Consider the following 143,352-nt stretch of genomic DNA (forward strand, 5'->3'; position numbering starts at 1 on the left):
TCACGTCAGAGGCAGAGTTAATAAAGACTGCTATTGACACACCAAAATAACATATTGCGCACAAAAGCCACTGTCCAGTATTATTCTACTGTATGTTGGCTAACTTGCTGATGTTTTGAAAATATCAAACCATAATGAGCGAATCACCCCATAACCCCACTTTTTTTTTGTCATGCTGATGAACAATCAACCTAAAAAAAATTGTAGCTAAACCTTGAAATGGTAACTCATTTTAAAAAAGGGGGTTTTCATTCCAACCCTAAACTGAAACAGATTCTCTTTCAAAGACTGCTTTTCTCAAGTGTGAACTTTCATGGACAGACTTCACTTACTGAGGTCTTTGCCCTGGCCTGGGGTATCACAGGGGCAAAGGTTTAAGGCTAATCTGCTCCATTCAATATCATTCATCTATATAAGGTCAGGACCCTTGGGTCTCTTGACCAGTGCACTAGAAAAAAGGTTGAGAGTTCAGGAACTAAGTATTTTTTTCATGGTGGTTTGCTCTGTGTGAATAGGCAATCCCAAGACGTGTACTTATCAACCATTTTGACTATGAGTACTCTAACACTTGATTGATATGTAAGTGATATTGAAATCTTGAGTGGTGGTTTGTGTTTCTTAATTTAGCTACTGCCCTCTGCTGGATGTTTGTGGACAGGTGTGTCACATGTCCCTCAGCACTGGTCAAGTCTCTTTCCACTGAGAAACAACGTTCTGAAATAAGTTTTTGACGGTTGAGAAAAAATAAGAAATACTGGAAAAAACAATGAAAAGACTCTAAGACTCTAATAAGAGTTTTCCTTTCTCTGGAAGGTTTATTTCATTTCCATATGTATTTTGCATTATAATATTACAACACTTCAAAATGCAGACTGAATTCTAAATGTTCTTCACTCCTTTGCTAAGAACAAAGAACAAACTAATGTAGACTTATTGTAGGAAAACTTTTTTCACAATATCATTCACACTATTTATACAATTAGAACCTTAAGTAAAGATATAGAGAAGAGAAAGAGAAACATATTTAAACCGTTTCAGTACTATCCAAGATTTGTTTATTTCTCAATACTCAATAGGTAGTATACTTTCAAATAGCTATGATAAATAAACCTTCATGGAAGGTAATATGAAAACTTTAAAAAGTAGATTTGATTAAATTAGAGTATGATTACAAGCAGGCATTTAACAGGCATTTAACAAAACAATAGTTGCAATGCAAACGATGAGCCAATCCATAAACATTTATTATATATTATAACAAATATGTGTTATGTACCCATTGGTTAATTAATTTGAGCTAATGCAAACGAGCATGCACATTTCATAGAAAAGGGAAGAAAAAAAACAGGAAAAAAAACAAAAAACTCTCATGCTAAATCTAACACACATGTTTCCAATTAACACAAAAGTGACGGATAAGACTTGAATAATTTTTCTATAAAGTAAAAATGTGTTTTTTCTTTCATTCACACACAAATAACGTAGAGTGAAACAATGGAGGACACGGCTATGGAAGAACATTTCTAACATTATATTTTTCCTTCACTGCTAGGATAAGTTTGACGAATTAATCTTGTTTAAATAGATAACAATATAAAGTGCACATTCTACAGCTTATGAAAACTGACCACATAAATTCCATTCAATCCTTTACATACAGTAGACACAAACATTAGAGATGACACACACAGATGACTTTAGAGATCATTCCATTTACTGTATTTCCTCACTTAAATGTTCTTTTTATGTTGTTGTTTTTTTTCTGTGAAATCTAACTCTTAGATGCAGACCCTTTAGTCTGGAGAATCAACATGTTTTTGGTTATCAAATAGGCATTTGGTAACTTCACTCTCCATACAGTATCCAATCATTTTCAACAAATATTGATGCACAAAGACTCTTTCATCAGAAAAAGCACAGCTTTTCCACAGGACAGCATGGCTGAGTTTTGATGAACAGGCTTTAAAAAAAAACAGATCAAATTATTAAAAAACCACTAAACACCGGAAACGTGTAGAATAGTCTAGGTCTGCATTCAAAGGGTTAAGCAAATATCTCATTATACTGGATCTATTGACACTACATGTCAAAAGAACAAAAAAACATACATTAATCGCCTTCGGCAGAGGAAAGATGGGGTACAGTACTCAAAATGGAACTACAGTAACCTCGGTAGAAGATGAAACGGAGAGCAGCATACCATCACAGCATACAGTATACCTTGTTGTGCATTGTGGATATCTATGATGGAACTGGATGGATTTACTAGGGAATATTGCTAGAAAATGACATGACAAAAAAGATATAACTTGAACTATAATTTCTCAGGAACCTAGGTTGTCTCACAAAATCAAATCCCAAACCTATTCACAATATCATAAGGAGAGTAAGCTCTTGGATTGTCTATCTATCATTTTCAAGCAGGACAACAGTATTTCAGAATACCCTACAGTCTTACAGATAGGATGACATAACCCATTAGAACCTATTCTTGACCTGGAAATATGTACTCGTATACAAATGAAACAGAGCAAGGATATTTTTAACAAGACAACAGTCGCTCAGGTAAATGTCCGTTCATCTCACAGGTGCACAGGTAAGCTCTGGTGATCCTACAGGTGTACAGCAGGATTGGTCCAAGTGGCCACAGCTAGTGTCATCTTGCTGCTTGAAAAAGAGCATGATGGAAAAAGTTCAATTTGCGTACTGTCAACATTTTATCTCACATCTAACCCTCTGATGACCGTCCAGCACGAACATTGAGACCTGCCTCCCCCTAGAGGACGGAGAGAGAGAGAGAGTGGCCCTATCTAAGAAGACTCTCATGAATTCTTAATTTATAGTCCCCTAATTATCTAGTAATTACATAGAAACTAAGTAGCAACAGCTTTATCACATAATTACTACCTAAGAATAACAGCAATTATTTGTTGGGAGTAATTGTCATAAATACCAGAAAATAACAATTGTTACCCAGAAGTTTTACCCAAATTTGTTAAATAATTACTAAAAGTTACTAAATAAAAGATATTACTAGAAATTACAATTGTTACCAAGTAGTTTTATAGAGCTGTAAATAAATGTGTACAATACTTTCCTCTATGTTGACAATAAGGGCTGAGTCTGGACTTACACACGTCATTATCGTTTGGAATAATATACCCTTTGACTATTAATATACCCTTTGACTATTAATATACCCTTTGACTATTAATATACCCTTTGACTACAGATATGCACAAATGCCAGTATTTGGTCCTGGAAACGTGTGATGAGTTTTAATGAATAAGGCACAGATGAATGGTTAAGAGACATACCTCAACTATCTGTGGTGGGTACGCATGAAGATCGACGTGAGCGGCACATGTTCTTCTGTAACAGATAGAGAAGAAGTCAATACTAAAAAGCAATAAGTGAAAAAGCAAAAAAGGTCTTCGTCACTCTTAAAATGTCATCAAACACCTCTAATAACCCTTGAGAACCGATTGGTACCTTAAATACTAAACAATCCCACGCTATACTATACTAAGGGGCCTATACTCTGTTCTTCTACATTGTACTACATGGTACACAAGAAGACAGTGGTTGCACTGTACCCTTTCGTGTAGGCGGTGATGGAGGACTGGGTCAGCGAGCCATGGATGTTTCAAGGCCTGAGAAGCACCTATCCTCCAACTGTTGAATAACACACACACCCACACCCCCCATACACACACATACACAGAGTGAGTTAGAAGTACAACTGTATTCAGAACATAACATCTCTGCCTCTTGCCAATGAAATAAAGACAGATAGACAGACTAGTGTACCTTTTATTTATAACGAGGAGTTTGGAAATGAAGTCCTTGGCCTCGTCTGTAACGTCGGTAAACTCATCCTCCTCAAAGTTCCAGTTGCAGGCAAGGATATTATTCAGAGTCATATTGTCATCATCACCGAGGAAGGGACACAAACCACTGAGACTGTGAAGGAGAGGAAACCATTAGTGTGTGTGTGTGTGTGTGTGTGTGTGTGTGTGTGTGTGTGTGTGTGTGTGTGTGTGTGTGTGTGTGTGTGTTTGTGTGTGTGCATGCATACACGTGTTTGTGTGTGTGCGTGCGGGCGTGTATGTGTGTGTGTACTTACAGCATATAGGCAATGACTCCAAGGCTCCACATGTCTGTGTTATATGAGACAAAGTCATAGTTGACCACTTCTGGTGCCAGGAACTCTGGTGTTCCGAAATTCACTCGTAACTTCTCTTTGGGCTTGTATCTGTGAAGGAAGCGTTATATTTTCGTTAAAGATATCTAACGCCTTTACATCATCATTCTTTATAGGAATTTACGGTGACTTGAATTTGATACTTGAAACCTACATTCTGGCAAGTCCAAAGTCAATGATCTTGATTTTATTTGTGACCCTGCTCACACATAGAATGTTCTCTGGCTGAAAAACAACACAAACAAATGGTTAAAATATGAATAAAGCCCCTACATTATTTTATGATACAGCAGCAGAACACCTTTAGTGGAGGCCATATTTTACTGAGCTCCACTGAGAGATTCAGGAGGTCTTTTATCTCAGCAGTTATAAGATGTTTTAATGATTTACTGTCGTCTGTTGCTGGAGGAAGGTATTGCACCTTTGTGCTAGATTGATCCCTGTTTCCTAGATATGAATATAGTGTTGTGATATGCCACCTTAAATATCTGCAGTTGGCACTTAGTGGCTTATGGGCATGTATTGTCTTGACTTGATTGTTTGTCATACCTGCTGCTGTAAATGAATTTCCCCTTAGGGATGTATAAAGTAATACTCTATTCTCTTCTCTATTCCCTACTCTACTCTACTCTACTCTATAATACATAGTTATGGTTACTGTTACCATCTGACTATTGGCATGATATCAATGGAGGTAAAGTACCTTCAGGTCGAGATGGAGGATGGACATCTTGTGCATGTGCTGAAGGCCCTCGCAGATCTGCCTGATAAAGACCACCGTGTCCAACTCCTTGAGAGTATAGTTCTCATCGATGATCCTGTCAAAGAGCTCCCCTCCATCCACACTGCAATCACACACACACAGACACACACACACACACACACACATACACACACAATTAGCAGACAGGGTTCCTACACATTTTCCATTTCAAAATTCCAGACTTTTCCAAACCAAAATGTTCAGACTGCTCGGTTGATGCGTGGGTTTGTGTTTCGGCACATCTGTCAAAAGTGTGTGTGTGTAGCTTTCAAACATAAAAATAGGCTCAAGCTACATAACACAGCAATGTAGATCTGTGTAAATTATCTGGCTTTAAAAAATGAATATGGCATAGGTCTGACAGATATATATTTTTTCTGACAGATATATATATATATATATATATATATATATATATATAACAGAGCTTCATTGTTACCAAAAGGTCAAACGGCCGAAAGCCCACAACTGACTTAGATGGGGGTTGAGAAAACATTGTGGGAAAGGTGAGAGAACGTACTATTCGAGCACAAGGATGATGTCGTTCCTGGACTCATAGGCGGCGTAGAGCTGGATCAAGCTGGCATGGTCCAGCTGATTCATGACCTGGATCTCATTCTTCACCACCTCCTGCCAAACACACACAATGAGAGGCGTCAGCTGTTCGCAGCTCTGAGACAACGGCTCCTTTTTTCAAATGTCAAATGTTCCTCAACTCTGAGGATAACATTCTATCCCCTTCCATAAAGTGAAAAGGTCCCTCAAGCATTCTGTTAAAATGTCTACCTCCCCTCTCTACCACCACGGCCATTTTACAGTAATTGTAATACCCCAACTAGTGTAAATTAAAGCATTTTTTTGTACAATACCTTCTCTTTCTGGTTCCTGGCTTTGATGATCTTGGCTGCCAGGGTGAGTCCTGAAGAGTTTTCTATGCATTTGTGAACCTGGCCAAAACGACCCCTAAGAGAGAGGAAAGCTACTGTAAGTGAGGTGTCTTCCACTTCAAGTTTCGGAGGTAGACCCATCTGAACAGTATCATTCTCTGACTTATAATGTACTGTAACCTTTCGGCGTAAACCATACTCCTCTACAGTGGTCAGGCTCAAGAGCTGCCAAAACTATCACCTGTAAGTCACAAATACTAGAATGTTACACTTCAAGATAATAACTGCCCTAAACTGAGAACCTCAACGGTCAACACTTGTGAAATCTTCGGCCAGTATGTCCATGAACACAAAATCAGTTTTCCTCAAATAGAAGAAAGTGAAGACATTTTGCAAAGGTATTGTTTTTTCTCAATTATTTAATTATATGTGAGTAGACTCTTTGAAGATTTGGATTAACACTTAGTGATTAGCTACCAGCTGGCAGAGAGGGTATGGTTTCACATACCCCGAAGGCCTTGAGTAAAAATAACTGCCCTGACTCTGGAGCTATGAACCAGCTGAGAGGAGAAAAGAGGAGAGGAGGGGGAGGGCAATGCAGTGACTTTTATGCATGTGGGGGTTGAGGACCTCTCTCTGTCTTTGATCTGAATCTGATACACTTCACAGTAGTTCAAAAAGTTCAAATGTTCCATGGAGTGAATCGCGAGAATAAAGAGAATAAAGAGTTCAGTAACTCTCAACATCGTTGAGACCAGGCCTAGTTTTCCTAGTCAGAGAAGCCAGAGGAAATCCTTTGCAGAAAGTAGCTACAAAGGGTTGGAAACTCATTTGAAATGATTGATGCCTGGCAACAAATAATTAAGTTGTTCCTTCAGGTTTTCTTCCATTTTCTACAATGTTGCAAGCTAGCATAGGCAACAACTCTTTGTAAAATAGTCGTACCTGGTCAGAACAACAAACAACCATTCTATGGGCATGTGGGGGGAGGGTTCTTGGAATGTAACATCCAATGAAATTGCGAGCACATTCTCCCATCGCTCTGTCCAGTTCAATCAAAGCCAGATCGGCTAATCTTAAATCCTCCAGACTTCCAAAGGAGGCGTGAAGATGTTTTGGAGGTACAGTATGGCTACACGAGACTAAGTAACTCTTAACTTACCCTCCCAGAATCTCCTGCCTGTTGATGGTGTAGAAGTTGTTGATCTGGTTGGGTTTTGCCATCACAATCCGGTGGTTAAAGGGAGCAGGCGGAGGAGGGGTGGAGTCTGAAGGAGGATCGGGGACACAAGAGAAATATAATAACAGAAAGGTGTGAAAATATAAGCTTTATCGTTAATCAGTTTAGCGTGTGGCATGAGTAACGGTACCTCATGATTGTCATAATCAAGTTAACACCACATGCGTACTAACACGCTGTGGTAAATATGAGACAAGAGTCATTCGGAAGGTACAACTTTCTAACTTGCAGCGAGAATGCTTGTGACCCCAGTTAAGGTGACCGCTAGGATAAAGACTCCATGAAACAAAAAGACTTATTGAGTTAATGCAATGATACATATCAACATTCTATTGGACTTAGAGAGGAATCTTAAACCCACAGCATTGTTTGCATGACCGATAGAGAAACTCGTCCTTACCAATGAAGAACCTTTCCGCATTAACATCCCTCCTGTCTGAATTCTCATCCTCTCTCCTCTCTTTCTCCACCCTCTCATTCAGCTTCACCCGGATTTCAACTCCCTCTGCCTTGAAGACACCCCAACCTTCAGATTCTTTGTCTTGCTCTTCCTGTTCTTTCTCCTCCTTACTCTCCTCCTTCTCCTCCTCCTCCTCCTCCTCCTCCTCTCCCTCCTCCACACGACTCTTCTTGTGGTCCTCCCCACTAAGGTCTTCCTCAGTCACGTGACGCTTAGTACTGGTGTTGACCTCTGCCATCTGGTCCTGCTCTGCTTCTGAAGATGGGGAGGTGCTTTTGTGGTCTTCACAGCTGGAACAGACATGTTATTTAAAATGAAAGAATGTGGAATGCTGTGGGCAGACCTGAGCAAAACACAATATGTATTTTAAATGATTTCAAATCATTGAAAAACTTGTGTGTGCTTGATTAAGGTGGGTTGTGGGCATGTGTGCTGAAGGGAGGGATTAGTAGTACACATTGTGCTAGTGAAGGACAGAGAGAGAAAAGATACAGAGAAGGTAAGTGAAGTTAAATAGAAAGGGTTTAAAAAGACCAGAGGAGACACTGTACCTTTCAGGAATGGAGTCAGGGGAGGCACGTAGGGGAGGGGTTTCCTTAGCATCCTCTTTCTCCGAGCCCTGTTGTTCCTCTGCTCCTCTATCCTCCTTAGACTGCTCTTTCATTTTCAACATCTTCTCCTTATCCCTCTGTGCATCCATCTCGTTGAGCTTGGATTCACGGAGGTCCTTTTCTTTTACGGCCTTTATCTCCCTGTCTTCAACCTTCAGATCATACTCTGCCTCCTTGTCCTCTTCAGACAACTCCTCCTCTTCGGCCACAGGAGCCTTGTGGCCCTCTAGGATAAAGTCTAGCAGGTTTGGGCTCGGGGAACCTTGCTGGGGATCCTCTGAAGCCCCTCCAGCCTCCAAGTCCAGGAGGCCAGGGGTGAGTTGATGGTCTGATCGCTCAGCATTCTCCCAATTAAGCTTCTGCACTTCCTCCAGCAGCAACGCCTGCTTCCTCAGGGAGATGGTGTCTGCAAACGTCCACACAGAACAGCAAGACAGTTACATTCAACCACCTGCACGTAGCAACTTTGATAGACAAAATCAATCAAAACATATGTCGCGCCCTTGCAAGAGGCAAAGGGTCTGATCTTTCAACCTGACCTTGTCTGTGTCATGGTGTACTATAGATGTTTATGTCTACAGGAAGACTGTTGTGACTAGCCTGGTCTCTCGTGTAGTGTCAGAGACATATGTTTACATTTACATGTTACATGTTGTGAGTGCTGCTAAGTGTATTTCTAGGTTGTTTTGACTGGTCAGGTTACTCTGCGTGGTGTAAGGCTATTGTTGACACATTTGTGTTGCCCCGAATGCACTTTGATGTGAGCACCTGCTGTGTCTGGGGGCTTCTTCTTCTTCTGTGCTTTCAGACCCTTCAGGCTCAAACAGGGCTTGTCTTTCCCATCTTTACCCTTGTGATCTTTCAGCTTAGAAATACAAGAGAGGGAAAGGTAAGTGAAGGAGAGCATAGGATAGGTGGAAAAAGCAATTGACGGAAACGACTTAAATGCCGCTGTATAACATTGTACCACAATATAATGAGTACCACATCTAATGGCTGTCTTGAGATAAATGTACAGTAGGCACTACGGGCAATGGACATACAAAGTTTCCGCATTTGCGGGAGGCGAGGAAATGCTTTGGTCCATGGAGCTTTGTCTTGTGAGTGGGCCCCAGGAGGGTGCTGGGTTCACATGCAGGGGTTATCTCTTGAGTCCCTTTAGTGGCTTTAGTAGAGGTAGGATTCTGTTAAAGAGACAAAATGGCAATGCTTGATAGAGCGGCATGCACATGGGATGACACAGTTAGGGAGGGGGTAAGGGGGTAAGGGTGAGGGTAGGGGTGATCGTTGGATGAATTGGTTACAAACAAATGAACGTTAACAGTATTAACAATATAATGACCTATTATATGGGATGAAAACAATGAATGTGATACTGAATGAATGAATCAATAATGTTAAAGTTCAAACAAATAGCTTGTTTTATTAAAAAGCTAGCACCTTGATATTAATAATACAAAGACAAAATTGGACCAGTCAAGGCATGCTGTTTGTTGATTGTCCAAAGCAGATGAATGGATAGGGTGGTGCAAGGCTGTGAATTCATAGCTTATCACTTGTCATAGTCAGTGATGAAATACAATACCGACACCAAGTGGAAAAAGTGTTCGCAACCAACTCTCGACCGGAGGGACCCACTCCTTTTATGAGCAGATCCTCATCTTAGGCAACATCTTGGGCCTGAGGGCCACTCACATTTGCACTGACTGTTGTCATGAAGTAAACACTCCTCTGCAGTGAGGCAGGATAGATATTTTGAGTATGGGGTTTCCATAGTGACGGCAATGTTTCTGAAGGACAAGTCCAAGGATGGGAGCTTGTAACGATGTGGGGGGCTAAAGTAAGAGACATCTCACACCTCTGGAGGCGGAGGGAGCTGGAGGCACCACCTGACGACGGTACTGACGACAACAAGGATTACTGGAGGCCTGAGTCATACAGAAGCCATCACAGATAAATGTTGTCTACGGTTTGGACATATATGACCACAGAGTTGCAGTTTGAGTTTCCAGTTTCCATAAATTAAATGTCAGTGATCCCTGAGTTTGACTACAGTATTGCACTAATCAAAACGTCTAATAACTTAAGACATCTTCCAATAGTATCTTACAATACTCTATGCCCAGAGTCCCTATGAAATGTGAAAACTCTTACACTTGCTGTACTTTAGTAACTCCTTAAATGCCACGGTCTCTGCTTACAGGTTATAGACCCTCGCCAGGAAAAAAGATACCACTCTGGCATCCACAGTCATGCAAGTGATGGAGTGTGTTGATAACTGGCTCTGGTGTGTCTATAAGTCCGGCTTATGGTTCCAATGCTAAACAGCACACACTGACCTTCAGGGTGTTTGTGTCTAGACCACTGGCTGCAAATCCATATATCTCTGTCTCTCAACAGTCCAGCACTGTACATTACCTTACTTCAGCATTGCACTACTAGCCAGTTTAATAAACCTCCTTAGTGAGTCTATTACCAGTGATAAACCCTAGGCATGCATGTCGACTCCTTGGTCAAATATCCCATCCTATCCCTCCAGCTCTCCATCTCATAGCAAGACCAACCGCCTGATCACGGTGTATAGGGTAGAAAGGACCATTCCACCATTAAACACTCCCTGACTTTTAGACCACTCACATCTGAGGCAGTGACAACCACACTGAAATGTGAGCGTACAGTGTAAAGTACAGATATTTACTAGACCCCCTAAATCGATGGCTGTTTGACCCTGTTTACCATGGCAGGGCTACTAATAAAAAGTTATGAATAGCTTTTTCTGAATTACAGGAGGTAAATAATGTACATAGGGATGCTAAAAATAGCCACCTTTAGCCACCTCCTAAAATGTCTCTCAGCAAAATAAGAGATGGTCGGAGAGAGAGAGAGTAGAGGGAGACAGATAGGAAGCATGAGACAGAGAAAGAAAGAGTGAGAGAGAGACAGAGAGAGAGGAGACTGACTCATCACAAACTGTTGACACCTGACTCCTTACTACCCAGGGAGTTCAGGCCCTTTTAGCACCACAAATGCACCGGAGCCTAACTCCAAAAGCAGCATTGCCAAACGTGGCCCCTAACGTTCCACCCCTGGCCTCACCTCCAGGGGGTTCCTATGCAGGCCACATGCCTATGTGGCCATGTTACATCTAAGGGGGTTGCAGATGTACAGTAGAAGCATGAGTTCAATTGGGGGTTTATAGGTGGAGGAACTGTCCCAGAATTTGGTATTTTTCCTTGATCATTGTGAACCAAAAACTCAAATTCTATGTCTTCCTTTCTTCAATCCTTTTTTTTTTTTTCATTTACAATACACATCACACATAACAGCCCCTTGACCCCCTCCCCCCCACACACTCTGTCACTCTGACACACAAACACCACAACACACACCCACACACACTTACACCGGATTACACACTCCCATGCATCAACACACACAACTCGCAGATACTCGCACTAACTCTCAGATTTCTTCAATCATTAGGGGGATAAATCACCACACGCACACACACACGCACACACACACACCCTGGCAGTGGATATCACTGTGTCTCAGAGTCATACTGGTTAACCACATCTTTCCCCCTTCTGACGAGAAGAGGCATGAGCCAAGCCACAATCCCAGGAAAGAGAACTCCACTTGGCTAGTCAGCTTTGCTGCTCTGATCACTTTCATCTGCAGTGCCAAGACCATCAAATGGCCAAATAAGGCCTCAGTATTTATCCTCAATATTGAAAGCATTATGTGCCTTCTCCGTCTCTGGTGTTAACCATTGGTAGTGGAACTCTACACTTTAATAGAAGATCATATGAGGACAATACAAAGTCACTGAATCGTTCTACTTGTTCCTAATAACGTCATTTATTATCAGTGGCTGATAAGGGTCACTTTGCGTCACCTATGCTCCACATTTGATAGTAATATAACCTGCAGCATCTGAAACCCATTTTTAACGTCGGACATTCTTTCTGTGACATACAATATGTTACTTGTTACAGTCACGCTGCACGATTAGAAAAGACAATGTATACCCCAGACATCTCTTCTAACCTACTTGGCCGTTACACCACCATTCACTTAGAGTAATTGCAGGTCATTTCAAATGAAAGCACAAAGACATATGTTTTGTGTCCCATAGAGGTGTTACTCCATGAAGCTCTCGAAATGAATGTGCTCTGTTGAGTTGAGACTACAGTGTCTAAGTAAAGCAGCCTGTTTGTATTTTACAATGGTGATATCGATATATAGAGACACACACACACACACACACACACACACACACACACACAGATTACTGGGATAACATTTATGTTTGAGCTCCCAGTCTCACCTTGTCGGTTTTCTTGGTAATCATGCCCTCACTTCTGTCTGCAGACGTTTGCCTCTTGATGGTAATTTTTCCCTTACTGTCTTTGTTCCTGGAGGCCTTACGCGCTGCAGGACCTTTGAACATCAGCTCCATAACCCGGGAGGTCTTCACCGTCTCCCCAATGAAGCCGATCACCTGCTGGATGCTTAGAACCAGCTTCTCCATCCCTTCCAGCTTTTGAGCCTGCTGCTCTGAGCGCTGGTTCACAGCTGACATGATGGAGCTCATCTCCTGACACATCTCCTTCATTTCGCCTTCCACGCCCTGGGTCTGGGTCTGTGGTAGGGTAACTGCTTTGGGTGGCAGATGGATCTCTTCCTTGTCTACCTTCAGTGTCTCCACATCCCTCTCGATGCCGTCGATGTCCTGCGACATTCCGTCCAGCCGGTTGAGGACTTTCTCTTGGATGTTGATGAGCCTGTCCATCTTGCTGCTCAGAGACTCAATGCGAATCTGGATAATATCAAAGCCATTGCCTTCATGCAGGTCCCCCATTGTGCCTGGATGTCCAGAGGCTGGAGAAGACTTCACTATCTTGGAACTCATCATCAGGTGTGATAGGATCACGTTAGGATACCTAATCGAGACAGGAAAAGGATCAACAATGTCCGTAAGGCAGATGGAAAATCTTTTTCGAAAAACGCAGCCAGCTCTATCCCTCGGTGCTCCTCTTCAAGAGTGCAGACAAGCTGATTGAAGCACAGAAATATGAACAAGAGAAATTAAGTTTCTCGCTTAAAAAGGCCATCAATGTCTCGAGGTGAGAAAAAATATCCAACATCCAATCCAATAGCCAGTAGAAAATATAGACAGAAACTTTCACACCAAGAACACTAATCCCTGGAAGCAGCCTAGAGTTCTGACTTAACAGTCATCCGGTCGTGAGGTTGTCCTTGTTTCTCTCACCCACTCTCTGACCCCCTGCACCTCTCTCTACTGGGGGTGGTATTAAGAATGGAGTAAGCCGGTGTCCCTAAATGTAAACGGGACGACCTACGTCAGCAGGGGACCAGCAGCGGGGGTGGGGGTTTGGCACTGGAGGGGCTGTGAGACATTTGAGAGCCTTTAAATGTTAAGCCCACCACCGTCGCCCGCCTGCCAGGTGTCAATATGGCCAATGTACACAGTGCCTCTTCAAGGTAGTGTGGAAAGTTATCGGCAAGCAACTGTGTGATACTTTGGCTGTGTTTCTTCTTCCAATTCACATGTGAATGAGGAGACTTTTACTCACCATTGCAGTCTGACATGCTTGCTGTATTGACATAGAGTGGACCAAACAGGTGTCCTCAAAAGGGGAGGGGAGAGGAAAGGGGGTCAAAAGTGTTTTATTTAAAGGCTGTCAGAGACATTTTGAGGTCAACTCAAAATATCAAACAATCATGTCAAAAGTACCACTCCTGGAACAGCTGAACAGTGTTTGAAAAAGAGGAAAATACATTATCGATGACTATCGCACCACGTTCACAGCGTTTCAAAATGATTGGGATGATATCAGAAGAATACTGTATTTGAGTCGTGCTCAGTATTTAAGACAGCCATGTTGCAATGGAAATCCCCTCCCCGCCTGTGAAATACTTGTAACTAGCACCCAGTGGCACAGGAGAGGTGAGGTAGGTTGTAGTCTCTGGCTGAGAAGGACTTAAGATCTTTAGCCCCTCATGCTGAAAGAGGAGAGGGGTGACAGGAATGATTTATACGGTGTATCTTCCCTGACAAACACATCCACTCAGACCCTTCACACACGCTTACTCATACACAGTTAAGACAGTTACGGATCAATTTTAACTTAGGGCCTGTAATTTGACCCTCATCGTGTACCCTATAAACCTATCAAAATATGTTTAACACGATGGAGCAGTCATCTGGGACATGTGTGCTTCACATTAACACAAAGGACAAAAACAGATATCACACATACAAACACAGTGTACTGCCAGTGGACAAGGGATTGAGAACATTCAGAGTTCTAAGGAAGCCGTTTCACAGAGCCGCCATATTTGCGACCGCTCTCTGGCGCTTATTTACATTACAAATAGACCCTTTTTTTTTTTTTTTAGACAGGTCCCCTATGGGAGAGCAAGACAATTGCAGTCATTTGCTCGTAAAAAGCTGTTGTGTTGGTTTAAAATACACTTTCTTTGGCTCTGTCCTAGTCACCCTAGCCTCCCACTCTAGTCTTACACACGCGTTGCCCTGGGAAATGGCGCAAGAAAGACGTGATTGGTCCTAGTAATGATTCTGTCAGTCATGCATATCTACTACTGCGTGCTAATTGGTCAGAAATATAATCCCCGTGTGGGACTGGTGCCATATGCCCCCCTCTCTCTCGCAAAATGTATTGTAAATCAAGGGAGTGGAATATCTCCTCAATATAGAACATCTCTGGTATAAGCAGGTGGAAAATAGATAGGCCTATATTTAGGTTGTATGAGTTCTTCATCATAGATCGATTCTGCTTTTTAACAATAACACTTAGACTGAACAGAGAGGACACTTTCATAAAGCTTTCATGTTTGTGCCAGCTCATGTCCTCTTCCTAGAACCAGCGATGATGTGGCTAAGCAGGCATGCAGCTCAGACCAGGCCACCGTGAAACATGCCGCTGACAAGAGGGGCACAGGCTGCAAACTGAGCCACTCAGGCCCGACCCAAAATAGCTCAGAACTCGCCACACTTTGTCGGTCTGAGGCCCGAGGCTGGGATCACTGTGGGGCAGGGGGGGGGGCATTGTTAAACTCAAGTTTCACCACACGCCTGGGTGGGTTTTACTCTCCTCTCTTACTCCAGGGTAGCAGTGCTCACCTGGGAGTTCGATGTGCCAGTGAGCTCCAGCCCCATTCATATGCTGATGAGGGAAAAAAACCACTTGACCCACTTAGTTTTTTTTAATCTTCCTCCATGTTGGTTTGCACAAGGCTCAACAGGTGACAGGTGACCATGGCGAGGCTCTAACAGATGGGAGCGGGAAAGGCATCACTGTGCGGGGCAGGGAGAGGGTGAACTCACACCTGTCCTTGGGCGCCAACAGATGACAGAATGGCAATTTCAACATCGTAAGTCATTCGCGCTCTGCTTGTGTCACTTTGAGAGGCGCGGAGGGTTACCTTACGCATGCGACCCTCTTCATGGAAGAAATAGAATCAAATCTTTCCGTTGAGTCGGCGAGGGGAAAAGTTAAGGTTGCACGCAGAAATATTGAACATGCGTCACTCAAAAAAACAACTGAACTGATCAACAAAACGTTTTGGACTATCAAATACTGTACTAATGCTTATGCCCCAGATACATATCTCAGATTATAGGACTTGTTCTAACGTTACAATAAGATAAGCCACACCCCTATGTCGCTGTAACTGGCTGTTTTCAGTCAGACCACAAAACTCTAACCACAACTATGTAAATGCAAGCCCTGATACAGCAGGGGGTAAAGCATCCAATAACCCCTGTGGCTATAAAGGCAATAGCACCGCATCATGTAATATTACAGTCGTAGTAACATAAACCTGGAGGCAGTTTAAATCACCAGCGCTTTACAGTGAAACTCGAGCAATGGCAACCATAGAGTCCAAACTGAAGTCCCTGCCCACCTTCTCCATGTGCAGGGTTATTCTGCCAAGTGGAGCTCTGTGTCGAGCACCCCCAATCTGATGACGCATGATCCAAATGTTATTTTGTTAATGTGACAGCAATTTTACCGGGATGTCGAGGACCATTGCGTCACCCGTTCCCTACATGCATGTCTGCTGAACCAAAGCCTCTATGAGACAGGAAGAGTATTAAGATGAGAAAGCTTTGAGGAGTGTCTGTGTGTGTGTGTGTGTGTGTGTGTGTGTGTGTGTGTGTGTGTGTGTGTGTCCTTGTTGACCCCCTGGATTTGGAACACGTATTCACTTGCTCCACAAACAGTTCTCTTGGTCAGTGGAAATGGTCTTGATGGATATCCACACAGGGCTTATCACCTATATAATAAAAGCTGCATGTGCAAAGAAATTATCCCTTATTTATTTCAAAACTAACAGACATTCTATTCTATTCTGTTGACTGTGAAAAGGACGCCACTTTTGCCTGTTGTTGTTAAATGGTATTAAACTCAATTAGCAAGTATGAGCACAAACTAACCCCCACCCCCACCTCCTTCATATAATACTTGTTAATTTTAACCACCTCTTATTCTGAGCAAAGTAAACAGTCTATGCTTGGGGAGTACACTGTGGAGTAGTGTGACCTGTGTGGTATTAGGGCATTTGTCTGGCAGGGGGACAGCACTCGTTATAAATGGAGCGCTGCCTTCCTTCGCCAGGACACACTGTCCTGGTACGGTCCAGGGTCGTGTGCTGAGGGCGGTCTGTGTTCTGACACCCCCCCTTCCTCCGCCCCCCCCCCCCCCCCCCCTCACACATCGCCCAGCCTGCCAACTCATTCCTGTGTCTGGGACACGGGGAGGCAGAAATGTGCGTAGCAGCCAGGAAACACGACCCCCCTCCCGTTCCCGACTCCCCGGGTGTGTTTCACTCATTCTCCGCTGCTTGGAACTTGTAAATACAGTGGGGTGGAGCACTACTAGCTAGTGTATCCATATTTAAGCTAATTAAAAGAATCATAATTCCCCAAAATCCTTATAGATTCCTACAGTAGCGCTTCATCCGCTTTCAACTTGAAGTGTTTTAGGACACATTAGACATATGCTGTAAGAAGTAACGACACCAAATCATTGGGACTGCTTTTCTTGATAGGAACATAATGCACATGGTGATGACAGGAAGTTGGTGGTAAAAATTGTTGATGCGTATTTAAATCAAGACGAAAGAGCAGTCAGGGAAATAAGTACACTTATGTATTGGTTTTATTGCTATATAACTAATTTGTGATATCCTGGTAGGGCCCCTTCCATAAAGTAGCTCACTGTGCTCGATCCCAGACAGCATTTCTTCTTTTTCAACAGCAGATGGCGATCTAGCACAGGGAAAAGGGAGGCTCCTGCCTTATCATCAAAATTCCATATTAAATACAGTACAGTTCTGGTGGTGCTACAATGATAGACTGAAGTTAGTGTCATGTCCAGTTTTGATATTAGTATATAAATAATAAATACGTTTTTTTTTTGCCATTGCCGCCATTTTATGCCAAGCATATGGTCAATTGATGAATATCAAAAAAAGAAAACTGGTATGATCCCAAGACAAAGTCATACAATAACAATGAGTGAATAACCCCTGATACATAACACACATATCTGCAATTTACAGCAATAAAGATATGGGAGGGCATTTTAACTAGAGGACAGCATAGGCTACAGTACATAACTGTAATGCAATAACGTGCAGTAACTGGAGTTACGTAGGAGAAAGCTTAGTCACATTTATTAATAGTGCTGATCTCCCAGATGCAATGAGAGGAATGGAAACAGGAGGGGGTGATAGGTCTCCATCTTGTCTTTGAGCTTAACTAACTGTACTGTATCATTGATTGATTTGCGATCCAATCTGTATTCAGGGGTTAAAAAGCAAGAACAATTCCATGTTTTCAATTCCATTTTTTTTTTTTTTTCTTTTTTACTTACATAAGGCTGACACTGCAATCCCATAACACCATGGAAGTCCCCTGTCCGTCAGGCTGGGGTTTGCAATGAGCCGTTATTACAGCGTGACCAGCACAGTCTATCGCTAGAGCTCACTGTAACTGCAGTGGACTCACATCGCTTTGTTTTACGACAGCCCTACCAACTCTATACAGCTATGGATAAATCAGCTGATTATTTGATAACCTATGAATACATTGCGCATACATTAGCATGAAATTAGACAGTAACCTGTTCAAGGACATGTTCATTCATTGGGCATCTTGAGTCCCATTGCTGCTGACCATACAGCAAACCAGTCCCCCATGTGTTGAGCCTCCCTAACTTAATTAAATTTGACATTCAGCTGAAGAACCAAATGTTCCAGGAGATAATACACCCTGTAGAACTGGTGGCGGTGCTTACCAGCCACGGTACGCATCCCTGTTAATGGACTCGCCATCACCAGAGGGTTGTTGGTTCAAATCGCCAAAGGATGACGAAAATGGTTTAAACCGGAATGTGATGCCAGTCTAATGCAAATGATGCAAGTATATATCAGGATAAAAAGGATATAACAACAAGAATGTTCAGGGCAATGAAAGCTTTAAGTGAAGAAAGACAGGGACGTCTAACAACTAGGCGACATACAATGGCATTCCCTCCAGAGAGATTCTTGGTGCCTGGTCACTGGCAGAGGTTACTGTGATTATGACAGTGTGATTAAAGAGGAAACCCATTCCCAGCGACAGGCCGCACGGGATGGGAAGAAGGGTGTGTGCGTGTGTGGGGGTGTGTGTGTGTGTGTGTGTGTGGGGGGGGGGGTTTGAGGGGGCATACTCCACTTTGTCTGCACTATATCACAACACCTGGTGCTATAATAAAACACATACTCTAACTCTAGCTCTCCAAGCACAACGTTCTTTCAACTCTCCGCTGACGCAAATTGGGAGATGTCCAAAGGCCTCAAACCCACGCAACCCCTCGCTTGACAGCGCCCATTATTTGGAATGAAACACATTATGAGCTAAATGACCTTGTGCGACCTTGCGTTTATCATTGTGACAACTGTGAGGAGATGTAAATAAGGACACCACTAACCCGGTTCCAGAACCAAAATGGAGGTGTCTCATTCCATCAACAAGGTGTCTCATTACATTGATTTGACATAAATGAAAACAGACAAAAGACAAAAACAAAAACGTGCCTGCCTCAGCTCACCAAACAGTATTTTCCACCCAACTGTAAATCTCAGAGAGATCAAACGTGACATGTAAGGTGCTAACAGCCGCTGTTAAACTGTAACTCACTGATCTGTGTATTACTCTAGCTGCCTTTCAGAGAGTTGACAGAAAGAAAGATGAATCCCGAATCACTCACAGAGGCCTTATGATCCGAAAGTCACCCCCCCTCCCCCGACTTTGCCAAGTTATCCATGTCATTCTTTAAAACATTTTTCTTTTAAAGAGCCACCTACTGTCACAGCTCTACAACTTTTTTTCTTTTCTTTTCTTTTACTTCTTCTGCATCTAGATTGTATTTATTTTTTGTTTGGTTGTTAATCCACACTGACAATTGAAAACAACTGCACATACTTTTTTTTAACTATGTACAAACTGTCTTTTGAGACAGGCAGAGTGAGAGAGAGAGAGAGAGAGAGAGAGAGAGAATGGGAGAAAAGGCTGTTGTTTCTATGTCCCTCCATATCACTCTTTTACCTGTTCTGAATGTACAGAGTGTACCTAACTGTCAAGAGGTTCCACTTGATCTCTCCATGGATGGCACAACACTGACCATGTTGTCCATTACATCACAGAAGAACGCAACCTATCATGGGTCCATATCAAGAACTTCAAGCTCTAACCGTTGGCTTATTGCTAAGGAAAAGGAGTGGACAAAGTCTATTTTATGGTCAGTGTATGCACTATAAAAACACATCACTGACTTCTATTGTTCCCCAAATAATCTAAGTACACACTCTGGTGTTGAAAGTGAAAAATGCTTGGACATCTAAACCTGTCACATATAGAATTGCTGACATGTACTGTACTTGTGCGAAAATATAAAGTGTTGAAACAGCACTTGGACATATTTAGTGTTAGGGTGTAGTGTCTGAGGTTTCGGTAAAGTGCTGACACGTGAGTTTTACCTTGGACATGTCTCCAATGGAGCTGCTGTGCTACAACTGTGGGGTTGTTACACTCAGATTTTAATACTGTACTTCTCTGCACTCCTGCAACTACAAATCCATATGAATAGGACCATGGTACAATCTCAGATGTGCATTTAGTTGTATGGACTTCCATTACACACTTTTAAATATAGTCTTAAAGAGCAACCTTTCCAACCTAGGCCCTGAATCATCTGAGCTACATACATTCACTGCAATATGGATGTATGCATCATGAGCTTTCACTGTCACTTTCACTGTCAATCTAGGCTTGTCTCACCTGAAACTAAAATATGCAATTAAGATACACAAAGACATTAGTGTGATGGCAATCACCTCAATGGGTGTCTAAATCACTGTATACTGTATATAGACAGCAAAAATGAGCCCTAATACATTTATTTAAAAGGCTGGTGTTGACTTAGGTCATAGGACACAGGTACAGTTCAGTGCTTAGTCAGGTTGCAAGCTTTAGAATCACTTACATCCCACCTTAAATCAAATGTATATACAATCAAAATTCAATCAATCAATGAATCAAAAAGCCTTCTCTCTCTACCTGTTCAATTGAGGGGATGGATGATCTGTGCTTCTTCTTGTAGCAGAGTAAATCCCACAACCTCTGCCAGAGGTAGGAGGCCATCAAACACATGTTGCTCACTAGCCAAATGTCTCTACCCTTGAAGAAAACCTCCATGGTAGCTCTCTACGTCCACCTGCTTTTCCCTTATTAATTTCTTGTTTATCTTCTCTTCCCTCTGTCTTAACGGTCTTTAATTTGGTCTCCAGCAGGGCCTCTCAAAGCAGAGAGTGAGGAAGAGGACTCAGAGAGAGGAAGGCTGAGAGGGATGGCAGTATGCGGATTAGGAGAGAGTGAGCCCGCAGAGAGGGGCACCCAAACATTACTACACCAGCTATCTCCACAACTTAGCTGTCAACTGTTAACCCCCCACCCCTCATCAGCCTGAGGACCCAAAGGACAGGCGGATTTGTCCCTGTGACAACAGAGTGACAGGTGACAGCAAAGGGTGTCTGGGAGACCTGCTGATTAGTGGAGCTAGCACTCTCTCTCTCTCTCTCTCTCTCTCTCTCTCTCTCTCTCTCTCTCCCTCTTTATCTGCCCACCACCCTACTCTCTCCCTCTTTATCTATCTCGCTCTCTCTCTCTCTGGCCACCACCACTCGCTCTCTCTCTCTTTCTCACCTAAGACCGTTTAGGTAAGGAATGCACATTTTTGGTTTGTCTGAATATATCTGCATGTTGATGGACATGAGATTAATGAGCACAGGGGAACAATAAGATTTAAGAGAGGGAATTTGTGATGATAGAGGCCTAGGCTGGCTGTAAGTGTAGAGACTGGGGTGTAAATAGCATGTGCTATTGGATTACAGTTGCAAATGTCACACAGACAACTCACGTGGTGTCTTACTCCCAACTGTTTTGATTGGACCGTGGCCTTTACACTTCAATGGAGGTTTCTCTTGGGACTCTCTTCTCGGCCAAGGGGTATTAGTCTTTTTGCACAACATTAAACACTCTTCTATCATTCATCAGTATATGGGAGATTGAAATGTGATCTAAATTAAAGCAGGTGATGTCGTTACACCATTTAGTTACGCTTATCCTAATTAAAGCATTACTTCCTCCATTCCACCCAGCTTTGCACAATGAAAACATAAGGGTGGGATTTTAAAACCTCCCCCAGGTCCTTCTTTATTGAGTTATTATTTTAAGCCCGTCCAAATCCTTCGGCAGAGCTTTTTGAACAATGACACATTTTCGCTGTGGAAGGACATACAGTCCCTGGCACCCCGGCAACGTCTGGCTAACAGGGGCAATCGAAGACACCAAAAAAATCATGGAGATGCGTGGCATGTCTGGAAACGACCCCAGATTCCTCTGGCCTCACCAAAGGCTCTGCCAAGCATAATGATGAGTTCACCGACTGGTGGACAGTGGCCTAGCTAGCTACCCCCACTGCACTCATGTATGTCTTGGCTGTCTCTGTTAAGACTGCAGATCTGCTCTGAGACTACTTATAGACACATGACGTCTTCTCTTTTGAATTGTACACCACCCGTCGTGCAGGCTAGTGTAGTAGGACTAAAACTGGGAAATGGGGAAACTGGAATGGTCATAGTGAAGAATGTGTCCTCAGAAAGGAGCATAATCTGTTTTTGGGTACCAGTTGGTTTCTTATTATTTTCTCTAAACAGAACATGAGCTTAATGAGGCAACAGCCAAATACTCCTATTGACACACTGTAGTAACAAAGAGGATACGTTGGTTGCATGCATAGGATCATCGCTTTGTATCATCCACTTTGATGGTAACTACTTCAGATAATATGCCACTCGGTGGCTGCAACAACCAACTGCATCTTGGTTCAAGAGGCCTGGTTTGAAACAAGGGTATCAGCCCCCTCTGGTGGAACTCTGTATGATTGTGAAATACTGCTTTGTAGGGACTTCGACACGAGATGTCACCAGTCTACCATGAACTTCACAACTATTGTTTAAAAGGAAGTCAGGACAAACTATTTGACCCATCATCAATGGGAAACTGCAAGCTGCCAGGAGTGTATACAAATTATAGCCTACTATGTTGCACAAAAATGATTGCCGTTTTCAAAGTGTACAACAAGTTGATTACATATACAGTATCACACAGACATGGAGGACTTTGCTCTTTGGTCATATATGATAACAGTAAGAGGACGTTAATCAGCTTATTGTAGCCTCGTTCTGGTTAAAGTGACAACACATGAAGGAGGCAAAGAACACTTCTTATAAGGGTAAAGTATATGTCAGTGCGTCCTACCTCCTCAAAATCTCCCTCCAGCTCAATGTGCTTCAGTTCCCAGAAGCAGCGCATGGTCTCCACCCTCTCCAGGTAGTGGAAGAAGGCCAGCTTGCCCAAACTCTCACTGTCTGAGTGCTGGCGAACAGACCTCAGCTTGGCCACTTTGGCTGGTGGAGACACCCAGCCACCTGCCCCTTTCTCATGGGCCCTCTCTGTCTTCCTCTGCGGGGTGACTTCTGATGCCTGTCTCTCATAGCTGGGCGTCTTGTCTGACCTGGATAGAGAAGGGAGAAGACACACATCCAGCAAACTATTTTGTTGATATGAATTGGGGGATATGATATGAGTAACTTGATTTAATGCATCTGTCAGCTGCCATACATTCATGCTTTACTGACCATTTGTTTACTTTTAAAATATTTAAAATATATTTCTCTATTGTTTTTAGGTACTGTTACTTGAACTATTATCTATATACATAAACTACAATACCCATAATGCACCAATTCGTGCCCAAACTTATCCTAACGATGTGGCTTGAGTCAGCTTGGTAGTAATTTAACAAAATATTGGTGAAGTGGGAAAAAAAAAACATAAGTATTACTTTCGTAAGAAATAGAGGAGCATAGGATTAAATAGTAAAACTTTCTGTGTTGTTGTTATGGTCACGTGGCGAGGTCATATGTTTCGCGGGAAAGCAAACATGGCGAGCGAAGTGACAGGTACAGATGTGGACGTGGTGCAATGTCCCATTTGTTCAAGCGATTTTGAGCCATCCAAAATTAACGCACACCTGGACAGGTGTTTGTTAAACAGCGACAGTTGCCCGACATCAACAATTAAAGAAGAGAACGGACCACCTCACAAGAAATCTCGCATTTCGAGCGAGGCTGTTCCCAGTAGTCCCACTGTCCACAAGACGGACTCGGTGGTGATCTCTCCGAGTAGAGATGAAAAGAAAGGTGCCTCCGCGTCCTCGGTGTTCTCCATGTTTCAGTCCAACAGAAATAAGCTTTCTGCTCAAGGTGAACGGAATGCATCTTCCTCAAATAAACAAGGAGTCAACACTGCTGGTAGTAAAGGAATTAAACGGAATTCGCCGGACGAGATGGAGGCAGGTATTGGAATTCTGGACAATGACCCACCCGCTCCTCTTGCGCCCAACCGACTCCTGAAGACAAGTGATTCAGCACCTTCAACCGCACTGTTAAATGACAACAAGCCCTTGGCTGAGAAAATGCGTCCAAGCACCCTAGAGGAATATTTCGGTCAAAATAAAGTTGTGGGAGAAAACACACTGATGCGATCACTGTTGGATTCCCACGAGATCCCGTCTTTGATCCTTTGGGGACCACCTGGATGCGGAAAGGTATGATTGGCTCGTCAAGTTGCGCATCAGAAGTTGCACTTTTGGGGGGGAGAGACCAGTGCAGTATGTTGAAATGGCATTGACCGACCGAAGACACATGTATCTTATCTAAAAGAAATTATATTAATAATATATATTAATATTAATTTGTGGTCAAACTGTCCGTCCTCATAATAATCCTAATCTTCAAACGCGCAAGGCACATAGATGGCGCAGGCCTTGTTTCTGGCCTTGCCAATTAGGTTCATACACACTGTTTTGCTCAGTTGCATTTTAGTAGATTAATATCACCCAATATAGATTTTAACCGACCCAGGCCCTGAGGTCTTCATTGCCCGAGAACGCGACCCCCTCCCCTCCCCTCCCCCCGGGTACTTTGCGCGCATACTGGTGGCGCTGACAGAGAGGCACGGGGGACCTTGCATAACATATGTAATGTGTAACCTATAGCAATGGCCTATGCTTATACATACCAGCATGATATATCAACGACAGGTATTTTCTCCTGCTCTGTTTACGGGGTTGGCTTTAAATGTGCTCTACGCGCTTATCTGCTTTCTCTGTTTGCTTTGCATTTGGTTACACCATTCAGGGTGTGACTATTTTTAAGAAAGGTATTCACAATCAAAGGGTAATGGTTAGCTATCCACTTAATGGTGAATGGCAGACTACAATGAACTTGAAAATGTCTCCCATTAGGCAGCGTACACTGTACACAGGAGCTTCTTACTGTAGGTATTGTCCTGTTTTATGCACCGCATGCCTTGCCTTTGACTGTCTGTCAAAACGCCACGCTCACACTTTTTCCCCGCTCCCTCTCCCCCTGCCAGTCCTCTCCTCCCAGGATTCAGGTTTCATAATCGTCATTCATGTCTCAGTCTCAAGGATTTACAGTGGAAGCTATATTTATGAGGCTGTCTTCAGGGTCTAGTCAGGGACCACCTATCAGGTGGATTATGTGGACTGGAAAATACATTACAGGAACCACGCAGGCCCAGTAGATGAACATTATTAGACACCTGCATTCTTGAGGACTTAATGAGGAAATACTTTCCACACAATCAGAATGAATGCCATCCACCAGCTTTAAGGGATTTGTAGTGTGAAGGAGATGCATTCTGAATTTGAAATTGAGAGATGGTATCAATATCAACGTGTGTGTGTGTGTGTGTGTGTGTGTGTGTGTGTGTGTGTGTGTGTGTGTGTGTGTGTGTGTGTGTGTGTGTGTGTGTGTGTGTTGGTGTCCTTTCCAGACCACGCTGGCTCACATTATTGCCAGTGGCAGTAAAAAGAGAGGCACTGCTCGCTTTGTGTCTCTCTCCGCCACCAGCACGTCCACCAATGAGGTACGAGAAGTCATCAAACAGGCCCAGAACGAGCTCCGTCTGTGCAAGAGAAAGACCATCCTCTTCATCGACGAGATTCACCGATTCAACAAGTCCCAACAGGTGAACAAACCAACTACTTCAATGACCAAATATTTTGTCTACAGCTGTATGTGAGTATGAAAGGTGCTATGCTGAGGTGATTTGGGATCATGCTCTCATGATGCACATACCTCTGCAGCTCAGTTGGTAGAGCATGGCGCTAACAACGCTTAGGTTGTGGGTTTGATTCCCGCTGGGACCATATATACTGAAATGTATACACTCACTGCAATATAAGTCGCTCTGGATAAAAGCGTCAACTAAATGGTATATATTACATACAAATGTGCGATAGATCCCGTTTGAAGCACTCAATCACTTGAATCCGTTACACTATTTCACTCATCTCTTTGCTAAAATCCTTTGTTTTACGCAAGTCATTTACTCTAACTAACCACCTCCTTACTGCTCTGAGCATCAATGGCAAAATACAACTTATTTCATGGCTATAAAGCAAGATTCTGTCCAGTTTGTCTATGAGGTATGATGATGATGAGGTCCTAGATTTGAATCTTTTTATCAATGTATTTTTATGCCATTTTGAAAAGTACAGGATGCACTCTGAATGGAGTTGTAAGGCCCAATGATTTTGTTGCCCTTGCCCAACAGCAGGCCCACATTTGTCAGCGAGCTCTGTGCTATTATGAATGGCTCCCCCTCAGCCTGTCTGCACTGGTCTTAACTATAGTATTGAGGGAATGTACATCCCTAAAATAAACACTTGGCCAATTCCCTCTGGAGCAATACCCGTCCACGCAACCTCTCTATGTCTGCAGATTCCTGGTAATCTGAATTCATTTGGACACGTTTACTTTGAATCTGAATCAATGAACCCATTCCAAAGGGATAGGGAGATTCATTCCCACTGTTATGTTAGAATGGAGTAGCAGCACCCAGTTAGCTGAAGGAACTGCTTCGATTTATGTTCTTCTATCCATTCAATGGCAGACCCAAAGGAGCACTATGTCTCAAAAATTGTTCTTTCACAACTCAACACCATTGTAACATTGTACCCACACCTTTGTAATCATATTAGCAGTGCTTTGTGTTTTGAGTGCGGAACCAATCTCTCTTGGTTTCAGGTTTACATGTTGTATGTGTTTATAAAGCACCACATCTTAGACAATTGAGAATGTGTTAGATGTCTCTTTGTAGCACAGAACGACACTTTCAGGCACTTCTGTGCAGCATGATCAAATTGAGCGTCGTAAATTCCGCTAACAATTATCAGGGACTTAGAGCTCAGAACCGCCCTTCTACACCCCACCCGGGCTAAAGAGGTGCTAAGGTGAAAAGCATTACCGTAGCACATGCACAAGATGGCTTTGTCTGTTCACCCGTGTAACCTCCAGTGCTAACACACTGCCACACCATTTAACGAATGTACGAGTGACTGTAAAAGGTATTTCATGCATGTGACAGATAACATACAGCAAAAATCTAGGTCCAGTGTCTCACCCTTCACATTTAGCCACTTTCAGGATGCTCAACACCTTCTTGTCATTTCCTCCCATGTCTGGTTGTTGCATGTGTGCTTCTGTCTGCAGGACACCTTCCTCCCTCACGTGGAATGCGGTACCGTGACCCTGATCGGGGCGACCACGGAGAACCCCTCCTTCCAGGTGAACTCGGCCCTGCTGAGCAGGTGCAGAGTGTTAGTGCTGGACAAGCTGTCGGTGGAGGCGATGGAGTCAATCCTGCTTCGGGCCGTGGCCTTGCTGGGGATCAACGTGCTGAGGGAAGATGAGAACCGTCCCGGGGATCGAGAAGAAGATGAGTCAGTGTCAGCGAAGCTCCGATCGGAGTAAGTGCCCTCTCCTCCCGGGAATGCACCCCTTGTTATCACGGAGCGTGCCCAATTTCACCGGCCCGCCCGCCCCGTCACCCAGAAGCCCCGGAATCCCCCGGTCCTAATTGGTCGAGTGGGAGGTCCTTTCCTTCCCCCCACTACTCCCGTCTTTAATGCTTTAGGAAGGTGATTTATGGGCGGGCAGGGCTGGCTATAGGCAGGCTGCCCTGGCGGTGGTTTGAACCACCGCCTTCCCCTTTCCTCTTTGGCTCTCTCTGTTGACAGTCAGAGTCGTTGGCATGCTCGTGGCAGGCACAGGCTGTTAAAGTGACACAGCTGTTAACTGCTGGCAGCAGATGGGGGGGGGGCTCAGTTTTAACAGCCTGCGAGGTTCATGGCAGCCACCACGGTAAACAGTGATAGGACGGTAGCGGGGAGATGATTGAGCTGGATGTCATATTTGTGTTTAACCGGTGGTAGATATCTTTAAATGCAGGTGCAGCAAGGGTGTGAAGGGGTCTCTGCATTCAGATGGACCCTTTCAGAGTATACAAGGATCATTTACTGTTTACCCTCCTCCACATAGTGGTACAAGGATGTAGCCTACATTTGAAATGACTATCTCTTCTCCTTTTGAACAGGAACCAGTAACTTTGTTTGCTTTATTTGAGTGTTTTACCCTGTTCATAAATTATTGGTGTTTGGGGCTTTTGTCAGATTTATCACGGATGGAAAGCCCCATGGAGGCTATCAAACATTTTTCCACACAGCATCAGCAAAAACATGCAGTGTTCCTGGCTGCCTTCTCGCCTCCCTATCAAATTAAGGCCCATCACTTAAGTCACACAAGCCTGATGGAGGACGTCAAGGAAGACGATTGGAATGTTGGCCACCGGTTCTGCGGTAGGGTCCAACTGGAGCAATCAGGCGGTGTTTCCTTTGTACTTCATACGCTCTCATACCCCCCCCCCCAACCCCCGCTTTCTTATTTGGTACGCCCCGTTGGCCAAAAGGCATTAATAGAATTGGTGGTATAGGAAACTTAAGAAGGTGGTGGGGGAGTCAGGTAGCAATGGCATGCAGTGTAGATGCCAAACGAATTGCCTTCAATGTAAACAGTATATATTCCTCCCTCAGATATTTACTAGGGTTGGGCGATTGTCTACATGATCCCATCGTCCCCTCGCCTCCTCGCCATGCAGGTGACTTGTCACGCCTTTGTGGCTCTCCTAAACATTAAACACAGGTTAAATTCCACTGTCAGCCTGCTAAAAGAAATGATACTTAACACTTTTGGGGAAAGTGGGAAAGCTGCGGATGCGACTGTTTACTTCATAAACGCAGCTCTTAAATGTGCCATAGAAGGGCATTTACTCCCGTTTTAAATGGCCAAAAAATGCTAAAGGAATCTCAGTTGGCGATAGATTCGGACCATCTGTGATCCCTGATGTAATCGCCCAACCCTGATATTTACTATATACAAGAGTTGTTGCGTTTACTGTAGGTCCTAGGCTGTGTGTCAGGTTCTGTATTTCCTTTCTGAATGAAATGTCTGCTTACATTAAGTCTGGTCTATGGGCTCATGCAGAAGCCTACTCCTGTTGCAGATTGCAGTATTGGCTACTGTGTATCCATCACATCAAAACACAGGTAAGAGTCAGTCTGACTCCTCCTAGGTAGTCACGTTGCTTATCGGGGTATGGTATAATGTTGACACAATGACATTTCCTCCTGTTAACCAATGATTCTTGCTTATGATTAGTAGGCCAATGCATATGTTCTATGTATATCATACTTGATGTGACCTTAAACCACACTCAGAAGCTGACATTCTCCTCAGAAATGATGGGTTTCACAAATGGCAAGTCCCTGGCATGGTGCCTATGCTGGTGCCTATGTTTATGTGGAGGGGTATTAAAGGATCAGTAATGAGAGAAGTGAACATGTCCTGGCTCACTTGGAGTGGTTGTGCTTAGCTGGGATGGGACCACTTGAACTCTCTCCCGGTTCGTTCTCACGTTGTCACGGGACCACCGGGTTCCAGACCACCTGACATCCAGAAGAACAGCCAGTTCTCCCCTACAACATATCCTCTCCAACAACAGTATCACCCAGATCTAACTTCTGCTGATTCCATAAAGTTGTTTTGGGTAACGGGCTGACATTTTATTTGTCTCGTCTGTGGCCAAATGTTGCAAATCAATGTGGTGTTCCAGACAGGTTTATTTGAGAAGGACACAGAAGAGCCTGATGTCTGTTGCTTGAACTAGAATCCCTTAAATGGCTTTGGAGGTGAACCATGAACATACTGGGCATGTCAAACAAACAAACAGTTCTCATGAAAGGCTTTAATTTCGAGACATTCCAATTACTGGTCACGAAGCCCTTCAAGTCGTGTTTTTCACATTTGTCGTGATCAAAGCACAGGAGCGTGGCACGTTGAAGCTCTGGTATTCGGGCAGGTGCCCAGCACCAGCTCGGGCCCGTGCTGCCTTGGTGAAATCTAAGAGAGCCTGGCATGGGTCTGTTTCTCTCGCCATACCTGGAAGGAAAGCTAGACGCTGGGAGAGGCTAAATAGTGTTGCGCCCTACCGTGTGCTTTTCATCAAGGCTAACAGTTTTGAAGTGGGGATGAAGGATAGGGCGGTTGGCAAGGGTAACTCAAGGCCCCTAACAACGATATGTTAGTGCCCCCTTTTTAATCTGTGGCAACAGGTTGAGTAGGCTCTTTCATTTCAGTATGCTCTGACGCTAACACTCGAGTGTCCCAAATGCACTTTATATGGACGCTGTCTAAAAGCACTGTCGGTGATTTCAGCATGGGAGGGGCCACCAACAAAATGTAAACAATAGGACAAACGCATGTTAACATGCAAATAACGCTCGATTTCTATGACATATCTATTGTGCTCAAGGAATGGCATTCCATGAGAGCTGCGTTACGTTTTAAGTCATACAAAATGGTGAGCTGCACAATATCATGTGATCAGTCACATTACTCTGTACCAGTTGTTGTTCTTTTAGAGCCTAACGAAGGCTCGGTTCCTTTTTTTTCCTACATCGTTATAACAAAGCCCTAAAGCTCTGTTTTTTCTTTTTCCAGACCAAAGGTTTACATCGAGCAGAAAGCTCTGGATACCATCGCCCACCTGTGCGACGGCGATGCCCGGGCGGGGCTCAACGGACTCCAGTTGGCCGTCCAGGCCCGGGTCGCCGCGGCCCGACCCGGGCAGCCGTTCCAACTGGACGGCGTCCCTCAGGACATCGTGGTGCAGGAGGACCACGTAAAAGAGGGGCTTCAGAGGTCCCACATACTCTATGATAAAGCAGGTGGGCTTTTAACGGTTCTACATTCACTCATACCCTTTTCACGCTACACCGTGGTGCCGGACGGGAACCGTACTGTGCCGGGTTGGATATTTTCTATTGACGTTGTCCTTTTCTAGCACAGTTCCAGCAACTAACGTGAATGCATGACGAGACCAGCACAGTGCAGCTTGTCTCGGTTCAGCACTGCTTGGCTCAGTAGTGTAAAAAGGGGAACAATCAATGAAGATATACTTTTAAGGTCCTTGAACGCTGCCCCACCACTCCAAACGGTGATAAGAAATGATATAATTTTAAAAAATTACAGAGTGGTGATGACATTCCCCAAAATCCCCCAAGCTAGTAGTCTTGTCTGGCCAACGAAATGGACGACACAAAACCGTGTGTGTGTGTGTGTGTGTGTGTGTGTGTGTGTGTGTGTGTGTGTGTGTGTGTGTGTGTGTGTGTGTGTGTGTGTGGTGTGTGTGTGGTGTGTGTGTGGTGTGTGTGTGTGGTGTGTGTGTGGTGTGTGTGTGGTGTGTGTGCATGTGTGTGTGAGGCACTGCTGAGTGCTCCTATTTTAGAGATGTTCAGTAAAGTAGATCAAGCCCAGGAACACAGCTGGCTTAGCTAACACAAGGTCAGGCCCAAGCTCTAATTAACCCCCATACTCTGAACTCACTAATAGTGATATCGGTGATGTCACAGTCAGAAGAGGCATCTTGCCATGGTTGGATTGCCCTGGAATGATCAACCAAAATGTGTTAGTCAGTTTTATTGTGAAGTCATATGCACCAAGTAAACTGGTCCTCTGTGGCTCAGTTGGTAGAGCATGGCGCTAACAACGCTGAGGTTGTGGGTTCAATTCCTGCTGGGACCATATATACTGAAATGTATGCACTCACTGCAATGTAAGTCGCTTTGGATAAAAGCATCAGCTAAATGGCATGTAAGTAAATTAGACTTCTCCACGGAGCGTGTTACTCATAACACTTTTGCACATGACCGTGCACAAGGTATCTGAAAAGGTACGGCAGGTTCACTTGATCCAGGCTTGTTTAAAGGCCTGGATCCAGGTATATGTTAAGGTCTTGATCCAACGGAAAATGGATAGAGAGCTGGATGACCATGTCCAAAGCCCTACATTTCTCCTGTCGTTACCTGAACCCATAAATCTCTCATACGGTACAAATACGTCAATGGGTTTCGGGGAGCATCTTGTCCCAACGCTGCTTCCTGCCACCCCGACAGAGACCAAGGGCCCCTGCATGATTAATGTGTGCCAGCTGGCATGGAGCTTATCATCAGAGCTGATATTACGCCTGCATTGTTTATTCCAATGGAGGGGTGCTCATGGCAGGGGGCCTTGGGAGATAAAAAGGCCCTATCCAAAATAGCTGTGTCAACACACTAATGCGTCAGGGGTTTGGGCCAGGGATGCGGGGGGTGGGGGGGGGCGGGGGAGGGTCATCCATCATAAGGGTAAGGGAGCCCTGAGTGACAAATGAAACATTGTTCAGATTAGAGGACGGCAGTCTGTCCCAGGGCCCGCTCGAAGCAGCGAATGACCATCGTGGAGCGATGATGATCCCTGCATGCGATCTGTGGGTAGACTAGGGGACCAAGGCCTCAAGAGAATCACAATCTAATTCTCTTACGTATGCCAAAAGCGTATTAATTATAGCTTGGCTTTCCTCAGAACGCAGCCCAGAACTTATTTCTGTACAGGGAGGGATGTAAATCTAGCCTATATCCTACATGGCTTCCCTCCCATCTCCAGAGCTTATGAGAGAATATTGAACCGGATGTTTGTGTTTGATAACAAGCAGCTATAACCTTTAATATTAGGCGTAATTATGTTTTTGGTTTTTTGGTTTTTTCAAAAGCTACAGTGATCAATTTCACGAATTTAAGACACAATAACAAACAGTCAGCCCAGTCACATAAAGCTGTGGGACGGGCTTGGAGAAATGTTTTTAAATTCATAGGCACTTTTAAATTCATAGACAGCAGTACTCAGAAGTCTGTGACATATGTTTTAAACATATTTTGAAGCTATGTTTCTTTATGTTCTTGTTACTGTCAGACAGCCTTATATTTTTGGGGTAAGACAGTTGTATTAAGCTCACAAGACAACTTTAAGTTCAAGAATCAATGGGTATACTGTGTATCATAAATGTGTATATCCAAAACTGCTTCACAATTGTGGCTTTAACAAATTTGGCACTATTTATTCATATTGAATCAGGAGCTGTTGCGTAGAATATTTATAGAACCAAAACCCAAAATTGTCGATATACATACTTTCACCAGAATTTCTTTTAAGCCTGCTGCTCAGAGCCAGTACCTACACTCTACTGCTGTTCACTTTGGAAAGCTTCCAGTTGAGCGCTGTTCAATTTAGCCCAACATGTCATTCTGAATACATTCTGTGTGTGTGTGTGTGTGTGTGTGTGTGTGTGTGTGTGTGTGTGTGTGTGTGTGTGTGTGTGTGTGTGTGTGTGTGTGTGTGTGTGTGTGTGTGTGTGTGTGTGTGTGTGTGTGTGCGCGTATGCGCGTCCATGTGTAGTGCGTGTGTGTATGCATATGCGTGTGCATGTCTATGTGTAGTGCGTGTGCGCGTGTGCATGTCCATGTGTATTAGAAGGGCTAGATAAAAACCAGTAGAGACAGCTTGGCAACACACACCCTCTTCCATGGATCACACGCCATATCCATAAGACTTGAACAGTCCTCCCCCACTGTCCCATTATGTAACACACACACACACACACACACAGACACACACACACACACACACACACACACAGATTCAGCTGTTGAGATTTACTGTACCCTTGCTTTATGGAACGATGACACATCCCGTCTCAGCTTGACTAATGAAACAGGTGTGTGTGTGTGATGAGGTCCGAGATTGGAGACAGGGGGGTTAGAGCCCCTTAAACGAGGCAGTGACGAGCCATCTGGAGAACGATCTGTCTTCTTTTTCCCCCCCATCTAAACGAATCCCACCCCCTCTCTCCTGTTTGTGTTGTGTTTGTTACGGTACGTAAAGGCGAAGAGCACTACAACTGCATATCGGCTCTACACAAGTCTATGAGGGGCTCTCACGAGAACGCATCCCTCTACTGGCTGGCCCGCATGCTGGAGGGGGGAGAGGACCCTCTCTACGTGGCACGCAGGCTGGTCCGCTTCGCCAGCGAAGACGTGGGTACGGGACCCATTTTCTTCTTCTTTCTTTTTTGGGGGGGGGGGTAAAACCATTGTTGTTCTGGGCTCAGATTCCTGAAAGCTTTGTAGCTTAAGTTGTACTTTGTCTCCCGACAACCCATCCGCAAGATAGTAACCATTTGTAAAAATCAATGTCTGCAGGTCAATCTTCTGTGCGCGAAAGAAACAAAATTCATTAAAGGAAGAACTTTCCGGTCTAGGGAGAGGAATGGGCCTGGATTTTCAAAAGAGATAAAGTGCTACTTTAGCAAGAAAAACTTTCAGGAAACTGACCCCCCTAATCGGTTTTTGGGATTGTAGCCCCGATTTGACATGAATCATTGGACTGGCTAAGCAAATACACAGTCGAGGATATCCAGTTGAAATCGAGAGCCTCCCACTTTTGCTGAGTAGCCAAGTCGTTCAAGTCCTAATTATCCTGTACCGAACAATTACGTCAACAAACATGATCCACCTTCTTTTGTATCGTCCCCAGTGAGTTGGTAGACTAAGTTTGGAGCCTGGGAGGCAGCTGTGTGTGCCCAGTCCCTGTCAGACCCGTAGACGGCCTGCTACCACTACTTTATCCCAACAGGCTATTAGCTATGGTAAAAGTGTAATGTCAGCTCCGAATGTAATTTGTGTGTTGTGCAGGTATGGCTGATCCCTCCGCCCTTCCGCAGGCTGTTTCCGCTTTCCAGGCCTGCCACTTCATAGGGATGCCAGAGTGTGAGGTGAGACACCTGACAGAACCTGACAGACCATCTTAACGGTCCCTCCTAAAGACCTCTTCACCCCCACTATCCCCCTGTACAAGTTTCTCTCCTGTTAATAAAAAAATAAATGAAAATAAAATAATAATAATAATAATTCCTTCTTCTAGCATTGTGACTGCCTATGGCCCCTGGTCTGAGCATTGATTACTTTATCTTATGATGACTAATGGATAGATGATTCACTTACTTAAACAAATGTATTTGTTGTAAGTCGCTTTGGATAAAGGCGTCTGCTGAATGCCATAAATGTAAATGTAAGTGTAACCTGTTACCATATAGGTAGCCAAAGGGCATCCTTAAAAGGTAATTTTTCAGCTTTTTGGGGGGGGGTTGACGCAAAGATAATCTGTCATGCTCCTCCCTCCCTTTCCGGTCCTTCCTTTCTTACTTCCTGCCTTCCTTCCTTCCTTCCTCACTGTTTTGTCTCCCTCCCTCCCTTTGTCTGTCCTTCCTTTTTCCCCCCTTCCTTCCTTCCTTCCCTCCCTCTCCTCCTCAGGTCATCCTTGCCCAGTGCGTGGTGTACATGGCCAGGGCGCCCAAGTCAGTGGAGATCTACAAGGCTTACACTAACGTCAAGGCCAGCCTGAGGAACCACAAGGGGCCCCTGCCCTCCGTGCCCCTGCACCTCCGTAACGCCTCCACCAAGCTGATGAAGGAGCTAGGCTACGCTAAAGGCTACAAGTACAACCCAGGCTTCAGCGCCCCCGTGGAGCAAGACTACCTGCCTGAGGAGCTCCGGGGCATAGACTTCTTTACCTGGACGCCCTCTGACTTATGAGCTATGAGATATGGGGTGCGTTCGGTGAGGCTAATAGGTTGAGAAACGTTTACAACGTTGACGTTTGCAACATTGAGCTGAGATGATTCCCTTTTCCACATGACAGACACTCGTACTTATTCAGTGAGGTGAAATGTTTGCGATGTCATGTGTTGAGCTGACATGGATGTGTGGTCCTCTGTGGCTCAGTTGGTAGAGCACGGCGCTAACAACGCTTAGGTTGGGGGTTCGATTCCTGCTGGGACCATATATACAAAAAAATGTATGCACTCACTGCAATGTAAGTTTGGATAAAGCGTCAGCTAAATGACATATTAATATATATTATATTATAGATGCTCATACTATACCCGTTCTAAATGATATATTTCTGAGCGTTTAGTAACGTTATATACTCCTGAACAAGCCTCTGATGTCCATGCCACTGTGGCTGTCTAGCTGAAACTTCCATTTGGCGCTTAGGCCTGCTTGAGTTGTGACCATGCTGCTGGATCTACTCTTGACTGTAAATGACCAAACTTGAGGGATGTTTTTAGTTGTCAGAAAAATGTTGAATGGTTAATGTTCCTTATGTTTAAGATTGTTTATTTTGATGTTCTCATTAAAATGTTTTCATTCTCTTACTGTATTTTGCCAAATACATACATTTCAAAACAGGATTATTAATTAACACATTTTCCAAGAGAGGTAAGTTCTTGTTTATTGCTTATGAATATGGAATGGTTCTTCAGTTTTGTTCTATTGTCTGCAAAATAGGAAATTACATTTAATATCCAATTAGAAAACATAATTATTTCAAAGCCCTATAAGCCATCTAAACCCACTTTATTTAGAATGTCACTTGTATATAGTCTAGACTAAAGACGCTCAAACTATCAACAAACTACTAACTGATGATTTGGGCAAGGTTTCGAGTTATGTTAAGGGGCCAGTGTTTAGTTGAGCAGTTAGTTAATTGTTAGTTTCAACATCTAGAACATCTGTAGGGGACAAGTGTTACTCAAACTTCACTACTCTGTGGTCTTATTGAGGGGTCTTTGGCAGAAGCTCCATTGGGGGTCTGACTCACCTCACTGATCCGGGGGATGAAGGAGGACACGTGGGTGAACACGGTGGGCTTCTGGGGGGTGTTACAGCCGCGCCACTCCACAAAGCTGGTCACCCCCTGGACGTACCAGCGACCATCCCTGCCCTGACAGCTCAGAGGCCCTCCTAAGACAAACAAAGAGGAAATGGAAATATGGAAGTAGGCGCATTAAATAAGACTCAAACAAAGGACCACACACAGATAACAACACGTAGGAACTCAGATGAACAGCCTCTGAATCCCAAACCAACTCCTGTAACTCCTACTCTCTACTGTAGGCATTTGTGTAGATCTGAGAAGATTGGATAGGTGTGAGCAATATGGCAGTTGCTCCACCTTGCAATTACCCATTGATAGGCTTGTGGACATTTCACCATATTGCTTTTACCTATCCAGTCCTGTGAAGTCAACACAAGTGCATTGGGTGGTAAGGGCTAGGGGTTGTTTTGGGGTTCTGGATAGCATGTTGCAGCCTTTGGTCTTACAGTGCCACACTCTGGTTGTGTAGAGAGAGAGAGAGAGAGAGAGAGAGAGAGTCAGGGTTTCACATACTCTGGTGATGGCTATGCATGTATGCGAGAGTGCCCCTATGGAACTATATGGGAAAGGTATCTGGCAGGGATATTCTGTGTCTCCAACATGCACTTTCTGTAGACACGCAGGACACGTGATGCAGTCATGACCCAATTAGCAGCGATGAGTGTCCCTGCACAGGTGGGGAAAAATGACTCCAAAGAAGCCTAAGAATAAAAGGCAAATCCTAACATGTCATTCATTTTAATACATAATCTACTAACCAGATGGCCATTCTAGACTTGCTTCATAAGTATTACCGGGACCCTGAGTGTGTGTGTGTGTGTGTGTGGGTACACTGTGTATAAGATGATCCTTGCATATTAATAAACCAGGAATTAAAGCTATGCATCATGCTGTCACCACTGCTGTGCCCCTGGTCGGATAATTTACAATACGGAAAAACAGGCAAGTCTCCAATCAATCCAGGTCAAAAGTTACTTTTAGGTCAGTAGGTGAATATTTAGTATAATTAGTTCCTGACTTTGTGTTTGTGATATGGGGCAAATATGTCTTACACGTGTCCTCATTTTTTTTATCAATAAAATAAAATATGTTGTTTAAAACCAAAAATCTATTTACAGTGCATTTTGTATGGTAAACAATCTATAACTCATTTTCAACTATTCGTTTTGTCACTGTGACATATTCCGAAATGAAATGGTCCCCATCTTATTGACTTACCTGCCATGGCCACCTGTATATCTTTCGCTGTAGATTGAAAACCCATTTCTTCAGGCTACATCTTAACTGTCCCTCCTAAAGACCTCTTCACCCCCACTACCCCCCTGTACAAGTTTCTTTCCTGTTAATAAAAATAATAATAATAATAATAATTTCTTCTTCTAGCATTATGACTGCCTATGGCCCCTGGTCTGAGCATTGATTACTTTATTTCATGATGACTGATGGATAGTTGATTCACTTACTTAAACAAATGTATTTGTTGTAAGTCGCTTTGGATAAAGGCGTCTGCTAAATGCCATCAATGTAAATGTATAGATGTGCTTCTTCTCCTCCCACTACCCGGCTGGTACTGGGCTGGTAGGTGGGGTTGCTACACCCAGACATGAGGGCACACCTATGGAGGTGTATGCTCAGAAATTTGGGGTCTCTCAAAAATAGTTGGGCAATAAGTAACCTCTTAAGTTCATGGCTAAAGAGAAATTCCATAGACCCATGTATTACATATACAGTATCTTCGATATGAGCTAAAAACATGAACTTCATTTAGATATACATACACCATTCTGACATCTAAGTTTGTCGAAGAATAACAGTTGGACTATTGTCTAAACATAAACATAAGCGTCCATATCGTGCACAGCTGACTTACAATTGTTTATTGAATACTGTCTCTCTCTCTCGCACGCACTCACTCACTCACACACTCACTCACTCACTCACTCACTCACTCACTCACTCACAGACACTCACTCACACACTCACTCACAGACACTCACTCACTCACTCACTCACAGACACTCACTCACTCACTCACTCACTCACTCACTCACTCACTCACTCACTCACTCACTCACTCACTCACTCACAGACACTCACTCACTCACTCACTCACAGACACTCACTCACTCACTCACTCACTCACTCACTCACTCACTCACTCACTCACTCACTCACTCACTCACTCACAGACACTCACTCACACACTCACTCACAGACACTCACTCACTCACTCACTCACAGACACTCACTCACTCACTCACTCACTCACTCACTCACTCACTCACTCACTCACTCACTCACAGACACTCACTCACACACTCACTCACAGACACTCACTCACTCACTCACTCACAGACACTCACTCACTCACTCACTCACTCACTCACTCACTCACACACTCACTCACTCACTCACTCACTCACTCACTCACTCACGCACTCACTCACTCACTCACTGACACACACACTCACACACACTTCACTAAAGTTTTTAGTCCCCCTATTTCAGGGCACCAAAAGTATTTGGACGATTGGCTTGACTGGTGTTTCTGATTAGTCAGGTGTGTTCTGACACATCATTTGTGCAGGCGTAAAAGAGCTGTAAATGCCTAGTCTTTATTCTAGGCTTTGCATTTGCCTTTGGAGTTTGTTGTTGGTGTCTGACATGAGGACCAAAGAGGTGTCAATGAAAGTCAAGGAAGCCATTATGAGGCTGAAAAATCTGCCTGGTTAGGGCAGGATTGGTCACTCCTTTGGTCCACTCCACAGAGGTTCACTGAACATCATAGGCAAAGCTTGATCCAGACACATACGCTTATTGTGATGAATGTGACTGATCATAACTCCACACCTACATTAACTTGTATGTAAGCACATGCAATGAAATGTGAAAAATATACATATACTGTATTAGCCCTTCCTCATTCAATTCCCCACACTGAAATTCATGAAAGGTGTTATAATTAGGGTCATGAAGAGTAATCTTATCTCTCCGGGTTGAATTGAATTGGGAATTGGTACCTTTATTATCAACATGAGATAAAGCAAGATTTGATGCCTCATAATCAATAAATACAGCACGCATTCAGACATGACCCTGCTGTTATCGTAACAGGCACAAGTGGTTTAGCAGTGGAACCAACATCATTCTTGACTGAATAAAAACGAGTACATTATCTTCATAGCGTGTTAAAGGGAGGTTATCTACCTTTTGGGAATCATGAGTAGGCTACATGACGAGGCACCTTTACAGCAGAAAGGATTACTTTATCTTATTATGACTTACGGATAGATGATTCACTTACTTAAACAAATGTATTTGTTGTAAGTCGCTTTGGATAAAGGCGTCTGCTAAATGCCATAAATGTAAAATGTAAATGTCGAGGCACTTGCCATTCCACTCCATGCCTGAGGGTGGCAGTGGATGCACAATGAATTAAGCTGTTGATGCTGTAAACGAAAGTAGAGAGGAGCAGAGGAAATTTGTAGTTCAAAGATGGCGCTACCCGGTACGGTACTCGTGCGACTCAGCCTTGTGCAACCTTGGGAAATCTTTGGACACAGGGAGCAGAATTGGATTAAATTGCAGCAATGGGGTACGGTGGTATAAAACTAAAGCCCGACCGTTTCATGACCCTGGAACGTCAGCGACTGAAGACAGGAGAAGGGGTGAGTTGACGAGTTTGAGAACTGTTGGCTAGCTTGCCGGCGCATCATCCTAATGTCAAGGGCAGCCTCACGTTTTGCTAACGTCGCATGAGGTGGTCTGCCTGTGTTTCAACGTGGAATTATTAGGATATTATGCTGTCGCGATGTAGTCATTGATCATCGCATTTCATCATTCATGTCCAGATAACCTTGACATCCTGAAAGAGTTTCCTGAGCCGAAGAGCTTGCTGTATACCACCCTTTCACGTTCCCTTGGGCGATCAGACCTGTCACAGTTCATCCAGTACCACTGCACAGAAAATGGGGATGTCAAGGTCAGTGAACCAGCAGGAGTTCGATCATAATAATAATAATAATAATAATAATAATAAAACACAGCTCACTTAGTAAATGTGGCCTCTTCTCTGCGTCACTCACGCGATAGAGATGTATTTCTCTGATTCAATGCATGTGTACTTTACTTTCCAGAAAGCCACTGTCACACTCCTTTGGCCAAGCAAAATTGAGATGGAGGGCTTTGCCTCAAGGAAAATTGATGCTGAAAGATTCGCTGCAGCTGCTGCCTGTCACAAGCTGAGGGTAAGAAGAGGGAAGAACCTGCCCGCACAGTCTAATCTGTCTTGGAATGGTGCCGTTGATGTTGATGGAAATCAAACATTAGGATATGTAATCTATATATCAACCAACAATGTATTTCTCGAACATGTGTTCTCTTCCTATATCAGGAATATACTGCATTGTGTTCATTCATCCTCCGCCTCAATCCTGCCTCTCGTTTACGTCCTTTTCTTTTCCTCACCCTTTTTTCTCCTTACCCTCTCCACCTCGTCACTTCTCCAGGAGCTGGGTGTGCTTGGGCCACGGAATGAGCTCCTCATCAAGAGGGGGGGAGGCCGGGGGAGAGGTGCACCGATGTCAGCCTTGGAGGATCCAGAGGAGAGGATTTGGGCAGATGATGTCCATGTGCCTAGAAGAGACTCCCAGAATGAACCCCTTGACCTTCAAAGATACCCAAGGTATATTTTCCATTGTATGCAGTGTAATGGTTAAAGACCGACATCGTGTGTAAGGATTGCTAGCTTTGCAGGGGATTTCTGTTTCGATGTTTCTTTATCCTGCTCTGTACATGTTTGTGTTCACAGTTTGCCTGGAGAGAGTCCCGAACTTTCCGAGGCTCTGTCCATGTTTCATCACCCTAAAGCGCTCCTGGCCAGGGTCATCCAGGTTGCCACGTCGTCCAACAGAGTCAAGGTCAGTCACTTTGCCTCCAAGTCCACCACTCACCCGCTTCCTATAATTCAGCTTGTCAAACACTCGGCTCACTCAACTCCTTTAAGAGTTAAGCTGGTCATTATGATATATCCCTGAGGCTTGCATGCACAAAATAATGATATTTTGTGACCATTCTTACGAGAAGAAAAATGAGTACTCCTTTAACTGCCATTCTTCAAGCATGTTCTCTTTCTTCTCTCCTCTCCTCATCTCCACAGGAGCTGGCACGGTACCGGACCACAGGAGGAAAGGTAAAGACGTGTGAGCTGACCGTGAGTTGGCCGCAGAAAATGACGTTTGTGGGTTCGGCTGCTCGCAGACTGGACGCGGAGAAGAAAGCTTCTGCTCTTGCCTGTCTGAAGTTTAAGGTGAGAGGAATGTAGATGTTGCTCAATGTCTGTAAAAATCCAAATACTTACGTCAAAATACTGGAGCTGCACTTGTCTTAGTTTACCTGGCACAACGAAACCACAATGGGATAGCCCCAAAAAGTGGGACCTCCAGGCTGAAATGAAGCCCATGTATGTATTACACCCAGGTCTGGTGTTTTTCCTGTCTGTGTTCCCACACATGACTCTATGCTTTCTCCAGGAAATGGAGCTGATTGGCCCGGACAACAACCCTCTGACTCACGCCAAGTACAACCAGCAGCAGGTGCGTGAGGCTGGGGAGAGAGCGAGGCGCCCCTGCACCCTGGAGATACCAGACTACCTGCAGCAGAACATGAGGGAGTACCTCACACAGGTCAGTTAGCCTGAATCCCTAACTGAATCGCTGCTAAAAAAAAAAAAAAAACAGTGTGCTTTGCAAAGACATGAGCCTAGCTCTACATCTGTTATGCTTTATCCAACTTCTATGGATATCGTTTATCATTCCATATACGAACACACAAAACAAAACGTGGATGCCATCAAGCACATACAGATTTGAAGCCATTGTACAAAGAAATACGCTTGAGCTAGGGTTAGGGTAACCCTTACCCTAACCCTAACCCTACCACTGATCTACATCTACATGGTCTTATTGCAGTACCCCTCAGCAGACGAGGTGCAGAAACTATGGGAGGAGGACGAGGAGAGAGGCCAGCAAAGATTGAACCAGCAGGACCAAGAGGAAGACATTTTCACAGATGCCATTACGGGGCGGCGGTACCGGCCCCTCTCTCCTCCTGAGGCGGCGAGACTGAGCGCCACCCTAAAGAAGAACTGGGAGGAGGCGGACCCCGGACTGGGGGTGAAGCTCCCGGTCGACGACCACCGGCAGCGCGTGGTGGCGGCGGCGGAGTCCTCCAGGGTGGTGGTGATCGCTGGAGAGACGGGGTGCGGCAAGACCACGCGTATCCCGCGCTTCCTGCTGGAGGGGTGTGTCAAGGGCGGGCAGGGGGCCGAGTGTAACGTCATGGTGACCCAGCCTCGGAGGATCAGTGCTGTGTCGGTGGCCCATCGCGTTGCCCAGGAGATGGGCCCTGCCCTCAAACACTCTGTAGGGTATCAGGTGGGTCAGAGATAGCGCAAATAAACTTCAGTCAGTCAATCTTGTGTTGATATGGATCATGGGTTAGCAGAGGCTTACCTGACTCTTGTTTGCTGTGGTGCTGTGTTGCACTGTTGAACAGTGTAAAATTGTTCTAATAATCCTGGTAACAGGTAGTTCAGGTAAATAAAAGGCATATCCCGTTTTTCCATTCACTGGATCTCTTTAGCTCATTGACTCCCTCGCTCCCCCACTAGGTGAGGCTGGAGAGCCGCCCCCCTGAGCAAAGTGGCGGCGCCCTCCTCTTCCTCACTGTGGGCGTGCTCCTCCGCAAGCTGCAGGGCAACGCCTCCCTGCGGGGGGTCAGCCACGTGGTGGTGGACGAGGTCCACGAGAGAGACGTCAACACCGACCTGCTCCTGGCCCTGCTGCGCACCGCCCTCAAGGACAACCCCCACCTGCGGGTGGTGCTGATGAGCGCCACGGGGGACAACCAGAGGCTGGCGCAGTACTTCGGGGGCTGCCCCATAGTCAAGGTGCCCGGGTTCATGCACCCGGTCCAGGATAGGTACCTGGAGGATGTGCTGGGGGAGACGGGACTCTCTCCCCCGATGCCGAAGGGGAACTTTCGAGGAAGGGTGAGTAGGGTGTCGGGACGAGTTGAGCTTGGTGTTGTTGGGGGTTTTTTGGGGCATTTTTATTCTAATTTCTGAGTGTGTTGATGAATTCACATCTTTTTCTCCTCTTGTGCGCTGAAGAACTCATTCATACCCTTTTGTTTTGTGTGTGTTTAGGAGGGGAAATTGGACGACGCCGCACCAGACCTGGATCTCGTGGCGAACGTGATCGAGCACATTCACACAAGAGGAGAGCCAGGTAAACTTAACAGTCCGTCGAATAGTTTAGATCTATTGTTATTAATTTCTATTATTATCAATCATCTTACACGATTTTTCTGAACTGAACTGTACTGTGCCGGCTTTATATTATGCTGGATGTGTAAACAGGCCAGCCCAGTACAGCTTGGCTCGGCTTAGCTCAATAGTATTGTCAAAAGGGGCAGGATAAACCCAGTTTCTTCCCCTCTCTCCCCAGGTGCAGTGCTGTGTTTCCTCCCGGGCTGGCAGGACATAAAGGCAGTCCAGGAGAGGCTGGAGCAGAAGCGGTCCTTCCGCTCAGACACCCAGATGATCGTGGCATGTAAGAAAGGAAAAATATCATGTCATGGGTTATCATTGGTTCTTGTATTGTTTTTCAGTTGTTGTCCTGCTTCCGGCTTGCACGTACAGTAATACGCTATTGTGCAACTCGCGGGTAAAAATGGAAGCTCTGTCTAGAAACAACGTCTAGGCTCCTAGAGATGTGTGTAGACTTAGAAGGATTGGATAAGCTCCTTGTCTACCTCCTTCCATCTTGTCACCTAACAGGCTAAATGTCTGTTGTTGTTGGGGTTTTTTTACATCTTGCTTATGCCTTTCTAAACCTTTTAGATCTACACAAGTGTCTAGGGAGTAGGGGCTAGGGCTTGACTCTAGATAAGACCTTAGGACTTCTCCACAGGTGACCTGTCCACTTCTGTCTGGGTCGATGGTGACTGGGAACCTAATCTTAACCATAACCCTAACCTAACCCCTACCCTTCTGTCTGCTCCAGTGCATTCCAGTCTGTCAGTCGGTGACCAGCAGTCTGTGTTCCACCGCCCCCCGGAGGGCAAACGCAAGATAGTCCTGGCCACCAACATCGCTGAGACCTCCATCACCATAGATGACATTGTTCACGTAGTGGACACAGGCTTTCAGAAGGAGAACAACTATGACCCTCGCACCAAGGTAGGAGACCAGGATGTTTGCAGATGAATACTTTTGAATGTATTTTTGTCCCAGCGAATATATGATGCAGCCATGGGCTATGAATGCTGAAGCTGGATCCAAAAAGCAATGACAGTCATGGAGGACTGTTAATTCTTTAGCAAGCTGTTCTGGAAAATTCTAGCAAATTGACGTGAAGTTTCTGTGTATGGAAAACACTCTTATTTTGTGCTAATTGCTAAGCTAGTGTAGATAAATCTTTAATAGGGCTGTCATAGTCAGCGTGTTTTATTATGTAACATTATTATTTTTTTATCACCGTTAAAGCAGTTTACCCACACGTTTATCCTTAGCTACTCTTTTTGAGTTAACAGAATACCGAAAAACATATTTTTCTATTATTATTATTATTATTATTATTATTATTATTTGAGCCAGCAGTGATGTCTATGTATGTAGACACTGTGATGCATTTCTTACCAGCTAGCTATACGAGAAAATATGTACTAGGTACTGCGTCAACAGGTGGCCTCTTCATGTGTGTTAGGACAATTGAAAACAATAGTAGCGCCTGTCGCAAGCATGTGATGCTGTTTTCAATGTGCCTTGAAGGTTGAATAAATAAATAGGATGCCAGTGTGTAATGTTGTAACTGTTTGTATGTGTCCTGCTGGTCCCCAGGTGTCCTGTCTAGACACAGTCTGGATCTCTCGTTCCAACGTCACCCAGCGCAGAGGGAGGGCCGGCCGATGCCAGCCCGGACACGCCTACCACCTGTTCCCACGGAGTCACCTGGAGTCTATGAACACCTTCCCCGTCCCCGAGATCCTTCGCACCCCCCTGGAGAGCCTGGTGGTACAGGCCAAGATCCACAGCCCCCACAGCAAGGTGAGAGGAAAAGGACTGGCTTAAAGAGCTTTTTAGGGGGTTGGTCAATGAAGTGTTATTGAGATGTCTTTCTTCTTTTGTACATGTTTATACAGTGATGTGTTACCTGTGTCTCTAGGCGGCAGATTTTCTGTCTCAGGTTCTGGACAGCCCAGAGCGGAACGCTGTTTTGGATGCCGTACGCACCCTGCAGGAGATTGGTAAGAGTTAGTGGACATAGTGAAAAATGGTTCGGATCCACACCATTTTGTATACAGGCAAATGTGTTTTGGATGTGGTTAAAATGGTTATGGGGTTTAGATATTGTTCATATAGTCTGTGTGAAAGATATAGGGGTGGTTTTCTGGACCTGTACTATAAAATACTATCAATGGCGGTCCTCCATTGAACGTGGTCTTTTAATCCAGGACAAGGTTTAATCTTGGTCTACGATACTAGCTCATCAAATATCTGTGTGTTGATTATTGTATTTATTAGATGTATTATATTTGATATGTTATGTTTTTATAATTTATACTTGTATTATCCTGTATTAAATCTCCTACCCCCCCCCCCCCCCCCCCCCCCCCCGGTGCCTCTCCAGGTGTTCTGGACCGTGCGGAGGCCTTGACTCCTCTGGGGGAGCGCGTGGCCTGCCTCTCCTGTGACCCGCGGCTGGGGAAGGTCCTGGTGCTGGCCACCCTGTTCCGCTGTGCCCTGCCTCTGCTCGCTGTGGCCGCCTGCCTCACCAGAGACCCCTTCCACAACAGCATGCAGAACCGGGCCCTGGTCACTAAGGTTGTCCACACCGCCAATGCCCCAGAAACTGCCAAATAGGCATTTATTTGTATATTTTTATTTTTCAAGATACTTTGATGATTCTTTTATTTATATATATATATATGTATATGTATATGTCATCTCAATAGTCAACATTGCTGCATACTGTTTACTTCAGATTTTTTGTAAAACTTGTTATTGTCATTTGTAGGCCTAATTATTATCCATTCAGCGTGCAATGGCATTTACCCAATCTCCTGTTATTCTTTTCATACAATCAGACACATTCACTTTTATTTTAGCAGAGCATATGTCAAGTTTGGTTGATATGACCCAAATCTGGTCTTCTCTCCCTCTCTCTCTCTCCCCCTCTACCTCCATCTTTTCCCAGGCTAAGGATGCCCTTGGTGACTCCAGTCACAGTGACTATCTGGTGTTCAGTCGAGCAGTGCTGGGCTGGAGAAGTGTGATGCAGGACAGAGACAGAGAGATGAGACGGGATTACCTGGACACCTACACGCTGTCTGGAGTTGGGCTGCGCTTTATCAACGGTTAGACACACACACACACACACACACACACACACACCACACCACACACACACACATATTGTTTACAGCCAGCCTACACTTTATCAATACATACACAAGTATACATACACACATAAGTACATTTGTATGGACACACACGCACGCGTGCTGGACTGGGCTCATTCCCGACTGTTCTTGTTTAAAACTGTGTGTGATTTGTGTCCTGTCTCTCCCGGTTTTTCCAGGTCTGATTTCTCAGTTCAGCGAGAACCTCACTGAGGCCCAGTTGGTGGGCCGCTCCAGTGACTGTCAGCAGAGCTCCTCCCTCCTCAACCAGCACAGCCACCAGGACGAGCTGGTCAAGGCTGTGCTGCTAGCTGGACTCTACCCTAACCTCATCCAGGTAAACTCTACAGCTAGACGCATGATAGATATATACCACTTACTACACTGGTACCACAACATCATTCAGGTAAATAAACAGCAACTAGACACAAGCCAGTCCAGGACAAGGTGTGTTCCAGCGTCTAATGATATGACTTGATATGACCGTTTGATACGTTTGTGTTTTCTCAGGTGAAGAAGGGCACGGTGACCAAAGGTGGACGCTTTCGGCCCAACAGTCAGTCTTACCGCACGCACAGCGGTCCGGTCCTAATCCACCGCTCTTCTGTCAACAGGTGTGTGACTCTGTGTGACTCTGTGACTGTGACTGTGACTGTGTGTGTGTCTGTGTGTTTTTTAAGTTAACATGTCATGCCTGTCTGTTTCAGGACAGGGCACAAGCTCCCCAGTCGCTGGCTGACCTACTTCAGTGCGGTCATGTCCAGCGGTCAGGTGTTCATCAGGGACACCTCCACCGTCCACCCCCTCGCCCTGCTACTGTTCACAGACTGTGACATCACAGAGAAAGGTATGTCATCACCTGCATAGCCTTGGTCATACAATGATACTATTTCACTATGCGCATCCATAAACAGAATGTTTATTTTGTGAGCATTAGAGGAGGGTAAATGGCCATCAACTCCATAGAGATTTTTGTGATTTTTTTTTTTTAAGCGAGTGAGATGATCACTCAATAATGAGGAAAACTGATAAAAACATGAATTTACGGATTTTACAATCACAGCAACGAAGTGTGTGCCCTGCATGTGTGTAACCGTCCTGGCCCCATTTTTATCATTAACTTTTTGTCTTCCAAATCCCCCCCCCCCCCCCACCACCTCTCAGTGAATGGGGACCGCGTTGAGGTGTCGTTCCCGGGACGTTCTCTGGTGCGCTGCGAGCTCCCCGTGCAGACGTGGGAACTCCTGTGGGATCTCCGCACCGCCATACAGACTATGCTGCACCGCAAGCTCCGCCCCCACAACGCCAGCTACTCTAACACCACCGGGCAGGACGGCAAGCTCATCTCCCTATTGGTGGAGCTGCTCAATAACACAGACTCGCAGTCTGAGCCCAGCGAGGACCACAGCGAGGTTGACTGATGATGCCGACATCACAGAGGAATACGCTACGTCCCAATCGCCACCCTTTCCCCTGAAGTGTGCTCTAATGAACTACCCTACATCGATTTAAAAGCATAGGATAACCGTGTGTCCCAATTTTACACCATTTTCCCTGAAGTGTGCACTTATGCACTTCCCTACATGGATTTAAAAGCATAGGGCAAGACAACTATACGTAACAAATGGGAATCCGTAAAACCTCGCCCCTCGTTTTGGGGAAAGCTGCCGGGTCCTGCCATGACACTGAGCAACAATACTCCAAACTTATCCTCACCGTTCTTTTAAACCTGACACTGTAGTTTCCTCATTAGCCTGCTATGCTGTTTTGGATGTTGCTAAGAACATATTTGAATGAAGTCATTGTCAAACTTGCCGCCAAAGATGCAGAAAATATGACCCAACATGCCAACAGCCATTACGATAAGACTGGTGGCATTGCTAGCCAGCTTGTAAATGTAACTTGTAAATGTGTTGCAGCTGATTGGCAAAGATCACACATAAAATATATCAAGCACAAAATTCAGGAAAGAACCCTGTTACAATACTAAAAAGTGTTTTGTAAACATGTCACTAAGAAGCATGACTTTGAACAAGTTCCTATGAAAGCATCCCAATGTTTCCCCAAACGTATCGGTTAAACTTTTAAACTTAAAGGATAACCCTATAGGATTGGTGATAAGACTGTGCTCGCACCAATCGTACTTTTAAATCCATGTAGGGGAGTGCACAAGTGAATACTTCAGGTGAAAGGGTGGAGAATTGGGACACAGGGCCAGGAGTGTGAGAGGATGGTGGAGTACCACACCAAGCCACAAGGGGGCACTGTCTGCCTGTCTACCCATGTGTCTGCTGCAGGCTGATGCTAAATAATCTAATCAAACATAAGGCACATAAGGAAGGATGACATATCCTCTTCTACCATTTTACTTCAGAGGGGGAGAAATAATGAGGCGATGTGTGGGCATAAGGATGAATGGAAGTTTGGGGACCATGTGAAGGAACAGACTGTGGTAACAGTATAATTTACAAGAGGAGAAGAGGATTATTGGTCAATAAGTACACCATGTCTACGGTCCAGTTCACTACCCTTCTCCCCAAGTGTGCACTTGTAAACTTTCCCTCATTTATACCAATCCTATGCTTTTAAATGTAATGAGGGGGGGGGGGGGCATGAGTGCACATTTCTAGGTGAAGGGTACAGAAATCGGAACGCAACCTCTTGTGACAGGAGTGAACTCATCCAAAGCGGGTCATCGCCACTGTAGGTATGACTGTGGTACATGACGTGTTATGAGATGTTGAAAGCCATTTGTTTGAGTGGATTGTGGACTCTTGTTATTTGCTCTATGAAAAGCAGAAGTTGAATGAGATTTGACTCGGTTAATGAGTATCTACTAGTTACCGTGAGACAGTCACGACGCCTTCGTCAGTAATGGAACCTTTCTTGAATGTGCAAATAATTGTTGACAAATATTTATTGTTATAAATAATAATAGCTATTATTTAAATGCTGTCTGTCAAAATACATTAAAAGAGGTTACTGGTCACCAATTTTGATTCTCTGTGTTGGTGTGTCCATCCCCAAATCAAAGAATCCTATGGGATTGGTGATTTTTTCCAATAGAATCCTAGGATTTTGGTACACCTCTATCGAAATCTAAAGTAATCCTATTGGATCCTATATGGTTTTGTGAAGTCTTGAAGGATTTTGTTCCTCCAATCAGAATTGTGTTCGTACAGTTTTTCATAATTGAAAAGTTCTGGAACACAGGGAACTTTTCAAGGGTGCACTGCCTGCTGGGCAGCTGTTCATGTATTCCATGATGAACCACTGTGGATCCGGGATGTCACCATGGATGGTAAGTAGCTAGTTAACTAGTTGCCTCATCTTTTAACCAGCTAGGTAACTTCAGGCAATCACTTCGATAGCTATTATTATAATGTCAGTAATCTTGTAATGTAGATGTGTATTATTTTATATATATATGTATATATATATACCCATGAATATTTAATATTACATGTAATTGAAACATTTATTTATTACTCTTTTAATCTATTTTCAATACTTTTTCTTTCGCTTCGGTAGAAAATCCTGTTAGGTTCCAAAAATCTATCCTATAGGATTCTAATACATTTGATTTTTTATTGGAATCCTGTAGGATTTTTGTGATTAGGGTCAATTGAGAAGTTTTTACTTAAAAGGAAAATGGTTGTGTTATTGAAAAGTCTCTTATTTGGTGACAAATAGAAATGTGGTCATATGAAAGAATACACATAAACACACAAACAAACACAGCTGGTCCAGGGAAAAGAAAGTCCGTTTTTGTGTTTATTCAAACAATTATACATTGCTGGGCTTGGCGATAAGGTGAGTTAAGACACTTAAGGTTAGATGTGGACCACAATCTGTAGATATGATGATGTGAAACATTGCAGATAAAAATGTCATAAGACATAAGAGCTCACGTGATTCTTTATTCTACATGTCAGAGAGGCATGCTTGTTCATCATATATTTATATCTGAAGGTTCCACAACGTTGTGCCCTGCTGAATGCAGCTTTCATCTGGGGCCACCGTTCAGGAGAACTCCTTCATGAAGCGCAGGTGGAAGCTCTTCAGACGGCTCAGTACTTCTTCTATAGTCTCCACTGGAGTCACAACACAGAATCTGCAGAAGAGGAGGGTTCATGACCACTATGAGTTTGGCATACTATACAGCTGGGCCATGTTCAGTTCGCTCAATGTTGTGCTACGTTTCCCAGTAGGAATGTACAGAAGGACACATTGGTGCTTTCTTAATTGTTAGAAACTTAATTCCTGGTGTTCCTCCTCCATCCTCTACTCTCTTCCTACTCAAAATGCATTGGAGGAGAAGATCTACGTTCCTCCCCTTAGGTATTCTACAATGGTTTTTGAGAGGAAACCAACTGGAGGATGGAGGAGAGGATGTGAGGAATCAAGAGGCCTTTCTCTCTCAACGGTGCGCAACATTCTTCAACTTTCTTAGGGGCTGTTTGCTCCCTTTTGGTGGGTGTGACGATTACAGTACTGCTATTCCCAAATTGGTTGTTCAAAACCGTTTTTGTTCAATTAAACATTGCACAAGATGGTGGCATGGCGACGTGACCCTGGGTTCATGCATTGATTGTTTACTCAAGAAGACAGTCATTTAGGCTAGGATACAGGTTACTCTGTACCATGTGGATTTTAGTCTAGACTGTATGTAGGAATGTAAGACAGCTTTGGAGGCTATTTGTAATGTGTGCAGAAGCTGTTGTGAGACTGAGTGAAGAGAATGGGGATTGTACCTGATGTGGTGGGTGCCCTCCCTCTGTCCATGCTCACACCCAGGTCCCACACACAGCCCCTCCTCCTCTAGCAGTCTGGTACAGTACAGCAGGTCAGGATGCACCCCTGCCTCCTACAAGATGGAAAAGAACAACACTCAAAGATACATAAAGATATCGTATCTGCAAGTCCAGGGCACGTCGAAACACGAACCAGGTGTTGAATCTTATCCCCCACCCACCCCCAATGTCTATTTAACATGAAAAATGGCCAAATAGAAACACAATATGATCATTGTTGTGCTCCACCGCATCATAGATTGTACAGTATTACTCTATTTAATAGTCTCTCCTTTCTTACTTGCATCCTCTTTCCTCACGTTCAAGGTTCCTCCCCTTAGATATTCTCCTGCAATGCTTTCTGAGAAGGGGGCGAAGGAGAGAGGATGCAAGGAATAAAGGGAAGACTATTTAGATGCAACCATAGACTAACCTTGGCCTTGTCAATGGCTGCTTGGGGAAGATGCAGCCTCGGGAACATAAAGGCTCCCCCCTCCACTGGCTGACAGCTGATCCCTGGGAGATCGTTGACAACCTCCAGGACCCGCCTCACATTCTGGACCAGCATGGCCTGGATAGACTGGGTCTCCTAACGGAGAGGCCAGAGAGGATAGTGGACAGTGTGAGAAACAGTATTGTCATGTTGTGATTAGATCAAATATTAGTTTGAATCTTAGATGGATGTTGGTCTCACTTCAGCAAAGACAGGGTACGAGGGATCCCCAGGTCTCGGGGGATTGGCCATGAGGTCCAGGGCTAGCTGACCAGTCACAGCCGAGCAGCCATCGGTGGAGAACAGGGTGTTGGCGTACTTCATGATGGTGGGGTCAAGGTTCAACAGCTCCACATAACCCCCACGCAGACCACACCTATTTACCAGTGAGAAGCCCCAGTCCACAATGTATCTCTTTGGGGATTGACATGTACTGTAAAGTGCTTTTGTTACTATTGATGTATTGTACTTACATATATTTCTATTCATGTTGTGGTGGCAGCTAATCAAGAAGTGGATTTTACATTAAATGGAGAAGATGTAGCAACAGTCCTACACTGTGAACTCACTCTCCCATGAAGCCTTTGGATGCGGAGTGGAAGGAAGCCAGCTCTACAGTGTGAGAGAGAGGAGGGCCCATCTCAGACAGCACCTTCTTATAGGAGACAAACTCACTACCTTCCCCGAACACACTATCTTGATACACCTGAGAGAGAAGAGACCAGGAGTGTTAACAAGTAATATCAGAATCGTGGCTGGAGTTGTCCGTATCCCATTCATTAACATATTGAAGTAGTGTGGTGGAAGTCTAGGATTTACCACTCTGTACTTCAGCTCCTCGAAAGGTAAGAATCAAGAAATAAGTCCTGAGTAGCCACACTATCTGAGTCCGGTATTTATTGCTTGCAAACAAGAGACAAGAGCGTAACAGCAGCCCAGCGTAGATCCGGAGGTCTGTTCAGCGTAAGTCTGAAGAGGCGATTATCAGGGTTGTCTTTTATACAGATTGAACATAATGGTAGCCGCCACCAAGGCTATCACCGACAAGCTTGTGCTTACGTGAGAGAGGGCGAGAGAGAATGAGCAATGGGGAGACTTGATTACTGATCAATCGGCGTTCAACATTTCACACCTATCGGCAAGATACGTCTGTCCCCCCATTACCAACTCCCTCGCCACTCCCTCCGAAACCACCACTCTTCATATGGTAAATTATACAGTGCTTCTCAGAACAATGGCTATAGAACTTTAGAGGTGTGGCAAGAGAAAATGTAATCACAGTATTTACACAAATTGTATCAGTCATATGAAATTGTATAACCTGAAAACAGTTCTATCAATGTATTTTCCATAACAGTAGTCACGTAACAATCTCACATTGAAGTAGTCACATGTTTGATTTTGGCTTAGTTTATGAGCTTTCAATCACTAGTATGTGTGGTGGTCTGTGACAGGCATGAGATCATCGGGTGAGAGAGACATCAGAGTAAAGACAGGAAATCACCTCATCAGCCATCAGGAAGAGCCTTTCCTCAGCAGCGAATTGGATTACCTCTTCAATAGACTTCCTGCTTTGAACATGACCTAGCAACAACACAGGAAAAACCAAGGTCTCCATATACTGGTGTGGTAAAATAGGTGAGGGTTAGGGTTAGGTGCTCTAAAGAGACTACAGACATTGGATATGATGATTGCTCCACCTAACCCTTCTATAATCCAAGTGTAGACTTCAGCATGTTCTTTCAAATGTATACCAATTGACAGGCTGGCTGTAGGAACCAGGATGAGAAGCTAAGAACCAAAATGGAACCGGACCGAATAGTTACCTGTGGGATTTCCTGGGTTGATGACATAGAGCGCTACAGGGTTGCAGACACCCTTAGTGGACCGAAGTGCTCTTCGTAGCTCCTCCACCTCCAGGGCCCAGCCTTGATCCTCATTCTGGTAGTAGGGCACCATGGCTGCACCCTGCCCTTCCAGTGCCATTCTGAATGTGGAGCAGGTGGGCATCGGTGTCAACACACCCGTCTGTGATGAGCCCTCACCATGGACCAAGAGCTTCAGCACTTGCTAAAGCAGATTAGAAATAGAACAGGACAGATGAATGAGACAGACAGATTGATGATGATGATAATAATGATAGTGGTGGTGGTGATGGGGATTATCAAACTCAATCAATCAAATAATTTTTTTATGTAATACGCTTCACAAGAGAGAAAAACAAAAAGAAAAGAAAATTGCCACAGAAGTATTACTTCTTAACGTAAGTTGATCTGTGGGGCCTGTATTCCCAGCACCATGAATAGACACAGCACGGTTCTCAATGAAGATTATTCCTACCATTATTGACCTCTGGGAGCCGGAGAAGATGAAGATATTCTCAGGGGAAGATGGTACACCACCATCTCTTCGGGAGATGAAGTCAGACACACTGCCCTGTATAAAAGAAATGCCACTATTGGGTGTGTATGAACCTGTGAAGATTTAAAAAGCAGAAATACATATTAACAAACAGTACAACACGCAGCATATATTGATTGTTATGAACAGCCATAACTAAAGCACACAGGTCCAAAAACACAGTCCTTACCCACGCTCCCTCCATCACATTTTCCCAGCAGCCTTTGGGCCCTCTGTCTGACGTCCACTGGCAGTTTGTCACTGTGAACAAGCTGTGGATATAGGCAGGCTGCAAGAACCTGACAGGCAGACAGATAGAGAGTGGTTGGCAATGGAGATGGAAGGAAGGATCAGAGGTAGACACTCAAGGACAGATTCACTTAGCGATTTGAACAGCTCCTGTTCTTTTTGGATGGGATAAAACACCAAAAACAAAACTGAACATGAAACCGTCTTCATTTGTGTTTTATTTATTAAAGCAGAACTTCACCCTGTAATCCAGTGGATTTGTTGTTTCCATTATCCAATAGTGGACACATTCACAAAAATGTGTTTTAAAAGGATCTCTGAGTCAAGATATCTCGCATTGAATGCCTGATGTTCCAAATCGCCCATTTCAGTCAATTCCTACAACTCCCAAGATTCCCCTCTTCTCCCACGCCATTTATCAATGCTTTATTTCTGTTAAGATTCCTCCTCTTCTCCTGTATTTGACTCTTTTGCTCGACCTTCTATGTTTATTCCCTTAGGAAAAACAGATGCACTGTACTGTGCATCATTGTGCAAATGCTTTGTGAATTTGGCCCCTCAGAACCTAGACAGCCTTACCTGACGGACAAATGATAATGGTTTCACCCCTCCTCTGTGTGTGTCGCCCCAGCAGACATCTATCACCTCCTTATACGGCTTCTTCACCCCCTACCAAAAGCAGCAGACATGACACATATAAATCAATAAAAAAAACATTAGTTCTGGAGTGTATTCATATCAGTTATTTTCTGAATAGCAGGCCTTTATTTCATCATTTCATTTGAACTACCCTTCAACAATCAAACTAAAATGGTCTACAACAATTCAACATATATATTGACTTCCTATGTGCAATTCTGCTGTGTCTGGGGTGATGTAATGATATGTCATACACAGTGTGTAACTCAAGTTACAGTAGGCCAGACCTGGAATTATTTCCAATACAGTGCCCTGTGTAAGTAATGGGACAGTGAAGCATTTTTTTTTTTTTACGGCTCTACACTCCAAAAGTTTCACAACAATTAGGTTAAAGTAGAGATTCTGAGCCATAATTAGGGGGGTTTTCAGGCCCAAAAAGTGTCAAGTTGTTGACTTACCTAGTCAATCTCCAGATTTAAATCCTATTGAACATGCATTTCATTTGCTGAAGAGGAGACTTAAGGCAAAACATCCTCAAAATAAACAACTGAAGATGGCTGCAGTACAGGCCTGGCAGAGAATTACCTGAGAATATACCCAGCGTCTGCTGGGGTCAATTGGTCACAGACTTCAGGCAGTTATTGCATGCAAAGGATTGTTGATGAAAGACTAAACATGGGGGCTTCATTTGGACATTTGATCAATCTGTCCCATCACTTGGATACCCTGAAATAGGGGGGACTATGCATAAAAAGTGTTGTCATGTCTGAATGATGAAACCAATATGTTCACAAATTCCAGCAAATAAAAGTTAACTTCATAGCAGTTTGATTTCAAATCCAGAGTGTAGAACAAAAAGAAGAAATGCTTCACTGTCCGTTGTAATGGCTATAGTACGCAGGCAGAAGACTCAAAAGCACGACTGGGACAAAAACTTGAATCCAAAAGAATAGTATTTAATCCCAAAAGCAGGGGTCGGTACACAGGTAGGCAAGTCAATGGGTAGGCAGATAATCCAGGAAGGGGGTAGGCAAAGCAGAGTACGGTACACAAGTTGGCAGTTCAAAAAGGCAAGCAGATAATCGAATAAGGAGTAGGCAAAAAGCTAGATCAGGGATCATAAACCAGGAAAGCTAAACACTAAGAATAAACGCTGGAACATATTGACAAAAGTACAAAGACAAACTTGCACAGAGACAGGGGAACACACAGACTAAATACACAGGGAAGGATGATGAGGAACAGGTGAAGCCAATCAGGGCAGGGAAGACAATCACACAGGCGGGCAACACACAAGGGCAGATGGTGAAGTGTCTGAAAGGAGAGACAAGGTGAGTAACGCAAAAATAAACAGGAAGGTCTTCTGTCCTGAAGGTCTTACCTGGCGGAGCTCTGCTTTGATCTGGGTAGTTTGTTTCACCAGCCTCTCCAGCTCTGAGGGTCTGATACTCCTCACCTTCGTGCTGATCTCTCTCAGGAGAGACATCACTCACCCTCTCTCTCTTTCTCTCTCTCTCTCTCTCTCTTTAGGTCCTTCTGAGAAATATAGATAGATTAGGATCTAAAGAAATCCACTTTTATGGATCCTACCTCTTCTCTCTGGCTCAGTGGACTCAGTGAAGTTCCCTCCTGAGGTGGCCAATATTCCTTTCTTTGATAGTGTGACTGTGTCAACCAAGCAAGGACTTAGTACAAGTGTCCTCATAGCTGGCGAGGTGACAGTGTTTGCCGATCATGACACAATTCAATAGGAGTGTTGCTTCTCCAAGGGAATTGTTTGTTCTGCTCTCTTATTACCATCAGGGTTGTAGCCTGTCACAAATCACCGTCTGCACTGGTTTGAGTCACTCTGTATTCACAAGAAGTGTATATTATACTCATCAGGGACATTGCATTGAATGAATGTTAATCACAGAGTTAATCTCATCACATGGGGTATTCATTAGCCCCCCCTCTGTTAGCATGTACTTCATTCAGGGTTCGTATTCACAAAAGCGTCTCAGAGTAGCATCAGGTCCCCCTTGTCCATTTAATCTTTTTCATTATGCGCTGACAGACAGAACAGATCCTAGATCAGCACTCCTACTCTGAGACGCTTTGTGAATACGGGCCCAGGATCGTAGACAGTGATGTCAAGGGCATCCCGGAGCACTGCGAGCTCTCCATGCAGACGTGGGAACGACTGTGGGAGCTCCCCACCTCCATACAGATTATGCTGTACCACAAGCTCCACCCCCACAATATTGGTCATTAGGCACAGCACAGCAGAGCTACGGTCTGATTTCCTATGCTTCTGCCCAAAGTGTGCACCGATACACTTCCCCTCCCCGATTAGATAAAATAAGGAATGTGGTGGAAACTCTCTCTAGCCATATTTACACCAGGGCAAAACGGCACACTACATATATCGCAAAGCAGCCTCTTGTGACAGTAGTGGCTCATCGCCACTGTAGATATCACTGTGATATGAGATGATGAAATCAATTTCTTTGAGTGGGCTCAGTTAATGAGTATCTACTAGTGATGTGAGTGACCGTGAGAAAATGCCCTCGTCAGCCAAAAGATAAAGATGGCCACCTCATCACCCCCACTGTCGGACTCCAGCCCAGCAACCCATGACGCAAAAGTCTGTGCCCCACCCCAGGACGATGACCTTGCAAAAGAGGCCTCTCCCATCCCTCCACCAAACAGATTCACTGCCCCAATCTTCCAGATCCCCACCCCAGGATGACAACCTTGCAAAGGAGGTCTCTCCCTCCCTCTCTCACAAACAGCAATCAGATTCCGCCCCAACATCCCCTGACGTGATATTCAGTGATTCAAGCCCAACAGCCCATGAAGCATTTGCCGCCTCCCCCTTCTCGCTCTCAATCCCTCCCCCTCTATCTTTTGGCATTTACAGATGGGATGAACAAACTGGTCATCAATTGTAGGAATCTGATACATGCACCGCCCCCCCCCCCCCCCCTAGTTTCAATTAAAGGCAAAGGCAAACATAAAGCTTTTTGTTTGGGGGGGGGGTGCACATATCAAATTCCTACAATTGATGAACATTTATTGCATGGCCAAATAAAGAGTCTTCTTCTTCTTCTTCTTTGTGGCTGTCTAGGTCCACTGGCAGAGAAAAAATAGTTAGCGGGTGTCAGATAGTACGGAGGTGAGTTCAATAGGAGTGTTGCCCTCTCCCCTGTTCCTGGTTGGAGCGTCCTATGAAATATCCTTTATCCATTAATAAATATATGGCTTTTTTTCTACTACGTCGTTGTTGTGTGATATTGTTCTCAGGTGTCTGACACTAGATCAGACTGATCTAACCCATATTGGAAAGATTTATTACAGTACACTAACACATGCACACAGCTGGTCCAGAGATGTGCAAGTGTTTATTCAATTAATTGTAAAAAAACTGGGAGTGGATATGAGTTGAGATGTGGGCCACGTTTAGTAGGCCCAACGTTGTGCAAAGTTGCAGATACTGTAGAAATGTCATGAATAGAGCTCTTTGTGTCAGAGAGGCATGTTTGTTAGTAATATTTATATCTCTGAATGTTCCACAATGTTGTGCCCTGCTGAATGCAGCCTTCATCTGGGGCCACCGTTCAGGAGAACTCCTTCATGAAGCGCAGGTGGAAGCTCTTCAGACGGCTCAGTACTTTCTCCATAGTTTCCACTGGAGTCACAACACAGAATCTGCAGAGAGGATCAGGGGTTAATGACCACCTTGAATTTAACATACTGTACTACACAGCTGGCTACACGCATTGTTTACTCATGAAGACTAGTCATTCAGGCGGTCATGTTGGCTTCTGCATTTTCATTGTTCAAACATGTTCAAACACAATCTACATTATACTCTGTCCATTCGGAGTTCAGTCTGGACTAGAGTGTGTCAGTTTCGTAGGCTGTTACACAGACCTGGGTTGAAAAATGATGGACGGGGTTTGATCTTTTGGGACTATTCCATTGGTTCATTGTGCCAGGCAAACTCAATCAAGCTCAGAAAAGTATTTCAACTACAGAGAATGGGGATTGTACCTGATGTGGTGGGTGCCCTCCCTCTGTCCATGCTCACACCCAGGTCCCACACACAGCCCCTCCTCCTCTAGCAGTCTGGTACAGTACAGCAGGTCAGGATGCACCCCTGCCTCCTACAAGATGGAAAAGATACTCAACGATACAGTATCTTGCTGTCCAGTGCACGTTAAATGAAACACAAATCAGGAGTTGAATCTCATCATCCACCAAATCCCAATGTATTTAACATAAAAGATTGCCATATGAAGAGACAATCATCATTGTAATTGTGGGCATCTGCCATGTAATTCCACGACTAGTCTCTCTTGCCAGACACGCGGGGCTCTGCTCTGCTCAACCATTGAGTCTGGCAAAGTCAGTCAAAGTAAAGTAAAAAATTGGGGTGTGCTGTTGATCTTGGGGGTGAAGGGTGGAGTCTCCAGCACCTCTAGTAAATTCTACGTGAATTTTGGGGGCTACAATGGCTGTTTACCCACAGAACTGTGCACTGTCTGTGAGTAGAGACTACTCCATGACTAACCTTGGCCTTGTCAATGGCTGCTGAGGGAAGATGCAGCCTAGGGAATATAAAGGCTCCCCCCTCCACTGGCTGACAGCTGATCCCTGGGAGACCGTTGACAACCTCCAGGACCCTCCTCACATTCTGGACCAGCATGGCCTGGATAGACTGGGTCTCCTAACGGAGAGGCCAGAGAGGATAATGGACAGTGTGAGAAACAGTATTGTCATGTTGTGATTAGATCAAATATTAGTTTGAATCTTAGATGGATGTTGGTCTTACTTCAGCAAAGACAGGGTACGAGGGATCCCCAGGTCTCGGGGGATTGGCCATGAGGTCCAGGGCTAGCTGACCAGTCACAGCCGAGCAGGTGTCGGTGGAGAACAGGGTGTTGGCGTATTTCATGATGGTGGGGTCAAGGTTCAACAGTTCCACATAACCCCCACGCAGACCACACCTATTTACCAGTGAGAAGCCCCAGTCTAAAATGTATCTCTTTGGGGACAGACATGTACTGTAAAGTGCTTTTGTTACTATTGATGTATTGTACTTACATATATTTCTATTGATGTTGTGGTGGCAGCTAATCAAGAAGTGGATTTTACATTAAATGGAGAAGATGTAGCAACAGTCCTACACTGTGAACTCACTCTCCCATGAAGCCTTTGGATGCGGAGTGGAAGGAAGCCAGCTCTACAGTGTGAGAGAGAGGAGGGCCCATCTCAGACAGCACCTTCTTATAGGAGACAAACTCACTACCTTCCCCGAACACACTATCTTGATACACCTGAGAGAGAAGAGACCAGGAGTGTTAACAAGTAATATCAGAATCGTGGCTGGAGTTGTCCGTATCCCATTCATTAACATATTGAAGTAGACACATGTTTGGTTTGGCTTAGTTTATGAGCTTTCAATCACTAGTATGTGTGGTGGTCTGTGACAGGCATGAGATCATCGGGTGAGACAGACAGCAGAGTAAAGACAGGAAATCACCTCATCAGCCATCAGGAAGAGCCTTTCCTCAGCAGCGAATTGGATTACCTCTTCAATAGACTTCCTGCTTTGAACATGACCTAGCAACAACAGGAAAAACCAAGGTCTCCATATACTGGTGTGGTAAAATAGGTGAGGGTTAGGGTTAGGTGCTCTAAAGAGACTACAGACAATGGATATGATGATTGCTCCACTTAACCCTTCTATAATCCAAGTGGAGACTTCAGCATGTTCTTTCAAATGTATACCAATTGACAGGCTGGCTGTAGGAACCAGGATGAGAAGCTAAGAACCAAAATGGAACCGGACCCAATAGTTACCTGTGGGATTTCCTGGGTTGATGACATAGAGCACTACAGGGTTGCAGACACCCTTAGTGGACCGAAGTGCTCTTCGTAGCTCCTCCACCTCCAGGGCCCAGCCTTGATCCTCATTCTGGTAGTAGGGCACCATGGCTGCACCCTGCCCTTCCAGTGCCATTCTGAATGTGGAGCAGGTGGGCATCGGGGTCAACACGCCCGTCTGTGATGAGCCCTCACCATGGACCAAGAGCTTCAACACTTGCTAAAGCAGATTAGAAATAGATCAGGACAGATGAATGAGACAGACAGATTGATGATGATGATGATGATGATAATAATGATAGTGGTGGTGGTGATGGGGATTATCAAACTCAATCAATCAAATAATTTTTTTATGAAATACGCTTCACAAAAGAGAAAAACAAAAAGAAAAGAAAATTGCCACAGAAGTATTACTTGTTAACATAAGTGGATCTGTGGGGCTTGTATTCCCAGCACCATGAATAAAGACAGCACGTTTCTCAATGAAGATTATTTCTTCAATTATTCCTACCATTATTGACCTCTGGGAGCCGGAGGAGATGAAGATATTCTCAGGGGAAGATGGTACACCACCATCTCTTCGGGAGATGAAGTCAGACACACTGCCCTGTATAAAAGAAATGCCACCATTGGGTGTGTATGAACCTGTGAAGATTTAAAAAGCAGAAATACATATTAACAAACAGTACAACACACAGCATATATTGATTGTTATGAACAGCCATAACTAAAGCACACAGGTCCAAAAACACAGTCCTTACCCACGCTCCCTCCATCACATTTTCCCAGCAGCCTTTGGGCCCTCTGTCTGACGTCCACTGGCAGTTTGTCACTGTGAACAAGCTGTGGATATAGGCAGGCTGCAAGAACCTGACAGGCAGACAGATAGAGAGTGGTTGGCAATGTAGATGGAAGGAAGGATCAGAGATAGACACTCAAGGACAGATTCACTTAGCGATTTGAACAGCTCCTGTTCTTTTTGGAAGGGATAAAACACCAAAAACAAAACTGAACATGAAACCGTCTTCATTTGAGTTTTATTTATTAAAGCAGAACTTCACCCTGTAATCCAGTGGATTTGTTGTTTCCATTATCCAATAGTAGACACATTCACAAAAATGCGTTTTAAAAGGATCTCTGAGTCAAGATATCTCGCATTGAATGCCTGATGTTCCAAATCGCCCATTTCAGTCAATTCCTACAACTCCCAAGATTCCTCTCTTCTCCCACGCCATTTATCAATGCTTTATTTCTGTTAAGATTCCTCCTCTTCTCCTGTATTTGACCCTTTTGCTCGACCTTCTATGTTTATTCCCTTAGGAAAAACAGATGCACTGTACTGTGTATCATTGTGCAAATGCTTTGTGAATCTGGCCCCTCAGAACCTAGACAGCCTTACCTGACGGACAAATGACAATGGTTTCACCCCTCCTCTGTGTGTGTCGCCCCAGCAGACATCTATCACCTCCTTATACGGCTTCTTCACCCCCTACCAAAGCGGACATGACACATATAAATCAATGAAAAAAACATTAGTTCTGGAGTGTATTCATATCAGTTATTTTCTAAATAGCAGTAGTTTCATTTGAACTACCCTCTCCACAACAACCAAACTAAAGTGGTTTACGACAATTCAATATGAATATTGACTTTCTATGTACAGTACTGCTGTGTCTGGGGTGATGTAATGATATGTCATACACAGTATGTAACTACAATTACAGTAGGCCAGACGTGGAATGATTTAAAAAAACAGTGAAGCATTCTTTCTTCTTTCGGCTCTACACTCCAAAAGTTTGACAACAATTAGGTTAAAGTAGAGATTCTGAGCTTTTTCTGAGCATTTGATGGTATTTGTGTACATCGTGGTTTCACCATTCCGAAATACAATACTAATTTTGCATAGTCCCCCTATTTCAGTGTTATGGCTTGGGCATGTCTGGCTTCCAACTGGCTCACTTGTCTTAATTGTTGATGTAACTGCTGACAGCAGCAGCAGCAGGATGAATTCTGAAGTGCACAGAAACATCTTGTCAGCCAGACTGATAGAGGTTCCCCGCAGACATGCTCCATGTGTCCCTGAAGCGCTGGCACATTGTGGGGCTTTGCAACGACCAGAGTGGCCTGCAGAAACGCACACCTGTAACTCCTGCCACACTCCATGGGACCTAGAGGGCTGGCGGAAGGTCTGAGCGACACTGTTTGTCTGGCAGACAGCGCTTCATCATACAGAAGGACAATGACCCAAAACATACTGCCATAGCAACTAGGGAGGCCCAAAAAGTGGAGAGTTTTTGACAATCCAAGTCAATCTCCAGATTTAAATCCAATTGAACATGCATTTCATTTGCTGAAGAGGAGACTTAAGGAAAAACATCCTCAAAACAAACAACTGAAGATGGCTGCAGTACAGGCCTGGCAGAGAATCACCTAAAAAGATACCCAGCGTCTGCTGGGGTCAGTGGGTCGCAGACTTCAGGCACTTATTGCATGCAAAGGTCAACAAAATACTAAACATGAGTGCTTCATTTGGACATTTGATCAATCTGTCCCATCACTTGGGTACCCTGAAATAGGGGGGACTATGCATAAAAAGTGTTGTAATGTCTGAATGGTGAAACCAATATGTACACAAATTCCAGCAAATAAAAGCACTGAGATTCTCTACTTTAACCTCATAGAAAAGAAGAAACGCTTCACTGTCCCATTACTTACACAGGGCACTGTATTTGAAAAACATGAGGTGTGCTTGATTTAACCTTAACCCAAAACAATCGAATAGTCCCAGAAGAATAAACATTTTGCCCGGGTCTGCAATACATACTGCTTATACCAGCAGCAGAGGACCTTGTCCTGAAGGTCTTACCTGGCGGAGCTCTGCTTTGATCTGGGTAGCTTGTTTCACCAGCCTCTCCAGCTCTGAGGGTCTGATACTCCTCACCTTCGGGCTGATCTCTCTCAGGAGAGACATCACTCCCTCTCTGTCTCTCTCTCTGTATCTAAAGAAATCCACTTTTACGGATCCTACCTCTTCTTTCTGACTCAGTGGACTCAGTGAAGTTCCCTCCTGAGGTGGCCAATATTCCTTTCTTTGATAGTGTGACTGTGTCAAACAAGGAAGGACTTAGTACTTAGTAAGTGTCCTCAGATCTGGCAAGGTGACAATGTTTACAGATCATGACACAATTCAATAGGTTCTCCTGTTCCAAGGGAATTGTTTGCTCTGCTCTCTTACACCATCAGGGTTGTAGGTCACATGTCGCAGATGGTGTGTTTTGTATGTTACAAATCACCATCTCCACTGGTTTGAGTCACACTGTATTCATCAGAAGTGTATATTATACTCATCAGGGACATTGCATTGAATGAATGTTAATCACAGAGTTAATCTCATCACTTGTGTGTCATGGGGTTATCATGTACTTCATTCGGGGTTCATATTCACAAAAGCGTCTCAGAGTAGCATCGGGTCCCCCTTGTCCATTTCATCTTTTTCAATATGCGCTGACAGACGGAACAGATCCTAGATCAGCACTCCTACTCTGAGACGCTTTGTGAATCGTAGGATCGTAGACAGTGCTGTCAAGGGCTATGTCAAGCCTATGCTTCTGCCCAAAGTGTGCACCGATACACTTCCCCTCCCTGATTAGATTAAATAAGGAATTTGGTGGAAACTCTCTCTAGCCATATTTACACCAGGGCAAAACGGCACACGATGTAGGGTACATACACTCACCAGCCACTTTATTAGGTACACCTGTTCAACTGCTCGCTAACGCAAATATCTAATCAGCCAATCACATGGCAGCAACTCAATGCATTTAGGCATGTAGACATGGTCAAGATGACCTGCTGAAGTTCAAACCGAGCATCAGAATGGGGAAGAAAGGTGATTCAAGTGACTTTGAACGTGGCATGGTTGTTGGTGCCAGACGGGCTGAGTATTTCAGAAACTGCTGATCTACTGGGATTTTCACGCACAACCATCTCTAGGGTTTACAGAGAATGGTCCGAAAAAAGAGAGAAAATGTCCAGTGAGCGGCAGTTCTCTGGGCGAATATGCCTTGTTGATGCCAGAGGTCAGAGGAGAATGGCCAGACTGGTTCGAGATGATAGAAAGGCAACAGTAACTCAAATAACTACTCGTTACAACCAAGGTATGCAGAAGACCATCTCTGAATGCACAACACGTCGAACCTTGAAGCAGCAGCAGAAGACCACACCGGTGAGTGTAAATCGGAAAGCAGCCTCTTGTGACAGTAGTGGCTCATCCCCACTGTAGATATCACTGTGGTAAATGACATGATATGAGTGGACTCAGTTAATGAGTAGTGTCTATCTACTAGTGAAGTGAACGACCGTGACAAAATGCCCTCGTCAGCCAAAAGATAAAGATGGCCACCTCATCACCCCCACTGTCGGACCCCAGCCCAGCAACCCATGACACTCTGTGCCCCACCCCAGGACGACGACCTTGCAAAAGTGGCCTCTCCCTTCCCCCCCACCACAAGATTTACTGCCCCAATTTTCCAGATCCCCATCCCAGGACGACGACCTTGCAAAGGAGGTCTTTCCCTCCCTCTCTCACCAACAGCAATCAGATTCCGCCCCAACATCCCCTGACGTGCTGTACTGAAATGCTCTCCTCGTGTTTTACTCCTGATTTATATACAGACCGCCAAAATATTCTAGTAGTTTCTTTGATGAATTTCCTAAACTACTGTCCATAATCTCCATGGAATGTGACTGTCTATCAGGAGATTTTAACATTCATATTGACAACCCCAACGATAACAATGCCAAAGAACTTACTTGACACCTTTGGACTGTCTCAACATGTATCCGGGCCCACCCACAACCGGGGCCATACCTTAGATATATTTACATATGGCTTTTTTTCTACTACGTCGTTGTTGTGTGATATTGTTCTCAGGTGTCTGACACTAGATCAGACTGATCTAACCCATATTGGAAAGATTTATTACAGTACACTAACACACGCACACAGCTGGTCCAGAGATGACCAAGTGTTTATTCAATTAATTATGAATAACTGGGCTTGGATATGAGTTGAGATGTGGGCCACGTTTAGTTGTGCAAAGTTGCAGATACTGTAGAAATGTCATGAATAGAGCTCTTTATTCTACGTGTCAGAGAGGCATGTTTGTTAGTAATATTTATATCTCTCAATGTTCCACAACTTGGTGCCCTGCTGAATGCAGCCTTCATCTGGGGCCACCGTTCAGGAGAACTCCTTCATGAAGCGCAGGTGGAAGCTCTTCAGACGGCTCAGTACTTTCTCCATAGTTTCCACTGGAGTCACAACACAGAATCTGCAGAGAGGATCAGGGGTTAACGACCACCTTGAATTTAACATACTGTACTCCACAGCTGGCTACACGCATTGTTTACTTATGAAGACTCGTCAGGCTGTCATATAGGCTTCTGCATTTTCATTGTTCAAACATGTTCAAACACAATCTACATTATACTCTGTCCATTCGGAGTTCAGTCTGGACTAGAGTGTGTCAGTTTCGTAGGCTGTTACACAGACCTGGGTTGAAAAATGATGGACGGGGTTTGATCTTTTGGGACTATTCCATTGGTTCATTGTGCCAGGCAAACTCAATCAAGCTCAGAAAAGTATTTAAACTACAGATAATGGGGATTGTACCTGATGTGGTGGGTGCCCTCCCTCTGTCCATGCTCACACCCAGGTCCCACACACAGCCCCTCCTCCTCTAGCAGTCTGGTACAGTACAGCAGGTCAGGATGCACCCCTGCCTCCTACAAGATGGAAAAGATACTCAATGATACATAAAGATATCATACAGGATCTTGCTGTCCAGTGCACTTTAAATGAAACACAAATCAGGAGTTGAATCTCATCATCTACCAAATCCCAATGTATTTAAGATAAAAGATTGCCATATGAAGACACAATCATCCTTGTAATAGTGGGCATCCGCCCTGTAATTCCATGTCTAGCCTCTCTTGCCAGACTCACAGGGCTCTGCTCTGCTCAACCATTGAGTCTGGCAAAGTCAGTCAGTGGTCAGTGGCCATTGAGAAGTCAAAAATTGGGATGTGCTGTTGATCTTGAAAATGAAATTTTATTAACAGGTTGTGTGTGTGTGTGGGGGGGGGGGGGTGGAGTCTCCAGCACCTCTGGTCACATGTGAATTTTTGGGGGCTACAATGGCTGTTTACCCACAGAACTGTGCACCGTCTGTGGATAGAGACTACTCCATGACTAACCTTGGCCTTGTCAATGGCTGCTTGGGGAAGATGCAGCCGAGGGAACATAAAGGCTCCCCCCTCCACTGGCTGACAGCTGATCCCTGGGAGACCGTTGACAACCTCCAGGACCCGCCTCACATTCTGGACCAGCATGGCCTGGATAGACTGGGTCTCCTAACGGAGAGGCCAGAGAGGATAATGGACAGTGTGAGAAACGGTATGGTCATGTTGTGATTAGATCAAATATTCATTGGTTTATTTATTGACTTATTTGCTTCTTGTTTATCTATTTAAAAAGAAATGTGCAGTATTTAACCTTTTCCAATATCGACCAATTACCTTTTATCTTATTTTCTTCTCTTAAGAAGTGTAAATGCTTGCAGAACAAGTAAGCTTTAATTAGTTTACTTTTATAGAATAACATTACATGTGACAAAAAGTGTCTCTGTCACATGCTTTAAGCCTACACAAAGAATACATCACTCTATAGTTAGAATGTATTACCTCAGCAAAGACAGGGTACGAGGGGTCCCCAGGTCTCGGGGGATTGGCCATGAGGTCCAGGGCTAGCTGACCAGTCACAGCCGCGCAGGAGTCAGTGGAGAACAGGGTGTTGGCGTACTTCATGACGGTGGGGTCAAGGTTCAACAGCTCCACGTAACCTCCACGCAGACCACACCTGAGGAGACATATGGGTTAGGATGTCAGACACTGGCCTGGGTTATAGTCTTGATCACTTGTGAGGAGCCCCATTCTAAAATAGATCTCTTTGGGAATTGACATGTAGCCTACAGAGTATCTTGTATATACATGTTAAATGTATTTTGAATGTTCATGGAAAGTTAATTTTGAAAGAAGAAGCAGCAGCATCTGAGTATCTACAGTAGTTTACTTGCTCGTCTTCTGGCCAGCTAATAGTGTCCTGCAATGTGAACTCACTCTCCCATGAAGCCTTTGGATGCTGAGTGGAAGGAAGCCAGCTCTACGGTGTGAGAGAGAGGAGGGCCCATCTCAGACAGCACCTTCTTATAGGAGACAAACTTACTACCTTCCCCGAACACACTACCTTGATACACCTGTGGACAGAACAAGAGATAGAGGGAGGGATAAAGTGAAGTGACAAGGAGTCTTGATAATGAATATTAGAATGGTGTCTGGGGGTGTCCGTATCCCGTTCATTGACCAGCTCACAATCGATTCATTGAAGTTATTACTTTTTTGGTTTGGTTTAGTTACAATCACTTGTCGGGGTAATGGTCTTAGAGGAGACCATAAAGACGCAAAGAGGCGGCACATGCTATCTTTCTCATTCATTGCTTTTGTGACAGCTCGAGGTTAGCCATGTAGTCAAGTAGGGTAGGATTTCCTATGAGTCGGGAAGGCATCAGCCAATTGGATCAACACATGGTCTTCTTCTTCAGTCTGTTTATATATACATTGTAAATGGCTTTAGGTGCATGATGGTGCCAACAAATGACTGAGACTGGAGCTGAGTTGATACTACACTCACCAGCACAGCAGTTGGCAGTGAATCATCAACATTTGATTTACTCCCACTCAAATCACATAAGATTGACGACACAGAGCTCCCCATATAATCACAGGTCATTTAGGGGAGTGCGCCCTCTTGTGGTTATAACTCTATGGAGACAACAGAGTAAAGACAGGAAGTCACCTCATCGGCCATCAGGAAGAGCTTCTCCTCAGCAGCGAATCGGATTACCTCTTCAATAGACTTCCTGCTCTGAACATGGCCTAGCAGCAGCAACAAGGGAAAACAAAGGTCTCCATATTAACTCATGTGTTTATGGTCCTCTGGATCAAATAGCAAAAGCCCCATTCCATGCTGGTGTCTACCCCCTTCCCCTTGCCCCCACACCTGCACTGTTCTAATTGAATACTGTAGGTGTAAGCACCGTGCAACATAGCAATGGTTCCACCAAATTCTTGTATAAGCCAAGTGGAACCTTTAAAACCTTCAGTATGTCCTTTCAAATCTGGGCAAAGGAGCTAGGATAAGTGGCTATGATAATAGGGTAGGAACCAAAAATGGAATCGGACCCAAATAGTTACCTGTGGGATTTCCTGGGTTGATGACATAGAGCGCTACAGGGTTGCAGACACCCTTAGTGGACCGAAGTGCTCTTCGTAGCTCCTCCACCTCCAGGGCCCAGCCTTGATCCTCACTCTGGTAGTAGGGCACCATGGCTGCACCCTGCCCTTCCAGTGCCATTCTGAATGTGGAGTAGGTGGGCACCGGGATCAACACGCCCGTCTGTGACAAGCCCTCACCATGGACCAAGAGCTTCAGCACTTGCTAAAGCAGATTGGAAATAGAACAGGAGAGATGAATTAGACAGACATGATGATGATGATGATGATTATGAGATGTTGAGGATTGGATGATGATGATGATGATCATGATGACCGTGGTGGTGCATGAGATGGTGATGAAGATGAAGATGACAATGAGAAAGATTATTCCTACCATTAGTGACCTCTGGGAGCCGGAGGAGGTGAAGATATTCTCAGGGGAAGATGGTACACCACCATCTCTTCGGGAGATGAAGTCAGACACACTGTGCCGTATATAAGAAATGCCACCATTGGGTGTGTATGAACCTGTGAAGATTATAAAAGCAGAAATACATGCCAATGTGTAACACACTGCACATATTGACAGTTATGATCAGCCATAAAAAGCACAAACGCACACAGGTCCAAAAACACAGTCCTTACCTACGCTCCCTCCATCACATTCTTCCAGCAGCCTTTGGGCCCTCTGTCTGACGTCCACTGGCAGTTTGTCACTGTGAACAAGCTGTGGATATAGGCAGGCTGCAAGAACCTGACAGGCAGACAGATAGAGAGTGGTTGGCAATGTAGATGGAAGGAAGGATCAGAGGTAGACACTCAAGGACAGATTTGAACAGCTCCTGTTGTTTTTGGAAGGGATAAAACACCAAATGCAAAACTGAACATGAAACCGTCTTCAATTGTGTTTTGTTTATTAATGTGCTATTCATTTATCAATGAATGGCTCCTGCCTTCTCTCAACCTTTATTTGACCCTTTTGCTCGACCTTCTATGTTTATTCCCTTCGGAAAAACAGATGCACTGTACTGTGCACCATTGTGCAAATGCTTTGTGAATCTGGCCCCTCAGAACCTAGACAGCCTTACCTGACGGACAAATGATAATGGTTTCACCCCTCCTCTGTGTGTGTCGCCCCAGCAGACATCTATCACCTCCTTATACGGCTTCTTCACCCCCTACCAAAAGCAGCAGACATGACACATATAAATCAATGAAAAATATCAGAGTCTGGGAGAGAATGGAGTTTGCCTTCAGAGTTTACCTCCAAATCAGCAGGCCTATCTATCTCCATACTAAACTAGTCTCCAACAATTCAACAAGACATTGATATTCACTTTCCAATCTTTGTAGTCCTGCAGCACTGATGTGTATGAAATGATATGTACATTAACTGTATTTTAACGTATTTTAATGTGAAACATGACTCCATGGATTTTAAAAAAAAATTACTGAATGGAATCAGTATACATAAATCCATGAAGTCATGATTCATGGCTATAATTTCATACTAAAGTTAGTTACAGTATGTAGCAGCAGGTCACACTGCTTATATCAGCATCAAGGAGGACCTTGTCCTGAAGGCCTTACCTGGAGAAGCTCTGCTGTGATCTGGGTTGCTCGTCTAATCAGCCTCTCCAGCTCTGTGGGTCTGATACTCCTCACCTTCGGGTTGATCTCTCTCAGGAGAGACATCTCTCTCTCTCTTTCTCTCTGGTCCTTCTGAGATAGATTAATTCCATTTGTTGTCCATTTATAACCCTAACCCTACCCCTTACCCACTTTTTAATCATTAATATCCTTCGTGCCAAAAGCATGTGTCAAGCTGTGAGAAGATGGTGTTGATTATGTTCCAGTGCCACTGGATGACATTCAGTTATTCATTGTCACACAATCTCATATCACCACTTACCAACACCATCACAATCCATATTCACATCTTCACACAGACATGCGAAAATCTCATAACAGTGGTTTTAAAATACTATCTCTAAGAGTGCAGACTATCATACAACAGTCTAACTATGAAGTCAATAGATTACATATTTTATGGTTAGGGTTATGCAACTGCAAATGAGTTATGAGCAACTGCAAGTTGGGGGCAGTAGTTGTCTGTTCGAGGGCACAGTCTGGTGGGAAAAGACCAGATTTATGAGGTTTGAACTTGTGTTCATACATCACTTAGCCTACTTTGTCACTGTCCTCACTTCTTTGCTGTTCCTTTCTCACTTGTTTTCATTTCATTCTTCTATCTTGCTGTTTTACTATATGATTTAGAATGCTTTGACAAAATACTGATATTCAGTGTGTAAAAGACACATAGTGAAATATAATGATATTCAAAAATGGACATGTTTAGTGATATTAGACTCCCGTCGGCTGAAAGTCCAGGGCCGTTTCGTTGTCCCAGTCTGTTTTCACGTCTTCATCATAAACGGGCTCAGCGTTGTTGATTCGATTTGATCGATCGCGCTCTCGGGAACAGAGGTTCCACAGCAGCGTTGCTCATCGGAGGTAAATAAAGGACGTACCTAGCGACTTCCTGTTTTGATTTCCATACGTCGCTCCTCTCCAGGTATCTCCAGAGAGAGGCCAGTCAACAATAACTTGCTATGATGAAACGGGATCTCCTTACACCCAGGTAGGCTGTCGACAAAAAGAAGACACACAACGATCCGCACAATATTGGGATTTTGGGGGGGGGTGGGTGGACGGGGGGGTTGACACACCTGTGTGCTTCCCAACTGTTGTGAGCGAGATATGGCGTTGAGCTCGGGCGGTTGGGCTCAAACGCCTGTACCGGCCCCGTCCCAGGCGGTACACGGCGGGCCTCCGCTGGCTAGCTGCAACACGGTTTTAATGTCGGTACGGGTCTCGGTTTGCCATTCGGGAATTCGGCCTCTTTGCCTCCCCGGAGCTGGGAATGAGGCTCTTCGTCTGCAGCTTAGCATGGATCCCAGCCGGGCTGGAGAGTTTCGGCTAGCCCTGAGAGACGCAAGCGGAAGCGGCCGGAGTGTGGTAATATATGTTTGGGTTCTCCTCCTTGTTGTTTCTAGTTCAAAACAGTCAACTTGTTTTTTGTGTGACAATGAAGTGTTTATGAATACATCCTCCTGATGTTAGAATGAACCTGATATGACCCTGCTCTTAGGCTAGGCCTACCTAAAACAATTAGGCTAGGCCCACCTAAATCATACTTATTGTGTGTTTACAGTATGGGTTTGTTATGACTGTATGAATATATGTCTTTGCGATGTTTTGGGATTTGTATATCAGTAAAATGTCCTTGTGGTAATCTAAACAACCAGTAAACAAGAGACAGCATGTTCCTAGATAGGAGGAGTCACAGATAGTTTGTCTGTCAAGAAGGTCAAGAAGTTGATGTTGAAGTCTATGAACGTGAACTCTCTCTTTCCCTCAGTTCATTGCCGAGTTTGACCTGCGCTCCGTGCAGTACGAGGTCACGTCCCCGCGCTGTCACGAGATGCGCCTGGCCACGCCTCCTCACGACTGCATCCGCTTCAACTTCCGCTGTGATCGGGAGGCGCAGGAGTGGGCCACCGTGGTGATGTCGTCGCTCCGAGAGGCCCATAGAGGTCAGAATGCTGTCTCTCTCTCTCTCTCTCTCTCTCTCTCTCTCCCTCTCTCCCTCGTGGCCTAACGCTCCACCATTTTCCCTGAAGTGTACACTTGTGCACTCCCCTCCATGGATTTAAAAGGAGAGTCATGGTGTTACTATGGTGATGCTATGGTTTTGAATCGGTGTAGTGAAGTGCACAAGTACTCGCTTCAAAAGAAGAGGGTGGAGAACTGGGACGCAGCCTCTCCACCCCCATGTGTCCATGTGTTACTCGAGAAGCACGGTGGCTGGCATTCCTGTTTAGTAGGTGCCACAAAGCGTGACCTCGGTGTCCATGCTTTGGGTGCACCACTGTGTCCCCCCCAACCGTCGTCCACCGTGGCTTCCTCGCCTCGTCTCCTTTCCTCCGCCTGCGTTGTGGAAGGACAATAAAGTAGCTGAAAGCAAAGATTCTCCATCGGCTTATTGCCAGTCCACCCTATTGCTTTTACCTCCCCTTTTCAGGTCAGCGAATGTTTCCACTGATTGGAATGCGCCCTTAAATGGACCACGGGGCTGTTTTCTGCTCTTTCTCTCTCAGTTGCAAACTGTTCCCCACATCCTCTGGAGGAGAGACAGGAGCACACGGCAGCGGCGCTGGACCAGCGGAGGTCCGCCTCCTTACCGCTCACTGGTAAGTCTGCTCGCTTGCTCACTCACTCACTCATAACACACTCACTAGCACACTCATAACACACTCACTCACACACTCACTAGCACACTCATAACTCACTCACTCACACACACACTCACTCACTCACTCACTCACTCACTCACTCACTCACTCACTCACTCACTCACTCACTCACAACACACTCATAACACACTCACTAACACACTCATTCACTCACTAACACACTCACTCACTCACAGTAACTCACAAACACACTCACTAACACACTCACACACTCCTCCTCTCGCTCAAATCTTCCCCTGAATCCCACATCGATAGACAGTTGCTGTAGACCTGAGAGGACTGGATAGGTGTAAACAATATGGTGGAAAAAAAATAAATCCACTTGGCCTATCAAAGAGCAACGTGGATGAACGACCATGTCACTTAAACCTATCCAATCCTCTGAGGACCAGAGGACGATTGGGTCTCTCTTGTCTGCCCCACTTTCTTTTCTGTCACGCGTCAGTGCATGTTAATTGATAGTAATTGATTCATGAATGATGCTAATTGATTAATTGATGCCTCCTCTCTCTGAAGAGGAGTTGTGCCTGGAGTTGGCCCGGGCCATTGAGGCAGGGGACAGCCAGGCGGCTTCACAGCACGCCTCTTCTCTGGCTCGCCAGAAGGCGGCGCTCACCATCCAACTCTCGGAGAAGAGCTACGCTGATGGAGAGATAAGGTGAGGAGGCGGAGGAGGAGGGGGGGCTAAGGAGTAATGGGTTCATCTGGCCGAATCTGAAAAGAAACTTCCCAAAAGGACAGAGGAACCACATATCTTCTCCTCCGATGTATTTTGCCCTAGAGGCGAGGAGAGAGATGACACAAGGGATTGAGGAAAGAGTACAAGGGAAGAGTTTTGAGATTCCCCCTGTCCTAACCCTACTACACCGCTCGGCTTAGGTGGGTAATGAAGGTGTCACGTCTGTCTTGCAGTTTATCCGTGGCCGTGGAGGACGTTTCCTCATCCTGTTGCGTCACAGTGAAAGTGTTCCCCCACATGACTGTCGCGGCACTCAAGGAACAGGTGAGAGCCTCTTAATTCCCTGAATAACCTACATTTGGAACTCAAAACGGCTCTCAAATCAACCTCTATATTCCAATGTCTGTTCTTGAAGGTGTGGGGGGGGGGGGGGTGTGCAATTTGAACTTGAATTCACATGATGCAAGACGTGAATTGAAATTGAATCAGTGAGTGGTAAAGTGCCCACAAGGAGGATTTTTCAATTCAAGAATTCCATTTTCACTTCTTACATTGAGTGAATAGACAGTGGAAATGACTTCAGCCCTGCTTGCTGTGCTCTCTGTCTCCATCTGTCTGTCTCTGAGTCTGTCTGTCTCTGTTTCTGTGTCTCTGTCTCTGTTTCTCTGTCACCATCTGTCTGTCTGTCTCTTTGTCTGTCTGTCTGTCTGTCTGTCTGTCTGTCTGTGTGTGTGTGTGTGTGTGTGTGTGTGTGTGTGTGTGTGTGTGGCGGGCTGACTGGATCATTCTCTCCCCACCCCCCTCTCCCCCAGGTGTTTCTGGAGTACGGCTTCCACCCTCGGGTCCAGCGCTGGGTGATTGGCCAGTGTCTGTGCACGGAGCCCAGGTCCCTGGCGTCGTACGGGGTCCAGAGGGACGGCGACACGGCCTACCTCTACCTGGTGTCTGCCCGCCACGCTCGCGTCACCCGCCAGCTGCTGCAGCAGGACCAGGAGAGCGCCCTCCTCGCCCCGCCCCCTCCTCCTCCGGCCCCAGCCAACGGCCCCGCCGCCCCGGACTGGCGGGGCTACAGCACCCTGCCCTCCAGACTCACTCACAACAGCCAGGGTGAGGTTATATGCTGCTGGGTGTGTGTACACACACACACACACACACACAGAGACAGGTACGCACACATACACACACACACACAGGTACGCACGCACGCACACACACAGGTACGCACACACGTACACTCACACACACACACACACACACACGAGAACCCAAATATCAGCAGGCACACACTGCTGAACATCCCTTTTGCCGGTATACCATCCTGAAAGCTCTAAATTCCCTAACACCTATTTTTGGCGTTGCCGTTGTCATTGGCTGAAGGGAGCACCGGAGGCGGGGCCGAGAGAGCAGGCGCCGGCGAAATCCGAGACACCCTCAACCTGGAGACGCTGCAGCTGAACGACAAACCCAGCAAAGCCACTAAATCACAGGTACCAACAGTAGACGCAGTTACACCCAAGTTGCCTTACAGTATACATTCAAGATCTGTGAGGGGGACAAGGCTTCTAAACACCAGACATTCCTTTTCAGTTCTGGAAGGGAATTCAATTCCAATTCAGTGATTTTCAATACATTCAATACAATGGAAACAGTTGAGTATCTGGGGTGTAACTGGGGTATGTTCTAATAGTCAGCAACTCAACTGTGTGTGTGTGTGTGTGTGTGTGTGTGTGTTCTTTTACATTCTTCTGTACATTTGAAGAAGGAAAAAAAAAAAAAAAAAAAAAGCTTTGGAATCGAGTTCCAAAACCTGAATTGAAAAGGAATTTGCCCCACCCCTGCCATGGAGTCAACCTTCTCCTTTTGAGTGGTGTGTGAATCGAATGTTTGTGATTCACTGTCGTCTGGTGTGCTGGGGTGTAGTATTAACTACACCTCAGCTCCAGTGTCACAGGTCAGTCATGTAGATGATTTAAAGGGGGGGGTCATGCATCTGAAAGCCTATTAATAAACCAATTAAAGAAGAAGGCCATCTGTGGATTCAATTGGCTGGTGCCTTTCCAGCTCATACAGTAGGAAGCCCCGCCCTCGTTGACAGCATGGCCCCCCGTGCTGTCACAAATGTAATGAATGGGGAAGATAGCAGGTGCCTACTCTAGGTACTACAGATCTATGAATTGGGGTGGGGTGAACTCAATCAGTAGGCTCATAACAGTCTGATGATATGCATAGAATGTATCCTTCTGGAAGTCCCTCCCACTCAAGTCTCTCCACCCTCCCTCCCTGCAGACAGAATGGGCCTGTCCCTCTTGCACCTTCATCAACAAGCCCTCGCGGCCGGGCTGTGAGATCTGCTCCACGGCCAGACCCGACGCACGCAGGCAGAACCGCATCCAACAGGTACGGGTAGGAATGAAACCGTGTCGTCACACCAGGGAGTTAAGACCAGTGATAGGGTTAAAGGTTAGGACCCATCCTGGTCCTGGAGAGCAGCAGCGGGCCCAGGGGTTGTTTTTTTCCCCCTAGCCTAGTACTATCACACCTGATTTGAACGAATCTACTGAACCTTAATAAGTTGAATTGAGATGGTGTCAGCGGTCCAGGACCAGGATTGAGGATGGCTGCTGTAAGACAGTACATCCCGGGTGTGTTCCTCCCTTGTACAGGTCATCTAAACACCTTCTAGGTCCATAGTATTCATCTCTGGTGTTTTTAACTTTTTCTTTTTTTCGTTAAAGGAGAAAGGAAGAAGAGAGAGTCGGGGCGATGTGGGAGTGCCTAGCAGCTGACTGTCTCACAAGTCGGATGACCACACACACACACTTAACACGTAACATGCACACGTAACACACACACCTACCTAACTGGTTCTTAGGTTAAACTACTACCACTACTGATATTGTATGACGGCATACATACACATACACACACACACTCATTCAGATGGACATTACCGTGTGCACTGAGGGGCCTGTTGGCTGGCTGACATGGAACTCCACTCCTGCAGAGGCTTAGAGAAAGGACCTACAGTCAGAGAGAGGCCACGTTTGACATGAAAGTCAACAACCTCTGCCTCTGGGGCAGACTTCTTCATTATTTATTTTATGTTGGATGTTGCATACGAGGCTGACTGGTCCGGTATTTATTTCAGAGGGGGGTGGAATCTCCCTTCTTGTTTTATTATATATATATATACATATATATATATATATACGAAGAGAATAAGAGGATATGGACATTTTTTTAAAGTTTATCAACTGTGAAAGTGACAAATGGACTCCTAGCTCCTACCTGGTCTGCGCTTGTGTTTATCTTAAGAGGAGTAGATGGGTGTCAGCAACACGGCACTAGCTTCGATCTTGCTCCCTAATAGGCGAGGAGAACCAATTCGGCGACACACACTCAATCTACGCAATCGTGTAGTGGGTCGGGGCTAGGAGTCAATTTGGGATTTATAGTTTGAATTCTGAAAATGCTGTATAAATCCTGGCCCTGCTTGTCTTGTCATTGGTTGGCCAAATTGTTGAGGAGCGGCAGCGGCTACCAGCGGCCATTTCTGCAGCAGCGACAGGGGTTGTGAGAGTGCTTTTATTTTTTAACGTTTTATTTCGTGTCGTATTATTTTTTTAACGGAATGTTTAAGTTAGCGATGTTGACTCTTTCCACTTGCCATATTTCACTCTGAACTGTGATAGTGACGGAATGATTTATGTTTTGTCCCGAGCGTAATGCTGTAAAATGGTGTTAGCTTAAATAAACATACATTAATCGAACGTGGAAATGGTTAATGCCACTACTTTTAAGTTTGTTTTTATTTGTAGCATTTATAAATTAGTATGTGTACACAGGGTTGACAACATTATCGAAACAAACAAGTATAAAAACATTCAAAGCAAAGACACTTCCCTGTACAGTAGATTGGTTAGGGACGTTTTACAGAAGGCATCCCTAGCCAGGCGTTTAGTAGTCGAGTAGAGGTTTGTTCACTTCCCTTTCAAAAGTCGTACGCTTTTTGAATACATGTATCCTTCCCTCCCTTGAATAAATCACTGATCTGACATGACTTGGATCGGTGAAAGCAAGGCAATGAAAAGCTTGCATGGACTAATCCACTCATGTTAGATCGGGGATTATTGAAGTATTCGAACAAGGCCGTTCACCTACCCGCTCAAGTCAAGTCGACTTTTCTACTTTCTCGGCCGTAGAGTACGTCTCCCCTTAGCTTAACATTCCCTCAGACCCCAATAGCATAATAATAACCAAGAAACACTCAACTCACTGATCAGATGATAAAAAATGATAAAACAGTGCAGTCACATTCCTCTTGTTGTCATAAACCAAACTAATCCCATCCAATGCACACCTCCCCCCCCATCCAACCTTTTACAAAATCACCTGCACACAAGCCTGACCAATGCACTTGACAACTTCCCCCACTTCCTCTCAGAGTGAGTCGTGGGGCTGTCCCATTCCCCGCTTCCTTCTCAGAAAGTTCCTCAGATTCTCCTCCAATGCTTTTTGAGAAGGAGGAAGAGAGAGAGAGGGGGGGGGGGGGGGGGGGATTCATTCACTCCCTTTGGGGTTAAAGCCAGACCTGAGCACAACCTCTTTCAGGTTTTTAAAATACATCTTTCCTCCTCATCCCCCCCCATAAAGGCTAGTTCACGGACCGGTAGTGATCTCTAGCTCTACTTCCAGAAGAGAATGTTCCAGAAAAGCAACCAACAGGGGTAAACCAGCAGTGCCAGCAGAGGGTAGACGAACGAGCCGTAGAGGGAGTGGTCTAAGATGCCCTGGGAGATGACGGAGAGGAAGAGCATCCAACCTTCTTGCAGGGAGACGGGCGTCTCCTGGAGCTCTTGGAAGGCAAAGACGCAGAAGAGGAGGGTGAAGCCGGGGCTCAGCAGCACCATGACGACCGCTGACAACGTCCTGGAGGAGGGAGAGAGAGACGTTATGACACAATCCTAGCAGGGAGACACATTACTACAGAACCCTGCGATAATAAATGGGTGACGAAGGGTGCCACCGGCACCAGGGTGAATAAGTGTGTGTGTGTGTGTGTGTAATATAATATAAGTCATTTAGCTGACGCTTTTATCCAAAGCGACTTACATTGCAGTGAGTGCATACATTTCAGTATATACGGTCCTAGCGGGAATCAAACCCACGACATAAGCGTTGTTAGCGCCGTGCTCTACCAACTGAGCCACAGAGGACCACAGAGATGGAGCGCTTCACAAATTTGCGTGTCATCCTTTCGCAGGGGCCATGCTAATCTTCTCTGTATGGACCCAATTTTCGTATATGTGCCGCCGTGGCAAGTGTGTGTGTGTGTGTGTACGTATGCATATACATTACTTGGGCACATGTGGGGTGACGAAGTGTGCCACCGGCTCCAGGGTGAATGAATAAATGTGTGTGTGTGTATATACATTACTTGGGCATGTGTGGGGTGGTGAAGGGTGCCACCGGCACCAGAGTGAATGTGTGTGTGTGTGTACGTATGCGTATACATTACTTGGGCACGTGTGGGGTGACGAAGGCAGCGGCGGGCACCAGGGTGAGAGCCAGGATGAAGCCCAGGGAGAAGTTGATGAGGGCGGTGCAGCCCAGCAGCACGGCCATGTAGAGCAGGGCCACCAGCTTCAGCACCCTCCACCCCTGCTCCGTACCCTCTCCAGACACAAGCCTGCGGGAGAGAGAGAGAGAGAATCAAAATCAACAACAATCATTCAGAATATTCTTATTGTTAATAATAATATAATATATATGTCATTTAGCTGACGCTTTTATCCAAAGCGACTTACATTGCAGTGAGTGCATACATTTCAGTATATATGGTCCTAGCGGGAATCAAACCCACAACCTAAGCGTCGTTAGCGCCATGCTCTACCAACTGAGCCACAGGGATAGTTCACCCAAATGACATAAAAACACATATTGCAATGGCAATATAGTTTGCCGGGGGGGGAGAGGGATACAGCCAAAGAGAGATGAAAGAATTTCACAGCTGTCAGACTGTGTTTAACGCCTACCACAGTGTGATCACTGGAGTGAATGAGGAGCCAAAACTAACTGACCTGGCAGAGTAGATCCATATTAAGTGTTATGTAGATGGGTATGCCCCCCCCCCCCCCCCCCCTTCTTGAGTCCCCCCCCCACCCACCCGATGGGCCAGAACGGCCACTGTGATCTCTCACTGCGATGTTTACAAGCCCTTGGAATGTGTTGATGCGTCATCTGACTAGGATTGATAGGATGACGTCTGATTGGTTCGCCCTTACAAACACAGCTCTTGGTTTTGAACACTGTGCTTGGACGTCTGGTATAAAACAGAATGTTGAGGAACGCGTTCTCTCTTTGTCTTGGTCTGTGGTCCCAGCTGTGTATCTGTGGAGTTCAGTAAACAGATCTATCTATCATTTATCAGGAGGGTAGAATGTAACATTTCTCTAGGAGGTCTTTGCCTTGTAATAATTGTATAAGTTGACAGTATTATGAAAGCCTCAGTTGATTTATTGCTCTAAAACACACTTTTTTCACAGTGTTAATTAAATGACTTGGAGTCAGATATAAATATGAATATGGAGAGATGCTTTGTTATTAACAATACATAGCAACATTTCCTTGCCAACCCTTCATATTCTAACTGCCAACCGACAAGGCCACGCAATGCAAGAGAAATTAGAAAGTGTGTGTGAGAGAGATAGAGGGAGCCATAAGAAGAAAGTGTGTGTGTGTGTGAGAGATAGTGGATGCATGTGTGTATGTGCGTACTTGGGATGCTTTGCTTTCGACCCACATTAACCGGTTAAACCTTTCTGAAAAAATATTACAAAAATTACAAATGCATGGGCTGGTAGGCAGGTGGGTAATCAGCTGGCTTTAGGACCATGAGGAGGCAGCTGCTGGAAAATACACGACTACTCTGTTTACCCCAATAACTCCATGGTTTACCTCAGTACACAATCTGTAATTGGTATAACCATTTTGAGACTTTTATATTAATGATAGCCATTGATTCATGAAGAATATAACCCAAAATATAAGCTGTGTGTACGTGCGTGGGTACCCGTCTATGTGTGTGTGTACCTGTCTGTTTGTGTGTGTGCGTGTGTACCTGTCTGTGTTGTGCGGCAGCGCCAGGCCGGCGGTGTAGATGGCGATGGCGGTGAGGACCACGGCCTCCGTCTTGGACACGGGGAAGTGCTCCACGGCCATCTCCTGGGAGCGGATGGGCAGGGTGTAGAGGGCCACGCCTGTCATGTGACTGATCACCACAGGGGTGAGAACAGACAGGACCCCCGGGCTCTGCTGCTGGAGGAGGGAGAGAGAGAGAGAGAGAGAGAGAGAGGAGAGAGAGAGAGGGGAGGAGGGGGGGGAGAGAGAGAGAGAGAGGGGAGGAGGGGGGGAGAGAGAGAGAGAGAGAGAGAGAGAGGAGAGGAGGGGGGAGAGAGAGAGAGAGAGAGAGGAGAGGAGGGGGGAGAGAGAGAGAGAGAGAGAGAGAGAGGGGAGGAGGGGGGGAGAGAGAGAGAGGAGACAGAGGGACACAGAGAGAGAAGAGTTAAATAGACTGGAAGGGGCAAAAAAACAGACTTAAAATGGTATACCATTGTGGAGGAATGGACAGGACAGGACATACAATGCAACAGACAGACAGACAGACAGACAGACAAGGACGTAACTGACCTGCTCCCCTTCTGCCAGGCCGTCCTGTGTCCCTGGAGGAGGGGCTCCTAGCTGACACCACAGGTCTAAGGCCTGCACCGCTGTCAAGGTCAGTCACAACAGCCAGGTGGACATGACACCAACAGCACCATCGACACACACACAAATGACTGACTGACTTAGTGAGTCAGGACCCGAGACATTCGTGACCACCTTGACCTGTCACATCATCAACATGGTCACTCAAAGCTTATCCTCACGGCTCCATATGCCTCCACTTTTTACTTGAAATTTGCTTACATGATTGGAATCCACCTTTCGTGAAAAGAGATATAGGCAGGTTACTCAAGTATTTGAATGCCTAGAATTAAAAATAAATAAATAAATAAATATGACTGGATGGAAGGCAAATGGAGCGAAAGGAGTGTTCCTTTCTGTCTAACGACTGAATACCCTGCCAAAGACCCCCGCCATGCCCCCCCCCCGCTCCCCCCCCCCCATCCCCATCAACCAAGCGGGAGTGCGAGGATACGCGGAGCAGCAGGATGACGGCCAGCAGGCCGAAGGCGGGCATGTAGTAGCCAATGGAGACGAAGCGCGAGAGCGAGGGCATCAGGTAGAAGAAGTAGGACTGGTGGAGACGCTCCAGGAGGTTATTCAGCTTCCGGAACATTCCCTCCAGCAGCCTGAGGAGAGGAGGACACACACACACACACACACACACGGGTTTGTTAGCGTCTAAACTCACTCCTCAAGTTCAAGGTCGAGACTTGTGAGAGCGATGAAGCAATAACGTTTTGCAACAGCTTGACGCCTGTTCCACTAGGGCACGGTAAATGTTTCACCAGGGGCACACCGTGCACAAACTCAGTCATTAAATGGTTCAGGATATGAAACCAAGCTTTGGAAGAAGAAAAGACCGCATCTCGTCCAATAAATAGACAAGAATGGTCCTGGTGGGGGTGCTTAGTGGCGTAGCACACTAATGCGCTTACCACGTAATCGCAAGGTTCCAGGTTCGATTCCGACCCTCGACCTATCTTGCATGTCATCCCTCCTCTCTCTCCCATCCTTCCTGTCAATCTCTACTGTCTCTATCCCAATAAAGCAGAGAGTCGGTGTCCCAACTCTCCACCCCTTCCCCTCGGAAATGGCCATCAGAGCATCGGGATTGGTGTTAACCGTCGGCTCCTACACCGATCCTCGATTCTTTGGAATCCAAGGTAGGGCAGTGGACAAAGTACACACGTTGTGTCCGAAATGTGACATTGTCTATAAATGTCTTTATAAACAATTTATTACTAATTCACAAATGTCTGAAATAACTGAAATGAACTATAAATACTGTTTCATTGGGATTGTAAATTTGGCACTGACCTGCCGACGGTGGTGGCGTCCACCTTGTACTGGCTGAAGCTGTTGACGCCCCTGATGGTGGCGGCCTCGATGTGGTAGCGGAGGAAGAGGCCGTGGTCGCCCCAGGGCCGCCCGCTCGCCTGCTTCAGCACCATCAGCATCATGGTCTCGGCCGCGTGGCTGTAGCCCGACGTGCTGTCCCAGTCGTTCCTCTGGAGCTGCGCGGAAGCACACACACACACACACAGGTACACACACACACAGACACACACAGGTACACACACAGGTACACACACACACAGGTACACAAACACTTATTACCCGGTTCTGTTATTAAACCATGACATGTTGTGCTGTTGTGTTGATTTATTCAATCTCAATATTGAAAGCCAAATGTCTAGAGCGTCTCTCTCTCTCTCACACCAGCTCACACCCTCAGACACACACACACACACACACACACACACCTCAGGCGCACACACACACCTCAGGCGCACACACACACACACACACCTCAGGCACACACACACACCTCAGGCACAGCAGACTTTGGTCTTTACAGTACCTTGCCCTGGATGGTGCAGAGGAGCCCTATCTTATGACAGAAGGCGTGGAAGAGGTTGGCCAGGTCCAGGTTGGGCAGCTGGCCGTTGAGGCCCTCCAGCACCAGGTCCAGGCTGGTGACCACGTCGCTGCTGAGCTCCAGGGACAGAGCCGCCTGGATGGAGCCCCCCCGCCCCTGCAGTGGCGACCAGTCCATCCCTGGGAGGGAGGGAGGGAGAGAGGGAGGGAGGGAGGGAGAGCTCAATTCCAATTCAATTATGGGAAAAGTTCTGTTCCTGAACTGGAATTTCAAGTCACTTTCTGAATTGATCACATCAACATTGACCCACCTAGCCTGGACGATGACAGCGACACATACAGAGACATTAAAGTGTGTCTGATGATGTGTGTCTGACAGCATGTCTGTGATTGATGCATTATAGTCTAATATAATAACAATAATAATAATAATATTAACAATAATAATGCATTTATTTTGTATAGTGCTTTTGTCAGTACTCAAAGACACTACAATCCAACAAGAATAGATAGCTACATAAAAAGTGAAACAAAAAGCAGTCAGTAAAAACAACAATTAAAAAAAGGAAAAGCGAAAGATTAAAAGCAAGTTTTAAAAAAAGATGGGGTTTGGAGGGATAGAGCGTGATTAGAGGTGCCGGTTGTCACCAGTGGTCTTGGTGTGGTGGTAGCCCTCCAGCCAGGCCTGCATGCCGATCAGATCATGTTCATTCACCAGGAAGATGATGTCCTTGGCCCAGAAGACCTGACCTGGGGAGAAGAAGAAAAAACAAAACCATCAGAGGTCTTGGGGATCATTTATCAAATGATGGGAATGTTCAGTTCAAACACACTTGTGAGAATTCAATATTTATGAATAACATGAGTGTGAGAGGGGAAATGTGTGTGTGGGTGAAAGAGAAAGTGTGTGTGTGTGATTGTATACATGTGAGCGTGTGTGTGTGTGTACATACATCTGTGTCTACTCCAGTGTGTGTGTGTGTGTGTGTGTGTGTAGTGTGCTTACTCCTGAAGTACTGGGCGAGTCCGAGCAGAAGCCCCACTGCCTGGTTGTTGTCGTTTCCTAGGCTGCAGGGGGCACTCAGCACCAGGGCTTCCGTGCGGGGGGCCCTGGGGGCCCGCAGGATCCCATACACGTTAGTGCCTTGCACCAACTGAGGAGGGAGGGAGGGAGGGAGAAGAGAATATTGGAGAAAATGGTCACATTGAGTGAAAGGAAAAGAGAGTGTTCAGAGAAATACATTGGAGGGCTGTGTGTGTGTGTGTGTGTGTGTGTGTGTGTGTGTAAGTGTAAGTAAATGTGTGCACGCGTGTGTGTGTGTGTGTGTACATGAGCTGAAACATAAAATGCAAGGGTAAACAAACATCTTTCTCTAAGGGCACACTCACAAATCTGTGATCTTTGTTTTCATCTGGGAAGGGGAGGGTGCGGTTGAAGCTCTGGGTGTACACTTCCAGCCCCCGAGACTGCATGGTCTTCACCAGCCAATCCACCGGCATCCCACTACACACACAGAGAGAGACCAGAGAGAGAGACCAGAGAGAGAAAGTGAGAGAGACCAGAGAGAGAGAGAGAGAGAGACACCAGAGAGAGAGAGAGAGAGAGGTGAAGTAGGGAAGGGGTAGCAGATGTAAACAGTTACATTTGTGTTTGGGTAGGATAGGCACTGACCCCCCATTTCAGAGCTAGGCTACATGATGTGGGGGGGTGGGGGGGGCTATGGCTAGTCAGTCAGTCCCACTCACCCTGCCCTCTTCTTGTGAGCAGCAAACTCCCTGCCGGTGGCCAGAGCCCTCTCCCCCGCCGGGAAGCGCTCCTCCACCATGGTGGAACCCATGGCGTTCTCCGACATGTACGTGCGCAGGGTAAACGGCTCGAAGGCCAGGCCCATGAACCACGCCACACCTGCCAAGTAACACACCATGCTATGGACAAGCACAAAGGAGAAAGAGAGAGAGAGACATGAACGAATGCTCTTTATTCAAACGTCAACTACTGCACCCTTGACAATAACAGGTCGAGCATTGTGACTGCCTATGCCCCCCCCCCGCTGGTCCGAGCATTAATGACTGATGGACAGATGATTCACTGACTTAAACAAATGGATTTGTTGTAAGTCGCTTTGGAGAAAGGCGTTTGCTAAATGCCATCGATGGAAATGTCAAATGATGAGGATGATGCGCAAATTGGATAAGGTGCATCCAGGAGATCATGTGCTGCATAGTCAGTGTCCCATTCAGGGACGCTCTTCATCCATCAAAAACTGCATGCATGACAAAAGGACTCACCAGATGGGTGCGTTGAGGCGGGTGAGAAGGTTGGTAAGGGCTCGCCTTCTGTTGGGGTCCGACAGCAGCCCCATGATGTCGTCCTGGACCTTAAGACAAGGGATGAAGCGCACTTGCTAAGCTAAGTTTGGCTCTTCGTGACTGACATGGCTTTTCTAACTGGTTCATAACGAATGCACCTTACTAATCCTAACACATAACAGACTAGGCCTGTTTATATAATAGCAATATTAATATGGCCACTTGACTTGATGGAGGATAGTCCGTTTCCTATTGTCGTATCATTGGTTAGCAGATGGTTGTTAGCTAGCTAGCTAGCGTTAGCTACATAGCCCAATCCAAGTTGGCTGACGCACGTAAGACGCGCAAACGCCCTTTTAAGTCAATGTTTATTCGTTACAAGATCATGTTGTTTAGATCCTCTGCAATAGTCACTGAAGTAGAGCTTACCTATTTCAGACACGGTCGGGGAAACACCCTGGCTTTAACAGGTGCCACTAAATGAGTCGCTGCTCTGGATTTTTCGGGCTTCTTTTTTTCCTCGTTTCCCATCGGGACTATTATGCAGCGGACGCATTTCCGCTTAAGCAAAGATCATTAAAAAGCGAGATAGACGCATTGCGGTACTTAAGATTGGCTGCCACTCCCGGTGGGAAGATCCGACCACTAAAAAATAAAGACTCACAAAATTATTAAAAATAAATAAATAAAATCAACACACAATATACATTCATATACAAAAGTTATAGGGGCTAGACAATGTTAACCGCTTTCAACACTTGGTGGTGCTGGCTAGGGTTGTGGCTATGGTGTATGTCTCTATCGTCGTAATCCTGTCTAGTTTACTTCTGACATTTTTCACATACCTTTGTAGCACTGAGTTGGTAAAATGTTACTACTCTACAGTAGTCACGGTGACAGCTAACGATAACTAAGTTCACAAGTCAGTTAAATGATTTTGAGCTAACGTTTTTGCTCACTTTACAAAGTGTTATGTCAAAGGCATAATTCACCAGCCACTTTTGAGCAAGACAACCTAGCCCCAATTTGTGACTAGACGTACTACTTTTCACACTTAGTTGGGGCTAAATTGGGGCTACAAGACGACCCAAAACGCTCCGCAAATGCATCCGAAGAGCATGCTGTCACAGGCTTGATGCAGTTATTCAATGCAAATAATTATAGACTACTTTCTTATACTTTTGTCCAAATACTTATGACTTCTTCAAATGGGAAGACTACATACATCAGGGGCTTTTATTTCTAAATGGTAAATTTGATATGTATGAAAAATACCCTTAAATGAGAGCAGTCATTCTACAATTCAGCCTCAGTCGTCATCTAAAACCCAATATGCTATATACTAATATATTAAAGTCAAAATTAAAATCTTAGGCATACTGTCCAAACACATATCAAGGTGACTGTACATGCACAGCATGGTCTACAAGGAATATCTTGTTTACATTCCTAGCCAAGCAAACGCAGACAGGACACATTCAGTGGGTTTCTAATGTTTATTCAGCATTTCAAACAAAAGCAAGACGCACTTGTGATACAAAAAAACAAAAAAACAAAAAAAAACATTTACTCCTCAATCTGCACCCTCCAACTTTGGCCTTTAAGTTCACCCTCAAACGACTTCAGGCCAATATCCCTGCTCAACGTTTCCCCAATCTCCTTCCCCAAAGTCCCAAATTGGTTACCCCTCTGACCAACATCACTCTCCGGTCAACACAGACACCTCCTGCAGATGTTGCCGCACCACCTCATCCAGCACTTTGCTCACGCCCTTACAGGCTGTCATGGCTGCCTCCATCAGAGTCTCTAAGTGGTCCTGGTGGAGTCTGGCGTCCATCTGCAGCAGGGCGATCTGCCCCCCGCGGGGCAGCAGTGCCAGGGCCAGCGACGTGCCCCCTCCGCTCTCCTCGGCATGGCACAGATCTGCCAACGGCGTCTCGTCCACAAAGCCCGCCGTGCAAGCGCATACGTAGTCCCGCATGGGGATGCCCGCGTCAATCACTGCAAGTGTGGCGGCGTTCACACACGCACTATAATTCCCACCGTCTGACTGCAAGATCTGAAAGAGGGAGAGTTGTGTGTAAGTTCCAGTAAGTGTGAATTTTCGCATCTAACAGGCTTTTCCCACTGCAGTGTCTGAGCCTAGTGTTAGATAATAATCTGGACCTCCACACCTGACAGTATGAAAGTAAAGCACAAGAGCGGTGGTTCCGAATCACAGCTGAAATCAGTCGGAATATAACTTCAACCGCTCTTCATTGGGATCTGAAGTGGAAGGTACCTTGACGTAGATGTCTATTTGGGAACGTGGGTACAGCGTCGTTAACACTGCGGCCTCGAATGTCTGCTTGAGATGCAAGCTCATCTCTGTGGACTTGCGGTCCCCATGGGGTCTCCTCTTCCTCTCAGCGGTGCTGAAGGTGGCCATGCTGTACTGGCAGTTGATGACAGCACGGTCATGAAGGGTCTTAGATCGGCCGCCACGAACCTGTAGATGAGGAAATTAGAGTTAAAAATCGATAAAGGCGTCTGCTAAATGCCCATAAATGTAAATGTAAAGAGTGAATTTCACAGTGGACCCAGTATTATCAATAAGGTGACGCAGCCTAGAGGTGACAGCAACTGTGCAAGTCTATCAGCTGTCCCCCCCTTGACAATATAAACACGAATCCAGGTAAACTGCCCAGCTTTAATACAAGAATAACCATTCTCAATCAACCAAATACACAATGGAAAGGGTTATGCACGTTATAACAACAGACAAAGGTATGGACAAGACAACGGTAAGAGTATGACACAAGTCGAAGTTAAGAAGTGCAGACTTAGGGTCCTTCGCTATGTTAACTAGCTAAGTAACTAGCTCTCTCTAACTTTACCCCAGACTTTAGCTAAGCTGTATGTGTGTGTGTGTGTGAACTAGCTGAACTTAAACGGTCAAATAGTTTTGGCACTACCAATGCGAACATCACTTCAAATTGCTAGCTAACTAGCTAGCTAGCAGGCTAACGTCAATGCTACTTCAACTTACTTCATGGGGGCCGTAGACAACCGCGAGTGCTTTGGTGTTTCCCTGTTCTATGTATGCAGAGCCATCGGCTTGGGCAAAAACACCCATGCGAGCTTGTACTTTGCGTAGTTCAGTAGCTTTTCTTCCATCCAGGCGATATCCCTGATCCGACAACAACTCCAGGCCAGCCATGTTTCTGTGCACCTTAAAGTCAATGTGGATGAATGAACAAGCTGAGAAAACTACACACGTGTGTGATAGACTACATTACCCATAGTAAGTAAGGATACGGTGGCTTTTTCAAAAACGAAACGCGTTTTCTCCAGATGCGAGCATCTAAAAATGCACTCACACAAATCACTTTACACAAAAAAAAAAAAATACACTGAACACTGATTATAGATCAGTGGGATATCACCATCGGAATTCAATTTCTATGGGCATCAACAACACCATGTTTAGGCAAATCGGATGCAGGGTTAGGAGAGAAGACTTCTATGGCAAAAGAGGGGACCTCTACATCAACAGTTTCTCTGTTAGGATTACGAATATCACCCCAATACAGATAGTGGCAGTGTAGCAACCACTCCAAATACATTTCTGACAAATGTTCTCTGGGATGATGGGAAGCAGGAGGTGTTTTTCCAAGACACAGGATACAAAAACATTCAAAGCTTTGACACTTTTAAAAATAAAATTTATTAGCATCTCTAATGTGTATAAATAAAAACATATATATGAAACAATGCATATACGTATAATGTAATGAGCTGAACAATGACTGGATTATATGTGATACAAAGGAGCAGTCTTGTTTTTTTTAGCCAGTGTTTATGTGAGAAAAAAAATGTACCTTGAAATCAAGCATTTGAAACAATACGCATACCTATAAGTTGCAACTCTACATTCTTTCGTAAGAATGAAACAAACAAGGAAAGGAAGGGGTTCAAGAACATTGAATGGGAAAAACAAGGAAAATCGTCGTTTTGCGATCACTTTCGATAAGTTTGCAAAAACAATTTAGCATCAATACATTATGAAGTGTGTACTGGTTTCCCTAACGAAGTTGAGGCACAAGCCACAACGCTACACACTGAACCGATCAATTTATAAGAGCACACTCTAAAAAAAATCCTCAAAAGGATTTCAATTTCACTGTTTTCCACATATTCTGAGAACTATGGCTCCACAAATGCATTAACATAAGGGTCCTTTTCGTTCATCATGGACCTGAAATGTTTATGTCATAGCCTTTAGATTTAATCCATGGATTGAGAGACAGTAAATAAAATAGAGAGATTACAAATTGTACATTAAACTCTGACGAAGACAAAGAACACCATTTTGCAACTTTTTGTTTGCAATTAGGTTTGCCATTCTCTGCAATGGCTTGCTGTGACGGGGCCAGAATACCAATGGGACAGTGAATGGACGCTTTGTGGGGTTGGCCCTCTAAGGCGAAGGCAAAGAAAGGAAGGGATCTCTCTCTTCTATCACCTAATTAGTTATTTTGGTCATGCTCAAAACACGCAAAAGGTGTTTCAAATGTCTTACAGGACTGACAAACAGATATGCACACAGGATAAATACTATTTCTGAAAGCTGGCCCAAAACAAGTTGTCCTAGTCCAAGACGAGAGAATGATTTTCTCTGAAAAAGCATCTGTGTTGTAACAGACCGAAAATACAAACTGTCGACAGCATGAGGCGATACCCTACAAACCACATCTGTGATGCCAGATCTGCCATGGATAAGTCAGTTTCAAGTTACACTGTGGGGGATTTATGCTAATTGGCATTTCTCTCATAGATTTTGTTTCAGTTCTAAATCGAAAAAATATCACATTTTTAAAAGGGGAGCACAACATCCAAGACAACAACTGCTTCAAAGTTTAAAAAAAAAAAGAAGAAAAAAAAAAAGAAAAAAAAACTGAAAAAAGAAAAGAAAAACTGGAGTGGGTAAGGGTTTGAAAGAAAAGAAAGAAAAGAAAAGATAAAGTGAAGTGTCTGCTTTAATATGCAGGTGTGTGTTGTGACAGTGAGGTGTTATCGGCACCCAAGGATCATGGCGACCTCATTCAGCCTTGTGGAATGAAGGAACTACGTAACCGGTTTTGAACAATGATGGTCTCTGCTCCAACCCCAAGTCTTTAGAAGAGTGCAAAGATCCCCCTTATTTTCACGTGTGTTTTAGCCCTGATATATCCACGCTCTCACGTCCTAAAACTCAGAAAACTCCTTTGCACATTTTTCTGTTACAGAGACGCGGATCTCCTCCTCCTCGTAGTCGTCGAAGTTGCTCGTGTCCCCGGCCCCTCGACACTTTGGTATGAACGGGGCTTCCACCTGCAAGCACAGCAGCACAACCCACAGCCGAGTTAAAGGGGGAGTCTGCCGTATGACAAATCCATCGTTTTAACTGTTATTATTTTAGAACAACTGTAGATAACTCACAGGGTTATGCAGCCTATGTTCTTAGAATCAAACATCATGATGTCACAGTTCGTCCAATAATCTTTTCCCTCATAGATAACTTCACTTCTATTCTTCCAGTAAGGCGCATGCCATGTTGCCGTAACAACGACAATGCCACAGGATCAATATGATCAAGAAAGCAACGACTAACCTCGGATGGACGTCTTTTTTTAAATTTCATAGACAGTGTTGAGTGTACCATGACGTTAAAAAAAAACGATTTCCATCTAGGGTCGGACATTGTCCTTTTTGAATGTGTTTTTGTGTGTGTTCTGCATCGTCCCAATTCTCCGACGTAGCCTCGTACCTTCCTCTCGTAGATGGCGATCCAGTCTGTTGTAGCGAACCACTTGTGGCCCTTGATGTCATTGACGCCGTTCTTCAGGTTGCCGTAGCGTTTGGTCAGGTCCACCTGCAGCAGGTTCCTCAGTAGGTCTTTCAGGTCAGAGCTGAAGTGGGAGGGGAATCGTACCTACGGGAGACGTGTGTGTTTGTTTTACTGGTCAAATAAAGGCTTAACCATCTACATAAAACTACTATTAGAACAAAGAGTTCCAATCAACTAACAGCCAGAGTTCCAAAGCAATACGAAAGAGGCGTCTTCAGCATAAGTCAGACACAAGCCTTCGAAAACAACGCAATAGTAATCCATGCCTCTCTGTATGTACTGCAAGTCAATAAAAATGAAAGCCATTAGACATTTAATACATACCACAGAGCGTTCTCCATGAGGGCAAGTATCAGCCTGTCAGAATTTTTATTTTTCAAACCAGAGGAGGAATGAACTTCTCCTTACCTTTCCAGACACAATCTTCTCATAGATCTGTATGGGCTGGTCAGCGAAGAAGGGAGGGTAGCCAGCGGCCATCTCATAAATGAGGACACCAAGGGCCCACCAGTCCACGGCTTTGTTGTAGCCCTATACAGACAGCAAAAACAGATGTAGTAATTCACTCACTCACACACACAGACAGACACACACACACACACCCAGACACACACACCCACCTTGCTGAGAATGATCTCTGGTGCCAGGTACTCTGGAGTCCCACACAACGTCCAAGTCCTGCCTTTTACCCGTTTGGCAAATCCAAAGTCTGTCACCTGAGGGCCAAGAGCACACAAGTAAAGCATAATGGCACAAAGAAACAAAAAACATATGCCACAACTATACTCCATTTGGAGTAATGTGCCACGTACCTGGATGTAGCCGTGCTGATCGATTAGGAGGTTCTCAGGCTTCAGATCTCTGTAGATAAGGTCTAGTGAATGCAGGTACTCAAATGTCAGAACTATCTGGGCAGCGTAAAACCGTGCATGCGGTTCACTGTTGAAGGAGAGAAGGGAGAGTTAAGCCTTTTAAGATGAAAATTCATCTTACCCTCTTACCAAAACAATGCTAGCGTTCTGTGGCTGTGTGAAGAGATAGTTCTAGTTCTCGCATTTTCACCTATTCTTGAAAATATGCTGAACCATCCCTTTAACCGATGACACAAGCACAGAAAATGAGAGAACCGTTACTGCCAACTGTATGGACAGCGAATAAAAAAAGAACCAAGAACTATACAGTACATTAACTGACGAGAAGACAACCTTCCTCAATATATAATAATTTGTTATTTTGTATCAAGGGGCAGAAAAAGATATACGACACATATACACACTTGAAGGGCATCCAACCTTAGATACAGTGTGGGACAATTGTCAATTGTCCCTGTGTGGGACAATTTAGGCACAATTAATTTTCCTTTTTTGGCTCTATACACCAAAAGTTTGGACTTTAAATCAAACAAGTAGAGATTCACAGCTTTTATTTGATGGTATTTGTGTACATATTGGTTTCACCATTTAGAAATGACAACACTTTTTATACATAGTCCCCGTATTTCAGGGCACCAAGAGGAATGGGGCAATTGGCTTGACAAGGGTTTCTGGTAAGTCAGGTGTGTTCTGTCACATCATTTGTGCAGGAATAAGAGAGCTGTCAATGCCTAGTATTGATTCTAGGCTTGGAATTTGCCTTTGGAGTCTGCTATTGGTGTCAATCAACATGAGGACCAAAGAGATGTCAATGTAAGTCAAGGAAGCCATTATCAGGCTGAAATATCTGAACAAATCCATCAGAAACATAGCCAAAACCTTAGACTTACCAAAAACAACAGTTTGGAACATCATTAAAAAGAAAGAAAGCACTGGTGAGCTAATTAATTGCAAGCGGCTTGGTGGGCCAAGGAAGACTTGTACACTGGATGATGACAGACGAATGCTCACCATAATTAAGAACAACCCCAAAACAACAGTCCCACAGATCAGGAACACTCTTCAGGAGGTAGGCCTGAATGTGTCAGAGACTACCATATGCAGAATATGTCACCAGCCAAATTATAGAGGCTTCACTGCAAGGTGCAAACCATGAGTTATCCTCAAAAAGCATGGCCAAGTTACAGTTCGCTAAAAAGTACCTGAAAAACCCTGGAAAAGGGTCTTATGAACAGATAAGACGGACTTTATCATGTACCAGAGTGATTGCAGGAAGAAAGTTTCGAGAAAAAAGGATCTGGCCATGATTTACAGGGAGTTTTTCAGGGCCAAACAGTGGAAGATTCTTGACTGGCCAAGTGAATCTTCAGATTTAAATCCAATTGAACATGCTTTTCATTTCCCGAAGACATGATTTTAGGCAAAAAGACCTCAAAGCAAACAACAACTGAAGATGGCTGCAGAACAGGCCTGGCAGAGCATCACCAGAGAAGACACCCAGAGTCTGGTGGGGTCAATGGGTCGCAGACTCCAGGCAGTTATTGCAGTAAGTGACTTCATTTCTAAATGGTGAAACCAATATGCACACAAATACCATAAAACAAAAGCTGATAATATGTATACTTAATAGTAATTGTTCGACGACAAATGCAAACTTTTGGAATACAGAGCCAAAAGAAGAAAACATGCTTCACAGCCCCATTACTTACGCAGGGCGCTGTAAATCTTACGGCAGAAAATGTAACTCACCTGAACCTTCCGATTCTTCTTAGATGTGAGAACATCTCTCCTCCGGGGACATACTCCATCACCATATACAAATTGGAGTTGTCCTGGGAGGACAGACAACAACAAACAAAACCCTTTCAGATATCAAACTTGAAAACAGAATAAGGAAGATCAATGGCCGCAACAAAACGCCATGCAGACAAAAACAAACTGTACCTTGAAGGCATACTCGAGTCTGACGAGGAAGGGAAAAGACACCGCCTGCAATATTCTCTTCTCGTTTAGCGTGTGTTCTATTTGCTTGAGCTTCACCACCTGGTAGACAAAAAAAAAAAAAAAGAGAGAGCGATGAGCCGACTGCCTGGACACACACGTGGCAGTGACGCAAGAAGACGACAGCAGGGAAATTGAAAAAGAGAGGACAGCTTTTGGTTTCCATCCCATTTAAATAATGAAAAGACAAAAGGTAAACACTAATCCGGACTGTAACTCAGACACTGCCTGACCTGCCCTGAAATGACACTTATGCCACCATAAACAACTGAACTTACCCTTTTGAAGGCCTAAAATAACTCGTCTCCATTCTCCTCTTAGACTAAGGCTGGAAAAACACGGGGTGAATTGACTTATCTGCTCAATGGAACTCTGCATACCTGTTTAGCTCGTGAACAAACAGTATGGGTCACCTACTGCAAAACTTTATCTAGAAAATGACCTCTAAGAGGGATAAAAAAAATATAATAATAATAAAAAAATAAATAAAAAAAAGGCCAGTCATATCTGCTGGGCACACATCATCTGGGCACTGACCTTTTGTTTGTCCAGTATTTTCATGGCGAAGAACTGCTCTGTTCCTTTATGTTTCACCAGCATGACTCTGCCGAATGAGCCTGTTCCCAGGGTCTTTAGCCTGTCAAAGTCATCTAGGCCTGTCGTGCTCTGTTGTGGAAACAGAGGGTTACGCAACAGATACCACAGCCGCCCAAAACCTTGAAGCTACAGCCCCTCTACCCACTGTTACTGACACACAAACAATCTCAAAAACACCTCACCTGTGGTGGACATTCCCATTTTCGCAAGAAGTCTTCTTTGGCTTTGGCTAGAAACTCTTTTACTGTAAGGAAGGATAGACAGGGAGAGTTAGGATGCATGGATGATGGGACTCAACACATGTATTGCTATTCAATGAGATGAAATTGGATTTGGATGGAGCGGGCAACAATGACTAACAGAACTGTTAATGTATGTAGGAGTCCTAGAACGAGGGGGGGGGGGGGGGAGGATCAACCATAACACAATCTGTATAAAATGGGAATCAATGGAGATGAAGACAGGTGGTAAGGTCTAACCAAACTCCTATCTGCATTGAGTCCTCTAGGTACGGAAATATGGAACAACGACACAAAATCAACACGATGGTCTGTTTCTAATGACACAAAACGCACACACCAACAACCAAGACAGGCAGTATTGTAAGAAGTGATGCCAAGAGCACTACTGTCATGTTTTTGGTTCGTTTTTAAATGGAGAGTACGAAGAATTCATTAAGACAGGGGAAAGGTTCGTTTTAAACCACGCAGCGCTGTTGAGCATCACTTTCTGCACGTTCTGTGCTTTAATACTGTTTCCAGGGGAGGCTATGAAACTCACAGTATTACATACAGTTAAAATGACGAGCCAACATTACATGGAAAAAATACAGCAGACAGCAGATATCCAGAATGACAGAATGGAGATGACGACGACGACAACCACAACGACGACAACAACAACAACAACAACATTAGAATTAGTGAATTGTTTTAACAAAACATAATAAAAGGCAAGGCCTCGAGCACTGATTAATCGGGTAATCATTACAAAAAGCGTTCTCAATAAGGCTCGAAGTTCTGTCATTTTGGGCATCTAGTGGAAGAATGGGCATACCAAAAGTCTCTATAGATCACCAAGGATTTTTCAGGAACATTCACCCACATGGATGGGATGATGAGGAAGGAGAGAGAGAGAGAGAGAGAGCGAGAGAGAGAGACAGAGATAATAGATTTTATGTACTAAACAACAAGTTTATCAGATCAACAAACATGGACCATATGCACTGAAGAACAACAGACAGCAAAAAACAGACAGTAAGAAAGAGAGACAGTCGCCATCCTTCTTCAGGGATTCCGTTTGACACAAAGAAAAACAGGATGATAACAATTAAAAAGGTTGTCTCCTGTAAAACACAATTCACAAACAACAGACGAAAACAAAATGATATGACTAGGACCTTGTGACAAGTTCTGTACAAACACAAAGATTGAGTTACAAAGACAAAGAATTCAATAACTTAATCAAATGAGGGAAAGGCCAAATTGAGAACCTCGCTAGCAACAACACTGGTGAGAGGAATCTTAGGCTGCAACATGTGATTGAACACCAGTGTTTTACCTCTGGTACTGTATGTCGGCTAGTTGTGGTTTTATGCCGTTGTTTATAAATCAAGAACATATAGTTGGCCTATATAGACGCCAGTCTGAGACTAGCCTAAGTAAGCATTTACATTTATTGGCGATGGAAGGCACCAAGCCTGGGTTTGCCTCACTTTAGCCCGAGCTGACCTCACCGCTTTTGCTACTGGAAGATTGTTAAGTAGTATGGAAGTTCAGGTTCACAATGAGGTATTGAAATGGGGAATCGAATAACGTAATAATCCTATTACCGGTAGGAAGGTTTCTTTTCCCAGTGCCAAAATCTTCCTAACATCTTCTAATTTAAGGTATAAGCTGTGTGCAGCATTTAGCAATGATCACTCACTACTACTGGGCCGTATGTCTAAAAATACCTGATCAGCTAGCGTAACATTCTCTCTTAAACCGCAAGCCGGCCCTGACTAAACACTGAAGAAGACCATGAAGTGTCAGTGAAAGTGTCAGTGAAAACAACAAGCCTCCATTGTCAGAATTATCCGCCACCCCCAAGATGCACCAAGCTTGAGTTTTAATACCTCACCAAGATTCTGTTTTGATGCCCCTCTCAAGTACGCATGTCAAGTGTTGGTGAGGAGGTTAGCAGGCCAAAGCAACACGCACACACACACACACACACGCACACGCACACACACACACACACACACACAGCTATTATCGGAACCAGGTCGCCTTGGGAAGCTACACTTCAGACAAATCTGCAGCTCAGGGCACTGTGTCAGCTTAGACAGGTTTAGCTAACGCCCAGCCAAAGCTTGGGATACTAGGGCTCATGTGCACACCCAGCAAAGAAGCACGGCGACGTGGACGTTCGCTTGCACTGATGATGAAACCCTGCGTCCTGAAGCTGGGACGTGAACTGCCAGAGACTCGCTATGCTCATGTGCCTCTGGTCTCTCTTCCAACACCTCAATAAATCTCAAACGAACACATTCACAGCATCATAAACCGGACAAAGCTTTTAACAACCCAGATGCATTACCGACCATAAATAATTCTGTGTGAACCTTTTCTAGAGAGAATGTACAATCAAAAGTTAAAGTGGAACAATTATGAACACTGTCACTTCGGGAGTCCGTTGAACATTTTACTGAGATCTTGTGGAGGTTACTCAGTCGACTTTGCTATTATGCAAGGTTTGGTTTGGACACAGTTCAGAAGTTATTCCTCACTGTACAGGCCTAGCCGATATGCGGAAACAATCAAATTTATCGCACAACGCTGTGCATTGATTATCAGCATACGTCATAGTGTACCATCGCAAATTAATGCAGGCCTAGGGCTGGCTACGTCAAGCCTTTCAAAGCTTGTAATTCCTCTTATCCTCTGACGAAGGTCTGATGACAAGCCATTCCAGTCAATGACAAACTGTGTGTGTGTGTGTGTGTGTGTGGACCTTCACTACACTAAGATTAAACAGGGACTCTAAACAAAAAGACTTGAGATAAATCACTTGGGGAGGGGGGGGTTTGTAGGGGCCTGGTTTTATGAATGGGAAGAAGGCATTTGTCATTTCTTCACCATATTTGGTCACTGTTTTGTGGTGCACTAGAGAGGAGGGAAAGCTGTGTTTATGTAGTTGAGAATAGTAGGCTGTGGAGAGGTTTTAGACAAACAGAAACCAATGGACTCGGTGGACATTTTGGTTGTTCATTTCTGCTTAATGTGGTCATGATTTAAAAGATGAATTATGTGATCAAAGAAAAATAACAACTCACTGTTGTCATACTAATGTCATAACAACAGGCCTCCATCATCGGGAGTAATCGCCAAAGGATGAGACTACCAAGCAGATCATACAGTTATTAATTTAGCCCTGCTTCTAGTGGATTAGTGGATTGTTAACCAATGTCTCCTGGCTGCACAATTAGTCAGTCAAGGGCCTGGTGGCTAGCTGCTGACTTTGAGCTAACCTAACCAGCCAACACAATAAAAAGCAGCAGAGTAACCACTTCGCTGAACCTAAATACTGGCTCAATAGTATGGTACTGTAGCTACGTGTAGCTAGATGTGTAGGACGCTAGTGTTGGGTTAGGCCCCTACTCAGAACACTAATCCCCTTGCTAACATTAGCTAGCTAGCTAGCCATCCAACCAAGCCCTCTATAAGGTTGCCAATGACAACATCGAAGCTAAGAGAGGAGAAGCTTGCTGCAGTTTAGGGCCTCCAAGTTAGCTAGCTATCTGGATGGGTGTATATTGTGGTGAACTAGCCTACAAGCCACCTGGATTTCATTCACAATCGATTATGTCGCCCTCCCATTTGCAATGTGTAGAATTTTGGGACGGTGGAGCGTTAACGTATATGTTTACAACTGGGATGAATGAACGTGTGGCGCCCGCCCCCGATTATCAAGAGACCGCTAGCTAGCTAACGGTAACTAAACATTAGCCGATCGCTAAATGCAGCCAACAGTTCGCTTGTTTGCTGTCTAGCTAACGAAAGCTAATACGTGTGCTGTCTTTGGTGCCCATCGTTATGCTCAGCGACAGTTCCAACTCACCGCTCTCTAGCTCGTTGCCTTTCTTGGCGGTTGCAGCGTTTCCCATCGTATGGAAGACACGGCGATCGCTCAAACTGCGGGAGATGGCGGTAGCTAGCTACAGCTGCTGTCGAAACGAGAGGTGTTCCCCGCTTATTCCTTGTGAAATCGTTAATTGGAGTCAATACGAATATAGAATTGTAGCCAACTGTAAAATAAGGAGCCCAGATCCCCGTTCAACCCCTTTTCCTTCGATATTTTCCGTCCAGACTCTTTCCGATGTCGCTGACATGCAGCTAGCGGTCAATGGTCTCCCACTCCTCGCCAAGCATTCACTGTTGGCTTGGTCAGAGATGTTCTGTTACAAGATATCCCACTCAATCTGCTTCCGCGACGCGTTTGCTCACGTCAAGTTCGACTTGAATGTCAAAGTTGATAAGAGCTTCATCATCCAAATATCAAAATGTTCAACTCAACTGTTTTACAGTCTACATAGGCAAACAGTCTGCACCATATAGATAATAACAACAACTATGTTAGAACTTCCTGGAAGTCAAGGCCGTATAAAAATACACTTACATCTTGTACTACAAGCATTTCTTCTGCATTTGGAAGTGATAATGCAGTTATTAGTAATAAACGAATGTGTAATATATTTGTAGCGATCTTGACCTATGTAAGACCACTATCAGCACCCTCAAATGGGATATCTCTATTTGGAGTAGAGCTCCCAAAAGTAGGGCTGCCAAAAATCAGCAGTCAATATTTACAAAATGCCAGTGACATCTTTGTCAGTGACTATTTTCAAATATTGAAATGATACCCCTTGCTTATAAATACTATTGAGAGGAGGTAACAACTGTTACCAAAGCAATAATAAGGCCCAAGTTAATGATTGAGCACAACATATGTCATAGAAATACTTTGAATGTAGCTATCTGTAATGTAAACATAACCATTTCAGGACCAAAAATCAGTGGGAGTGAATGGACCCCAGGTTACCCTCTTTAATTTACATGCATAAATAACATTACAGTTAGTAACTTAAAGGTACAATCCTTAATTTATTTTCAGCCAAATGGCAGCCCTGCAGTTTGTTATAAAGCTAAGGGCTGGGAATGTGGAAAAGTATACAAATGTATAAAGCTGTTGATGCAAGACTAACACTAACAGATCAACATCATTTTAAACATATTTTGAGCCTTTGTATTGTTTGTTTACAAGTACTTTACAAACTGATAGCTAACGCTTCTATGAATTATTATTCAAGAATCAATGGGTATATATAGCTAGGACTATCGTTAATTGAAATGACAACAAATAATATAGTCTCCTCAATATGACTCTGTCTTGGTGGAGCGAGCTTCCCAATGCTGCCAGGACTACAGAGTCACAACCTATCGACCCATCTCTTCAGGCTACATCTGACTATCCCTCCTAAAGACCTCTTCACCCCCCACTACGCCTCTGTACAGTTCCTCTACTGTTAATAATAAATACATTTTTAAAAAGTATTTAAAACTTTGTGACTGGCATAGATTTGTTCTTCTCTTATGATGACTGATGTATAGCTGATTCACTTACTTTAGACAAATGTACTCGTTGTAAGTCGCTTTGGATAAAAGCGTCTGCTAAATGATATAAATGTAAACATTTAATGTAAATGTATTACCCACAGATGTACCTCTACAATGTAGTCATTTTGTCATTATACCTGGTTCAAATACATACGAAATACTTGAGCTGCGCTTGGTTTAGTTTGCCTGACGGTCCTCTGTGGCTCAGTTGGTAGAGCATGGCGCTAACAACGCTTAGGTCGTGGGTTCGATTCCTGCTGGGACCATATATACTGAAATGTATACACTCACTGCAATGTAAATCGCTTTGGATAAAAACGTCAGCTAAAGGCCATATACAGTATATATATATATATATATGGCTTGGTAAGATGGAACCAATGCCATGGATTTGAATAGGCCCCAAAAACGCAACCATCGTTAGCTTAGCTAGTATATAAGTAAGCCAGCTAGCGAAGACGACCAAGTTAGCTAACTTGTCATGTAACTAGAGGAAGGACGTTTTTCAAATGTTCAATGAAGTCAGAGAAAGTTTGGTTTTTAACATGAAGGTAAATGTATCATCATTAAGATGTGTAATGTAATGCCTACCGTCCATATTGAGCTTGCGGTTACTTCTGTTGATAAGTAAACTGGTTCCGAGTCGAGGATCGGTTTGGATCGGTTATTTGGCGCCCAAAAACCAGTATGAGCCAGCGCGGTAGCGACCGGTCGGTGGATCGGACCAGTAAGTTAAACCGTAAATTCATTAAATTCAATAAATTCATTTATTCGAACCATTCATATCAAAACTACGGACTACCATGAGTTTCATTTTTTTTCTTTTTTTTCCCGAATACATGACTCTATTGTAGCACATGCATATTCACCACCTCATGAATGTACAAACAAAATCATAAAGGAAGAAGAAAACAAAAAAACATGAAAAGGAAAAAGACAATCCTATTATTGCATGATGTCTCTTGGATAGAGACCATGCAAATAACATTGGGGAAATATACACATATACCACAAGGTTAGAGGCCAGATCGTGTGGCTCAAAGCAAACCGAATGTAACTTGATTTTGTATTGTCTTGAATTGTTCAGACCAATCCCTCTTGAAAATGACAAGTATCAGAAAAGATGTCAAGGCAGAGATTTTAGACAAAATTTCGGTGAAGGTCATTTTTCAAAAGTGCTTCTTATTACATTCAAAGCACTTCATATGTTGGCTTCATTTTTCTGGGTGATCTCATTCAGCCCTATTGAGTCATCACTAGAAGCACAAGGTCTTTTTCTTACAGAGCACTGCCACTTGAGAAGATGTTAGAATATCTAGAAGATTCTGAGATAGTGTAAAACACGATACATTTTTTTGTTGTTGTTATTTCTATGTTCTAATACTTACCCTTATTTTATGTGTAGGTGAATGATTTTATCGTAGGTGTATGTTTTTATCTGATGTGATAATGTGTTGTGACCCTGGTAAAATGTACTTTAAACCATAATAAACGTGAAACTTGAACATCATGCAATAATATGATTGTCTTTTTCCTTTTCATGTTTTTTTCGAGTTGTTACCCCTTTATGGTTATTGCTTGTACATTCATGAGGTGGTGAATAACATCATTATTATAGTATGTGATGTGTATTGCTTGTATTGTATTTGTGTAACATATATTCTATCACCTTTTGTCTGTTGTTCAACAAGAATAAAAAGGGCGAGAGAGCATGGGCTGGACCCCAAAAAGTTCATCGATCCATGTCGAGGGAGGAGCTGCTTTTTTGTATTTGAGTTTAAATAATTTCTAGAAGCCCTACAAAATGTATATAAAAAATGTAAAAAATAAATGTCAAAGCTGTGTCAAATGTGTAAAAAACAACAACTCAAAGCTGTTACTATATCAATATTGAATTCCTTTAGCAGACTAGAATAGCAAAAACATGTATATTGCTATATCTATATCTTGTCATTCCCTCGAATCAAAGGCTCCAAATACAAAAGAGCTATGGTAATGTCATATTATTATTTATTTTTGTGAGGCGGGGTGGGGTCTTCTATCCACGTTTGGACACCTTTGTAGGTTGCTTGTTTGGGCCATCATGACAGTGTGAAAGTACATATAAATTGCGCCAGGGGGCAGCATAGCTCTGTGAGAGATTTACACGGATAAGTCATTGACTAACTCGCACTAGCCATGTCTTGGGGTGTTTTCTATTAGGTTAGTGTAACCTGACTAAGTGTTAGAATATCAGTAGATTTCAGTCACTCCAATGTTGTCCCTGACACGGTGTTTGTGTCTGATTATGATAAATGCTATTGATATGCACGAACATGTAACCTCATACGCAACCCTAAAATGCATCTGGGGCCTAAAATGTCTCTGAAGAAAAGAGAGAAGTAAGTGATACTGTAGTAGCTATGTCAACAGGTTTCAGCCAATCGATTAGGTCTAGAGAGCAGACATAGATGGATATTAGTAGTAGTACCAGATGCATGTGCAGCTAGATCCTTAAAATACAAAGAGAACGCATTTCGACATAGGCTTACTTCTCCCTCATGAAAATGTGTGTAAGGCTGTGAAGAGACATTGTGGATATTAAACGTGAAGTTCGTCTGTTTTCACTCTTTTTACCCCCCCCCCCATTTTCCCTTTCTTTCCCCATTCCTCCCACCAACAAACAGCATGTCATCTTCATCCCAAATTGACCAGCTGCTCTCCATATTGGCCTTCTTATGTTCCTTGCGAGCAGGATCGGCCTCGCTTCAAAGGGAATGATTGATGCACTAAAATGAATGAATGAAAGGCTGCATATTTCCCGGTTGCTGTGTTGACTGAAGAACAGTAACCCTGTCACAACACTATGCATTATATCTCTCTTATGCTTTCACTGACCTCCAAAAAGTAATTGCATTTGAGAGAGACTTCCTCTGTATGATGTGACATCAATTCATTGCTTTTAAACTCATTGCTTTCAAATTTCATCGCGGTGGTATAGGTCATGTTTGGCCAAACACCTACATGTACTCACTCCCCCAATATGCAGAGACTTGGGGTTTTTATGTCTTTGGAAAGTCATCTCTCGTTCCTTAAGGGCCTGATGTCACACACTTCTCACACATTGAGACTGATATCATCCCCCCCCTACATCTCCCTTCAGGCCTTCGAAACATCAGGGATCCAAACAACTAGAGGAATGGCAGCAGCTTGTCTTGGGGAAACAGTGTCGGGAGAGTGTTGCTAAAAAAAGACACTGGGAGAAAAAGGAACAACAGAGATGAACCGTGATACAGTACCTGCACTAATCCAACGTTGTAAGTCGGTTAAGGAGAGTGAGAAAAGAGAAAGGGGCGAGAGAGAGAAAGAGAGAGAGAGAAAGAGAGAGATGATCTGGCAATCTCTTTATTATCAATCACCAGCTCCTATTAGGATGTTGCATGTGGTTCCAGGACATTACCCATTTCCTTCTCTGTATATCAAAGCCTCCAGTCCCCCCCTCCTTTCCCCAACCCCCTCCCTCCCTCCCTCCCTCAATCTAATTCACTCCAGATGAGCACAATGGGACATTTGATTTAGTGTGCAAAGACACATGTATACAGCTGTGTCTGCCTGTGTCCAACAGCTGGTGCAGGGCCCGAACTACAACGGCGAAAGCCCCAATCATGCGTTTGTTTATGTAATTAAGACCAAGAAATTGGAGCCAAATTTCTTTTTTTTTTCTTCTTCGCTTCTTATGTTCTCATCGGTTGAAGACTGATCAGATATTTTAATGTGATATAGTTCTTGGCTTTGTGGTTCACAGTGCTAAGGCTCGCTACGCTATTACAGTATCATGGTCTAATAATATGCAGGTGATACTGTATCAGCCATGTGCAGGCTGCAGAGGGTTCTCCAAGACCGTGTCAACACGCGTGACGACTGACTCATCGCTACAATGACTATGTACGCCCCCAACAAGCTCAAATAACCTGTTCTAAATGTGTAGCGTAGATGTATAACTCTGACTTTTCATAGTGTTTATCACATAAATATGTTACTATCTGAACTGACTTGCAGAGCTTCGGTACAGGAATCTAGGTTATGCCTCTAAACCAGTGGTTCTCAAACTGGGGTATGGTTACCCCAGGGGGTACTTGGCCTATCAACAGGGGGTACTTCAGGGGGACTCATAAGAACAAAGGCCAAATGGTACAATTAACATGAGAGTATACTTCAGGCAGAGCAAAATGTGATTGGGGGTACAGTAACCACTTCAGAACCACAGCTCTAAACAGCAATTAGCCTAACAGTATGATTTATTTAGTGGGAACTTTGGATCATTGAAATTAAATGGGTTGGAGTAATAGAGAGAGTGTGCAACTTTATTTCTCATCACTTTTGTGCAAACATTTATATACACTGAACGAAAATACGTCCCTTACTCATCAATTTCAAAGTTAGAACGATGAGTCATCACCTCACCACTAGACCAGGCAGACTGGTTATATACTGTACACGGATAGGCTTATGACAAAGCTTCTTCCAGCTTCACACAGTTCGACCGTTGTAAAGCGCTCCTCTTATGAGTTCCTGGGATTTGATCCAGGGATTTGCAGTTTAGTGCCCACTTCCTCTCTGCCACCTCTAGACCGGGCACTCTCCAGGCGCAGTGGGGTCTCCTGTAGTGTGTGTGTGTGTGTGTGTGTGTGTGTTTGTGTGTGTGTGTGTGTGTGTGTGTGTGTGTGTGTATGTGTGTGTGTGTGTGTGTGTGTGTGTGTGTGTTTGTGTGTGTGTGTGTGTGTGTGTGTGTGTGTGTGTCTGGGAATGTTGATGTTTAAACCAGAAGGTGTAGGGGTTTGTGTCTATTCTCCCACTGCTGACTGTACCAGACCTCTTTGTCCCTTGTGGGTTATGGCTACAGACAACTTAAGCCCCATGTGTGACCATAGTACAGACACTCACTATTGTGAAACACCAGTACATCAGTATTATGGTCACAAGGCTACAGAGAATGTATTCTGTTTTGTGCCGTGTACACATTGATCCCTGCGCTACAACATACATGGCTGTAATCTCTCTACGGACTACCACCAGAGATATAGCCTAGTCGTTAATGTATTTTTCTAAAAAGAGGATGGCTCCATTGCTCAGATGGTTGAACAAACGGCTAATTTGGGATAGATGGGCAGTCTCCCTTTGAAGTGCTGCCTCAGTTGTTGGTGCTCAGAATTCTCTGAACATGTAAACATACTGGGCTCTTCACAGCAGTGTCCACAAATCAGATTTGTGCCAATTTACTGTATCTGTATTTACTATCTATGTATTTTGTTTTGTTATTAGTCTTGATGCAATATAGGAATATTCTTCCTTGCTATACGATCGTTTGGATGTTGTTTATTGAGAGTGCTTGAGAAAAACGTGTGTAAATGGATGATATCCTTCTAATCATTAAGTTCCTCTCCGAATAGCCAACTGTTTTTGTCCACATTCGAGGGCAATAAATGCTCAATAATACAACTGGGAAATGAACGAGGGGCGATGCAAAGATGTAAAGACCTGCAGTCAGTCTCTTGTAGTCGACTGCCGCATTTTCGAGACAGAGCAAAGATTATGGGAGGACAACACTGCACACAACATGGCCGCCTGAGCCAGATCAAAGGCAAAGACAATCAAAGCCAGAGTGAGAGAGCTGCAGCCTCAGTAAGCTCCCTTAAATATCTGCCTTCCCCACCCTACCCATATAGGGTGTTACATCACCCTCCTCAACTGTTTCCATACCCAACTTTTCCACTTCTGGGAGGCACACAAGCCCCCGTTTCGCACGAAGGCTGGACGTTGGACAGTGAGTAGACTCGGCATAAATCCCTCAAACGAATGCAAACACCGCAGTAAATGACTGCAGTTAACATTAAAACTTGAACTGCCGTGTCATAAAGCCTACCTAATGCTATTTTGGATATGACGTGACGCCAGTGATAACCATTTATGACAGTATATATATATATTATGGGATATATATATATATATATATATATCTAATGACAAATTGACTTGTCATGACTCATGCAGAGGTTTAGATAGAGAGCAAGGAAGTGGGCTGACCGACTCTGTCAGTTCAACTGAAGTGTCACCCAGGCTGCCGTCTCCCCCACATGGAGGCGAAAGTAATATACACTTCATTAGTTGTGAAATGACTCATCGCCTCTTCTTCTGTATGTATACTGACTTGACTCATCCAAATCTCTATTCTTGAGTTCCATTATGTTAGGCCGGAGGTGTCAAAGTTATATCACTGATATTGATATGAACAATGTGTGCTCTTATTGTGACAATGGCCCCCCACGCCTATATACCCCATTGCCTATGTAGCATTGTTCTTGTGTCATTATTATTGTGTTATTTTCTCAACAGGAAATCCTCTTCACTAGTCTGAGTTTAATGTTTGGTAAGTAGGGGACAAGATCAGATCAGATAACAGGGTTGCAAATGGCCTGCAGGCCACGTGTTTGACACCCCTGTGTCAGGCCTTTGATTTCACCTCCGAGACCATAATATAGAGGGCAGGTTGAACAATCTCCCTCATTGTGGTCACCACTTCCACCATCTGAGAGGGGGGTGGATCAAAACAGGACCGCCTGGACTCGCGCAAACCTGTGTGAATTCCAACAGTCGCTAACGCTAATGACAGAGATCAAACCCCAGTGACCCAACGCTGCTGGTCGCTTCTACAGACAGCAGCTCTCACAGCACTTATGATGTCTGTTGAGAGACGGAGGACAAGTCCCCTCAGGGGGGAATCCTCCACTTTGATGATGTTACATTTCATCAATCCGTTTGAAGCTTCTTCTTCTTTTTCTCCTTCCACCCCTGTCTCTTTGGCTGCATGGGCTCTTGCTTGGTTTGCTAAAGCATTGATTTTGTATGAGTCATAGCAGTTACATAGGTACTCACAGTTACTAAGGACGATTACACATGTGAAAATAAAGGCTGCTGATAGATAGATAGATAGATAGATAGATAGATAGATAGATAGATAGATAGATAGATAGATAAATAGACAGATAGACAGATAGACAGATAGATAGATAGATAGGTCGATCGATCGATAGATAGATAGAACTACATTTTTCCCAGGGGAACTTATTTTGTGGAGCGGTAGTCTACAGACAAGTAATAGTGAAAGTAATCCCCACCATCTGTGGTATACAACAGAGCATTCTTATACTGTATTATTATATGTAACTGTATTATGTTCTCTCTGCTACTGAATTTAAAGCTGTGTGTTAACCTCGGTTTGAGTCTTTGAAAGTGTGAAAATGACTAAGGTGAGTGGAAATGACTGAAAGGATACAATGCCCCTAAGCAAACAGCTGTAAACTGTAATTAGTGTTGAGAAAAATATTTCTGATTCGGTATGCTGAGGAAAAACTCTCTCTCTCTCTCTCTCTCTCTCTCTCTCTCTCTCTCTCTCTCTCTCTCTCTTTCTCTCTTCTCTCTCTCTCTCTCTCTCTCTCTCTCAATCAGTTTCCCAGCTTTCCAATCGCGGTCTAGTATTTCAAATGTTTAAATCTGGTAATTCTATAATCCCCTTTTTTGCTATCCAGGATAAGATTGATTTGATTGATTTTGAGCCGGTATTTCAAACATTATCGGATAGGATCATTCTGATCTAGATAACATAAGCTCAAGATCACAGAATCTGGATTTCAGTGCTTTGTAAAGGCCTCTATCTACTCTACTTACAATTTTGTTTCACCAAAAAGACATGAGTGAACTACATGAAGAAGGGTAGCAAAGACAAAAAAAGACAGCTTGCATGTCTTGCATGTCACAGTATACTGTATTCACTTATCACATAGCAACAGTATATTAACTATAATATAACACAACGACAAAATTCAACATCTCACTGGATAACTCTGACTACATTAAATACTATTACTAAATTGTATTTAAGATGTATATTATTTTTTCGCAACATCTCCACCTTTTTTGATTGGTTGTAGTGACTTTCACCTTCAAAATCCACCTTGAATCCACCTTTCCAGTGGGATCAAATGTATCCATATTTTCGGCATCAAGCTATCCTAATCACTACCTTTGAGTTTGGAAATACGTAAAAACAACATTCAATCTTGACATACACTCCCTTGACATTCATCAATTGGATTAGCAAATCCAAATTGCTATCTGAATGATCAGAATCAAATTTTTCTGTTTTGAAATACCCAATTCTACAATTTAATCCAATCTGATCAGATATGTTTTGAAACACTGGACCCTGTATACAGCTATTCTGTACCCAGCTAGCAAGCTTCTAGTGGCCCATGAGTGGCCACTCTATCGGCAAAAGCTTTTGGCATGGCAGAATTTTGCTCATCGACTTTACGATGGCCCAACACCGTCAAGCCGACACCACAAACAGTAGTCCGCTGTCCCACAGCCATCTGCTAGCCGAGTATTCATATCAGTCAAAGATAGGACCGCCATCGGCAATCTGCCAAACCGGTCCAGAGTGAGTCCACTGGTGGCACACTGCTCTGGCTGTTGGCAAGCCATCCTCTCTGCTCCTTTGCCACCCTCTTCCCGCTACCTTGCCACCATCTCACCGCTCCCATGTCACTCTCTTCCCACTCCCCTGTCACCATCTTCCTGCTAGTCTCTTCCCACTCCTCTGCCTCTATCTTCCCTTTCCCTGTCACAATATTTCCTCCTTCACTGAGCTTTATATTTAGCTTGAATGGCTGAAGCACGGGTCTTTACATACCAGGGTTATGGGTTTGACTGTCAGTCTGCCGTTGGCATGCCGACCGTTGGTCTACCATTTGCACACTGACATCTTTGCACAATGGTATGCTGACCATGGGTCTATCATTGTCTCGCCATCATCGTCTTCACAAAGCGATTGTCGGTGTATTCCGGCATCCATCTACCAATGGCGTGGCGATGGGTGGCCTATCAATGGCATGCCGACCGTCGGTCTGTCATCGGCATACCAGCCCTCCATCAGCATGCCTACATAAGTCTACTAGTGGCAAGTCAACATAGGTCTACTAGTGGCAAGTCAACATAGGTCTACTAGTGGCAAGTCAACATAGGTCTACTAGTGGCAAGTCAACATAGGTCTACTAGTGGCAAGTCAACATAGGTCTACTAGTGGCAAGTCAACATAGGTCTACTAGTGGCAAGTCAGCATAGGTCTACTAGTGGCAAGTCAGCATAGGTCTACTAGTGGCAAGTCAACATAGGTCTACTAGTGGCAAGTCAACATAGGTCTACTAGTGGCAAGTCAACATAGGTCTACTAGTGGCAAGTCAGCATAGGTCTACTAGTGGCAAGTCAACATAGGTCTACTAGTGGCAAGTCAACATAGGTCTACTAGTGGCAAGTCAACATAGGTCTACTAGTGGCAAGTCAGCATAGGTCTACTAGTGGCAAGTCAGCATAGGTCTACTAGTGGCAAGTCAACATAGGTCTACTAGTGGCAAGTCAACATAGGTCTACTAGTGGCAAGTCAACATAGGTCTACTAGTGGCAAGTCAGCATAGGTCTACTAGTGGCAAGTCAGCATAGGTCTACTAGTGGCAAGTCAACATAGGTCTACTAGTGGCAAGTCAACATAGGTCTACTAGTGGCAAGTCAACATAGGTCTACTAGTGGCAAGTCAGCATAGGTCTACTAGTGGCAAGTCAACATAGGTCTACTAGTGGCAAGTCAGCATAGGTCTACTAGTGGCAAGTCAGCATAAGTCTACTAGTGGCAAGTCAGCATAGGTCTACTAGTGGCAAGTCAACATAGGTCTACTAGTGGCAAGTCAACATAGGTCTACTAGTGGCAAGTCAACATAGGTCTACTAGTGGCAAGTCAACATAGGTCTACTAGTGGCAAGTCAACATAGGTCTACTAGTGGCAAGTCAACATAGGTCTACTAGTGGCAAGTCAACATAGGTCTACTAGTGGCAAGTCAACATAGGTCTACTAGTGGCAAGTCAACATAGGTCTACTAGTGGCATGTCAACATAGGTCTACTAGTGGCAAGTCAGCATAGGTCTACTAGTGGCAAGTCAACATAGGTCTACTAGTGGCAAGTCAGCATAGGTCTACTAGTGGCAAGTCAACATAGGTCTACTAGTGGCAGGCCGCCTGTCTGTCTATCGTTAGCGGTACGCTGTTGAGCTAACAGCAGCATAACGTCATGACGGATGTTACCGTTAGGGGTCCGATATCGGCTCCTGAGCCGCTCGGTCTGTTGCCATCAGCGGCCCGATAATCACTTGCTGGCTGGGTACTCTTTGGCAGCTATCGCCAGAGTTTGACCGTGTTGCTGTCTCCTCAGGCTGCTCAATACATCCAGATCTCGGCATCCACTCTGGGAGAATCCCCTGTTGGCGCCAGTACGGCGGAGTGCGGCGGTGGACTCCAAGCAAATAAAACTACCATTGCCTGCCTCTGCTCTCAATATCTGGCCATTGGGATCTGGCAGTCCCTGCTTAATGTCGAACTAAATAAGATGTGACTGCGTGCAGAGTGAAAATTCCCAAACCTCATTTAGATTATCAGAGTTTTGATATGGTTAGGATTGTTTTATGACGTGTTTCCATTTTTTTTATTTTCTGCCTTTGTGCATAAGTGGCCAAAACGTTAATTTATTGGTGATTTAGATATCTGTGGTAGACGGAGAAAACACTGGTAACAAAGAAGCACATGCAGAAGGTAAAACACACACACACACACACACACACACACACACAAATACACATGCACACACGCATGCACGCACACACAAACACACAAACACACACACACACACACACACACACACACACATTTCCCCAGCACAAATAGTTCCCCTCAGCTCTGCCTGTAAAACCTTTGTAATTCAGGGAAGGGAATCAGATGAAAGGTCCGCAACGGCACTGCTGGGGCCGAGCCGAGGCTCAGCTCAGTTACACCCTTAATTCATATTCCTTTTGTTCCCCTTTTTCAGGCTCAGTGGAGGCTTTCAGCAGCCGGGCGGGTCACAGTCCTAATGACAACTGAACAGGTATAAAACAAAAATTAGCATTTCCATTGTTAGGAACTGGTTGTAGGAAGCTTCAAAGTCAAAGAACAGGCGCTTAATGTGAAATAGAACAGGTATCATTCTAGAGGGTATCATATTATCTCCAGTACTATGTCTTGAATAAGTAATACAAGTGTCAGTAGTGCCTTGGGCTAGTAAGGCCAGAAAAGCATTCTCCCTGTTGGCTATGGGTCTGTACATCCTTCCCCATTAGTTGTTCTTGCAGAGCTTCCTACGGCCAACAAAAGGAATACTCTATGCTATAACACATTACAGAGTAATGTCTAGGACACCTGGCTAGAATATCTGCATTTGATATGTATAGAATCTCCTCTAAATGAGAATACTGCATCTAATCAATGTAGAGTAGACCTTGTTTAACCATTGAATAATGGTATGTTACCTCTGCTGTAGACGGTGTAACCTACCCCTTTAAGACCTATCTTGGACATTAGCTGATTTTAATCTCAGTTTAGGACTGTATTGGTGAGTAGTTGTTATTCATGAACGAGCCATGTGGTGGTGCTCTTTGCACTCTCCCCCTGACACGTTACCCTCTTGCGATCTTGTTGCCCCATCAGTTGCTATCTCATTAAAATGAGTGATGATAATAGGTCCCACAGAGCCCATGATCGTGCAATGAAGTCATATTGAGTTACAGATGCATACATACATTCACAACATATGCATACTTATCAATCCACATACCTCTTATCTCTCCACTGAAATCACTGCTCAGTGTGGTTATGTACAGTGTTATACACACATGCGCCCACACACACACACACACACACACACACACACCCACACACCCCCCTCCACATACACACACACACCCACACCCACATCCACACCCATACACACACACCCACACCCACATCCACAGCCACAGCCACACACACACACACATTACACAAACATAGGAAAGCATAAAAAACATTGTTTATTGTATTATTTTCTAAATATATCTAAACCACAATGCTGTTGACTTCATTTAATTCATTCATTCACTTTACTGGTGTTCTGTGTATTATGTATGTCCAAATAATAAGGTATTAGTTTGAGTTATTTCCGAATTCATTTTAACGACCTTGTTTTTACAGTCCAACACCCTCGTAGGTGCTCAGCAGATACGCATGCTCGCGGTGTGGTTTTCAGAATGCAGACATTTACTGTAATCAACCAAGGTTACTGTTGCGTTGCCTTCCTGTTTCCCTGCTGTCTGAGGAGGTTTAGGGAGAGACACTCTCATCTGTATTCTCCTCAGATGGCTTGTGTTAGTAGGATCATGCAGATATGGGATTTCTTTCCCCCAGAATTAAAACCCAGATGTCATGACACACATCTCCTCACAGCAATTCAATATTATTTATGATTCCGCAGTCGGCATGACAGCAACGCCTCACATGCAGAACTCACTCATTGTGAACAATATGCAAAAAGAATTTTGAATTTGGATTTTATTTTTGCAATAATCAATTCAGTTCCACCCCATACAGTAAATCAAAACCCACACCAGGCCCCCACCTACAGTAAATGTTACCCAAGTACAGATCTTTTATTGCAAAACAGATTTTTATTGCAAAACAGATTTTTATTGCAAAACAATATACAATATGCAAGATTTTATAGTCTTATATAAGGCCCTATTTGTTCAACTATCATTTTCTATACGTGGGAGGCCACTGACATGATCTCAATGAGCATCTTCATTTATAATTATATATTGGTAAGTGTGCTTTTTATTATAAAACAATATCACTGATTTGCCCACATTAGAATGCGTAAATGAAGGTGCACATTGAGATGGCTCATTTTGTACTTGGGCAACATTTATGTAGGTGGGGGCCTGGTGTGGGTTTGATTTACTGTATGGGGTGGAGTTGAATAGATCATTGCAAAAATAAAATCCGAATTCAACCTTTTTTTTTTTTGCATATTGTTCACAGTGAGTGAGTTCTGCATGAGAGGCATTGCTGTCATGCTGACTGCGGAATCATGAAGCTGCAGAGAGCATCCCACTGTTTCACATACAGAACAAAAGCTTTGATGCTCCCCAATGAATTATACTGCAAAATAACTGTGCCTCTGCACCAGTGGTAACATCAATACATGCCATGTATGCACAAGACTAACACCTGACATAACGGTTGTATTTCAAACAGCAATGTTTGATTATGCTAATAAGACAAACAAAGAAGAAGGCCAAGACATGACTCCATAACACAGCATCTTCATTGGTACAGTACAATCCTTAATACAAAGGGATTTGTGACCATAAAACAACATTTCTGGCAACAGAAATATTACTTTTTCACATGAAAATAAGATGAAAATGCAAAGCTGTGTATTTATCCGTATGATAATGTCAACAAACACTGGTATAATCCTAACTAAAACTTGTACAAGAAATAGTTGGAAAGTTGTATATCCATATAGGACGGCTTGGCGCAATTGCCGAACAGTATATGGGTGTCCTTGTCGGGAGTGTATGTCATTGTTTTGTTTTTTTGCAGAACACACCATACTTCTAAGAACTGCTGAGAGAAATCTTTTTTTTTGGGCCCCTGCCTTATTATTACGTCCCCGGTGCTGTCATAATGATTACGCACAGCGGAAAAGCATTTCTGAGCCTGTGCCAGCCGACTATACTTAGAACGGAAGACGTTTAAATGGAGACATACCTGAAGTGACACAAACTTGGCAGGGCTGGAATAGTTTCCAGATAGTTAATTAACCTTAGCGAGTGGCACACAACAGTCCTGCAAGGCTAGTCAGTCACAATGAGTGCCTGGATAAATACAACCATTCATGTTGACATGTCAAAACTCATACATGTCACCTGTGTACTGGCCCCCTTTTGCGTTTTGTTTAGAACTGAACTCACAGGGTATTTTCGTCAAGAAGAAAAACAGAAAAACACCAACTAACTTGGTGTATAGCCATAAAGTTATACAAACATACTGAAAGCCAATTTCTCAAAATTGCATGTAGGTCAAAAAGGACTGCCTTATTGTAAGCCAGAAGTATGTTCAGTAATATTTGAGAAGGATGTGAGTATCCATATTAATTTTTGTTATGTGCAGTATTCAGCATTCAATCTTGATTACTTACCTCAGTGTATTGCATTCAAGTTTCAGTATTTGCCACTTCTTTAAGCTTTACAATGAGCTGAAGTTTAGTTGTCAGAGCATGGCAGAGAGAGTTATACACAATTACTTATGGTTACTTTCACTGTACACAGTATTGGAAAAAATGTAGAAGATACTAAATCAAGAGTCAGATGTAGGAAAAAAATGGCCCCCAATGTGGTCTGTTGCAATGGTTTGTAATTTGGTTGCAGCGTAAGCAGTTCTACTCCCACGAGGAGCCAAAGCACTACTAGAAGCATAGCAGTGGCAGCTCTGGTAGCTAAAGCTTCCCAAATGCCATATTAACATTGATGTGGAGCGTTTCCCTCCTTTTTGAACGCTTCCACATTTTACCCAACATCATTTTCACATTGCTACACTCTGACAAGATCATTAGGAGCCACATCTCAAGAGCAAAACCACTATGTGAAAAGACTGAAAAACGCAACATCTGGCGAATAACACCTCACGGTTCCTGAGGAGAAAAAAAGTCCTCACCCTCGAAGAAGAGATTGAATGTGTCAGAAAAATGGATATAAGGAATGGTGGATTGGCGCCCAAACTGAAATCGGGGGAATGATGACACTTGCAGGGGTGCGATTACACAAATGAATAGAAAACAGGTGACTCGGCTTGCAGCTGGAGACGCTCCATGTCAGCAACGTTAATTCTTTGCAGGCATTTTCACAGCCATCTTACATAAAGAAGAGCGTTGCATTTTGGGTTTGGGGAGAGGTAGCCTTAGTTAGAATTTGCATCTTGCATGCTGAATCACAATACACACAGTGATCCCATTCCTACTTACCATAGACTCCGGGGTTGAAGTTGCCTCTGGGGCACAAATCTAGGATCCGTTTACTCTCCCTCCCCCATCTCAACCGTAGCCCTTACAGGGAAAACACTAAACTGACCCTAGATTACCATTAAGGCGCTAATTTACCTTACTTCCTACCATAGAACCCATTCTATCCTGTTAAGATATAAACTCTATACATCTAGTGCTGGCTAAGGGCCAGCAGAGCCAGTATACATGACAGTGAAAAATCGAGGTGGAAAGTTCAACACATAACACTGTCCAACCCCATAAATTGAGGTCTGAGGATTTCTCGAAAGACAAACAAAATGACCATAATGTTTTGTAACAATTTGTTAGGCAAACCCAGCCAGTTTGGAGCGCAATATTAGCATGACGGCCGATGCCAAAGCCCATTAAGGCAGGCACGTGTGATTGACCCCATGTGTGATTGAACCTACTCCCCAGGTTTTGAGGACGTCATCCTCCATGCCCATTGTCTGACTAGTCCCTGTCAAAAACAGACTCTGATATTTTGTTTTAACGGTGCAGAGGTGATTTAAGAAATGCTAACAGAGAAAGACATGCGGTTCGTATTCTCATGGCTGTCTCAGCCTAAATGCCTCCAGATTTTTATAAAAAAAAGGGGATGATGGAGGGGTGTGGGGGGGGGGGTTGATTCGTTGACGTTATTTACACGGGGAACGTTTTGTAGCCTCCCTGTTGGCCAGCACTTCAGGATTTTGGAATTTTTTGGCAGTGACCCACATCTGGATTTGTGTGCTTGCGGCCCCGCTGCTCCGCCCACCTAACAGCCCTTGCACAGAGCAAACGCCCCCAAACTCCTCAGAAGCTGTACTCAAAATAACACCCCAACCCACAGCATTGTAAATGTTGCTCTTCTACTTACCTATCATGCCTAGCTTTGGAGCAAAACTCACCCTTCCTTTTTTTGTTGGTGTATCTACTAAAAGACTCTTCTAGCAGGTACACCAACAGCATGGGCGTCTTAGTATACGACCCCACAGACAGTGTTCTTCTGCAGCATATGGGGACCACGGAGACTCAGTTATATACAGTCTGGTTTTCATCCCCAGCACCCCACCCTCGCCCTGGCCGATGCACAATGGATTGGGAGCAGGCCCGTGACTTCTAACTCACTCCGCAGATTCCATGCTCTGCCGCCACACTAGTCTGGCCAATGCGCAGGGCTGCAGAAACTCCCTTGATGTGTCAGCCAAAACAGCTTTGAATCCAATCATAGGGCCATAGGTTCCCCTCTCCTGTAATAGGCCATCCATGTTCCTTGAGGGAAAGACACCGGGGAATTGCGTTTACGGTCAGCAATGTGGAAAAAGACAGATTGATTTTAACCACAAATCTCAGGTCCCATAGTGATGTACTGTATTTTGGAGAGAGAAAAACAGATCAATAGTCCGCTAAATCCATACAGTAGTTAATCTGGAGATAACAATTTACTCCTTCCTCAGCACAATATGGCTGACACAGTCTCTGTGAATTCGTTGGATCTTTGTTAAAAAGCACTGAATCAGTGATTGAATAATGTCATCATCTGTTACTGTATAAGTCAAATATATACTATATCGTCAAGAATGTACACTCAAACTCAAACTTACGATTATACTGAACTTTTGAGCTCGTTGAGAAGATACATATTGAGTTAATGAAAGAAAGCTGGAGTGAACAAATAAGTCAGTGAGTCAGTCAGTCAGGCTGTCAACCAGCTAGTCCGTCTGTCAAAATCCGCAACCACAACCCTGCATGCTGGAGTGTCTTCATGGTCTGTTTTGAGTGGGTTTTCTCCTTGTATCCGCCATGCAAACAAAGACGGCCCCCCAGGTTTATACCTCATCCCTCTCTCTCATATTGGACTCAGAGGGCTTTAGGCCTATAATTAAATTCCAATCCCGGCTCTCAGTCCTCCACTGGCTGTCCCCGCTGTCTCTGTAGGAGGCTGAGAAGTCAGGATTGCCGCCTGTTGTGGGTTTGTTTGAAAGCCCCGGAGTTCTCTGGAAACCTCGGCTGTAACGATGGAATTCACACATGTGGCGCATATCGAGGGCCCCCGTTCGACACAGACATGGGATTCATGTGCTCTTCGAAAAAAAGGGTTCTAGTTAGTATCAAAAAAAGGTTATTTGGATGAAAGAGGTTGTACGTAGAGCCCAACCCACTCAAAGAACCTTTTTTTTTCTAAGTGTCTGGAGTTCTCTGTCCTGCTTATCCAACGGCCGAGAACCTTGATTCTTGTTATGTGTGTTACTCACATACCCCCTCCTTTTGAACAACAGGATTCTGTGTACTGTGTACTGTCAAATCAAATGTCATCACTCACCAGAGCAGGCCATGATAGGCTAACCATAAACTCCTGTTCATTATAACGCAATATAGGCAACATGACACATCCCGGACGTGCCATGTCCCATCACCTCCCGGTCCGCAGTCTCTTCCACTTCCTACTCCACTCCCATGGTGGTGGCGTAGATCATTGGCATCGATCCACGGGTCGGACTACCAACTGGAATGAGCTGCTGCAGCTATAGGCCGTCAAGGCAGTGCTTCCTGACAGTGATACAAGGGGCTAGACTCTGACTGCACAAGCCCGGGTCCGGCAGGGGACCAGCGGGAGAGGCAGGCTGAGTTCTGCACCATTGATTCAGAGTGACAGTGATGGACAGGTTCTGAGAGGAAAGCTGATGGCCAGGTTTTTTTATTTTTTCGCCCGTCCGGACAGTCTTTGAGAAGGATAGACAAGACGGTCGCAAGGCTTCAAAGTCAGCAGGGCGTTTCGAGTGTGTGTGCGGTGTACAGTGTGTGTGTGTGTGTGTGTGTGTGTGTGTGTGTGTGTGTGTGTGTGTGTGTACATGCATGTCAAACGGTCAAGCAGAGCAATAAGCATGGAGAAGAGCATAAAAACCAAGTTGACTTTGTCACATTTGATCCCAATCATAACACACAGTACATACATTATATATTACGTTTTTATGATACTGTGACAATTCAGTGATATATATATATAGATATATACACTCACCGAACACTTTATTAGGAACACTATACTAATACTGGGTAGGGCCTCCCTTTGCTCTTAAAACAGCCTCAATTCTTCATGGCATTGATTCCACAAGATGTTGGAAACATTCCTTTGAGATTCTGGTTTTGACATGATGACATGATTGCATCATGCAATTCCTGCAGATTTTTCAGGTGCACTTTCAAGCTGTGAATCTCCCGTTCTACCACATCCCAAAGGTGTTCTATTGGATTCAGATGTAGTGACTAGGAAGGCCACTGAAGAACACTGAACTCATTGTCATGTTCATGAAACCAGTTTGAGACGACTTCTGCTTTGTGACATGGTGCATTATCATGCTGGAAGTAGCCATTAGAAGATGGGTAAATTGTGGCCATGAAGGGATGCACATGGTCAGCAACAATACTCAAATAGGCTGTGGCATTCAAGCGATGATTGTGGCATTAACGGGCCCAAAGTGTGCCAAGAAAACATTCCCCACATCATTACACCACCTCCACCATTAGAAGGTGTACAGGTGTTCTTAATAAAGTGTTCGGTGAGTGTGTATATATTTTTAAATGACATATATTACATAGTAAACATGACATTTGTACTGCTTATGCAGTTAGAAACAAGCCCTATCATGTTAAAAGCAGGAGTTATGTTATGTGTCACATGAGATGATCCTCTGCTCTTCCTGCTCCATCCAGAGTTCAGGTTTCCTCCTGTCATCTCATTAATTCAAGAACAAACATCCCCAAGGGCAGCAATTAATGCTAAACTTATAAGACACTATGCTGCCCCTGGGGCCTAGATCTAATCTGGACGTTAGTGCCCCTGGTTGTGCCACTTACCCAGTTGTCAGCTTTGATGATACAGACACACACACACACTTACAAACATGGACACTTATTTGTGTTCTTTGTGTGTGTGTGTGTGTGTGTGTGTGTGTGTGTGTGTGTGTGTGTGTGTGTGTGTGTGTGTCCTTATTTCCTGCTTTATGTGACTTTGAGTAGAAATGTACAGTACCAGTCAAAAGTTTGGACACACCTTCTCATTCAATGGTTTTTCTTTCTTTCTTTTTTTTTTTAAATTATTTTCTACATTGTAAATTAATACTGAAGACATCAAAACTATGAAGGAACACATATGGAATTATGTAGTAAACAAAAAAGTGTTAAACAAACCAGAATATGGTTTATATTTTAGATTCTTCAAAGTAGCCACCTTTTGCTTTGATGACAGCTTTGCACACTCTTGGCAAGGTGTGTCCAAACTTTTGACTAGTACTGTATATGTGTGCATTTTGTGTGTATCCCAAGGACAAGTACGACAACCTTTTGGGGTTTAGATGTCACCAATTCCCTCTATCAGAAATTCATGAGATACAATGAACTAAGAATGAACAACAATAAATTAAACTGTGTCAACTGTGAGAAGTTGATGCATACAGTATGAGATACTTGGGATCTTCGGGGGGGTGGACTAGTAGACTAGACTAGACGGGGGGAGGGCCGAAGCCCCCTCTTTCACGTGAGGTGGTCAGAGACAGGTCCCAGCTTTAGGGGCTTTTGTGAGGTTGTTAAACATGTTCCTGTTCTCTTTTCCAGCTGCGGCTCTTAAATGGTGCATTAAACTCCGGTAAACCCTAAAAGTCACCAGGGAAAACATGAAATGCTCTTTGAAAATCAAGTGGGGTCAAGGACAATGCCGTAGCTGTATTTTTTTGTCATCATTTTGGTATATGTACAGTATATTGATGATGGACAGTAATAGTAGTAGTAAAATATATGTTTTTTAATGGTTGATGGTCATATTATTTTCTATTCACTTGTGATAATAAAAAGACAATATTTGGACCTACAATTTCCCAAATAATCTCCCAGGTGAATGCAGAACACAGAATATTTAATCTGAAATGTTAAAAAAATAAAAATCCTAGTAGATGTTGAATAATAAAAAGACATTGAGTAATACAAATACAGTGTTGCTTGAAAGTTTGTGAACCCTACAGGGATGCTCATTATTTTTGTATAAAATATTAAAATGAACTTATAAGATGTTTTATCTAAACCCCAATTCATTATAAAGACATTCCAAATTGAGCACACAAACAAATATGTGAACCTCTTCAGTCAATAGTTTGTGGCACCTCCATTAGCAGCGGTAACTTGGGGTAAACGTCTCGTATAGCCACTAATCAGTCTCTGACAGCTGTTTTGAGGGATTTTTGCCTACTCCTCCTTACAGAAATTAACCAGCTGAGTGAGGTTTGAGGGGTGTCTGGCATGAACTGCCTGCTTCAGGTCCTGCCACAGCATCTCGATTGGATTTAGGCCAGAACTTTGACTTGGCTAATCCAAAACACAAATATTGTTTCTCCTGAGCCATTCTTTGGTAAATTTGCTTGAATGCTTGGGGTCGTTGTCTTGTTGGAAGACCCATTTTCAGCCCAGCTTTAGCTCCTTGACTGATGGCTTGAGATTCTGTTCAAGAATCTCCTGGTATACCTCAGAATTCATGGTTCCCTTAATGATGTGGAGTCGTCCATGTCCAGAGGAGGAAAAGCAACCCCAGATCTTGACATTCCCACCACTGTGCTTGACTGACCAAAAAGGTCAATTTTGGACTCATCTGTCCAGAGAAGAGACTTCCAGAAACCTTCAGGCTTGTCCAGGTGGTCTCTGGCAAAGTTAAGACAGGCAGTTTGGTTCTTTTTTGACAGCAGAAGCTTCTTCCTAGCAACCCTCCCATGAATGCCATTTCGATTCAGTGTTCTTCTTATTGTTGAAGCATGCACAGTTACCTGAGATGCAGCAAGGAAGGTCTGCAAATCTCTAGATATTATGTTTGGGTTGGCTTTCACCTGATTTATTATTTTTCCCATGGCATTTGGGGATATTTTGGAAGGGCTTCCACTTCTAGGCCGAGTTGCTGTCATGTTAAATGCTCTCCATTTGTAAATTATTTGCCTCACAGTGGACTGATAGAGCTCAAATTTTGTTGAGATGATTTTATAGCCTTTCCCAGACTGATGTGCTCTCACTACCCTCTTCCTGAGGTCCTCTGAGATCTCCTTTCCTCTCGGCATGGTGTGTACCTGTATGGGTAACACAAAACTGACCAGGTTTCTTATCTCTATTTAACCACTGCAACTTGGGGTTCACTTATTTTTGCACTTGCACTAATTTCTTTATACGTTTTTCTACTACATGTATGATTTCCTCTAAACCAACATATGGAATTGGTAAATATAAACCTGTTATGTCAGATAAAAAATACTGGTTATGAATAAATAAAGATTTGCACAAGGGGTTCACATACTTTCAAGCAGCACTATATATGTTGTTTGCTAGAAATATAATTTTCCTGGCCAAAAGAAATTGTGCACAATGCACTAAACTGATCTGGATAATACAACATTGGTATTAAAGCCACAATCAGTAAATTGTAAAGCCATTTTTGAATAAACAATACATTTCTCAGTGCCCTGCATAAGTAATGGTCATTTCTTCTTCTTTTGGCTCTACACTCCAAACATTTGGATTTGAAATCAAAAAATTAATATGAGGTTAAAGTAGAGATTCATCATACAGCAGGACAATGACCCAAAACATACTGCCATAGCAACTAGGGAGTCTTCAGGGCAAAAAAGTGTGAAGTTGTTGACTGGCCAAGTCAATCTCCAGGTGGTGGTCACGGGTCACAGACTTCAGGCAGTTATTGCATGCAAAGGATTGTCGACCAAATACTAAACATGAGTGCTTAATTTAGACATTTGATATATCTGTCCAATCACTTTTGGTGGCCTAAACCATGGGGACTATGTCTAAAAAGTGTGGTAATTTCTGAATGGTGAAACCAATATGTACACAAATACCATCAAATCACCTCATTGAATTGTTTGATTTCAAATCCTAATGTTTGGAGTGTAGAGCCAAAAGAAGAAAAAAATGCTTCACAAACTTGTCAGTCCTTGCATCCAGAGTTCTGTCTATGAATTTAAGAGCGGTAACATTTCTCCAACCCCATCCCTCAGCTTTATGTGGCTTGGCTGACGTTTTGTGGTTCATGGAATTACGGATTGTGGCTTTAATGCTAGATGTTACATGAGGTCATATTGTGTTTGGCGAGATGTTAAACCCTGGACTAACAAAGTCCATTGCATTGAGAGTGCATGGAACATGCTCATAGAACTTTTACACTGTCAAGTCCACGGATACACAGCTGTCTCTATATGGATCCCGACTATGCATTGAATGTCTTTGTTTGTATCATCAGCATTGGTAAACAGTTAACCGTTTTCCATTTAAAAAGATGACACGACACTACAACACACATGGCATTGCATCCATCATAAGGGCAATTCAGACATTCTTTTTTGATCCATAAATTTTAATGCCACAAAGCAACCATATTCACGGCACAAAAAAAGACCAAGAACATGAGCTGACAACCATTGTGAAATAAAAAGAACGTGACACTGAAATAGGACGCTGTGTCCTGTAAGGCCAAGAGGTTTCAATACAAGTTTTCAAATGATTGAAGGCTTAAAAAACGTATGATTTTTTTTTTTGTTGGAATTATCAAAAATTCATGGGCACAAAATGAGGGCTGACAAAGGTGAGACAAACGACATAATAGTTGTTTTGTGAGTAGGATCAAAAGATGTGGAGATGTGTGTGGGGTGAAAAGGTTAGGAGAGGTATGCAGAGAGTGTACAGAAGAAAGAATGACGAGTGTTTTTGTCCTTTCTTCCACAAAAACAGAGATCACTGAGTTCACACTGAGTCTTGATTTATGGAAGAAGATTGCGTCTCTTCTGCTGTCATCAGCCTCAGTCTTGTCTCCTCTCATTTTTTTCTATGGCTGATAGTTGCCATGGAATTATGACTGCAGCCGCTCCCTACTGTAGCACAAAGGTTGTTGGAGACATTGGTGTTGAGCAAGGAACACTCTTAAGAAACACACTGTTCTTTTCAACTCGGTTCAACTTCTATGGTAACTTCTACACATCATACGACCAGAGCTAGCACCTGCATAGCAACGCTACCAAAAACACTCAGGCAACTGGCACGCAAGCTATCTTCTGCCATTTAAGGTGAAGCTTTGAAGGGGGAGACAATTCTTCTTGAGATACCTTCCCCCGATGGGCCAATGTGATCCCTCACTTTGATGTTGAGAGGCTGTTGTGAATGTGTGAATACTGAAGTGTCATTTGACTGGTACTGATATTATGATGTCTGATTGGTTCTCCCTTACAAACACCTTTGATTTGAATATTTTTGGTTGGACAGATGGGTATAAAACAGTTGAAGAACATATCTTTCTCTTTGTTTTCTGGTCTGTGGTCCCAGCTGTTGTCTGTGAGTACAGGCTGTGTGGTCTGTTCTCTTTCTCTCCCTCTCTATCTCTCTATCTGTCTTTTACCATGTGGGTAAAATGTAACATTTCTCGATGACTTCTGTGCCTTGTAATAGTTGGATACGTTTACAGTGTTATTAAAGCCCCATGTGATTTATTCTTCACCATTCTTGCTCTACTCAACAATTCTCTGCATATAGTGTTAATCAAATTAAATGGAGTCAGATTATTAGTATTCAGATATGCTTTGTTATTAACAATACAGAGCCAAATGTCCTTGCCAATCCTTCATATTGTAACTGCCAACCTATAAGGCTCTACAGCTTAATTGCTTCGCTATTTTGATGTGTGGGCAAGCGCTTTCTCTCTATGGAGATTATACTCTTTGTTGTTGACTCCGTAGTGCCTGACAATAGAACTTTTGGGCCCTCACTACTTACCAACGCCTCCAGAGTCACGTCTGGGGACCACCATTGTTTAATGTTAGTATTTTCAAGATAATCATTGAATTAGATCAATACCATGCAAGAATAATGCACTGGTTGTGTTTAGTCAGGACTTAGGAATCATCATCAAAATACCACATTTTGTATTTTAAAAAGCTACATAATATAACACATTGATGGACATAATTGGTGTAACTGTACATGCTGTAAAAAAAAAAAACACAATTCCATCAATTTAACAGATTGAATTTGTACATCGAATAAGGTACAAGTAAGGAATTCTTTTTTTGTATAAATAAAACAGTGAAAAAGTATTTAAACCCGTAGTCAAATGTGGAGCACATTACAGAGTGAGGGTCGCTTCACTCTACATCAACCGCTCTCCACATGCCGCTCTCCCTGTGCTGTGAGGGTGGAAAGCTCCTGTCTGCTTTTTTCATTGTTACGGCTTTGCACTTGTTTGCCAGAAAATGTATTTTACTTTATTAGGTACACCTGTTCAACTGCTCTGTAACGCAAATATCTAATCAGCCAATCACATGACAGCAACTCAATGCATTTAGGCATGTAGACATGGTCAGACTGGTTCGAGAAGATAGAAAGGCAACAGTAACCAAATAACTACTCGTTACAACCAAAGTATGCAGAAGACCATCTCTGAATGTACGACACGTCGAACCTTGAAGCAGATGGGCTACAAAAGGGGGTCCAACCCAGTACTAGCAAGGTGTACCTAATAAAGTGTATATTGGAAAGCTGTACTATAAAGGTTTCTATGGACAATAGTGAGTGAAACTGTTTTTCCTAAACCTCACCAGACACACACACACACACACACACACACACACACACACACACACACACACAAAGAGTAAGGGTCGCTTCACTTCTCATCACCTCTCCCCCTGTGCTGCGTGGGCGGAAAGCTCCCTTCTGTTTTTATGGTTCCATTTTTGCAATTAACTCGTTTGCCAATGTGGAAATTAGAAGTTTTCAATTTCTGCCTTTGCCCAGGAAAGGCTCCATGATTTTAATCTCCTTATTCTCAGACACTCGCTCCCCCGCTGGCCAAATGCATCTTTCCCCAGGTATGGAAAACTGCATTATAATTTTAGGTTTCGATGGGCAATACTGAGCACAGAAACAGTTTTTTCAGACACGCATAGCCTACACACACACACACACACATTATCCACATCATTACTCATTGACTGCCCACTTTTGGTATTATTGAAAAAGAAAAAGAAGAAGAAAAGACACGTATTCTTTTGCACACCTGTATGTCAAAATGGCCTGGCCAATCACTGGCCTTTATGCACAGACATGTTAATTGAAAACCAGGTCTAAATAGGCTAAGAGAAGAACTATGAGTACAATAAGCATTTTGACATACAGGTGTGTAAAAGGATACGTGTCTTTTCTTCGGAGCCTGGTTGCGCGCTGGCTTCTATTCCGCTCATTGATCATGCAAATAACTTATCGTCTTTGCTGATAGCCATTATGATTGAAATATGTAAGATATTCATGGTAGTCATGTAAATACTTCAAGACTATGTGTGATTTTGAAATTGTAAAAATGTTAAAAACAGACATTTAGGAAAAGTCAGGGAAGGAGGGGGACATGGGTTTCACAACAGTAGAGTTACATGAGTGTCACATGACGTCTGTGGGCACCCGTGGAGGTGCTTGTCTTAATAACCACTATATCTCTGTTTTCTCACACAGAAAACATGGCTCCGGTTTCGACCAATGAGACGTCACCCCAAGAAGGCGGGCTCCAAGGAGCTCCGCCAAAATGGATGTGGACATGCCTTGTGGAGGACTCACAAGGTCTGCCCACCTCCATCCTTCCCTTCAAGGACCGACCCGCTCAGGTTGTGACTGTGAGACCTCCTCCTCTGCACTTCAAGATTCTGAAGTCGCCCCTTGGCAGCTGAGTCGCTGAAGTACCCTCAACGGCCTTCCTCCACCCCAGGACAGTCCCCAGTACCTGACCATGCCCCGGCTAGGGTGTGGATTCCAGTACACAAGCATGTCACCTATAATAGGCAGCACTGCTCAGGCCTCCTCATGCCCAATGAGTCCCGGCTGGGACAGGCTTGCACCTACACCTACCATAAAAAAATTATCTGGCACACGGGCCGGAGGTGTTAAGAGTTCCTGCAATAAAAACCAAACTCCACCTCCAGGGCATGCAAGCGATCTGCCTCCTCTAGGGGTCACATCTCTTGCATGCACGACCCCTGCTCATCTTCACGATTGCGTGGTCCCTGGCACTCCATTCGGAGCAGTGGCGCGCATGCTCAGTCTCCCCCTGGGTCCACTGCAAGGGCTGCAGCTTGTATTTCCACAATGCGACTCCGAGGCACAGGCAGCAGATCACACAGCGATACTGCTGTCACATCTTCTCAATGTGCTCGATCATCTGAATTGTGCCAAAAGCTTGCTCATTCCTAGCCAAATGACGACCTTCTTAAATCTTACCCTGGACTCGGTCTTGTTCAGAGATTCCCTCACCGCAGCCAGACGCAAAGGTATTGAACAGGTGTCTGCAGGTGTTCCGCCCAGCTATGTGGGTTTCGTACCATACATACCTGAGGCTTTTGTGTCTAATGGCTTCATCGATTTGGTTGTTTGAGAGCGAACTGCTTTGTCTCTGCTACTGATAGCCCGGAGTTGGCCTGGTAGACCTTGGAGGTCGCCGATAGTAACTCCCATTGCACAGGGACTTATTGTCCCAGACGCAGGGCCACTTGTTCCACCCTCATCCCGAGCTGATACATCTATGGGTTTGGCCTGTGAAAGGTCCAACCTAGTTTCGGAAGGCCTGCTTCCGAACGTGATTGCCACGATTCAGAGTGCTATTCATGGGTGCCATCCACCAGAGGTCTTTATGACCTTAAGTGGAGGCGATTTGAGGTGTGAGATTTTGCCCCTTTCTGTCCTCTCTCTGGGGTCTTCTCCTTCTTACAGGACCTGCTGAATATGGCAAGGCCTTTGCTACAGTGAAGATCTGTCCGGTTGCTATTTTGGCATACCACGAAGGCTTTGATAGGACTACTGTCGTTTCAGGAAGGGAGCGCAATGTCTCCGTCCGGTCGTTAGACGTAGCGTGACCTCGTGGGACCTATCTTTGGTTCTTTTCTTCGAACCACTTCAGACTGTTGATGTAAATATGCTGTCTTATAAGACCGTACTGTTACTCGGCGTAGCCACGGCCAAGCGTGTGAGTAACTTGTGTGTGCTAAATGCACTCGGACTGCTTGCACCCATCCTACATGGACTCAGTTTTCCCCTGGCAACACTAAGGTTATGTTACGCCCAAACGCAGAACTGCTACTGTGCTATTCAGTGCTACAATGCTACATTCAGTTATTATGCTACAAAGAGCTGGAATAAACTTCCAGAAGATCTTAGATCAGCCCCAACTGGCTACTTTCAACAATGGGCTAAAAACCTTCAACTGAAACTAAATTGCTGCTAATAATTGCACTCTAACCCTTAAATGCACTGTGACTTTTATTTGATTTTTTATGTCTTTCATGCTTTCATGCTTTTTATTTTTTTAATGCTCTTTCCTTTTTATCTATTTTATGTAAAGCACTTTGAATTGCCTCTGTTTATGAAATATATATATATATGAGAGAGAGAGAGAGAGAGAGAGAGAGAAATAAACTTGCCTTGCCTTACTGTACTGCTCCCTTTCCATTCTCTGCATTCTTCCTCTCCAGAACAGGAGCCTATGAACATCCTCTGTCCAGTGCACGCTCTGCGTGTTTCCATGGAAAGGACAGGGTCGTTCAGGGTTTGTAACTAATTGTTCGCCTGCTTTGCAAACCCTACCAAAGGTACAGCACTGTCTACACAGCACTTCTCTCATTGGATTGTAGGGGCCATTGTTGAGGCTTACCATTCTTTGGGATTGCAGCCCCCTGTGGGGATCTGGGCACACTCCACCCGCGGGTTGGCGACGTCCTGGGCACTGTTCAAGGGTGGCTCTGTTTTGGAGACTGTGTGATGCAGATGAGGTACATCCTTGTATCAGGTTTCCAGTTTGGACTAGGCAATCTGGGCATTTTACAGGGTCCCATAGTGAGGGGTCGACTGAAAGAGAACTAACAAATGTAACCCAGGTTCTCTGAAGGAGATGAGGGAGACCCCTCACCTTGTTGCCCCTCTTGTGTTGAGATCGTGAAGTGTGGTTCGCTGGATGAAATGGCATGGCTATCTCTTGCAAGTGTCATTGGCCTATACCAGGCGTTATTGAATAGGGGTCTTCAGCGAAAGGTACACAAGAGTGCGTGTCCCATAGTGAGAGGTCTCCCTCATCTCCTTCAGAGAACCTGGGTTACACATCTGTTACTTCTTCTCTCTGCTTTGTGCATGACATGACACAGGGGACAATACTGTCATGGTGGCAGCAGCCATTTTAGATATAAGGGAATTATCCACCTTGTTCAGGACACAAAATCCATCAGCATTGTAGACTGTGAGGCATGAATTCTACATTGCATTTTCACATTACCATTCACATTATGAGGTGAAAACTGAGATGTGCAATCATACGATTTCATACGATTCTGAAAGCGCCAACACTGTCATTGATGACCTGTTCAACAAAAGCACTCAGCAAGAGCGTGAATCTGCTGTTGACATAACCAAATAGCAGTAATATCTGGACCTTTCTACCACTGAAAACCCTTCATCTGAAAACACACCAAACAAAAACGGCACAGGGCTAGCACTGGGTGCCATATACACTTCAAATCTGATTTGCACTTTACCAGGGCAGATTCAGTCTTCTCACAGCCCGGTCTCTCTCCCTATAATTCAAAGAACAATCGCCTAAAACCCCTGAAGGGCTAGACAATATCCCTCTAGCAGAGTGTGGTGAATAAACGAAACAAACAGTGACAATGTGACATGTAGTATTGATGGCCTTGATCACAGCCATCGTCCACTCTGTGCCATCATCACCCTTTAGCTGCCATCACCTGTTGCCAGGTAACGTGGCAACATTGCCTTGCTGTTCTTTACATAGCATGGCAGCGTTTTGTGTGTGTGTGTGTGTGTGTGTGTGTGTGTGTGTGTGTGTGTGTGTGTGTGTGTGTGCGCACAATATCATATTCAGTCATTGCAAACCCTAAAATATGGTTTAAGTCACTATCTTAGTGGATATCATGAATGGTTGTTGTAGTGCTATAATGTGCAATCCGATTTTGCTTTGCAGTCCAGCTCTTGGAGAGCAAAACCCATTATAATGTATAATGCCACCATATCAACGCAGCACAACAAAACTCAACAAATTACAATGGCAAATCCAACTGCTTTTACGTTTTTTGGAAATCTGCCACCTCTGGCCACTGTTCCACAAATCAGTTCAAAGTTCAAAACAACAACATCCTCTCTAATAATAATATAACCTCCTGAAAAGGACTTGCAGTGTCAGACATTAGCTGTTGTGTTTCTGCATGTGTGTATGATTCCAAGAGACAGCCACCAGAGGCAGAAAGGATAAAGTCCAGTGCCGTAGAACACCCCTGGCCAATAACACGTTTGTGTTTCGGGTAGCACGAGTTCATAAATATTTATTTCAAGGCATTATTCCCTTATTCCCTGATTGTTACTGAATACATATAGTCATTACAACCATGAGGACGATTTTAGAAAGCTTGAATGTTACATATTCCACCTTTAACCTTGTTGCTTTTGTTGCCTGTCACCTTGATTTTGAAATCAATAAGGAACCTTTGCTTGGAAAAGGCTTGGAAAAGGACACACCAATTCTTCACCGTAACATTGATTTTCTAAGCTTCATGATTATCTCCACATGCTACTGTACAGCGACTGTATTTTAGTTTGCTTAGCTTCTGGGGGAGTGCTTGGAACTAGGCTACTGGAAGTCAATTAGCGATGAATAAGACTCTTTAAATGCAGAGCATGAGTCAAAGACACCCCACTGTTACAGGCTGTGAAACCTTTCACTGACCATACTATGGAGTGCTATGGAGGGAAGGACAAAAAAATACATATGCATTGTCAGCCGCACAATACCTACAGTAAAACACATTTTATTGAAAATTATACTCCTTTAGATTTCCATTTAATATGGTCCTGTCACCCAGTCACAATATGAAGTTTTTATTTTGGTTGCCTTCGGAAAGTATTCAGACCCCTTCACTTTTTCCACATTTTGTTGTGTTATAAATTAAATTTATAATGGATTAAATGAAAATAACTTGGCATCAATCCACACACAATACCCCAGAATGACAAAGTGAAAACAGGTTTTTAGAAATTTCAGTAAATTTATTAAAATTTAACCACAGAAATACCTCATGTACAACTTACTGAGTGATTTGTTGATGACATTTTTGCATTTTAGCTAATTTTAAGAGTGCCATAGCAAAGGGTCTGAGAATACTTATATACATGAGGTATTTCTGTATTTCAATTTTAATCAATTTACTGACATTTCTAAAAACATGTTTTCACTTTGTCATTCTGGGTTATTGTGTGTGCATTGATGGCAAATTCTGTGAAGGGGTCTGAATACTTTCTGAAGGCACTGTATATAGAAAATACATTTGGTTAATACTGTGTAATTTCACTGATGTTTTCCCACTTTTCTTTCAGGTATAGACTCCCTTTTATGGGTTTTATAAAGTAAACATATAATCAGACATGCTAGAATGCTTGCATAAGCAAACACACACACACACACACACACACACACACACGCTACTTTATTCCTGAGCTCCATAACATGTGGGATTGTGTTTGTTTTTATAAACTTTTATGGCTACAAAGCCATAACTTATTGTGAGATTCCTCCTCTTATCCACTCATTTCCCTAAGAATGCAAGCCTAGAAAAAACTGTTGAGTCATGTTGTGCTCTCAGTATAAAATATGGAGCAACAGGTCAGAAAACCTACAACTACATAATATAAGCAGGGAGAGTATGAATACATTAGACTTAATATATAACAATTAATAATCATATTTTACAATTGTCTCTTGAATATGACCTTACTGCACTGCAGTTGAGAAACACGGAAAACCAATCAGTGCTTAGTAGTGCATGCATACCTCTTTTTTAAGCACATCCATTATATATCAGAGCTTCTTTCTCCTCACTCATACATTAGACAACCATATATCTTCTGAGATGTCATTTCAGAAAGTGCTTTTGAAGTGAGAACAAAAAATCACAATATTTCATCTTCAAATATATTTTTCATATATGTTTGAAGTCTCGTGCAGGACATCCCCTCGACACTTTAAATAATGACTTGATTTATTCTCAATTCCTGATTTGAGCATCAGCGATGCGTTTGCAGTATACAACCGTGCGGCGTTATATTTTTGGATTCTATTTTTATAACATAGTCCTACTGACTCTTTTTACAGAGCAATTGTTCACATTAAAAAAAACAAAAAAAACCTCTGGGACTGCTTGTGTGTGGATGTATTAGCCTTGGTCTTATAAGTGTAATATGCTGTCATGTCCTCGCCTCTGGGGAATGCATTTCAACCAGTGAAGTCCGGAAAACCCAACAAAAACACACCTCAGCTGAGTGTTTACAGAGTAATGAGTGTGACAGGTTACCTTAGCCCCATTTCTAAGTCAGGGAAGGTGTTTCATATGAGGGGTGACAGTTTTACGATTGTACTGCTCCAAACTGGGATTGTTTTTGACAGATTCTAGACTGGAGCACTCATAGTCACACACACAGATTTAGACTCATGTGCACGTACGCGCACACACACACAGTATTATATCAGCATTATTTCAGCTGTGGACTCTGTATGTCTCAAGGAGGCCTCTTTTGTATGCCCTAAGCCCTAACGGTCATAATCTTTTATAATAGGCTTCAGTTTGGACGACTCTAAGATCCAGTTTTTTCCTCTTTTCCTCTGTCCCTTTAATTTTCAGAGCATCTAGCTGTGGTCATGCCATGCTTGAAATAGCAAAGAAATTGCACTTTCAAAGGGATAAAACCTACTTGAAATTGTAAAGGTGCATGAGGCGAAGAAGAAAAAAATAAATAATAACACGTAGGTAGAAAATATACTGTAGAACACCCATTCTACCAGTATTTTAGGCTTAACTATTAATGCAAATAAACTATAGAAAAGTTGCAAACATTTGTGTACATTCCTTCCCTTATGCCCTTACAAATACAAATCCCACCAGCCAAAGCATCACCACAATAGACATTTGGGTTAATCAGGTTGCAGTGTTGTTTTTGTGAATTCTCTCTCTTCACTGAAACCTACATTTTGCAAACAGTACATGTAGTACATGCAGCTCACACAGATGTGGTTTGCTCAGTATGACTGGTGGCAGAATAGGACTAACGCAGAGAGAGAGAGAGGTCGAGAGAGAGAGAGAGGGATGGAGGGAGGGAGAGCGAGAGAGAGAAAGAAAGAGAGGCACATTCAGATGTTCTTTATCTACCCGCTGCAGAGTAAAATGTAGAGGAATGTAAGCTCTGCGTTTACAGGGGCCCCGAAGGTAATATAATCCTCATTCTGCTTTGTGCCTGTACTAATGTAATTATGCATAGTTCCCCCGCTTTGGCTAAAGATTGCTATCCCGGAATATAAACATTTGTCCGCAAGAACGCCTTCTCGTTCTAATATGACTGTTTTTCTTAGACCAGCCTTTACACACATACTGTACACACACACACACACACACACACACACACGCACACACACGCACACATACATGCACGCGCACACACACACACTCATAACAAAGTACACACGCACGCACGCACAGACATGAAAGTACATACGCACACACACCACAGTGAAATAATGTGACATATGTTTATGTAAACAAAATGTTCATTTCATCTATCACACAATTAGTAACATTACAGGGGTAAGGGGGCACATGCACGCGCGCACACACACACACACACACACACACACACACACACACACACACACACACACACACACACATGTGTACACATCGCATTAAGGAATAGGGATTTGTGATCTGAGTTTGAATGTAGCATCTTGTTTGATGTCTTTTGAAGATGGACATGAAATAATGTCCAAATCACCAGAGGGTGCAACATCAAACAGCTCCATATGAAAACACGGTAATGTCTTCTCGGACTAGGCCTTATTGCTCCTTCATTTGCCATTGCCCCATGAAAACTCGGGATTGGCTGGGACCAGATAAAAGATGGGTTGATTAGTCAAGTTCTTTGATCTCCCGCAAAACTTTTGACAACTTTTCATTTGCTACACAAATATTGATATCATGGTATATCTGAAGTTAGCTCTATATGGAAAGTTTGATAGTGTATGGGTGTCAGGGGAGATTGGTGGAGGTAGAACAGGAGGACGGGCTCATTGTAATGCATGGAATGGAATGAAGAATGGTATCCAACCAAACATTTCCATTTCATGCTTTACAATGAGCCCATCCTCCGATTTCTACCTCCACAAGCCTCCCCAGATGGAGGTGCATGATCGTATCAGAGTGAGTGGTTAGTGACGAGCATAACCAAAGATAGATAGATTTAGTTTGTCCCTAACCAGACATGGGTGGAAAAAGTATATGAAAAAAAGCTGTGCTTTATTTAGCTTGCTTTAATGCACAAGTGGCTAGGGTGTGCACTTTTGAGGTGATTCCACTGGATCTATAGCGCCAGGTGATCTTAATCAGGGACACCTAAGGTACGGCACATGAAAGTATTTCAAATGCCATTTTGACCCAGGTTCGTCTCTAACCACTCCGGCTAAAGTACCAGAATGCACATTTCACCCATCCTTCCATCAAAAGTGTGTTCTTCTAGTCCTCATTGGAAAAGGACACTGAACAATTTCGCGATGCACTTCCCTTGAAGTTGATAAGGTGAGCGAGTTGATATGACAGACAGATTACCGAGTGATAATAAACAAATCTATATGCATCACGCAAAACCAACCCTTAAGCTTCTTGAAGGGGAAGGCAAGATTTTCATTCATCGTTATTTTGTTTGGAGCTGCAACCGAAAACACGCGCAGTCAGCGAATTCTGTCTCTGTGACAACATTGGCACGGTCGAGAACGGTATAACATTGTAACACAACACTCTGGCACGGTCTCATCATATGCCCTGGGATTATGGCTCTGTCCAGACAACTAGCTCCTCCGCCTAGACACTTGGGTATATCTGAGAGGACATAGGATGGACGAAAAAGCCACCTAACCTATCAGAGACCAGGGTGGAGCTACTACACCATCCGGCTTATGCCTATCCAATCCTTTCAGATCTATACAAGTGCTTAGGGGTAGTTCCTTGACAGGGCCTTTGTTATGGGCGTCTTACAACAAGTTCCAAATTGATGTATCTGTTTACAATCTGTTGTAGACCAGTACAGGTCCATTCCAAATGAACTGTGAGACGGCGGCCTGGTCATCAGCTTTGCATTTTCATTTGATTTATAACTGAATGCGGGCCAAGTTTCCGTATAATTAACTGACCTGCTCTGTGTCTCGCAGGCTTCTTGGATGGCTTGGTGTAAACGGAGAGGCTGACATTCAAACAGCAGAACGGCAGAGAGCCACGGTGGACTTAGTGCTCTGCTCTGGCCCGGATCTCAGTGCCTGACAGAGATTTGGCACCTCACGTTGGCTAATAAATCGAATGACACAGTTCGATGGTGGGGCGACGAGACGCATGTCTGCTATACGCGAGTGGGTGGTCAGTTGAACCGGGACCTACATGGAAGATATTGTTTGCTCATATTTTATAAAGCAAAACAGTGAAATATCTGGGTTTTTGCCACATCCACCCTCCCACTCCCTCTCAATCTCTTAGCACAACCACACTGCAGGTCTACCGACGGGTCAGTTGCTGCAAACAGTTTTTCAAAACATTTAATTCAGATCAAAATAATCCAGTGTCCTGTTTAATATGAAACTATTTGAAAGCACCAAATCCATGCAGTAAAGGTCTGGTATGTAACATGCAAGCTTTCTAAAATCTTCGTAATTGTTGTAATGACTATGTTTAATCGGTAGCGATCAGGGAATGAGATATATATTATATATATAAAATATTTTATTTACGAACGCTTTCTAAAATGGAGTGTCCTCCCCGATACTTGGTTTGTATACAGACATGTTGTTACTGCCAAGGGTGTTCTAGTGGAGTGGACTCACCTTTCTGTCTCTGGTGGCTGCCTCTTTGAATCGTGCATGCATGCAGAAACACAACAGCTAATGTCTGACACTGAAATGTCCATTTTGGGGGTTTGTATTATTATTAGGGAGGATGTTGTTGTTTGGAAATTCAAACTGAATTTCGCCGCGGTGGCCAGAGATGGCATATTTCCGAAAAACGTACAACATTTAAGAGGGTCCAGCGTCTAATGACGAGAACACAGAATTATATTGATATGAGTTAAATGTTTAGAAAAACTGACTTTGAGCTAGATTTCAAATGTAGGCCTAGATGAAAATTTAATAAATCCCATGTCTGGGCATGGGGTGGGTATGTTCGACTGGCACTGAAATGATGGATGAGATTCAACACAAGCAATGACTTTCTAATTGCTGATCAATAACGGCAATCTAATCAACCAAGCATACATATTCTAAGAATGTATCATATAACCAAGTTACAACAATAGATTAAACCACATTTGCTGCCTCTTGGTAAAATATCTATAATTTAATTTGTACCGAATTGATGCTTTTATCTGGATTAAACAAAAACAGTCTGACATTTGCAAACAAGAAAAAATCTCACATTTATTTGATATCAAACAAGAGTTGAATTTTTTTATCAGCTGACGATGGGCTCTTTAAAAAAGAAATGAAATGAACCTAAAACAGTGCTGCAACAAGTCACACTTTCCAAACACTTTCTTTTTTCAGTTTTTCAATAGCTCTGTTAATAAATTAATTAGTGTCAAAGTCTGAAATATGCTTGCAAAACTTGAATATCGCATTGACACGAAAGGTTCTTAAAACCTGACAATTGTTTTCAAGTAAAATAAATTACACAACGATCCAATTCACTCCAAATCTGTGCATGGCATGGTGTTAACAAATATATTACTGGAAAAACTTGTAATTCATGAGAGCAAAAGCACTTCACAAGCAGAGATGTGAGTATGGTTTCTTATGGGATTTTCAAAACATCTTTTTTTTTATGTTCAAACATACTACAATGAGGCAAGTGTGAGACGAAAAAACACATTTTCACCATTTGAGCAAACTTTTTCAGATTAAGAATGACCTTGACATCAAAAGGGTCGCATCTGTGGTTGCCATAACATTTTTTTGCCGCAACTTTTTACACTTGTGGTACAGCAAAATATATTTTCTTTCGCTGTTACTTTGACAACAGTTAAATGTGCAATAGAGAAAATATAAGGCCTGAGTCTTGAATTAGTGGTTCTTTATTTTATATAGTCCTCACTGTGTTGTCGAATGACTCTACCTCTTGAGTCCAGGATCGAATGGATCCGGATTTTGAATCTCCTCCAGGAGCACATCAGGAGTGTTCAATCGTGCTAATCCTGGATCCTATATGGTTTTTTTCTCTTTCTTTTCAGTATAATACAAATTCAGGCTGGACAAGGATGGCGCCAGACTTCTCTCTGACACTTAGTGTTCTGTGCGTTTCTCCCCCGCCCCTAACGCTGACCCCCCCCCCCCCCCCTCCCTCCCTCGGCAACATAGCAGTTTAACTCAAGTCTCAAAAGGACGTTTGCGTGTTTCTGAGTTGGTGTGGAAAAAAAGTAATCTGTTTCCTCCCTCTCGTACCGCCCGCAAACATTTCACTTCCTGCTCAGACGCAGGAAAAAGGAAGGGCATTTTGGAGTGCAGAGGAAGAACCCAACTGAGCTTGGCAATAGTCTTTGACATCAACCAAGAGCCCAGATAGATCATGTTCAGACCTGTGCAAACAGAAGATAGTGCGCCCACCGGCTCAGAGGCTGGTGATGAGCTGCATCTGTCCGTCCCGGGGGGCCTCTCCCTCAGGCAAACAGTCCTCGGCGCTGGGCGGCACGATGCACCCATCGCTGGTGCCCCGGTTTATGTGGTAGTAAGACAGGGGCTGGGGCCCCTCGCCCAGCTCGGGCATGCTCTTGTGGTACAGGTCCTCCGTCTCGCTCGGGGGGGAAAGGGAGAGGTCCTCCTCCTCATCGGGAGGATAGGGGGAGGCCGAGGGGGAGGGGGAGTCTCTCAGATTGGGCATGCTGGTGTATAGGGAGTCTCTGTTGTTGGGCGACTGGGAGCCCTTTTCCCCCTCCGGCCCCGCTGTCTCTGAGCCGTGCCCCCCCGCCCCCCCTGCCTCAGCCCTCCTGGGGGCCTTCTGGGCGCTGTAGAGCAGGGAGTGAGTCCTCTGGGGCAGCAGTGGGGCCTCCAGTGCCCCCTTGTGGTGTGGGTGCAGCAGCAGCTCCAGGGTGGGATGGCCTCCTCCTCCTCCTCCTCCTACCACACCACCACCACATCCTCTCTGGAGGGACGAGGCCTCAGCGTGGTCTGCTACGATGGCATCATCCTCGCTGCCGCTGCCGCTGCCACCCCCACCACCACCTAGGTCCACGGTCACCCTAGTCTGAGGAGGGGCCCGGTCCCTGTCCCGGTCCCTCTCCCTGGGAGTGTCGCGGCCCTTGGGGGCCCCGCGGGGCCTCAGGTTGTTGTGGACCAGCTCAGAGATGATCATCTTCTCGAAGGCGGCGTCGTCCAGGCTGAGGCCCCCGAGGTCCCCCGGGCCGCGACTGCCCACGTCCTCGTAGTCGTCATTGCGCAGGGAGTAGCTGTTGTTGAAGTTGCCGTTGAGGGGTAGGGTGTCCATGGCACTGATGTCCCTGCTATTGGTCAGAGAGTGCTGCCCTAGAACAAGAGACATGAGGAGTGGATTAGATTCTATTGTTTGTACTTTTGAATTCATATGAAATCAATACTCAGTCGACATAGAGTTTGATACTGCTCAGGACACTTCACTCAAAGTCTTGCAACCTTTAGTGTCTGGATATTCTGTATCATCATAAAATGTACTTTGCAAATTTGAGGTTCAAATTTGAATATCCCCATCATCGTCATCCCCATTCCTCAACCCATTACCGTAGCCAATATGGAAGTTATCCTGAACAATATTCGACAAATGAGAAAGAAAAACAAACATCACACACACAGCAACAAACGGATATGTAGCTAGCCAGGTAAGGACAGAGCAAGAAACGACATCCACATGAGAGAGAAAAATAAAGAAGAAAAAAAAAAGCAGTGGGGAGGGGAAGGTGGTGGGAAAAGCAACTATGAATAAAACATTCCACCTTTTAAAAGAAAAAAAAAAGAAAAGAAGGCAAGACAAAAGAAGAAGTAATGTCGAACACAGACGGCCGGCCACCTCTCTCACTGCACTGGGGGGGCCCACAAGCACAGCAACACCCCCCACACTACCACAGACAGGCAGGGTGCAATGACTCACTTTGCCACCACTCACATCAATTGTGTCTGCTCAGGCTATGTGGCCTAAGAACTGCTGATGTGCAAAAAAAGTAAAACATATGCTTTTTTTATATTGCGGCATAAAAAACGAGAAAATCACTGAAATAAGACAAAAGAGGGGGAGGGGGAAGGCTTAAAAAATCAGGCCTGGATTCAGTCGGCCCGCCTCAGACTTGGTCCTCCAAAGAGAATGGTTGATTTTCTTTCGAAATCTAAGTGATAATGAATCATTAACCAAAAGTGCTTTTTGAGTGTAACAATTTGAGAGAGTTAAGAGGACAAAGCTTTCAGACGACTGAATCCATGACTTGGCAGGTGGAGGGACGGGGTTCAGCAGCAAGCAATCACAGCGTCTTCTAAAAGTTTCAATGGCAGGTAGTACAGTATCATATTATTTGGTTCTCTCTCTAAAACCGGAACAAGGGATTTTACAGATTTCTGTCTACTTTTACAGGATGGGGAAGAAAATACAACGTACACAGTAGATCACATGAATATAACCCCCTCGTGAAACTCAACGATCGACCGTCATAAGTAGTAGTCGCGTATTAGATGAAGAAGACGTGTGGAGATGGAGTCGGGTTTGATAGGATAGTTTCATTTGAATATGAGGCTATAAATGAGCGGGAGGAGAGGATAAAAACATCATCGTTTTGCTTCGTGCAAAGAAGAGATTCAAGTCTAAGATTTCACTTAAATGAGTCTGAATAGGGCTGACTGGGAGGTTGAGGAAAGAATTTTCGAGCTCTGCAGTGACATACTGGCTTCGAGATAAGAAGTGTTTCTTTTGTAGGGAGAAAAAGGAGTGCAAAAAAAAAAACAGACATCAAAGACATTTCTAAAAAGAGCGGATGGGGGGCGGGGGGTGGGGGGTGGCGAGGGCAAAAAGGGCGAAGAAAAAGAAGAAGAAGAGAGAAATACCGTGAAAACACACCCTGCTGTAGATTTGCATTTGTTTATGCATGGACAGTCATTCTAGCTGCAGACAGGTATTGTCTACTGGGAGAGGGAGGTAACTGATGTGAACAGAGTTTAACCGGACACGGAGACAGCTGCATTCTGGGAAACACGCCAAAAGAGATTGAGCCAAGATGTTCTCTTTTACCGTTTTAATGCATCACATCAACATCTGCAGAGCATTACTTTTATATTAATACACACATAATGTAAGCCACACTCATCCTTTGGCATGAGGAATACAGCGTAATGACTATAGCAGAGAGGACATTTCGAAATAAGCAAAGATGTTCATTGATCCTCCAGTCTGGTGACTGATCCTTACATGAAGTTACACCCAAACCATGGTGCATCCATCAGCTATTCTCTTCATCGTGTCATGTTCCTCAACTGCTCTTTACCCATTAATAATACTACAGTGCATGTCATTGTAGAATATGTATATGACGTTCTCCCACTACGCCCAAACCACCATCCATCAGCTGCATCCATCAGCTGTCTTCAAAGTTTCAACTGTTCCTTAGCCATGAATAATTATTCATGAAGTTGTATATGTAAATGTGAAGATGTTCCGCCAACACAACACACTATGTGTCTATCAGCTTTTTTTTTTCTTTTTTTTTTATATGTTTTTAGGGCATTTCTGCTTTATTGAGATAGAGACAGTAGAGATTGACAGGAAGAATGGGTGAGAGAGAGGAGGGATGACATGCAAGATATGTCAAGGGTCGGAATCGAACCAGGAACCTTGCGATTACGTGGTGTGCGCATTAGTGTGCTACGCCACTAAGCGCCCGGCTATTTTCTTCATAGTTTATTGTTTTTCAAGCTTAGCCATTCATAATATGATGTTTAATTTGTGTCTCTCTCATGTGTTTCCACATGGTTAAGCTGCCCTTTGGGGAGGATTGACTCAAGACAAGAAGTGTCTGGGCAGGTTTAGGGATGATTACGCTGATGCACACAATAACCTCTTAATTACATGTTGCCACCTTGTATGCATCTCTGCTGCCCAACTACAATAACATATATCATTATCTTTTTATTACTATAACTGGATATGAAATGTTTTTAGGGTTCTAAAGCATTGTTTTCTTGTGCGTTGCGGCTGTGTGTAGGTTTTCAAAGGTGCGGTGTTTTGATGATTTCATTTTGCTGGCAAGACGATTGGCAGATTAGTCTTTGATATCGGTGAAACACGTTTGGTTCCATCCTCGTTCCATTAACGTGCGAAGGCAGGCAGTTGCACTTAAAAGGAGCTCCAATTGTAATTTGTGAGTGAGCTTGAAGATGTGCCAGATCTGAGAGTGACTGCGCTGTGTGTGTGTGTGTGTGTGTGTGTGTGTGTGTGTGTGTGTGTGTGCGTGTGTGTGTGTGTGTGTGTGCGTGTGTGTGTGTTTTATTATGGATCTCTCCTCACATTCATCCTGGTGCAGCTTCCTTCCCCTCCATCCTCCTTTTATCATCAAATGCCTCTGCATATCTGAGGAGTATAATTCTGCCTGCATTGCGTCACGTCGCTCGTGTTTCTTTTCTCTTTTTTTTTTGTTCCTTTGCTCTGCTTCCCTTTTCGCTCTGACAAGAGGGTAACTAGGTCACGGAAAACACTGACAGCATTCAGATCAATCCGGAGACTGACTGGGTTTACGGAGAAAAGGATGGCAGAAAATCATTGAACCTGCTATAAAAGGTATCATCCACAGATGTAGAGTAGATATACTGTAGTGAAACAGTACAAATGTTATGCTAGTCGAGAAATATATAAAAGCTTGAATTCAACTCCTACGATTTCCCATTAATGACTGCTTGGCTTGAGCGGTCTAGATAAGGCAGCATTGAGCGAGGCTTATCTCTCGCTGCGTTTAAAAAAGAGTAGCTTGCATAGATAACGATTAAATAAATAAGTTGTTGGGGGGTGGGGGTGGGGGTTGAGGAGAGTAGGGCACATTTACAGAATGGCCTTTTCCGACACTTCATGCTGTGTCAGGGCCGTGGCCGTCCGGGTCCACTCCATTTCAATTAATTCCAGCAGACAAACCAAAACAAACACAGATCTACGTAGAATGACAAAGGTCGCCGTGCACCTGGTGAGTGAAAGGCCGGTGGAGAAGGGGTGTTACACACCAC

The 143,352-nt window shown here is 44.1% G+C and overlaps 10 protein-coding genes across 15 annotated transcripts in view; 3 read left to right on the plus strand and 7 right to left on the minus strand.

The window, feature by feature from the left end:
- Positions 1-2,591: 2,591 nt before the first annotated feature.
- Positions 2,592-13,397, minus strand: mylk4a (myosin light chain kinase family, member 4a). The gene is made up of 14 exons (XM_083690529.1): positions 12,496-13,397; positions 8,934-9,030; positions 8,106-8,571; positions 7,495-7,844; positions 7,017-7,122; positions 5,837-5,930; positions 5,488-5,597; positions 4,908-5,049; positions 4,359-4,429; positions 4,127-4,255; positions 3,811-3,963; positions 3,597-3,675; positions 3,318-3,372; positions 2,592-2,667 (listed from the first exon to the last, which is right to left on the minus strand). The coding sequence occupies exons 1-13, from the start codon at positions 13,081-13,083 to the stop codon at positions 3,319-3,321; spliced, it is 2,439 nt and encodes an 812-aa protein (XP_083546655.1). The 5' UTR covers positions 13,084-13,397; the 3' UTR covers positions 2,592-2,667; position 3,318.
- A 10,370-nt stretch (positions 13,398-23,767) lies between these two features.
- On the plus strand, positions 23,768-36,339 carry wrnip1 (WRN helicase interacting protein 1; the record flags this gene model as incomplete). The annotated part of the gene is made up of 7 exons (XM_083689680.1): positions 23,768-24,433; positions 25,687-25,881; positions 27,408-27,664; positions 30,753-30,979; positions 34,011-34,166; positions 34,820-34,899; positions 35,438-36,339. The coding sequence occupies 7 exons, from the start codon at positions 23,768-23,770 to the stop codon at positions 35,717-35,719; spliced, it is 1,863 nt and encodes a 620-aa protein (XP_083545806.1). The 3' UTR covers positions 35,720-36,339.
- Positions 36,340-40,334: 3,995 nt separating this feature from the next.
- dhx30 (DEAH (Asp-Glu-Ala-His) box helicase 30) lies at positions 40,335-50,294 on the plus strand. Its single transcript, XM_083689844.1, is given in 21 exon segments — positions 40,335-40,372; positions 40,374-40,513; positions 40,697-40,827; positions 40,982-41,092; positions 41,354-41,529; positions 41,656-41,764; positions 42,004-42,153; positions 42,377-42,529; positions 42,815-43,279; positions 43,516-43,896; positions 44,053-44,134; positions 44,354-44,458; positions 44,912-45,087; positions 45,748-45,954; positions 46,073-46,154; positions 46,538-46,731; positions 47,105-47,264; positions 47,489-47,646; positions 47,820-47,923; positions 48,017-48,156; positions 48,474-50,294. Coding segments are annotated over 21 exon segments (3,513 nt in total). The 5' UTR covers positions 40,335-40,340; the 3' UTR covers positions 48,731-50,294.
- A 1,038-nt stretch (positions 50,295-51,332) lies between these two features.
- On the minus strand, positions 51,333-57,369 carry LOC310819288 (alanine aminotransferase 2; the record flags this gene model as incomplete). Its single annotated transcript, XM_083690530.1, has 11 exons — positions 51,333-51,423; positions 52,064-52,176; positions 52,536-52,691; positions 52,797-52,971; positions 53,165-53,301; positions 54,100-54,179; positions 54,422-54,665; positions 54,936-55,069; positions 55,186-55,294; positions 55,824-55,913; positions 57,265-57,369. 11 exons carry the CDS (start codon positions 57,367-57,369, stop codon positions 51,333-51,335), a joined length of 1,434 nt encoding a protein of 477 aa, XP_083546656.1.
- A 2,113-nt stretch (positions 57,370-59,482) lies between these two features.
- On the minus strand, positions 59,483-71,783 carry LOC310819289 (uncharacterized protein; the record flags this gene model as incomplete). The annotated part of the gene is made up of 22 exons (XM_083690531.1): positions 59,483-59,553; positions 60,001-60,031; positions 60,439-60,594; positions 60,700-60,874; positions 61,068-61,204; positions 61,411-61,490; positions 61,731-61,974; positions 62,266-62,399; positions 62,516-62,624; positions 63,154-63,243; positions 64,621-64,857; positions 67,051-67,087; positions 67,429-67,541; positions 68,013-68,168; positions 68,499-68,673; positions 68,934-69,070; positions 69,670-69,749; positions 70,068-70,311; positions 70,483-70,616; positions 70,734-70,842; positions 71,177-71,266; positions 71,679-71,783. The coding sequence occupies 22 exons, from the start codon at positions 71,781-71,783 to the stop codon at positions 59,483-59,485; spliced, it is 2,844 nt and encodes a 947-aa protein (XP_083546657.1).
- Positions 71,784-72,754: 971 nt separating this feature from the next.
- sharpin (SHANK-associated RH domain interacting protein) lies at positions 72,755-78,853 on the plus strand. The gene is made up of 9 exons (XM_083689791.1): positions 72,755-73,106; positions 73,510-73,684; positions 74,249-74,341; positions 74,921-75,062; positions 75,317-75,407; positions 75,896-76,190; positions 76,461-76,570; positions 77,370-77,480; positions 77,819-78,853. The coding sequence occupies exons 1-9, from the start codon at positions 72,849-72,851 to the stop codon at positions 77,867-77,869; spliced, it is 1,326 nt and encodes a 441-aa protein (XP_083545917.1). The 5' UTR covers positions 72,755-72,848; the 3' UTR covers positions 77,870-78,853.
- A 164-nt stretch (positions 78,854-79,017) lies between these two features.
- Positions 79,018-87,517, minus strand: gpaa1 (glycosylphosphatidylinositol anchor attachment 1). 2 transcript variants are annotated; one of them, XM_083689790.1, is made up of 13 exons: positions 87,429-87,517; positions 86,979-87,067; positions 86,436-86,615; positions 86,079-86,193; positions 85,696-85,843; positions 85,338-85,439; positions 84,673-84,869; positions 84,129-84,325; positions 83,284-83,437; positions 82,773-82,844; positions 82,204-82,397; positions 80,602-80,772; positions 79,018-80,012 (listed from the first exon to the last, which is right to left on the minus strand). In XM_083689790.1, the coding sequence occupies exons 2-13, from the start codon at positions 87,050-87,052 to the stop codon at positions 79,769-79,771; spliced, it is 1,848 nt and encodes a 615-aa protein (XP_083545916.1). In that variant the 5' UTR covers positions 87,053-87,067; positions 87,429-87,517; the 3' UTR covers positions 79,018-79,768. The 2 variants fall into 2 exon arrangements, with proteins under 2 accessions (XP_083545916.1, XP_083545915.1); XM_083689789.1 differs by having other exon boundaries at positions 82,204-82,400.
- A 970-nt stretch (positions 87,518-88,487) lies between these two features.
- On the minus strand, positions 88,488-90,205 carry exosc4 (exosome component 4). Its single transcript, XM_083689647.1, has 3 exons — positions 90,028-90,205; positions 89,281-89,487; positions 88,488-89,058 (listed from the first exon to the last, which is right to left on the minus strand). The coding sequence occupies exons 1-3, from the start codon at positions 90,196-90,198 to the stop codon at positions 88,699-88,701; spliced, it is 738 nt and encodes a 245-aa protein (XP_083545773.1). The 5' UTR covers positions 90,199-90,205; the 3' UTR covers positions 88,488-88,698.
- Positions 90,206-90,737: 532 nt separating this feature from the next.
- On the minus strand, positions 90,738-100,738 carry prkacbb (protein kinase, cAMP-dependent, catalytic, beta b). The gene is made up of 10 exons (XM_083690384.1): positions 100,440-100,738; positions 96,521-96,582; positions 96,279-96,407; positions 95,685-95,783; positions 95,490-95,572; positions 93,681-93,807; positions 93,489-93,584; positions 93,277-93,399; positions 92,788-92,952; positions 90,738-92,351 (listed from the first exon to the last, which is right to left on the minus strand). The coding sequence occupies exons 1-10, from the start codon at positions 100,483-100,485 to the stop codon at positions 92,226-92,228; spliced, it is 1,056 nt and encodes a 351-aa protein (XP_083546510.1). The 5' UTR covers positions 100,486-100,738; the 3' UTR covers positions 90,738-92,225.
- A 37,744-nt stretch (positions 100,739-138,482) lies between these two features.
- adgrl2b.1 (adhesion G protein-coupled receptor L2b, tandem duplicate 1) overlaps positions 138,483-143,352 on the minus strand; it is a 71,366-nt gene continuing 66,496 nt past the window's right edge. For 2 of the 5 annotated variants that reach the window (XM_083689526.1, XM_083689527.1), the window contains exon 20: positions 138,483-139,650. In XM_083689526.1, coding sequence (XP_083545652.1) covers positions 138,740-139,650 — 911 coding nt within the window. In that variant the 3' untranslated portion in view covers positions 138,483-138,739. Of the gene's footprint in view, positions 139,651-140,263; positions 140,300-143,309 lie in introns of all 5 variants that reach the window. The other 3 variants (XM_083689530.1, XM_083689528.1, XM_083689529.1) reach the window with 3 other exon arrangements.

The sequence above is a fragment of the Argentina silus genome, assembly GCF_951799395.1.
Source record: "Argentina silus genome assembly, chromosome: 18".
NCBI lineage: Eukaryota > Metazoa > Chordata > Actinopteri > Argentiniformes > Argentinidae > Argentina > Argentina silus.

Coding starts and splice junctions, on each gene's coding strand:
- mylk4a (XM_083690529.1), bottom strand. CDS start 13,083: ATGATGAGTTCCAAGATAGTGAAGTCTTCTCCAGCCTCTGGACATCCA. Junction 7,845..8,105: donor CCTGACTCCATTCCTGAAAG/GTACAGTGTCTC, acceptor TGTCTGTTCCAG/CTGTGAAGACCACAAAAGCA. Junction 3,676..3,810: donor CTCCTCGTTATAAATAAAAG/GTACACTAGTCT, acceptor GTTATTCAACAG/TTGGAGGATAGGTGCTTCTC.
- sharpin (XM_083689791.1), top strand. CDS start 72,849: ATGGCGTTGAGCTCGGGCGGTTGGGCTCAAACGCCTGTACCGGCCCCG. Junction 74,342..74,920: donor CGCCTCCTTACCGCTCACTG/GTAAGTCTGCTC, acceptor CTCTCTCTGAAG/AGGAGTTGTGCCTGGAGTTG. Junction 77,481..77,818: donor GGCAGAACCGCATCCAACAG/GTACGGGTAGGA, acceptor TTTTCGTTAAAG/GAGAAAGGAAGAAGAGAGAG.
- gpaa1 (XM_083689789.1), bottom strand. CDS start 87,052: ATGGGGCTGCTGTCGGACCCCAACAGAAGGCGAGCCCTTACCAACCTT. Junction 85,440..85,695: donor ACTCGCCCAGTACTTCAGGA/GTAAGCACACTA, acceptor TCTTCTCCCCAG/GTCAGGTCTTCTGGGCCAAG. Junction 80,773..82,203: donor CTGCCGCACAACACAGACAG/GTACACACGCAC, acceptor TCTCTCCCGCAG/GCTTGTGTCTGGAGAGGGTA.
- exosc4 (XM_083689647.1), bottom strand. CDS start 90,198: ATGGCTGGCCTGGAGTTGTTGTCGGATCAGGGATATCGCCTGGATGGA. Junction 89,488..90,027: donor TTGTCTACGGCCCCCATGAA/GTAAGTTGAAGT, acceptor CCTCATCTACAG/GTTCGTGGCGGCCGATCTAA. Junction 89,059..89,280: donor AAATAGACATCTACGTCAAG/GTACCTTCCACT, acceptor TCCCTCTTTCAG/ATCTTGCAGTCAGACGGTGG.
- prkacbb (XM_083690384.1), bottom strand. CDS start 100,485: ATGGGAAACGCTGCAACCGCCAAGAAAGGCAACGAGCTAGAGAGCG. Junction 93,808..95,489: donor AGAAGAATCGGAAGGTTCAG/GTGAGTTACATT, acceptor CTCCTTCAACAG/TGAACCGCATGCACGGTTTT. Junction 93,400..93,488: donor CAGAGATCATTCTCAGCAAG/GTGGGTGTGTGT, acceptor CTGTCTGTATAG/GGCTACAACAAAGCCGTGGA.